The sequence below is a fragment of the Panthera onca genome, chromosome F2 (genome assembly GCF_046562875.1).
Source record: "Panthera onca isolate mPanOnc1 chromosome F2, mPanOnc1 haplotype 2, whole genome shotgun sequence".
Taxonomy (NCBI): Eukaryota; Metazoa; Chordata; class Mammalia; order Carnivora; family Felidae; genus Panthera; species Panthera onca.
The window spans coordinates 68,969,230-69,113,408 of record NC_138356.1 but is presented as its reverse complement, the minus strand read 5'-3'; the positions used below and the strand labels follow the sequence as shown (position 1 = coordinate 69,113,408).

The window sequence follows — 144,179 nt, the reverse complement described above, 5'->3', positions numbered from 1 at the left end:
TAGTTTTGTTGGTTGTTTCCTTTGCTGTGCAGAAGCTTTTTATCTTCATAAGGTCCCAGTAATTCATTTTTGCTTTTAATTCCCTTGCCTTTGGGGATGTGTCGAGTAAGAGATTGCTACGGCTGAGGTCAGAGAGGTCTTTTCCTGCTTTCTCCTCTAGGGTTTGGATGGTTTCCTGTCTCACATTCAGGTCCTTTATCCATTTTGAGTTTATTTTTGTGAATGGTGTGAGAAAGTGGTCTAGTTTCAACCTTCTGCATGTTGCTGTCCAGTTCTCCCAGCACCATTTGTTAAAGAGACTGTCTTTTTTCCATTGGGTGTTCTTTCCTGCTTTGTCAAAGATTAGTTGGCCATACGTTTGTGGGTTTAGCTCTGGGGTTTCTATTCTATTCCATTGGTCTATGTGTCTGTTTTTGTGCCGATACCAAGCTGTCTTGATGATTACAGCTTTGTAGTAGAGGCTAAAGTCTGGGATTGTGATGCCTCCTGCTTTGGTCTTCTTCTTCAAAATTACTTTGGCTATTCGGGGCCTTGTGTGGTTTCATATGAATTTTAGGATTGCTTGTTCTAGTTTCAAGAAGAATGCTGGTGCAATTTTGATTGGGATTGCATTGAATGTGTAGATAGCTTTGGGTAGTATTGACATTTTGACAATATTTATTCTTCCAATCCATGAGCAGGGAATGTCTTTTCATTTCTTTATATCTTCTTCAATGACCTTCATAAGCTTTCTATAGTTTTCAGCATACAGATCTTTTACATCTGTGGTTAGATTTATTCCTAGGTATTTTATGCTTCTTGGTGCAATTGTGAATGGGATCAGTTTCTTTATTTGTCTTTCTGTTGCTTCATTGTTAGTGTATAAGAATGCAACTGATTTCTGTACATCGATTTTGTATCCTGCAACTTTGCTGAATTCATGTATCAGTTCTAGCAGACTTTTGGTGGAGTCTATCGGATTTTCCATGTATAATATCATGTCATCTGCAAAAATCGAAAGCTTGACTTCATCTTTGCCAATTTTGATGCCTTTGATTTCCTTTTGTTGTCTGATTGCTGATGCTAGAACTTCCAGCACTATGTAAAACAACAGCGGTGAGAGTGGGCATCCCTGTCATGTTCCTGATCTCAGGGAAAAAGCTCTCAGTTTTTCCCCATTGAGGATGATGTTAGCTGTGGGCTTTTCATAAATGGCTTTTATGATGTTTAAGTATGTTCCTTCTATCCTGACTTTCTCAAGGGTTTTTATTAAGAAAGGGTGCTGAATTTTGTCAAAGGCCTTTTCTGCATCGATTGACAGGATCATATGGTTCTTATCTTTTCTTTTATTAATGTGATGTATCACGTTGATTGATTTGCGAATGTTGAACCAGCCCTGCATCCCAGGAATGAATCCCACTTGATCATGGTGAATAATTCTTTTTATATGTTGTTGAATTCGATTTGCTAGTATCTTATTGAGAATTTTTGCATCCATATTCATCAGGGATATTGGCCTGTAGTTCTCTTTTTTTACTGGGTCTCTGTCTGGTTTAGGAATCAAAGTAATACTGGCTTCATAGAGTGAGTCTGGAAGTTTTCCTTCCCTTTCTATTTCTTGGAATAGCTTGAGAAGGATAGGTATTATCTCTGCTTTAAACATCTGGTAGAACTCCCCTGGGAAGCCATCTGGTCCTGGACTCTTATTTGTTGGGAGATTTTTGATAACCCATTCAATTTCTTCACTGGTTATGGGTCTGTTCAAGCTTTCTATTTCCTCCTGGTTGAGTTTTGGAAGAGTGTGGGTGTTTAGGAATTTGTCCATTTTTTCCAGGTTGTCCAATTTGTTGGCATATAATTTTTCAGAGTATTCCCTGATAATTGTTTGTATCTCTGAGGGATTGGTTGTAATAAATCCATTTTCATTCATGATTTTATCTATTTGGGTCATCTCCCTTTTCTTTTTGAGAAGCCTGGCTAGAGGTTTGTCAATTTTGTTTATTTTTTCAAAAAACCAACTCTTGGTTTCGTTGATCTGCTCTACAGTTTTTTTAGATTCTATATTGTTTATTTCTGCTCTGATCTTTATTATTTCTCTTCTTCTGCTGGGTTTAGGCTGCCTTTGCTGTTCTACTTCTATTTCCTTTAGGTGTGCTGTTAGATTTTGTATTTGGGATTTTTCTTGTTTCTTGAGATAGGCCTAGATTGCAATGTATTTTCCTCTCAGGACTGCCTTCGCTGCATCCCAAAGCGTTTGGATTGTTGTATTTTCATTTTTGTTTGTTTCCATATATTTTTTAATTTCTTCTCGAATTGCCTGGTTGACCCACTCATTCTTTAGTAGGGTGTTCTTTAACCTCCATGCTTTTGGAGGTTTTCCAGACTTTTTCCTGTGGTTGATTTCAAGCTTCATAGCATTGTGGTCTGAAAGTATGCATGGTATGATTTCAATTCTTGTATACTTATGAAGGGCTGTTTTGTGACCTAGTATATGATCTATCTTGGAAAATGTTCCATGTGCACTCGAGAAGAAAGTATATTCTGTTGCTTTGGGATGCAGAGTTCTAAATATATCTGTCAAGTCCATCGGATCCAATGTATCATTCAGGGCCCTTGTTTCTTTATTGACCGTGTGTCTACATGATCTATCCATTTCTGTAAGTGGAGTGTTAAAGTCCCCTGCAATTACCACATTCTTATCAATAAGGTTGCTTATGTTTATGAGTAATTGTTTTATATATTTGGGGGCTCCCGTATTCGGCGCATAGACATTTATAATTATTAGCTCTTCCTGATGGATAGACCCTGTAATTATTATATAATGCCCTTCTTCATCTCTTGTTACAGCCTTTAATTTAAAGTCTAGTTTGTCTGATATAAGTATGGCTACTCCAGCTTTCTTTTGGCTTCCAGTAGCATGATAAATAGTTCTCCATCCCCTCACTCTCAATCTGAAGGTGTCCTCAGGTCTAAAATGAGTCTCTTGTAGACAGCAAATAGATGGGTTGTTTTTTTATCCATTCTGATACCCTATGTCTTTTGGTTGGCACATTTAGTCCATTTACATTCAGTGTTATTATAGAAAGATATGGGTTTAGAGTCATTGTGATGTCTGTATGTTTTATGCTTGTGGCAATGTCTCTGGTACTTTGTCTCACAGAATCCCCCTTAGGATCTCTTGTAAGGCTGGTTTAGTAGTGACGAATTCCTTCAGTTTTTGTTTGTTTGGGAAGACCTTTATCTCTCCTTCTATTCTAAATGACAGACTTGCTGGATAAAGGATTCTCTGCTGCATATTTTTTCTGTTCAACACATTGAAGATCTCCTGCCAATCCTTTCTGGCCTGCCAAGTTTCAGAAGAGAGATCAGTCACGAGTCTTATAGGTCTCCCTTTATATGTGAGGGCACGTTTATCCCTTGCTGCTTTCAGAATTTTCTCTTTATCCTTGTATTTTGCCAGTCTCACTATGATATGTCGTGCAGAAGATCGATTCAAGTTACGTCTGAAGGGAGTTCTCTGTGCCTCTTGGATTTCAATGCCTTTTTCCTTCCCCAGTTCAGGGAAGTTCTCAGCTATAATTTCTTCAAGTACCCCTTCAGCACCTTTCCCTCTCTCTTCCTCCTCTGGGATACCAATTATGCATATATTATTTCTTTTTAGTGTATCACTTAGTTCTCTAATTTTCCCCTCATACTCCTGGATTTTTTTATCTCTCTTTTTCTCAGCTTCCTCTTTTTCCATAATTTTATCTTCTAGTTCACCTATTCTCTCCTCTGCCTCTTCAATCCGAGCCATGGTCATTTCCATTTTATTTTGCATCTCATTTATAGTGTTTTTCAGCTCCTCCTGACTATTCCTCAGTCCCTTGATCTCTGTAGCAAGAGATTCTCTGCTGTCCTCTATACTGTTTTCAAGCCCAGAGATTAATTTTATGACTATTATTCTAAATACACTTTCTGTTATATCATTTAAATCCTTTTTGATCAGTTCATTAGCTGTTGTTATTTCCTGGAGATTCTTTTGAGGGGAATTCTTCCGTTTGGTCATTTTGGATAGTCCCTGGTGTGGTGCAGACCTGCAGGGCACTTCCCCTGTGCTGTGGTGTATAACTGGAGTTGGTGGGTGGGGCCGCAGTCCAACCTGATGTCTGCCCCCAGCCCACCGCTGGGGCCACAGTCAGACTGGCGTGTGCCTTCTCTTCCCCTCTCCTAGGGGTGGGATTCACTGTGGGGTGGCGTGGCCCGTCTGGGCTACTTGCACACCGCCAGGTTTGTGGTGCTGGGGATCTGGCGTATTAACTGGGGTGGGTAGGCAAGGTGCACGGGGGCAGGAGGGGCAGGCTTAGCTCGCTTCTCCTTCGGTGATCCACTTCAGGAGGGGCCCTGTGGCAGCGGGAGGGAGTCAGACCCGCCGGAGGGATGGATCCACAGAAGCACAGCGTTGGTTGTTTGCGAGGAGTGAGCAAGTTCCCTGGCAGGAACTGGTTCCCTTTGGGTTTTTGGCTGGGGGATGGGCAAGGGAGATGGCGCTGGCAAGCGCCTTTGTTCCCCGCCAAGCTGAGCTCTGTTCCGGGGCTCAACAACTCTCCCTCCCGTTGTCCTCCAGCCTTCCCACTTTCCAGGCAGAGCTGTTAACTTATGACCTCCCAGATGCTAAGTCCCGCTTGCTGTCAGAACACACTCCATCCGGCCCCTCTGCTTTTGCCAGACTTGGGGACTCTGCTTGGCCGGCGGGCTGCCCCTCCGCCCCGGCTCCCTCCCGCCAGTCCGTGGAGCGCACACCGCTTCTCCGCCCTTCCTACCCTCTTCCGTGGACCTCTTGTCTGCGCTTGGCTCTGGAGACTCCATTCTGCTAGCCTTCTGGTGGTTTTCTGGGTTATTTAGGCAGGTGTAGGTGGAATCTAAGTGATCAGCAGGACGTGCGGTGAGCCCAGCGTCCTCCTATGCCGCCATCTTCCCTAGAATCTGGTAGTTTGTTTTTTAAGGCCATAAGGAAAAATCTCTCTTACTTCTTTTTTTTAAGTTTATTTCTTTATTTTGAGAGAGAGAGAGAGAGAGAGAGAGAGAGAGAATCCCAAGCAGGCTCCATGCTGTCAGCGCAGAGCCTGATGCAGGGCTTGAACTCATGAACCATGAGATCATGATCTGAGCTGAAACCAAGAGCCAGACACAACCCACTGAGCCACCCAGGCGCCCCTCCCATACTTTTTCCATTTCTAATCTCCAGACCTTCTTTTAAAGGGCTCATGTGATTAGTGATTAGTAAAGGCCCATTCCTGATAATCTCCCTTTAGATTAATTTCAAATCAATTGATTAGGGACCTTAATTACATCTGCAAAATCCCTTCATCTTTATCATACTGCAAAACACAGTCATGGGAGTGAAATCCCATCATCTTTGCTACATTCTACTGGGTAGAAGTAAGTCACAGGTTTCACCCACACTCAAAGAGAGGGGATTACACAAAGGTGTGGATCACTGAAGACCATCTCAGAATTCTCCCTGCTGTATAGGAGATGGACAGGTTTGACTTTAATACAGGGAAGTCTTAGCTGGTAGCAAATAAATGAATTCACTACTGAAGTTGCATACAGAGCATTCCCCTTGAGTTCTGAGAATAGTTCCAGCTATGTTATTTTACTACATTTTGGCTATTCATGCCCACTGCAATTTCCATGATATCTCTAGGTAGTTAAAATTAAGATAATTAATTTTCATATCAATAGGGTAATTAGTCCTTGAAAGAACAAATATGACTAAGATTGGTCTAGCCAAATTGCTTGGTGAAAGACAGTTCTACTTCCTGAGTTGTTTTTTGAAGATTTACTCGTATTGATGCTTAGTGTTTTGTCAGATACCTGAAACAATAAAATCCATCCCATCTTGAGTTGCAAATTTCTCAGGTTTGCTTTGCAACTTTGCAGGTCAGTGTCGCTATATTTCAAGTCCAGTATCGTGTTTTGGAGGGGGAGAGGGAAAATGATGAAATGTGATGGCCAAAATAGCAGACTGGACACTGATGTGACACACAGATCATTGCCCCCCAGGAATGAAGAACTTGTTAATTCACCTATTGGGAGTGTTACTGGAAGATGACCCACATCTGTCAGCCCTGCTTGAGGATTGTCACAGGTTGAAGAAAATTCCCTTCTTCAATGTCATATCTCTTTCCAAGGACAGCCCACATCTAGTGGGCTGATAGAGTCAGGGGCCTGAAAGTATGAGAGGTCATTCCAGTTCTGGAGCTAACTGTGGGGTGATCTGATCCAGTCACTGGGATCGTGTGTAAATTCAACTTCTTTTCAATCCTGTTTCCTTTTCCTCTCTTCTACAGCTATCAATCCCAAGAGTACTCCCTAATAAGTGGCCCACATGTTAATATCTTATTCAGTCTGCTTTCTCGGGAGCCTACGTTCTAACAGCCAACTGAAAGAATTGGGGGAGGATAAGGATTTGGGTCCTCTTCTCTGCCCAGACACTCCATACTACTCACTGTTCCCTAAACATGCAGCTCTCTATTTCCTTGGCTTTGCACAGGCTGCTTTCTCTGCCCCCGCTTCACTCTGTGATTGAACTTCCATTCATTCTTAGAGACCTATGTGAAATGTGAACTTTGTGTATCCTCTTCGTATCTGCTGGATGAAATTAATTCCCCCTTTCTGATTTCCTAGGTTTTTGTACATGCCTGTGCTACATACATAGTACCCATTGGATTTTATTCCACTTGTTTGCCCATGTGTTATTCTTCCCCGCTCGATTACATATTTCTTGGAGATCTAGATTATGTAAGGAGAGTTGGTTAAGAGGTATCACAACATTTGACAGAAAACATTGGCTTTCAAAAGGACTGGGTTAGTAGAATTCAGCGAGGTGGAAGGATTCCTCATTCCACCTTGGAGGTAGGGCATGTCCAAAGTTCAACACCAAGAATGACCATGGTATATACAGCAGGGGCAGTGAGATGGTTAATCTGGCTGTAACAGACATACAAGAAATGGGGGATGACAGATGTAGAAGGACGAGCATGTTAAGGTGAACTTGGGAAAATATTTTAATGCCATGTTAAGGTGCAAGCCAAGCACTGCCAACTTCTAGGGCTCAGGAATCAAGCACGTAATAGGAATGAATAACGATGTTTCGGGGTATAAAAATCTTTGACACTGGAAATTATATCTGAGTATCATTCCTCTTTTTCTTTGTCACTAGAAAAACAGTAATGCAATTGTGATGATAAATGACGCCCACCATTCATCCTTAGTGTTGGGAAATAGAATCAGTAAGATTTATTAGAGTGACATTTTTATTCCCATTGTACACATGAAGAAACTGAGGCCCAGAGAGGTTTTTACTGGTTTTCTTTACTATTTTCTGTTTTCTATTGCATTGACTTTTGCTCTAATCTTTTTTTTTTTTTAATTTTTCAAAAAAATTTTTCTTGATGTTTATTTATCTGAGGCGGGGGGAGAGAGAATACCACACGTGTGCACGCAAGATGGGTAGGGGCAGTAAAAGAGAGGAAGACACAGAATCTGAAGCAGGCTCCAGATTCTGAGTTGTCAGCACAGAGCCTGGTGCAGGGCTCGAACTCAGGAGCAGGGAGATCATGACCTGAGCTGAAGTCAGATGCCTAACTGATGAGCCACCCAGGCACCCCTACTTTGCTTTAATCTTAATTATTCCCCTTCTTCTGCTTACTTTGGGTATAATTTCTCTTCTTTTCTAGTTTATTAAAGGTGAAATGTAGATCTTTTTTCTTTGGGATTTTTCTCCCCCTTCTCATTTGTTTTAAGAAATTTGATCATGATATGACTTGATATCGTTTTCTTCATGTTTCTTTTGATTGATTGTTTGTGTGTTTTTGATACTCTTGGATCTGTGACTTTATTGGCTTCTTTTTTCCACATCTGGAAAAATTTTTAGCCATTATCTTCAAATATTTCTATGCGCTTTTTTAGGGGGGGCTCCTTGAATTTGTCCCACAATTTATTGATGCTTCATTCTCTTCTGTTTTCAATCTTTTCCTTTCTGTATTTCATTTTGTAGAGTTTCTTTGCTATATTTTAAACTTTTCTAATCTTTTTTTCTGCATTGTCTCATCAACTAATGTTAGTCCTATTTAGTGCATTGTTCATCTCAGACATTATAATTTTTATTTCTTGAAGTTCAATGTTGTCATTTTATATCTTTCATTTATTTCCTTAACATACTTAACCTTCTACTTTTGTGTACATTATCCTGGTGTAAAAGCTGTTCTAACATCTCCGTCTTTTAATATTGTCATCTCTGCCAATTTTAGGTCTGTTTTCATTAATTGCTCTTGTTATTTATTATGTGTAGCATTTTGCTGTCCCTTTGCATGTCTGGGAATTTTTTACTGGATTCCAGACTATGTGTGTATGTATGTATGTATGTATGTATGTATTTTTAATATTTATTTATTTTTGACAGACAGAGAGACAGAGCATGAGCAAGGGAGAGGCAGAGAAAGAGGGAGACACAGAATCCAAAGCAGGGTCCAGGTTCTGAGCTGTCAGCACAGAGCCCAACACAGGGCTCCAACTCACAGACCATGAGATCATGACCTGAGCCAAAGTCGGACGCTCAACCGACTGAGCCACCCAGGCGCCCTGGATTCCAGACAGTTTAAATTTTACCTTGTTGCATGCTGGATATTTTTGTGTTTCTATAAGTATTGTCCTGGAATGTGAGTAAGTTACTTGGAAACAGTTTTACCCTTTTAAAGCATTGTTTGGTGGGATCAGGAAGGTGTTTAGTCTAGGGCTAATTTTCCCTGCAGTTCTAAGACAGTCTTTCTATACTAGTTCATTCATGATGCACATGATATGATATGATAGGTGTTCCTCTTCTCTAATTGGTGAACAGACCCTGTGTGAGCTTTGCACGTGTTCCTTCTGGTCTTTTTGGATGGCTCTTCCACTGGCTTTGAGGAATCTCCTCATTAAGCATGCACTGAGTAGCATTTAGCTGAATCTTTGAGAGGCACCTTCAAAGTTCTCTCTTACATACATATCTCTTATCTCCAATACCCTGCCAAACTTTTGGTTGCCATGGTTTCTCAGGAGTCTCAGCTCTGTCACCTCAGCTCAGGAAGTCCACTGGACTCTGCTTGGGCTTCCAGTCCACGTGCTACAGCATGGAGACCTTCCATAAGTAGTAATAGGAGGCATTGGTGGGGATCACCTAATTTGTTTCCTGTCTCTTAGGGATCACTGACCTTTGTTAATTGAAGTCCAATAATTTGAGAGTGATTATTTCATATATTTTGTCTGGGTTTTTAGCAGTTCCAGGCAGTTGGGTAAATACAGTCCCTGTTACTCCAAATTGGCTGGAAGTGGAATTTCCGCACCTGAGAATTTCTCCATATTTAAAAATTAATTTTTAAAAAGCAGGGGAGCTAACTGGCTCGGTCCATTTCACAGATTTGAATTACTTTGTTATTATTTTATTACTTTTTGTTGTTATGGCTCTTCTTCTGCAGAGCCCACATTTCCTCTGTTGTTCCAGCACCTGCAGGCCAATGGGGTCTGTAACACCGTAACATCGTCTTCCTTTGCCTCTCTAGTCCTGAGGTGGGTGGTGGCTTCCTCCTGTTGCGAATCTCCGGGTGTCCTCAGTGTGGTCGCTATGGAGAAGTGCTGCTTAGATGTTCCCTTTCACTACAAGGGGACTATGGTTGACTGACAGGCCCAGCTGCCCCACCACTCAGTGGATCCATCTGCTGTGAGACAAGATCACGTTTTTCCCTACGCTTCTCCCAGCCAATGGCTGCAGATGGCAGGGCAACTAGATGCAGGTCGTCCTTGTTCAATGCAGGATTCCTTTAATGATCAACTGTTGTGTGGAGACCCCTATTCACCTGTTTGACACTTTGTCAGAACCTTATCTGCAGCCTGAAGCTCTTGCTACCCAGTCCTTCCATCCCTTCTTGTCTCATGAATGTTAGATCCGCCTGACTCTGAAGGCTCTGACTGCTTGTCTGTGCTCCCTCTTACTTTGTACTTGACAGAGATTTTTCCCAACAAATCTTTAGTATACCCAATCCCACCTTGATGTATGCTTCTTGTAGGACCTTTTCGTGTTTGGTTTTTCAGTTACCGTAGTACTGTCATAACAAAGTCCCCCATATTAAATTCCCTCTGTTGAAGCACCTGCCATGGCATCTTCATTGGCTGACTAGACCTTGATTAATATGAAGTTCCATCTGCTCAGTGGCACCTGGGTGGCTCAGTCAGTTAAGCAGCATCTGATTTTGGCTCAGGTCATGATCTCATGGTTCATGAGTTCAAGCCCTGCATCAGGCTTGCTGCTGTCAGTGACGAGCCTGCTTCAGATCCTCTGTCTCCCTCTTTTTCTCTGTTCCTCCCTGGCTTGCTCTCTCTCTCTCTCTCTCTCTCTCTCTCTCAAAATAAATAAACTTAAAAAAAACTAAAGTCCTGTCTGCTTATAGAAAGCACTTTAGTAATAATACATGGGTATTTTATTACACAGAACTTGTGCCCCTCATCTGTACTTCAGCCAGATGAGGACCACATTTCAGTGTTGCTGCTGGTCTACGACAATGAAGTTCTGATTATAAGTGGGTAGCTTTCCCTCTCACACTTTTAGTATGCTCACTGGCCACTCACATCCCTCATTTATAGCCCGGTTCTGCCATTTGTCCAGAATGCCCTAATGAAATCTTCATCCCACCGTTAGAAGGCTTGAGGAAAATGCTCAGGGAATTTCTGGAAACCTCAAGTACAGGCTCTAGGCTTGAAGCTTGTCCTGCTTTACCTCAAATGGTGTACAAATAGCAGAGGGTTTATTTGGCATCCTGGGGTTTAGAACTATTTATAAACAGCACACACTGAGTTTGAGTCATGAATAATGTGTCCCACTGGCTGGACAGGGGTAGGGGGTTGACTTGATTGTCTTTTTATTCCCCTTTCTCTCTGGAAGTCCAATCGATTGGGACTAATTTGCAAGCTGCCTGTTTTAGACAGGTGCAGGCTCTCAGACACTACTGCTAATGTAGTTCTTTATTCTACTCTGAACTCTTGCCTCCTTGGGAAATAAAAAGATATTTGCCAAGGAAAGCAAGCTGTATCAGTGGTAGTGAGCCTGTTTCTACATATGACCACAGTTCTAGGTAGCATCACCCTCGAACTTCAAGATAGTGCCCTCCCAAAGAGGGGTGGGTGAGGGGCTTGCACATTTTATCAAAGTTTGTGGAATGAGAGAAGAATTATTAGTAAAGTTTCTGGCCTTGCCCATATAGATACTTCATTACACACAGTACCTTCTTCTTCCCCAACCAAACCTCCAAACCACAGTGATTATGACTTTCTTGTGCCACATACTTTGTATCTGAGCCTCTGTTTAAATACTAAAATAAGAATTATGATGATATCTGTCCATCCTAATTTCATAAGACTCTTATAAGCATCAGACTCAAAGCAAAGTAACATATGTAAATGGACTGTTAGTAAAATGTGTTGCCCAAGTTAAAATAGCTTTAGACCTCAAATGATACAGTAGAAAAATAGATGAAGTGTGAGATGTGGAATCAGGCAGATCGGTATGCCAGTTCCAACTGCATTCATCTATCAGTTGTGTGGCTTTGAGCAAGATCCCTAACTTCTCAGAAGCTGGTCCCATCTGAATATAAAGATAATTTAATCTACCTTAAAGGATTGGCTGACACAGCAGTCTTCATTGTGCCTTCTCGTGTGATCTTTGTTAACTTACATAAATTGTTATCTTCATCTATGCAATAGAAATAATAATATCTAATCTGCCACCTAACTGGTATTGCTGTAAGATTAAATGAGGAAAAAAAAATCTAAATCTAAGATTTTAGAAGGGTGCAACTATAAAGTAATATGATTATATTATGAACAATAAGTACTATCTTTATCAATTAAAAGCCAATGATAGCAATAAATGAATGAAGTCTGCAATAAATGATGAATGAATTTCACTGGGATGGAACAAAAGGAAATAGAGTCTTGACAAAAATAGATTTTTAAGACAAAATTTTACCTAATTGCATAGACATTAAAATGAATCTGTGTATAAGTACCACATGTGTGTCTACAATATAGAATATATGATTGGTGATTTAACTCTTCAGGAAGTTTTTACCATTCTTAAAAAGTTTCAGCTACTCATAAGACCTGACATTTCTAACACTTAAAATTCATCCTTTACAGGAAGGGAAGTGGGAAAAGTAGTATTAATGGAATGTCCCCTATGTGGTAGATACTTCTTAAGTGTTATGTAATTTAATCTGGAAAAGTGTTTTATGATACAAGTCTTATTATCACCAATTTAAAGATGGGGAAATGAAGACGAAGTGTGTTAAGTCATTTGCCCAAGGACAGTCACAGTGCATAAGTGATGGATTCTTGTACTTAAAACCAAATATATCTAAGTTGAAAAGGGGTGCTCTTTTTTTTTTTTTTTTACAGCCTTCCATTTTGAGGTTAAGACTGAAACACCAGGAGTCCTTTGTTATAATGGAAATACAAACATTTGTTGACTTACTAACATTCACTTTATAATCATAGCACACAAGAAGTCCTGGAAACCCACACATTTCTTACAGTCTCAGGGTCCTTTCTTTTAGCCTATGGATGGTGATGTCACCTTTGTGGACAGGACAAGACATTGGCAAAAGCAGTATTTCTTCTCTAGCTCATCTTTCCTCCCTCCCTCATGGCATTTTTGCTCCCCTCACCCCCGACTTGAGTTTAATTGATTATAGTACAGTTAGCTTCCAATAAGCAACCTTTCTGACAGTAAGGAATTTGAGATCCTTATAATGGGGAAGGTATTTTTGAAATAGACTTAAAATGACAAGATGAGGACCAGCGTGGCTATTAGCCTAAGGAAGCTCTTTAAGGAAAGTCAGATTTTGCATGGATTCCTCTGTCAACTTCCTAAAGTCTAAAGGCAAGAGTATGATGTTCAAGCCATGGTTATCCTCTCAGGATAATGGTATAAGGGAGTATCTTAGTCTGTTCAGGCTGCTCTAACAAAATACCATGGACTCGGTGGCTTATAAACAACAGATTTTTTCCTCATGGTTCCGGGGGCTGGAAGTTCAAGATCTCCGTGCCAGAAGGATCAAATTCTGGTGAAGGCCCTCCTTCTGGCTCAGAGTCTAGACCTTCTCACTGTGCCTCCCATGGTGGAAAGAGCTAGGGAGCTCTGTGGGATCTTTTTTTTTTTTTTTTAATTTTTTTTTTAACGTTTATTTATTTTTGAGACAGAGAGAGACAGAGCATGAACGGGGGAGGGGCAGAGAGAGAGGGAGACACAGAATCGGAAGCAGGCTCCAGGCTCTGAGCCGTCAGCCCAGAGCCCGACGCGGGGCTCGAACTCACGGACCGCGAGATCGTGACCTGAGTTGAAGTCGGACGCTTAACTGACTGAGCCACCCAGGCGCCCCTGTGGGATCTTTTATATAGGGTACTCATCTCATTCATGACTTTATGACTCCAGCATTTCCCAAAGGCAGCACTTCCTAATATCATCATCTTTGAGGGTTAAGATTTCAACATATGAATTTGAGGGAGGGAAACAAGCATTCAGACCATAGCAGATAGGACAGATAGTGTGACTGTGAACTGAAGTTGTTAGATAAATGGCTCAGCTGTCACATGGGATAAAAGCAAAGATGGGTTCTTTGCTCTAATGATCTCTATTTATGATTATGTGTCAGCAAAAGAACAAGTATTAGTTACTGATGGGAAGTTAGCCAATGACACACAAATGGCACTTAGAAGATAGAAGGGAACATGATTACTATTGTTATCATCTCTGTCTAATCAGGACCTAGGGTGATTAGATCATTAGTCTTAGAGCACAAGAACAGCATGTGGTACTTCGTGAAGATCAGGATTTTCTCATGAGACACAAGCAGATTTGCATCTGTCACGTAAAGAAGCACATGGACGAGAGGTCAGACTAGAGCTTTGAAACTCAAATTGTAGGTTATGTACCTGCAGCACCAGCATCACCTGGGACCTTTTAAAATGCAGTGTCACTGGCCTAGCCCAGACTCACTGAACCAGCATATTCATTTTAACAAGATCCTTGGATGGTTTTTATGCTCATAAATGTGGGAACTGGTTTAGTGGAAATCATATCTCTCTATCATCTCTCTCTCTCTCTCATCTCTCTGGGCAGGCCTTCTTGGGGGAATATCTACCTGCAGGAGAATGATTACCTCCAAAATGACTCACCATGCACCTTACAGAAACTGTATGTCTACTAGCAACTAAAGTCCCCTAGGAAAACTCTTTCCTACCGGGTCACAAATAGAGATGATCTTAGCTCTGGATTCCAGGAGAGGGAACTTCTTCACACCTGGATGATTCCTTTCTTAGCCTGATTCTTACACAACACCCATCATTTTAACACCAGCCTTTTTTTAAAAAAAACTTAAATTTCTCTTACATTCTTTCTTCCTCTTTTTCTTCACTCTCTCCTCACTCTCTTTCCCAGTGGTGTCCTGGAGCTGGCTAGTCAGGCTCCTATCACTTGCAAGAGCCAAAGACACTTTTCTTTGCAAGTCTATATTCAGGGCATTGTGCCGGTAGCTTGGAACCAGCGACATCAAGAATATTTACACTGCGGAAATTGCAAACCACACAAGTCATGCATCTGCCTCACCTCAGCCAGTTTGCCAGTATAATATTGCTTCCTCTCGCCTCTGCCTCAGAAGCTCTGCTTGCCTTTTTTCTTTCTTTATTATTAACCTCTCTTTCTTCTCTCCTACTTTTACTTTCTTCTCTCTCTTTCTTGTTTTTCTTCACAGAAAACACCACATACAACATGACAAGAAAATAAAGAACAGCCAACATTCTGTTAACCCAAACAGCATTTAAAGCCACAGAAAGCAAACACACACACACACACACACACACACACACACACACACACACAGTGGAAATTGTGCTAGGGATAATGCCCTAGTTAAGGAAACACAAAGCACTGAACTTTTTCTTTTTATTTGAGAGAGAGAGTGTGCGAGTGGGGGAGAAGGGCCGAGGGGGGAGGGGAGAGAGAGAGAGAGACAGAAAGAGAGAGAGAGAGAGAGAGAAAGAGAGAGAGAATCTTAAGCAGGCTCCACACTCAGCTCAGAATCTGACATGGGGCTCAATCCCATGACCCTGGGATCATGACCTGAACCAAAATCAAGAGTCAGACACTCAACTGACTGAGCCACCCAGGCTCCCCAAAGCAATGAATTTTGAAATGAAATTAGATGTAGTCAAGTATCAGGCTTCTCTAGCCAAACACATGTCAAAGTGCTCAGAAATACTCTGTTATTCATCTAATACATCATTCTGCCCTACTAAAACCTCCTTTGTCCTCAAATAGTGTATTCAAAATGATGGAGAAGTGATATGCTAGTCAATTAAATTATCTTCTTTAAATCCTAAATGTTAGAAAGAGTATACTAGGTTGTCAGGACACTATGCTGAGTCTCTCTTGAATCTGTGATCTTCTTCTACTTTATTGCATATATATGTTCTCAAATATGTCACAGGATAAAGAGATTTGAGGGGACTGAACTTGGAGACTAAACCCTTAGCATCTTATTCTTAGTCTGGGGGAATCTGCCTGAAGTTCTAATCAACCAGTTGGCAAATTCACTTTGAGACAAAAACATATTTATGAGTTTGGATATTGTGTTTATTCTTTTTCCTTGGTCATCATGTTTTTTTGGTGCCCACTGCCAATTTTTATGCCAATAATCATAGATAGATGTTTTTTCATTTATTCATGTTCAGCTTCCCACGTAGAGGGTCTATGAGAATGATCTAATTGATCAAAATATGTATACAGAGGATTAAATCTATGATTCTGCTGGTGAGATTGTAATTGCCTGTTCATTCCATCATTCAATGATTCATTCACTCCACAAACACGGGATAGAGACTGGTGATGCACCAGGTCCTAATCAAGTGATGTGTATGCAAAAATGAATAAGAAATGCCCTCTAGGAGGTTACTGTTTGTGTTTGACAAAAGAGATGGACACACAGGTAGTAAGTATGTGCAGTGTGATGAGTGCAATTCCAGCAGTGCTGGCCAGGTGCTGAGGGAGCACAGAAGAAGGAATATTTACCTTGACCTTGGGCATTTAGGGCGATGGTCACAGAAGTAACTTTTAAAAAAATGTTTTACTTATTTATTTTTGAGAGAGAGAGAGAGAGAGAGCGTTCATGCAAGTGGGGGTGGGGCAGAGAGAGTGAGAGAGACACAGAATCCCAAGCAGGCTTCAGACTCTGAGCTATCAGCACAGAGCCCAACGCGGGGCTTGAACTCACGAACCGTGAGATCATGACCTGAGCCGAAGTCAGATGCTCAAGCAACAGAGCCACCCAGATGCCCCAGAAGTAACTTTTTAAAATGAATGCTAATAAATGAGTAAAAAATTAACGGTATGAAGAAGTGAAAACAGTTTGCGTGGTATACCACACAAACGGAATAAATGGCAACACTGAGACAGAAATGTGCAGGATGTGCTCAGTGAATATATATTCATTCAGAAGGATTGGAGGTGTGTGCACCTGTGTGGAAATGGACAGTGCTATTGTCTGAATGTTTGTATTCATCCCAAATATATATGTTGGAAGTCTGATGTCCAGTGTGATGGTATTAGGAGGTGGGGGCCTCTGGGAGGTATTGGGTCTTGAGGGTGGAGCCTTCATGAATAGGATTAGTGTTCTGATAAAAAAGACACCCCACAGAGCTCCCTCACCCTTTCCACCTTGTAAAAGACGCAGCAAGAAAGTACCATCTGTGAACCAGAAAGCAGACCTTCACCAGAACTTGACAATGCTGGCATATTGATCTTGGATATCAAGCCTCCAGAACCGTGAGAAGTACACTTCTGTTTTTTGTAAACTACCCATTCTGTGGCATTTTGTTAGAGCAGACCAAAGGTGATAAGACAGAGGATATTGGGGAATGAGGAGATATTGATAGATGTTGAGGCTGGTTAGGAAGTTCGTTACCTACTTTAAAGTATCTTGAAAGTTGTTAAACAGTATTTTTTTTTAAAAAACAGTTTTAAAACCAGTTTTGGCATTCATACAAATTAACACATGTCAGAGATTTTATTGAACTCATTAACTGAGGGGATAGGGAAGATGTTTATAGTTGGTTCAGAAGGAGAATTCAAAGAACCACACCTATGAGCAGTAAATGGTGCCAAAATGAATTTACAAATATATGTAAAGCTAGATTGTGTCTGGGATGAGGCTGAAGGAACAGGAGAAAAGAGAGTGTGAGAATCAATTGTATTGCTTGCTGTCTATCACATATCTGCAAATTACAGAGTTGTAAAATGGCCGGAAGACAATACAAAGCTTAGAGATACCACAGAATGAAAGAACCCTAAAAAGTAGGCTTAGACTAAGCCTGGCTTTCCACCAAAGAACCCCAAAATCTTGTTCTTTGTTTCAAAGCATTTCACAAATGTTCTCCTGTGAGAACCGTACCTGCATTAAAGAAGAGCAGTGACACGAATGGAAGAATATTTTGTGGGAATGTGCACTTTCCATTGACTGAAGTTCCTTAAGAGAGAATCGATCTTGCATCATCAGAGCCTGGCACGTAGTAGGCTCCCCCTAAATGTTGTGTGAATGAGAGTGGAGAGGGTTGATTTGGAGGGGAGGGGTGGCCCACTTAGAGAGTAATGATACCGAAAGTGGTCATCATGCTGATAATGTGGTGTCGCGAGTGGAAAAATGTGCACATATCAAAAAGCATGCACTGTTTAATAATACTAATATCTGTAAATACCCTGTAAGAGTAACAATATAAAACAAACTCTTAGTAACTGAAATTTTATTCTAACATGCAATAAAGCATGTGTCCAATCTGACATATGCACAGGAAGGGCCCAGAAAAGTAACAGCGACTTAGTTTGGGCTAATATAAAATTCCGATTCATGTACATCAAACTGTCAGACTTGTTTGACCTTTATTTTCCCTCTGGTGTTAGCTTTTGTTCTTGCCCCTCGTAGGTCTCTTGAGTAGAACTGATTGGCAGGTGTGGCAAATCCCATTGTGGCAGCTCTTTTTAAGGAGGATTGATGACCATGTAAGAACAGACATTAACCTTAAACATGGTTTATTAACCTGGAAGCCTGAGGCTATGTGCCGAGGTGCCAAAGCTTCCTTCAGGCTCAGCGTGTTGGGCCCCTGGGCATTCACATTTTCAGTAGAGCCCTGGTTCTACCAAGAAAAAAACAAAGTTTCTTTTCCTTGAACAAGAAATTCTTGTTACTGAGTTTGAAAAGGAAGGAACAATTGCCAATAATGCTCAGTGTATGCAGCAAAAGTATTTGAGCAAGTGGCCAACATCTCTTCTTAAATAAAAGCTTTTTTAAAAAATGTGTGCAAGAACAGCAGTAGATATTTTAACATGGTTTGGGATTGAGATTAAAGATCTGGGATTTACAATCTAAACTCCTCGTCTCCTTTTTCGAAATGCCTAAATCCAGTTTGTCCCTGCCAAGTAGTTTAGTTTGCTATTCTAATAAGAGTTATCTACCCTTCTAGTATTTGGACAGAATTATCAAAAGTCCTATTTAGAAGCCACAAGACATCTTCAAATGTTTCTTAAGAAGTTTAGATGGCTCTGAACTGTAACTTCCATACACCAGGGATTCTTATAATGAGGAATATTTTATTTATTATAATATGTAACATCAGTATTATATAGTATATATAATGAGAATAAGTATGTTTTTATATATTATAATATATAATGAATACTTAGACACTATATCATATATATTATATGATGTAAATGTTATATATTTATTTGATTAGAAATATTAGATATAATTGCAAAAATATGTATTACACCTAACATAAATATTATATTATAAGCAAGCCAATAGTAAAATAGGGATGAAGACTCAAAAAAGCCAGTCGTTTGCTTCTTCTAATTGGCCCTGAGGAGGACATGGAAGGGAAGTATCTGAATTCCCTATCTGAAAGAAAGTGATAGGAGTTCTGCATTTAAATAAAGAAATGACTCTCAAATAGCCTTCGGAGAGCCAGAGAAAGCACAGCCGAGGGTGCCAGATGTATAATGCCGGCCCAGAGTGGTCCCAGGGGTCAGTTTTCTGGTGAAATTGTAGGAATACGCTTTTAAATTGGTCATACTCTTTAACATGATGGACACATAAAGTCAGGGTTGGGAGCTTATTCAAATGAAAACCATAACACTGTGACCTCTGAAAAATCTGTAGTGCAAATTCCAATGGGAAAAATAGCATAATGAAGCAAAGCCAACTCCATACTTACTATTTAGAATATTCTTCAGATTGGTGATGATGGCTTCCAGCCTGACATGACTAAGGAGGGCCAGGATAATATTTTTTCTCCAAATAAATACTGGACAATTCTGCACACCGTTAAAGACCATTGTTTCTCGGGGCTCCTGGGTGGCTTGGTCGGTTAAGCGTCCGACTTCAGCTCAGGTCATGATCTCATGGTCCGTGAGTTCGAGCCCCGCGTCGGGCTCTGTGCTGACAGCTCAGAGCCTGGAGCCTGTTCCAGATTCTGTGTCTCCCTCTCTCTCTGTTCCTCCCCTGTTCATGTGCTGTCTCTCTCTGTCTCAAAAATGAATAAACGTTAAAAAAAAAAAATTAAAAAAAAAAAAAGAAAGACCGTTGTTTCTCAGCTGTCAGAGACAGCCCTATGCTCTAGGCATGAATTCACATATAAATTTTAAATTTTGAAATGATTCTATTACATGCCTGACTTACAGAGGGTCCTGCTGATGAAGACGGCAGCTTGAGTATTATTTGACCCTGGTCAAGATGGTAAGTCGGCATGGCTTTCTCATCCAAAATCAAGTCCAGAGGAACAGTAGAAGCAATAGAGAAGCATGTGCTAGAAGAAAAAATGAATAGTTGCCAGATATAGAAGTTCCTGGGAGACTGAAGGCTTTCTGGCTTCCACAGTTGGGATGGAGGTGGCCTCACTACAAGGGGAAGTAGGGTTGGAGGGAAGCCTTTACCTTGTTTCTGCCCAAGTGGTCTCAGAGCAGTAGTTGATCCGCTCTTCTCCAGATATTGTGGGGAACATTCCAGGCCACTGAAGCCAGTAGAGGTGATGTTAGGGCACAGCATGGCCCTAAGGGGGTGAGGAATTGCTAAAAATGACAGGGATTGACAAGTTACCCTAGGATTGTTTCTTGTTCACCTTCTTTCTCTTCAAACTCTTAAGACAAGTGGACTGAAAGGTCAAGATTGCCCCATTCCAGTAATGCTTCTCTCTCTCTTTTTTAACATTTATTTATTTATTTATTTATTTATTTATTTATTTATTTATTTTTAAAGCGGTAGAGACAGTACAAGCAGGGGAGGGGCAGAGAGAGAGGGAGAGGGAGAGAATCCCAAGCAGGCTCCACACTGTCAGCACAGAGCCCAATGCGGGGCTCGATCTCAGGAACCGTGAGTTCATGACCTGAGCCGAAACCAAGAGTCCAATGCTTAACCTACTGAGCCACCCAGGCACTGCCAGTAATGCTTATTTCTAAGAACTTACATGTGTATCCTGAACAGATGAGTTCTATAGTGGTAGCAAGAGTAAGGGACCAACTCTGCAGAACCCAGAGCTCCCTTGGTCCCTCTTCCTACTTACTAAACTCAGATGGGGGGATACAGACCAGGACCTACCTTTTGGGTCTTCCCCAAGACGTTTTACAAGATGGAGTAGCTAATTGATGCCTCCAGGGGAACATGAGCTCATGGGCCAAAATAATCAGACCCTGGGTCGATATAACCATCACAGAACATACACACATATGGAAAACATTTACAACTGAAGAATTATTGGAACCGAAGCCTCAAGAATTTAAAAGAGGTTATATGTGTATATATATATATATATATATATATATATATATATATATATAAAGGGGTAACAGATGACATAAAGCCATAGTTAAAGCTATGAGAAAGACCAATGTGAAATATTAGGTATGAAAATTGCAAATTTGATAGCAAAAACACAGTACATAGAATAAGTAGCCAGAGAATGAAATAATTTGGTGGGAATCAGGTTGAAGAATTTCCTCAGAAGCCAGCAGAAAAGAGGAGCATTATAGCCTGGTGAAAGGAACAGAAGAACGAGAAGGGATAGGCATCATGACACATATATATTCAACAATATGAAAGCTCAAACTGGCACAACTGAAGGGAGGGAGAGAAGTCAATAACTGTATATGGCGATATTAAAACACTCCTCTCAGGAACTGATAGATTAACAAAATAAAAAAGCAGGCAGGGAAACAAAACCAGAAATGACATAGATCTAAATACATCTCTATATACAGACACAGATTTATCTCTATATCAATATCTGTATCACCTATATTTATCTAAATTTATATAAACTCTTTACTCAGCAAATAAAAACTATATTTTGCTAGTGAGCAAGTGTGAAATTTGTTTTCAAAATATAGGTTATAGGGGTGCTTGGGCGGCTCAGTCAGTTAAGCATCTGACTTTGGCTCAGGTCATGATCTCACGGTTTGTGGGTTTGAGCCCCTCATTGGGCTCTGTGCTGACAGCTCAGAGCCTGAAGCCTGCCTCAGATTCTGTGTCTCCCTCTCTCTCTCTGCCCCTCCCCCACTTGTGCTCTGTCTGTCTGTCTCTCAAAAATAAATTAACATTAAAAACAAACAAACAAAAATAAAGATTATATGTTAGATCAGAAATGAAGTCTCACTTTTAAACATCAAAGATCAGTTTCATATAGACTCTATTCTTAAAGATAGTCCAATAAATTTAGGGATGTACAATAAAAATAGCTAAAATTTCCACAGGTTATGAACTGAAATAAAATAAAGTAATCGTCTTACTTAAAAAAGAAATCATGATGGAAATTATGAAATACTTAGAATTGAGAGGCAATGAAATGTAAGATATTGATGTTTGCAGGAGGCTGGTACAGCTGCAGCGAGAGATAAAAGTATTTCAAATGCATCTGCCAGAATACATATCAAGTTTAAGACAAACAAGCTAAACATTCAGCTCAAGAAGAGAGAAAAAGAAAAAAAAAAAAACCAAACTCAAAGAAAATAGAAAGAAGGAAATATAAAGAAAAAAGAAAAAAATGAGACTTTTTTGGCTCACATCATGATCTCATGGTTTGTGAGTTCAAGCCCCACATCAGGCTCTGTGCTGACAGCATGGACCCTGCTTGGGATTTTCTCTCTCTCTCTCTCTCTCTCTGCCCCTCCCTGCTCACACTCATGCTCTCTCTCTCTCTCTTTCTCTGAAAATAAATAAACTTTAAAAATAAATAAAAGGAAGGATTAATAAAACTAACAGCTGATTATTTGTAAAGATTAATAAAATAGACTTTAGCCAGTACTGTCAAGGAAAGAAAAAAGTGTGAAGCCAATAAATAAAATACTAAATAGAGAAGAATGCAGAAACAAAATAGATTTTTAAGTACTATATTTTAAATAAATATATGCATATGAATTTGAAACATAAGATGAAAGGGACAAACTCCTAGAAATGTGTAAATGCCAAACTTGGTACAAGAAGGAAGAGAGAGCGTGAAGCTAAAGTCAGTACTAAATGATGCAAGGCGGTCATCAGAGACCTTCGCTCCCAGTAAGTTCCAATTCCAGATGATTCTTCTGAATGTTGGTGCAGTTCATGCTTCTCTTAGGTAAATCATTCCAGAGACAGAAAAAGTAAATGCTGCTCAGCTTGCCTTATGAAACTAGTTTCATGTGGTTTCCAAATCAGAAAAAAAAATAGGAAAAGAAAAGGAGGAAGGAAGAAAAAGGAAGGAAGGAAGGAAGGAAGGAAGGAAGGAAGGGGAGAAGGGAAGGGAAGGGAAGAAGGAAGGAAAGAAGGGAGGGAGGAAGGAAGGGAAGAAGGAGAAGGGAAGGGAAGGGAGGAAGGAGAAGGGAAGGGAAGGAAGGAAAGAAGGGAGGGAGGAAGGAAGGAAGGGGAGAAGGGAAGTGAAGGGAAGGGAGGAAGGAAGGAAGGAAGGGAGGAAGGAAGGGAAGAAGGAGAAGGGAAGGGAACGGAGGAAGGAGAAGGGAAGGGAAGGGAAGGAAGGAAGGAAGGAAGGAAGGAAGGAAGGAAGGGAGGGAGGGAGGAAGGAGAAGGGAAGGGAAAGGAAGGGAAAAGAAGGAAGGAAGAAAGGAAGGAAGGAAGAAAGGAAGAAAGAAAGAAAATAATGTCTCTTTCCTATAATATACAAATACAGGAAATAAAACTTCAGCTAATTGAAACCAAAAGTGTATTTTGAAATAATACAACATGATTAAGTATTCAATATTAGAAACTTCTATTAGTGTGATTAGCTACAAAAGTATACTGAAGAAAAGGAAAGAAAAGGAAAAATAGCACCTTTTCAAATTCCCTTTCTTCATCTCCTGCTGCTGCTTGCAAATAAATGCAAACACTCTATGATGTACCCTTTTGTTTATTAACTCTCCTCCTTTGGTGATCTGTCATATAGTTTATTCCATCAATGGGGAAAGATCTCAAAGTCAGTCACTTTAGTCTTGAATTCTCTGAATTCTCAATTTCTTAATTACTTCATTTACTCATATAGAAAGTATTGATTGAGCATTCATTATGTGCCTGGCACTGTTCTAGGCACAGAAGATACAGTAGTGAATCCAACAGACATATCCCACTGTCTTGTGGAATTTACATTCTAATACAGGGATACAGACAATAGATCATAACAAAATGTAAGAAGATGAGAACGTCTAGGGAGAGAAACAAACACATCAGAACAGAAGGGGAGTGGTTGTGTTGTCAAAGGACTGCATGAACCATCAAGGAAGGTTTCTCTGAGAAAATGGGTGAAGGTCTCAAGGAAGAGAGGGAGAAAACCATATGGTTATCTGAAAAAGGAGCTTTCTAAGTTACAGCAAGTATGAAGGCACTAAGACATGATTATAGCTAGTGCATTCCAGGAAGATCAAGGAGGTCAGTGTGGTCGGAATGGAGAGTTGAAGGGCAGAGTAGCACAGAGTAAGGTTGGGTAGAGAGTGGAGTGGGGCAAGATTATGTTCTTATGAGCCATTGCAGGTCTCTGGCTTTTCCTCTGCATCAAACTGTAGTGATTTGAGTGGGAAAAAAAATTAAGAGTAACTCTAACTGCTGTGTTGAGACTGCAGAAAACTGTAATTGCCCATTAAAAGGCTATTATAATAATCCAGGTAAAAGATGATGGCAGTCAAGGCCACAGGTTAACAAAGAGGTGGTGGAAAATGGGTTGAATTCAAAATATGCATTGAAGGGCGAGCCAAGAAGATTGGCTGGTGGATTGCAATGCAGAGTGTGAATGAAGTAGATATGTCAAGGACAGCTGCCAAGTTTTTGGCCTGAGCATTTGGACAAAAGGCCCAACTAACCGAGATAGCTAATATGTCCAAAACTTTGTTATCTCCTTCAACTTATTCCTTAACTTTCTTAGTTTTCCTTAACAGCATCAGCATTTCCTATAACTCTAAAACTTGAGAGTTATCTTTGTTTGCTCCTGACTTGCCTCATTCTGTGCCTTCCTTCATGTTCCTCTGCACTCAGTGAATGCCATTCGTGATGTCATCTTGAAGCATATCCATTCTTTAATTTCTCTGATGCTCCTGCCCTGATCTTGTCAACTAGATTTCATTTTTCTCATCATAGTATAGGAATGAAATGTGTTTTGAACATTTATTTTCTGAGATAGGGCTTTGGTAATAGATGGATAGCATAATGGAGAACTCAGCAGTCTTTGCTATGTTCAAGAACTTCACGGTCTTGGAGAAAAATACAGGACCTTCATCAAGCCAGATTTCCAGTCCAGTAGATTGTAGCCAGCACCTGTATCCAATTGGTAGGTGTGTCTGAGGGTGGTGGCAAAGAGACAATTGAGTGTAAGACTATGAAAAGAGGGAACTTGCGTTCCGGGCTCTCTCAGTGGTGGCCCTGGTATTTGAGACATCACAGACCTTGGTAGCAGACAGATATGTAAGCAAATGTACCTTTGCTATTTGTGTTTGTGCCCTTGAGAATGTTATGCTATCTCTCTATTCTCCATTTTCTTATCTGTAAGCTGTGGGTATTAACATCTATTTCTAGATTGTAGTAAAAATTAAATAAGACAATGCACGTAAGGGTATAATTCATAGTGCTGGAACCATAGTAGGTGCTCAGTACATATAAATTCTACACTCCCTTGGTGAGTCATAGGTCAACTCCTCCCAGTAAATTAAGCTCTCAGAAAGATGAATGAACTAAGTCTCTGTGGGGTACTTTAGTGCTTGGCAACAATAATACATTTTTCTGATGACCTGAATGTGTTAGTGTTGCTTCCTGCAACACTACCCAGAAATGATTTGGACCCTGGAGAGAATCTGCCTCTTTGAGTTGCAATCTCCTTCTTGTTTCCTTCAATGAGATCATTGTACCATACTTTCTGATTGAAAGTAATCATCCTTGTGGAAATTTCATGGCTAAAGAGTTTCTCCTTAAGAGAGCTGAATTTTCCGTGTAGTTGACATTGCCCTTGCTGCTACAGAATTTAGCAAGAACCATTTCCAGTTCTTTTGACATTCTAAGGGTGCAAGATCAGCAGTTACTTTCGTTAATGAAAAGCCTACACCTCATTGACCAGCTATAGGTCACCGACTTTTGAATGATGGAATGAAATATACATGCAATCTGATTGAGTCATGATGGATACTATGTGGGAGATATTCATAAATTAAACCGTCTTGACACACCAGGGAATCTGTAATGTTATACCTTCTCCCAGGGAGACAAGAGATTGAGAATGATCTTTTTTCTTTACTTCTCTTTACAAAGTGTATTCTTCCAGTAACATAGAGAATGATGGCACTAACTGATGAATACATTATATTCATCATACTTTTAATTTTCAAATAAGAGAAGAGTGTATTGAAAAATCATAAAATGATAATAACATAATGATATCTTTAAATGTTATGGTATATTTACCCATAGGAATTCAGAGATTTTCACATAAATTCTCTCCTTTATTACTTTTGTCAATTTTGAAGTCTGGTTGGTAAAAAACGCAAATTAAAAAATGTAAAGCATTTTATGGGGATTCTATCGATATATTTATGACTTCCAAGCATCTAAAATTTTTCCAACTCAAAATAGTACAATTTAGAAGTCTAATTTAAAAGATTATTTGGTGAAATAAGTGATATAAGTCAGACAAAGAAAGACAAATGCCATATGATTTCACTAACATATGGAACTTAAGAAACAAAACAAACGGGTGCCTGGGTGGCTCAGTCAGTTAAGCGTCTGATTTTGGCTCAGGTCATGATCTCATGGTTTGTGAGTTCGAGCCCCACACTGAGCTCTGTGCTGACAGCTCAGAGCCTGGAGCCTGCTTCGGATTCTGTGTCTCCCTCTCCCTCTGCCCTCCCCTTCTCATGCTTTGTCTCTCTCTCTCTCTCTCTCTCAAAAATAAACAAACATTAAAAATAATTTTTTAAAAAGAAAACAAAGTGAAACACACACACACACACACACACACACACACACACACACACAGACTCTTAAATACAGAGAACAAACAGGTGGCTACCAAAGGGGAGTTGGGGGGGGGGGGATGGGTGACATAGATAAAGGGGATTAAGAGGTACAAACTTAGTTACAAAATAAGTAAGTCATAGAGATGAAAATTGAAAAAACCTCGGTGACAGATGAGGACAATGTTTATCGTGAGCACTGAGGAGTGTAAAGAATTATTAAACCATTCTCTCGCCCATCTGGAACTAATATAATTCTGTATGTTAATTGTACTTCAATTTTAAAAAAAAGGTTATTTGGGCAAATGATTTTATTCTCTCTGCTTCTTTTCTTAGCTTTCATGATAGAGTAGCTATCACTCACATACATCTACACTTAAGTATTTGCAAAGACGTTTTACAACTATAGTATTTCAGTTGAACATTATAGTCAGGGCAGACATATTTCTCAGTTTTATAAGTGAGAACTTGTGGAATGATAATGTAAATAATTTGCTCAAGTTCATAGAAACAGGTCATCTCACCCCGAAATTCCAAGATTTTAATGAATCTATCCCCATTTTACAAAAGGCAATACCAAAGTTTGGAAATAAAGTTAAATGCTCAAGATCACAGAGTTATCAATCCTAACATTTAAAATAGGAAGACAGAGGAGGAAGAAAGAAACCAAAGTTGTTGTACCTCTATTATTTATAAACACATTCCAAGAATTGTCCTTTCATCCCAGGATACCATTATGTTGCTTCAAATCCTTTTGGAAGTATGGTAAGGTCTAATAAATACATGAACAAATGAAAAATAATGAAGAAAAATACAATTACCCCAGAAAGGTTGGTATTATTATCTTTTTTTGTCGTTACCATTTCATTTCAGATGATGAAACCATGACTGAGGGGAACCAAGCAATTTTTCTAGGGACCAGCATCCAGAAAGGACAATCATGAAATCAAAATTTATTCCACATCACACTTACTCCAGAACCCCGGGCTCTGTCTTTGGTAACTCCTAAATGTGTTAAGAACAAGTAAACCAAATTTTAATCTTCCTGTCCAAGAGGATGTTTGATGATAGAATAAAAATAAGCTCTTTTGTATCACCATCTAAAGTTTTTTTTTCCCATTTGAATTCATTTTATTTTGTCTACAGAATGCTAAAAAAAAAAAAAAATGTAGAACCCATAGTCATTCTACATTCTAAATAGCCTCTAAACTAACCAAATACAATGCCTCATCCACATATGAGTTCCCAATTCACACATTTATGGAAATAGTCTTGTGCTTAATGACATAGAAATTCATTTTAAAGCATTTCTTGAATTCATGGGTGCATTTGTCATTATGTATTTTTTTAAATCAATAGATACTAGAAACTGACAATGACAATATTAGTAACTTTTTTCACATTAAAAAGACATCTTTTACTTGAGAAGACTGGGACTCCTTGATGCAGGGTAAGTCTGACATGGAGACCAAATGGAGGTTATTATGTACAAATAGTTGATTGACGTGTACCTCCTGCATTAAATCAATCTGTCCGTGCATCTGTCTCTCTCATATCTGTCTCTAAGTATATTAGCATCTTTGATTCATATATTTTTATAGCAACGTATTTAATATGTATTGTTTTTTACACTCGTTTTTATAAGCATTGTTTTATTCTAAAAACAGTGTTTTACCTTTTTCCCTAACTTTTTTTGTACTAAAAGTTGCAAATCTGTTTTAAAAATTCATAGTTCAGTGGACATGAAACTATGAAAATGGTTTAAGAAAGATTTATGTATTTGTCAACTAGATTCACCAATTAGTTAACATTTTGATCAATTTGTTCTCTGTATGTGCATTATTATCTTTTTCTTGGAAACATTTGAAGTATGCGGGACATGGTTACATGTCAATCCTGATACTTGAGCATCTACAGCCTGATGTGGAAAATGTTGGTGTTGGCAGCCGGCGAAGGAGGAATTCTTGAGATGTGTTCGGTGCAAAAAAGTGTGTATATCAAAGCATGGGAATATGTCCCATGGGCAGAAAGACCTGCATTGGGTTGTGAGGAGTGACTGATTATATACTTGGGAGCTGGGGGAAGTAAAGCCAAGGGGAAGTCTCCCAAAAGGACTTTCAGATGCTAAGGAAGACTCACAGGGTCCTGGAGACCTAACTATAGCCAAGCTAAGGTTGTTTTTCCCTCTAGTAAAGCATTAACATTAATACAGTTGGGAGTTCCTGGAGGAATGTTTCACTCTGCCGGCCTCAAGTATTTGTCAATGGGCTGCAGGTTATAAAGAAGTTTAATTTTATCTACATTTCGTTTTTGCCTTTGTTCCTCGTACCACAACCTAAGACTGAAGAATTTTACCTATATAACCACAAAACCACTATGAGTTAAGAAAATTGACACTGATTCAATAACATCAACTAGTTTGAAGTCCATATATTATTTTTCTTGAGTATCCTCCCAAATATATTCTGTATTTTTTGTTGAATCCAGATCCAGTCAAGGTTTATCCACCATATATAGTTATTATGCTTCTTATTCCGCTATAGTCAAGAACATTCTCCCTACGGTTTTGTAGTTTTTCATGACATCAACTGTTTTAATTGGGCTGAAGCTAGATATTGTATAGAATGTGCTATATTCTAGTTTTGTCTGACCAAATTCAGATGAAATGTTTTTGGCAAAAATGTTCCATTATTAATATTGTACATTTCTTACTAAAACGTTGGGCTTCAATTGAAAACCCTGCACTGTCTAAAGGAATCCCTCTGGGCCATCTGATCCTGATTCTATGGAAGCTATCTAAACAGTGTGTAAATTACAGATAACATAACAATGTACCCTAATTCTTGACTATAGATGCGCAAATTATGGCCCCAGCCAAGAGGTTCAATTGTGTTTCCCTTCCTTCCGCTCTCAATCTCCCAGCAGGAAAACCAGCATTCCCAACATTTGCATGTCAGTTTCCATAATCATGATCTATAAATGCATCTGTTCTTGAATTCTCTTTTTTAAAAATTTTTCTTAATGTTTTATTCTATTTTTGAGAGAGAGAGAGAGAGAGAGAGAGAGAGAGAGAGAGAGAGAGGATGAGGCAGACATATAGGGAGGCACATAATCCAAAGCAGGCTCTAGGCTCCAAGCCTCCAAGCTGTCAGCACAGGGCCCGACGGGAGGCTCAAACTCTCAAGGCGAGATCACCACCTGAGCCAGAAGTCCGTCCTTAACTAACTGAGCCACCCAGGCACCTCCCTTGAATTCTTTTATGAGTCAATTATAACATCTGCCTGGTTCTCTCACTGATTAATAAGTTAACTAAATTTTTTGATGAATTTGTTTTATATCTGAGTAAGTCATAATCTGATTTTTAATATTTAATTGTTTTTAATATTATCTTTTAACCATCACATCAAGAGGCACATGATATTCATTTATTTTTGTTTGTGTTTTCAATATCAGTGATGCTGTTTGATCACGTGATTAAATTGTTCTTGTAATGAGACATTTTCCCTTGTAATTAATAAGTAACCAATAACATAGCACTTTGAATATCCTGTAAATATCCGGTTCTTCAAAATCTTTTACCCAAGAATCACCACGGATGACTGTTTCCTCAATCACTTGTTACATTGGGGTGGGTGGAAGGGAGAAGATGCAATTTTTTTTTTTAATACTACCTTTGTTTCTATTTTTACTTGACATTCTTCTTTAAAAATAACTTTCTTGTTGGGGCACCTGAGGGGCTCAGTCGGTTAAGCTTCCAACTCTTAATTTCGGCTCAGGTTATGATCTCTAAGTTGTGAGATGGAGATTGAGCCCCTCTTCAGGCTCTGTGCTGTGAGTGTGGAGTCCGTTAGGGATTATCTCTCTCTCCCTCTCTCTCTGCCCCTCCCCTGTTTGCACACTCTCCTTCTCTCTCACAAAATAAATAAACATTTATTTATTTATCTCCTTCCTTCTCCCCTCCCCCCCCCATGATTAAGGAATATCAATCACTACATGGTTCTAACACCATTGTGGACTAATGCCACAAAATCCAAAATCTAAGCCTGCCTCAAAGTTAGGAAATTGAAACCTAAAGACAACAAATCACTAACAGCCAACAAAGCTATAAACTATAGCCAATCAATAATTTCCTAACTTTGCTTCTACCTTTTCTCAATAAAATCTCCCCCCTCAAGGTCCCATCGTGGAGTACTTCTAACCACTTCCAGTCTGATTCTGCCTGACTTGAAAGGACTTTTACTCACACTCTTAAAATTTTAATATGCCTCATTTTATCTTTTAATACTAGAGACTTTTCAAGAAAAATAATCAATGTGTTATATTTTTTTTTCTTTTTTTTTTTTTTTTTGAGTGATCAAATTGTCAACCATTTAGCCTTTCAGTGTCCCTGTCTTGACATGTCACTGTTAGTCTTGGAGAACTGCTTTGCTTCAGGCACAACAGAATGTTCTAGACTCGTGTATTTTCCCACTCTCACACTAGAAATAAATCATGTCTCTCAGAATCTGGGACTCCTGTTAGGGGGGCATGATTAATGAGTGCATGTTTGCTGTGGAAACTTTGGTAGATTGTGGTAAGTATGAAGTATTGTTTGAAGTAAAAATCTACTAAGAGTAATCAATGTTGTTTGTTTTGATGGAGCACTGGTGTATATATAGTGGCTTCTGATGGCAGTTAGAAGAAAATCTAAACTCCTTACTGTGACCTGCCAGATCTGTCCCCTGCCTATTTTCTCCTCATGTGGGACTTCTGGTTGACCATGCTGTAGCCATACTGGTCTTCTCTTTGATCTAGTACACTGCCAGCTTCAACAGTCTTACTCAGTTTGCAGTTGTTGCTCCCTCCACCTTGATGTCTTGACCCCAGATTTTCCCACAGATGGCTCTTTCTCCCCATTCCTGTGTCAGCTCAAACTTAGCCTTCCCAGAGGAGCTCTCTGGAACAATGTTGCTGGAGCAGTTTCCCTTCTCTGACCTTGGTTCCTCTCCATCATTTCATGTTGTTCTTCTTTTGGGTCACTCTTGGAAATTATTCATTTTTTTTTTGTCTGATTTTGCCTTTCCCCATGTTGGGGCTCTTGGGGGGCTCAGTCAGTGGAGCGTCCAACCTTGGCTCAGGTCACGATCTCATGGTTTGTGAGTTTGAGCCCCGTGTCGGGCTCTGTGCTGACAGCTCGAGGCCTGGAGCCTGCTTCGGATTCTATGTCTCCTTCTCTCTCTGCCCCTCCCCAACTTGTGCTCTGTCTCTCTATGTCTCTCAAAAAATAAATGAATGCAAAAAAAAATTTTTTTTAATCCATAAGAGTAAGAGTTATAGATCTTATCTATCCTGTTTACTGCTGAATGCCTAGCACTTAGAACTCTGTTTGGCATATAAGCAAGCATGTTATAAATAGGTGTTGAATGAATGGGTGTCCTCCCTCAGAAAAGACTAGAGCGGGATTGGGGGGAGGAGGCAGGAATAGAGAGTACTCTTTACCTGGGCTTGAAGGCACTGAGTCAATAAAAATTAGCTTTCAAGGGACAGAGCACAGGCCAATTTTAGGGAGTTCAAGAGCAATAAGCAACATCCCTATTGATATATTTTGAGAAGTAAAATATAGTAATCTTAATGAAGAGAATAAAGAATCTGTATTTAGAGAACTTGATTGCATTTATGTTTGTAATGATTCCCTTACAACTTTTCATTATGTTGTCCCTACTACTGAGTAACATTATTTTGGTTATTTAATACTACTCACCATTGTTAAGGGGAATCAAAGGAAGGCTTTCCCTATTCCACCCCCAAATTAGGCCACAATATTGAAGGCAAAGAAATTGACCCTGAGACCAACAAGGTGGTAGAAATAATGAAATCATAAAAAAAGCAAAGGAAATATGAAACTTGGGAGGAAAAATGTCAGGCTGCTGCTTTAAAGATTCTCCTTCTATTTCAATTGTTAGGTCTTCTTGGTGGATAGACACCTTGATTATGATATAATACCCTCTTGATCCAGGCTTTATTTTAAGGTCTAGATTGTCTGATATAAGTATGGCTACTCCGGCTTTCTTTTGGTGACCATTAGCATGATAGGTGGTTCTCCATCCCCTTATTTTCAATCTGTAGGTGTCTTTAGGTCTAAAGTGGTCTCTTGTAAACAGCATATAGATGGATCTTGTTTTCTTATCCATTCTGTTACTCTATGTCTTTTGATTGGAGCATTGAGTCCATTGATGTTTAGAGTGAGTACTGAAAGATATGAATTTATGGCCATTATGATGCTTCCAGAGTTGGAGTTTCTGGTGGTGTTCTCTGGTCCTTTCTAATCTTTGTTGCTTTTGGTATGTATGTATGTATGTATGTATGTATTTATATTTTTATCTTTTCTCCCCTCAGAGAGTCCCCCTTAAAATTTCTTGCAGGGCTGGTTTAGTGGTCACAAACTCCTTTAATTTTTGTTTGTCTGGGAAATTTTAATCTTTCCTATTTTGAATGACAGCCTTGCTGGATAAAGAATTCTTGGCTGCATATTTTTCTGATTCAGCACACTGAATATATCCTGCCACTCCTTTCTGGCCTGCCAAGTTTCTGTGGGTAGGTCTGCTGCAAACCTGATCTGTCTTCCCTGGTAGGTTAGGGACTTTTTTTCCCTTGCTGCTTTCATGATTCTCTCCTTGCCTGAGTATTTTGTGAATTTGACTATGATATGCCTTGTTGATAGTAGGTTTTTGTTGAATCTAATGGGGGTCCTCTGTGCTTCCTGGATTTTGACATCTGTGTCTGTCCCCAGGTTAGGAAACTTTTTCCACTATGATTTGCTCACATAACCCTTCTACCCCCATTTCTCTCTCTTCATCTTCTGGGACTCCTTTTTAATGAGTCACTGATTTCTCTAATTCTTAAATCATGCTCTTTTGCTTTAATCTCCCTCTTTTTTTCTGCTTCATTATTCTCTATGTTTGTCCTCCATATCGCTGATTCTCTGTTCTGCCTCGTCCATCTTTGCCGCCGCTGCATCCATCCGTGATTGCAGCTCAGTTATAGCATTTTTTATTTCAATCTGACTAGTTTTTACTTTTTTTATCTCTGCAGAAGGGGATTCTAATCTATTTTCGACTCCAGCTAGTATTCTTATTATTGTGATTCTAAATTCTGGTTCAGACATCTTGCTTGTGTCTGTGTTGGTTAAATCCCTGGCTGTCGTTTCTTTGTGCTCTTTTTTTGGGGTGAATTCCTTCGTGTTGTCATTTTTAAGGGAGAAAAGGAATTAATGAGGTAGAAAAAATTAAAATTAAAAAAATTAAAATTAAAAAAATATTAAAATTACAAAATTAAACACACACACACAAAATTGAATAAATGATGCTAGATCCTAGGTGTGTTTTGGCCTGGGTTTTGAAAGTGGTTTGACAGATTAGAGAAAAAAAGGGGGGGAGGAAATCATTTGAGAATTTGAAAAGATAAATACACTGAAGTAGACTAAAATCAGATGATGAGAGTAAAATAGGATTTGAAAAAATTTACACAAAAGTAAAGATATTGTAGGAAAAAATTAAAGAAAAATATTTTTAATAAAAATTAAAAATAAAAATGAATTTTTTTCTCTTTCTGTATTCAAGAAAAAGAAAAGAAACAAAAAAGAGAAAAAAGGGAAAAAAAGGAAATCGTTTGAAAATTTGAAAAAGTGAATACACTGAAGTAGTCTAAAATAAAATGATGGAAGTAAAATAGAACTTGAAAAAATTTACACAAAAGTAAAAATTATAGTAAAAAATTAAAGAAAAATATTTTTAACAAAAATTGAAAATAAAAATGATTTTTTTTCTCTTTCTGTATTCAAGAAAAAGAAAAGTGAAAAAGAGAAAAAAGAAAGAAAGAAGATTGAATAAATGGATCTGGTAACAGATTGAAATAGGACTGAAATTACTTCATTTTCCTCCAGAAGTCAGACTATGAAGTGCTTTATAGTCCATAAACTAAGCAGGTGGTGAGACTTGTGTTCTTGAAGAGCGAGGTTGGCCCAGTTGGGCAGGGCTCAGTGTAAAGGCTCCGTTCTCCACTAGATGGCGCTACTAGCCTACTAGGGTGGAGTGCTGTGGCGCTTATAGGTGTGTATGCGCATGCGCAGGAGCGGTGAAAATGGCGTTACCCAGCTACCCAGTCTCTAGTATCGGAACTCTGTTCTCCCTGATCAGCAATCGTGCACCCGTCCTCGGTCTTCAGCTTTGGTCCATTCCCCGCTTTTCCACTGTCTGTGACCAAGCCCCAGGCAGTACCTCTCTCCAGAGTTTTGTCTCAGATGCGGCTGTTTTCCCTGGCCCCTTGTTTCGGAAGGACTGCGTCTTTGACCCATTCTGCCCCTCTGTGGGAGGGTCTCACCGACTGATGGCCGAACGAGCAATGGCTGAATGTCGGCTGCACCCAGGAACGCCCGCTGGACCCTGCTGCTGCTGGTGCCCCGAGACTGTGGCCAGGTGCCAGCCCGCCCCAGAAAAAAATTTACGAGATGGTGTAGCAGCAGCGTTTCAGGGATTATGGAAAATCACCACACACATCTGGCACCAGGCTTCACCCTTAATGACCTTGTTACAGCACCAGCGAATGTGGCCGTTTTCTGGGGTCTGCTGGGCCCAGGTGGCCTCACAATCTCTACCAAATGTCCTTCCAGCAGTGGAACCGCTTTTCCCCGTGTGGCCTGAGAACCTCCCGGACCCCACTCTGCTCCTGGGGATTCGCCCTTCCCACCAGAGCACCGCCAGGTATGGAGCTGCAGAGTTGCAGCCTTTGCGCTCCCCTTGTTTACAATCTTAATGGAATTTAAACCCTCTCCTTTCTCCTTTCTCCCTTTTTAGTTTAGTCCCTGCAGCTGTTTCCAATTTTCCACTTTCTCTCCAGCTGCTTTTGGGGAGGGGTGCTTGTCCTGTATTCTTCCCTCCTCCAGTCTCTGTCCTCTCTCTGTTCACAAAAGCACCTCCCTTCCTGTGCATTCCCGCTCCCCAAGTTCACTTCTCTGTGCCGTGTACCTGCTGAATTCTGTGGTTCAGGTTGTGCAGATTGTTGTGTTAATCCTCCAATCGGTTTTCTAGGTGTGTAGGATGGTTTAGTGTTGGTCTGGCTGTATTTCATGGGTGCAAGACACAAAAAACTTCCATGCTGTTCTGCCATCTTGACTCCTCCTCTCCTTCTATTTCAAATAGTGGGTGTTCTACTTCATTTATGGCAGTAATTTCATAGCATTGAACTAATAGGAAAATTTTGCAGTATGTTTCTATGTTTTCTTTGCTAAAACCAACTTGTTTATATGACCAAACATTCTACACTGAGTAAGATAATAGATAAAATTAGTCCTATATATATTTTTAAGTGTTTATTTACTTATTTTGAGAGAGAGAAAGAGAGAGAATGCAGGGAGGGGCAGAGAGAGAGGGAGAGAGAGAATCCTAAGCAGGCTCTGTGCTGTCAGCATGGAGCCCGACACAAGGCTTGAACTCACAAAACATGAGATCATGACCTGAGCTAAAACCAAGAGCTGGATGCTTAACCGATTGAACTGACTAGGCACCCCTTATATATACTTTTAAATTATATTCGAGGAGTGCCTGGGTGGCTCAGTCAGTGAAGTGTCCAACTCTTGGTTTCAGCTCAGGTCCTGATCTCAAGTGTCGTGAGTTCAAGCCATGCATCAGGATCAGCACTGACAGTGCAGAGCCTGCTTGGGATCCTCTCTCTCTCCCTCTCTGGCCCTCTCCCACTCATGCTGTCTCTGTATCTCTAAAAATAAATAAATAAACTTAAATAAAATTATATTTCAAATTTAAAATTGTTCACTGTATTATAGTAGATGAGGGTTCAAGAGCGATATGTAAGCTCTTACTTAAGTTAACATAAAATATTTTATTAAAACCAATGCATGGATTTCCTTGAACTTGGAAACGTAAGTAGAAACACAATGAATGTGCTCCATTTTCTCCTTTGAAATGGATATGAAACATCAGTTAATTTTATATAAACACATAAATGGTAAGTGTGCGTGAGAGCTATTAATGGTTAATTGAACCTGGGAAATAGATGTGAAGAATTGAATGGTTTATATTTTTGCAGAAAAGCTAGGTTAGTAGAACAAAAACCTTTGTTCTTTTGAAACCATACACAAAGTGACAAGACATTCACAAGTTCTAACAAACTTAGAACAGCACCCATCTCCTCAGTTCTAATAAATTTATTCCAGAATCTTTGTATTTTCCCCCAAAGAAAATTTTTCTAATTTTATTGCCAGTATTACCTTAGTGTTTTAGCATGTTAGAAAAATCTCCTGTTTTAGAAGGAAAATGACAAAAGACACAAAGCAATGCTTCTTCCTCAAAGCTATCCAAATAAAGGAACAGACTCTGTGGGGTTTGGCCTCCCTCTCTTCACTCCCCTACCCCTACTCACAAACTTGCTTTATATGAAAAGAAACAAAGGGATATTATTCTCGTTTTGCACTTCTGGCCAATTCCTAACAAGTTGGCACTTTGGTGTTTGATTCAGTCACTAAGGATTCTTTTTAGAAGGTACCCAATGGACGGATAAAAAGACAAAGAAACATCCCACTGAATGCCAGAACTTTTGATAATATTTGTTCAATAATGTTTTTAAAGTCAATGGAATCACTTTCAAAAACTCCCTAATCCCCATGTCTCCAAAGGCCTAAGGCCCATAGCCTGGTAACTCCCTTTGAATGCTAAATAGTTATTAGAATATCTCAAAAGTGATAATAAAAAATCCTAAAATGACTTTCCTAGAGAGAATACTAGTAAAAGAGGGATATTTTGTATTCTTACAGACAGTGTACTCATTACTAGTAATACAAAAGAAAGTTTGGGACAAGGGGTTGATTTTATCTTTTAATTATAAACGATTGGAAAATTGACAAGCCTTAAACATCTAATTCCATCCACGTTCCATAATGTTGGCTTTAAAGTAAATATAGATTTTAGAGAATGTGGAAGCAAATGGGATGGGAATAAGTGTTCTGAATCAGTGGACACCAATCTTCATGTGTGTGCATAGCAATTCACAGGATTTGAAATCAGAAGGGCAGTGAAAAGAGTTCCCCAGGGATATGATTCAATGGTATATAGGAATTGAAGGTTGCCACCCCAACATGGTCATGGTTTCTGGCAAAGCATACCAGGCTCTAATTCCTTGATTTTACCATCATTTAGCAGGAACTTGAAAATGTAAGATCTCAATTTATATTTCATTAACAAAGCAGAAGAAGCTGCAAAATCAGTACATGATCCCTGAATCCATTTGGATAACCAGGCATGACAACATCTTTCCCAGTTGGGTTGACCTGTTTGTATATTTCCTTCTCCATCCCCTTAACAGCATTGCCTCATTTGTGTCTTAGGATCTGTAGAGTTATCCATACTATGAAGAATATGAACATATCTGAGCTGATAAGGACAGCAGGGAATGTGAGGGGGTTTCAAAGACATTGGTTTGGCCACCATGTGATCAACTAGTTTGTTGTAGTTGTTAAAAGTTATACCTTTAATTCCAGACTATTTTTTTTCTTTAATTTTTGTTTTTGTTTGTTTTTTAGCCAATGCATATAATAATTCACTTTTGAGAACGAATCAGTATGTGTGCCTTAAACTCTTTTTCTTCACAGAATTCTTAGTCTTATTCCTCTGTGCTTCTTTTTTCTCTTACCCAATTTCCAAGTGTTCTTCTCTCTCAAGTTTTTCTTCTGTACCTACTAGAATCACTATCCCATCATGAGTCATCAAACTCCCACTTGATGTTCCCTATAATTCCTGATCTTAACTGATACCTGGCTGATCTCTGAGGATGCTGACTTCCCTACCCTCTTTTCAAAGAAAGGCTTCTCATTTCTTCTCATACCAGGTGGCAGGCAGCCCCTAATATGATCCCCAGGGACTCCTGCCTCCTGGAATACACACTCTTGTGTAATCCTCTCTCTTTGAGTATAGCCTGGCTTAGTGACTTGTTTCTAACGAATAGAAATAGCAAAAGTGATGGGATGTTATTTTCATGATTAGGTTACAAGATTATGAGTTCCATCTTGCTAACAGACTCTTCTTCCCTTTTGACTCTGATGAAACAAACTGCCATGTAGGAGGGACCCACATGGCAAGAAATTTGCATCCTCCAATTACAGTCACTTAGGAACTGAGGCCCTCAATCCAATAGACATTGAGGAACTAAAATTCTATCAATAGCCATGTGAGCTTGAAAGTACATCCTTCCCCAATTGAGCCTTCAGATGAAACCCCAGCCTTGGCTGACATCTTGATTGCAGCTTGGGAGAGATCCTAAAGCTGAGAATTCAGCTAAACCATGGCCAGATATCTGACCCTCAAAAACCACGAGTTAAGTGCTAAATGGGAAGTAATATGTGCTGCAGTCACACATTACATACCTCACAAATCTCAAGGTTATAAGTCAAAACTCACATCTTTCTTGTCCAGTCATAAGTCTTCTCAGACAATTACTCTTCCAGTCTTAGGAGAAAATCCCTAATTCATTAACTTTGTCTCATTCAGCCCTATATATTCTATATCTTCTCTTCACTGTTTTCTACCCTGACTTCTCCTTTAATAAAGATTTTGGAAATAGACTTACCATATCCCCTCCAACTCAATGGCAGCCATTATTCTGGTAACTTGAGCCTCAAAATGGATGACATAGCCAATACCCTTGCTTCCCACTTCTTCTTTCTCCTTTGCAAAAAATGTTTTTATTCAACCCACTTTAATCACAGAATTGGTCACTGTTTTTATTGATAATGGGACCATTTCTGAAATCCTAAATTTAACCTCCAATTTCTATTTAGATCTCTATTCCTGTGTGTGTGTGTGTGTGTGTGTGTGTGTGTGTGTGTGTAACTAATGTACTCCTACTAATCCTATTGTTCAACCATACTGAGACCACTTCTTCACAGACCTGTTCACTTTATCTTATTCATTCCCTCCTACCTCTATATAGTGAAGCAGTCAATGTGTGACATTAACATCAGAGAGACCACAGTTAGAATATCAGCCATTACTTACAGCTGTGAGGCTATAAGCAAGTTATTTACCCTTGCTGAAACTCAATATCCTTATCTATAAAATAGGGTTAATAGTAATTATTACATTCTTGGGGTGCCCGGGTGGCTCAGCCAGTTAAGTGGCAACTCTTGATTTTAGCTCAGGTCATGATCTCATGGTTGGTGAGTTCGAGCACCACTTAGGGCTCTGCGTTAACAGCACGGAGCCTGCTTGGGCTTCTCTGTCTCCCTCTCTCTCTCCCCTTGCCCCATTCATGTTCTCTCTCAAAAATTAATATTTTTAAAAAATAATTATTGGGGCGCCTGGGTGGCTCAGTCGGTTAGACGTCCGACTTCGGCCCAGGTCACGATCTCACCGTCTGTGAGTTCGAGCCCCGCATCGGGCTCTGGGCTGATGGCTCAGAGCCTGGAGCCTGCTTTTGCTTCTGATTCTGTGTCTCCCTCTCTCTCTGCCCCTCCCCTGTTCATGCTCCGTCTCTCTCTGTCTCAAAAATAAATAAACGTTAAAAAAAATAATTATTATATCCAAGAACAATTTTGAGTATTAGAATATGACAATGTACACAAAGCCCTTAACACAGTACTGCCCTATTATACTCCTGTCATTCTTGCCTAGTGAAACTTCAAATTACTTTAGCAATTCAGCTTTCTAAATTTTCTTTTTTTTTTTTTTTTTTTTTAATTTTTTCAACGTTTTTAATTTATTTTTGGGACAGAGAGAGACAGAGCATGAACGGGGGAGGGGCAGAGAGAGAGGGAGACACAGAATCGGAAACAGGCTCCAGGCTCCGAGCCATCAGCCCAGAGCCTGACGCGGGGCTCAAACTCACGGACCGCGAGATCGTGACCTGGCTGAAGTCGGATGCTTAACCGACTGCGCCACCCAGGCGCCCCCAGCTTTCTAAATTTTCTGCACATGGACTTGAGTTGCATATAAATATTGCAGAAAACATCACATGACCCTGAAGATTGGTGTCCCAGTAAATGTTTTGTCTCTAGGCTTCAGTTGGGCCATAAAGGATGCCTACAATTACTTCTATCTTTACCTAGTAAGATCTTGTTCTCATTTACAATAGTGGTGATTTCAAGCTGTAATGACAGGAAAAATCTTTTCAAAAACAGATTTGGAGGATTTTTTGTTTGTTTACTTTCATTTGTTTTATTTACATTTTATATAAATGTAAATGTGTTGTGTGATTTTCAGTGGAAATCTCCTTTGATTTTCTTAGTATTTTGGAGGTTGGTAATGGGAGTGGAAGCCCATGAGAAGTTGACATTATGACCAAAAAGTTCTAAAGATTTACATAGAAATTACAAATTATTTGTGTTCAGCTAATCTATTATTTTCTATTTAGTTTCTGCTTTTGAATGTTTATACTATCAAAGAGGATAGTGGTGGAGACACAGACAAAAGCTCAGAAGTCATATGAACATGAACCCTGGCACCTCAATAATCTATTTCAGAAATATAGTATTGGAGTTTTAAACAATGCCTTCAGAATCTCAAACAAGATGAGGTGAGAGTTGCTTTCCATTCAACTGCCCATACCAATAGGAAAGAACCTGGCTTAGCTTTCACCTGCTGTTAGCCACTGTTGGGAAGCATAATATAGACAAGGGCAAATTATTTAGACCTTCCTAAAGATAATGCAATTTAAAAGAACTTTGAAGGACCCACAGAAACATGTGATTTGGGTTCAAAGGAAAAGTTAAGAGGATGTTTTATCGGTGAGGCTAGATTATGTAATCATGAAATGTGGACAGAATAAAGTATGGAAAGACTCGATGGGGATGAAAATCCCATTGCTAAGAGCAGGCAGGTTCTTCTCTGAACTTCTCACTCCCACAGGAACTTGAGGACGTGTCAGATAGCGAGCTTTGCAATCTGGCTGCCAGGGTATTGGAACATTGGACAGCAGCCTAGGCCTACACTTAAATGCCAAGCAGTATTAAAATGTTTCAGATAAAGATATGAATTGCTATTGCCAGGTGGAGCCTTCCTTGGGACTTCTGATGCCTGAGAAAATGTCTAGAGACCCTTAAGGAAAGCAGTTTAAGTGAGCCTTTTCCTGCTTTCCACTACATTTGGAATGAAATAAAAATGTCTTCTTGTGTAGACTGAGTAGGGTCTTGGGCCAAGTAGGAATGTGTCAAGGAAGTACTGTACTGGGAGGAAGAGAAAGCAGAGGTGCAGAAAGAGAAGCCAGTAGAACATTTAGAGAAAAGTTCCTAAAGACGCCATTGCAAGGTAACCAAAGTCCGAAGGTGTCAGTCCCCAGATGTTTGCAATTGGGAGAGTCTGCGAGCTTCTGTAAGTGGGTTTCTATAAGTCTGTGCCTTTGTGCTTTGTAATGTAACGTAAAGTAATATATTTTGTTGAGGTGTCATCTTGGCCCTTTGGAAAATGGGCTGAAAAAGACAGGAATTACACGTGAGTCGCACATAACCTGTTAGAAAATGTTGCTACCACTCTTCAATTCTTTCTTCTCCTGGTTTTCAGATTTTGTGAACTTCTTTGAAATAGTGTGTTGGGCATTCTCACTATCCAAAAACATCCTTCATAAGAGATAGTTGTAAATGAGTAGATTTACTGTGACCCATTGGGTCCCATTTAGTTCAGTTTATAGTCTTTGTGTGAAACAGAACCAAAAATCCTTCCTTAGCAATACTAGCAGAAAGCCCTTCCTTGTAGAAAGGGGCAGAATTTAAAACACATGTATCTTCAAAACACTCTTGAACTTAAACATATGAATCAGTATGGTATGGTTGGTTATACACTTTATTTCTAATACATTTTGGAAAATAAACAAGCCTTTGTTTACAGAAAAACCAATAATCACCACTCCTTGTCTTTCTGAAAGCTCATAATTGGAACTCCTTTTAATGATAATTTTGTCTTAATAGGTTCATTTTAAAAATCGCTCTTGACAGGTAAGGTCTTAGTTGTTACACAGAGGAGGCAGGAGAGGAAAAGGAAGTTTACCGTAAGTGCACAGTTAAAAAAATTAACCAAAAAAGTGGAATAGATACGTGTTATGTTATTCAAACAAAGAAATGTGTGTTAGGGACTACTACATAATCAATTTTTGTAATTATCCCATTTGCACTTAAAAATCAAATATATTCTGTCCTTGATAAAGGGTCCTATACCCATCAGTGATAGAATTTGATAAGCATCCTGTTCAAATAGTCTATGCTTTTATTTATTAGAAACAGTTTTATTGAGATACAATTGCTATACAAAACTTGCACCTTTCTAATGTCTGCAATTTTATGAATTTGGACATATGCATACGCCTGTGAAGCCATTGCCACAATCAAAGTAATAAACATATTTTTCACTTTAACTTGACCACATCCCAAACAATTCAAGTTCACAATAATACTTGAATTCCACATAACCTCTGGCCTGGGTTGAATACTTTTTGTCCTCCAAAGTTCATATGTTGAAGCTCTAACCCACAATGTGATGATACTGGAGGTGGGAACTTCTTATTATTTATTTTATCTTTTATTTTTATTTTTTCGAGAGAGACAGTGTGTGTGCAATCAGGAGAGGGGCAGAGGGAGAGAGAGAGAATCCCAAGCAGGCTCCATGTTCAGCATGGAATCTGTCAAAGGACTCAATCCCACAATCTGGGATCACGACTTGATCCAAAATCAAGGGTCAAACACTCAAATGACTGAGCCACCCAGGTGCCCTGGGGCCTTCTGGAGGTAAGTAGGTTTAGATGAGGTCATGAGGGTGGAACCCCCATGAATGGGGTTAGTGCCATTCTGAGAAGAACCCAGAGAGCCTGTGTCCTCTCTCTCTCTCTCTTTCTCTCTCTCTGCCATTTGAGGACACATTAAGAAGGCAGCCTTCTGCAAACCAGGAAGAGTGTTCTCAGCAAGAACTCAGTTTTGCTGGCACCTTGACCTCAGGCTTCTAGGCTCCATGACTTTGAGAAATAAAGGTCTATTGTTTAAACTGCCCAGCCTAGGCTATTTTGTTATAGCAACCCAAGCTGACTAAAACAAACCTTTGTCCATCTTTTTTGCTCTTGTTTTTATGAAATTTAATTTTAAATATACACCTCACAAGCCACTGCTATAAGTGTTTAATGGAGTAAATGTTCTTTTACATTTATCCACATGTTTACTCCTTTAAGCAGATTATATTTCTTTCTGAATTTCTGTTTCTCTCTGGAATCATTTTCCTTCTGCCTAAAGATGATACTTTATGTTTCTTTGAATTTTTTTAAGTTTATTTATTTACTTTGAGAGAGACAGAGACAATGTGAGCAGGGTGGGGGGGGGCAGGCAGGCAGAGAGAGAAGGAAAGAGAGAGATTCCCAAGCAGGCTCCACGCTGCCAACGCAGAGCCCCATGTGGGGCTTGAACCCACGAAACTGTGAGATCATGATCTGAGCTGAAACCAAGTCAGCCACTTAACCCACTGAGCCACCCAGGCACCCAATTTTATGTTTCTTTTAACTCAGATTTGCATTCTTTTTTTTTATTTAAAGTTTATTTATTTTTGAGAGAGGAGGAGAGAGACAGAGAGAGAACATGAGCAGGAGAGGGGCAGAGAGAGGGGGAGAGAATCCCAAGCAGGCTTGGCCCTGTCAGCTCAGAACCCTACACTGGGCTGGAACTCACCAACTGTGAGATCATGACCTGTTCTGAAATCAAGAGTTAAACACTTAATTGACTGACAAGCGACCCCTAGATTTGTATTCTTATATATTTTATTTTATCTGAAAACATTTTTATCTTCCCTTCATTTTAATTTTCCCCCTCATTTTTAAAGGGCATTTTCACTAGGTATAGAATGCTAGGTTTACAGTCCTTTAAAGACTCGAAGGATCTGATGTCAATCTTTTATTCCTTTGAAAGTAGGATATCTTTTTTTTTCCCTCTAAATGCATTGATGATGTTTTGCCTTTCATTTTTAGGAATTTTACTGTGATGTGATCATACTTGGAGTTTCAAGACTCTGTTGAGTCTGTGTCTTGAGGGCATCTTTGAGTTTGGGAATATTCGTGGCCTGGAACCCTTTGAATATTATTGCCCCCATCCATTCTTTATGTCATCTCATTATGGGACTCCAATTATCCACACTTTAGATCTTTCAACTGTGTCCCATATGTCCCTTATTCTCTTTTCTTTGCTATCCTTTTTAGTTTCCACTCTGTGACTCAGTCTAGATCAGGGTTTCTCAACCTCAGCATTACAAAGACTTTGGGCCAGACCATTTGTGTTCTGTGGGTGACTATTCTGTACATTATAGAATATTTATCAACAATTCTGGCCTTTATGTAGATGGCAGTAGCATCCCCCTAGTCGTGGCGAAAATATCTCCAGACATTGTTCAGTATGTATGGGTCCAGTTCACTCTTGAGAACCAAGTGGTGAGAACCATTTAGGCTTTCACAGGTACATTTTAGAGCTAACACCCCACTTATAATTCCAGGCTAAATTGCCTTCTCTTGAGAGTCAGGAGGTTGCAGATGAGCTCCAGCTACCAGCTTCTCTGGTGTCTCTGTAGAGGGAATACAGTTCTGGAGAGATCAGACTTTCTGGGAGGAAAATGTTTTAAGTGTGAGACATTATATGATGAGCACTGGGAGTGGAGTCATGGAACTCGACTCCAGGCTCAGCTCTGGCATCAGACAGTGAGGGAATTTTGATGCAATAACTTAACTTTTCTGAGCCTACATCATCTGCTAGAAAACCAAGGGGCTGGTCTAAATACTTTGCACTAATCGACCACGCCGTTCTATAATTCTTTCTTCTTTTGCATTCATTCTGCATTCTTAACTATTAAGCTCTGAATTATCAACCGCTTTTTTCAATGCTACAATTTGTATTTGATTCATTTCTCAGGTGATTGTACCTATCTTGTATTCTGTTTTCCTGAACATGTCTGTCACATGATTTTAATCTCCTTGTTTGATAACTCCAATATTTGTATCACCTGAAGTTTTTATTTCACTTATTTCTTCTTTCTATATGCCTGGTGATTTTTATTGTATTCTGGAGTTGTGTGCAAAGAATTGAAAAGACCGTGAATAATATTTTCTTTCTCCAGAGGATGTTTATGTTTTGCTCTGATGGTGACAGAGAAAAGAACAGATCAACTAGATGTAAACAGGTATTGAAATGATTTAAGGCTGAGTGTCAGCCTGGGTGATGATTGGTCTATTTATAGTTTTCCCACAATCATAGGATAACACCCACAGAGTCTCAGCTAAAATTTACATGAATTGATTAAAATGTTTCCAAAAATTGGTAACCTTTAAGCTTTCTACAGGTTTTCATTCAGTGTTGTCTATGTTTGTGTTTTTCCATCCAATATCATTCTTGCTTCCAGTAAGAGCATTGGTGATGCAATTTCTAGAGGAATGCTCTACTGTTGTCCCTGAGATTTTCTTCCATACACTGAAACCTGCAACTTTTCATGCGCACACATCAGCAATGACAGTTGCATTATGACTACTGCTTGGCCAACAATAGTGAGATACAACCCAATTTAAATAATGTTAAAATGTGGAAAGATAAAAAAAAAAGTGCATATTAAAAATTAAAGAATGCCATATGAAAAGCACTTAGAACAATTCCTGGTGAAGCATAAATATGAGTTATTATTATTTTGAGGATAGCAGTAACATGACCTAACTAACATACATTTTATTATTTATTTATTTTTATTTTTTAAAGTTTATTTATTTTTGAGAAAGAGAGGGAGAGAGAGAATGAGCAGGGGAAGGGCAGAGAGAGAGGGAGAAAGAAAGAATCCCAGGCAGGCTCCACACTGTCAGCACAGAGTCAGATGTGGGGCTCAAACTCACAAACCACGAGATCATGTCCTGAGCCGGAATCCAGAGTCAGATGCTTAACCCACTGAGCCACCCAGGTGCCCCTATTTTTTAATTTAATTTTAATCTAATATACAGTTTAAAAGGCTCTAAAAATTCAATAAGAAGAAAATGAACAATCTGATTGAAAATGATCTGAACAGAAATCTCATACAATAAAATATACAGATGGTGAATAAGTGTCTGAAAAGATGCTCAACATCATATGTCACTAGAGACTTGCAATTCAAAATAATGAGATAACACTCCATATTTATCAGAGTGGTGAAAATCCATACACTGGAAGCTAAAAGCATCAAATACTGAAGGTGCTGAGAAACAGAAATTCTCATCCCCTGCTGGTGGAAATGCAAAATGGTGCATCCACTTTGGAAAATAGTCCGTCACTTTTTACCAAACAAAACATACTCTTGACAGTATGATTCAGCCATCAGACTCCTTGGTATTTACCCACGAGTTGAAAAAAAAAATAACTTACTCACAGATGTTTATAGGAACTTTATTCACAGTTGCCAAAACTTGGAGGCAACCAAGATGCTCTTCAGTAGGTGAATGGATAAACAAACTGGTATATCTAGACAATGGAATATTATTTAGTGCTAAAAAAAAAAAAAAAAAAAATTGGCTATCGACCCTTGAAAAGACATGCAGGAAACCTAAATGCATACTGCTAAGAAAAAAAGCCAATCTAAAAAGGCTGCATGGTGTATGATTTCAACTCTATTACATTCTGGAAAAGGCAAAACTATGGACAGAGTCAAATGACCAATGATTGCCAGGAATTCGAGGGAGGCAGGGGTGAATAGACAGTATACAGAGGATTTTTAGGGCAGTGAAACTATTCTTTATGATACTACCATTGTGGATACATGTTGTTTTGCATTTGTCAAAACCCGTGGAAAGTACGGCGCCAGGAATGAGCCCCAGTGTAAACTATAGACTTGGGGTGATTATGATATGTCAATGTAGGTTCATCAACTGCAGCAAACAGACCTCCCTAGTTGGGAGAGGCTGTGTATGTACGGGGCATGGAGAACATGGCACCTTTCTGTACTTCCTGCTCCATTTTCCTGTGCACCTAAAATTGCTCTACAAAATAAAGTTTATTAAGAGATGGAAAACAAACAAAAAACAAAAACAACAAACAAACCTCTAACTGTGATGTAGAGAATAGGTTTAAGGGGCAAGTTTAAGGAGATCAGTTAGGAGGCTGTACAAGAATCCAAAGGAGAAATCCTTAAGTGTTGAAACAAGTGATGGCTGCGGGGTGGTGTTTGAAGGCATATTAAGCAGGATTTCTGAAAGACTGGACATCGAGTTATGAAGGAAAGTGGGAATTTTAGATGAATCCAGCGTTTAGGTCTGAGCACCAGGAGAATGGAATTGATATTCCATGATGAAGAAAGCAAAAGGAGGTTCATGAGGGTGTTGTGCAGGTAGAGGAGGGAAGGTCAAGATTTTGAGTTAGAATATGCAAAGTGTTTATTAAACATTAAAATGTAAACATGGAATAGATGATTGCATACATGTGTCTAGAATTCAGGGGACAAGTTCCAAGGTAGAGATTAAATTTGGAAATCATCAGCGATCGGATGGTATTTCATGTCATAAGAATGGTTGAGATTACCTGGGAAGTAAGTTTAGATAGAGGAGAGGTCTGAAGACATAGCCTTGGCAAACTTTAATGCCAACGATTCAGAAAGTGAGGAGAAAGCAGAAAAGAAGACTGAGAAGGAAGAACTCCCTAATGAAGAGGAAGATCAAGAGAAAGTGGTGTCCTTTAAGTCAAAGGGGGAAAAAAAGAAAACAGAAGAAAAGAAAAAAGGAAGAGGGAAGGAGAGATCAGTAGTATTATAGGTTGCTGCTAAGTTGCATTATGAAACATCTTACACTCTTCTTAAATATTCCTTTTTAAATAATTATTGAGCTTCATCACCTAGTATGTAAGATTTTTATGATATGGTCATTTATAAGGGAAATGAAATCATCATTTCCTCTCATTGCTCAGTCATTATTTGAAGATGAATGTTAAGAGAGCCTCTTGAAGTCAGCTGGGCAAGATTACTTCAGTGAGCAGGGCATGTAGGGGACATAGGTTACCAAAGTTTTCCATGAGTTGAGAACTGGTAGAGCTGGATTATGGATATAAGGGAGTCTCATGTAGTAGTCTTTATTCTTGTCTGTGTTTAAACTATTCTATAACAAAAAGTTAAAAATAACATAGCTCCCCCTCACTCTGTTCCCTGACTCTGGTACTAGCATCTGCCTACCCCACACTGCCAGTTTCCATCCACATTAAATCATGAATCGTCTTTTGTCCCCCCGAATGTATTTTTCACAATTTGTTTGTATGTTTGTTTTGTGGTTAGAGTTGTAAGTTCCTCAGATCCATGCTTCTCATTTCATAGATCATCCAGCGTGATGTTTGGAGGAAGGACCCAGAAGCCAGTTAATTTATTTATTTTGAGAGAGAGACAGCATGCAAGCAGGGGAGGGGCAGAGAGAGAGAATCCCAAGCAGGCTCTGGGCCATCAGTGCAGAGGCCGACGTGGGGCTGGATTTCATAAACCCATGAGATCATGATCTGAGCCGAGATCAAGAGTCAGATACTGAACAAACTGAGCCACCCGGGAGCCCTGCTGGTGAAATTAAAAAAAAAAAAAATTTTTTTTTTTTTTTTTTGGAGATAATTGAAATCTTTAGCATATTAAGGAAAACTCTCCAAGGATATAGTAATCTCTCCATTTATTCAGGCCTATGTTATGATTTTTAATGGGGTGTTAAAGTTTTCTCTTGTCAAAGGTTCAAAATAGCCAGTTAAAATCAGTGAGTCACTGAAGCAGTAATTAATAAAAATTTATTGTGCACCCACCAAAAAGTTTGCAAACCAGGGCACTTAAACCAGAACATGGAAGGAGGCTCAAGGGTATATTGTTATAAAGCAGCTAATATAGCTAGAAAGCAGTGACTGTTTCTTCTTTGCAGGGATTGGTTACAATATTACAATTTTCAGTGGTTACCTTATGTCAACCTTGGGAAACAGTTCAAGTTTTGCTTATCATTTCCAGAGTCATAAGCAAGAAATGATCCAGGTTAGCCTTGCAAAATAGGCTAACTTATGCTTTGTTTGTATGATTTAACTGGTTTTGTCTGCTCGGGGAATTTTCCAGGTCAGTCTCCATTTGTTTCTGATTTTTAACAATTCCTATGTTTTGGTCATTCACTCAGCTGGCTAAGAATTTGACCAGCCACAATAGTATTATTTTCCGTTACCACCGTTGATGTAGTCGGGCTGAGGAATCACAGGTTTGCTGTTTCTATTAGTTGAGTCATCAGGCCAAGGGCTATGTAGTCACCGTCTTCATCATTCGTGGGATTATTGTTGATTTCATCCAGTTGTCTGATCCTGATGGATACCATTTCCTGTCTGTCAGTTGCCGACAGGCATTTAACACCTTGCAGGGTAAAAATGCACTTAGACAGGTCAATATGATGACTGTAAGAAGAACAATAGGCAAGGATTGAAAAATTCCCCAGGATTTGCAGGAGCCAGCATTTAGCCAATCCAATAAACCAAACTGGGTTATAAGCAGATTCGGGCTTTACATTTCTACATCAGTTTACGATTTTCAGTTATTTGCGTGGGCACCCCATGGTGTATTAGCAAATGCGTATCTTAGTGAGCAGTTAGGACTGGCTGAACTTGAGGATGTTGTATTTCAGGAGACAGTGTTGCAGGGGGGCGGGGCTTTTGCCTACATTAGGCCTCTATGTGATGTGAGCAAGCAGGGAATTTACTGAGAGGCATTTCTATGGAAACAAAAGAAAAACAAAGATTAATAGTGTGAGCAATTTATAAATCGAATTTTCTGAGTTTGGAGAGCAGCCAGGTGAGATTTCTAGATGTCGGTTTCTGAGAGTCTTCAGATAGAGCAAGGGCAAGCAAGCGGTGGCATTCAGACAGTTTTCCCAGTTTGCAGTGTGTCTCTGGTGATCTGAGTGGCTGCTGCATAGCAACAGGCACAAAGGTAGTCCACACATGAGCTGTTGTGGTGATTTCTCTGAAGTTTATATCGAATTATCCATTGTTAGGTTGCATGGCTTCAGGAAAAGGGCAGTTTCAGTTTCACAGTGATTCCTCAGTAGAGTGGGAGAAAAATGGAAGCGTTAGTTGGGAGAGTTTTAGCCAAATATTGGAGGAAGCTAGAAAACTCTGGGACTCCATTCAGCTTACAGGTAGAAAACAAAACCTCGGGGCGCCTGGGTGGCGTAGTCGGTTAAGCGTCCGACTTCAGCCAGGTCACGATCTCGCGGTCCGTGAGTTCGAGCCCCGCGTCAGGCTCTGGGCTGATGGCTCAGAGCCTGGAGCCTGTTTCCGATTCTGTGTCTCCCTCTCTCTCTGCCCCTCCCCCGTTCATGCTCTGTCTCTCTCTGTCCCAAAAATAAATAAAAAACGTTGAAAAAAAATTAAAAAAAAAAAAAACAAAACCTCAAAGACAATCAACAGCCCTAGAATCTAATATCCGCAAGTATATTATCAAAACATAATTTTCTCTCCACAATCATTTCCATTTCCATGAAAGACAAACATAGCAAGACTAATTTGTTTGCAAGTTAAGCTAGTTTATTACTTTTTTCCTATCTTTTTTATGTTAGAGAGAGAGAGAGAGAGAGAGAGAGAGGGGGGGGGGGAGGGGGAGAGAGAGAATGAGCAGGGGAGAGGCAGAGAGAGGGAGACAAAATCTGAAGCAGGTTCCAGGGGCTTGAACTCATGAGCTTTGAGATCATGACCTGAGCTGAAGTCAGATGCTTAACCGACTGAGCCATCCAGGTGACCCAAGTTAAGTCTAGTTTAAATAAACTTGGCCTGATTATTTACAGAAGTGCAACAAGAATAGTGACCGACCATATAGATTCTTTTGCATTTGTCTTGCTGGAAGTTTTCGTAAGGAATCTCAGGCTTTTAAAGTCTCTTTAAAGACTTGTCCAACCCAAGCTAAGAACTTGTCCAATTGTGTCCTGTTGCAAGGAGAGCAGATTCTTACTGAGTTTATGTAAATACAGATATTGTTAACCTTTGTTGTAAAGACACACTTTCCTAAGTTGCTGTTAAGTTAAAGACAGTTGAAAAGAGAGAAGAGGGTCCTTTAAATCTAGAAAACAAAATATTAAAGAACTAACAATGTTTTAAATGAAGTCATAAAAATCATAATCATCTATCTCCATTAATTCATTAACTTCCTGCGATTAATTCTTCCTGATCTTGTGCTTTTGTTACCAGTTTTATGAATTTGCCAATTCTCCATCAAAGTTTTAGAAATTCTTACCCAGTTTAAGGGTGATGATCTTATTAAAGTTATCAGAAACTTGCATTCTAGAGTACTTATCTGAATCTTTTCTGTGAATCTCCTCGAAGATGAAGCATTTTTGCAAAAACATCAGAGTAAAATAATAACTCTATAAATGTCAAAAGACTTAAAAATTAGCAATGGTTAAATATCAGTTGAGAGTTCATTATAATGTGATTGGCAAGGAGATTTGGTTATTTCTGGGATACACTATTTTAAAACAACTGTAGGAATTATGATTGATAACATTGTACCAGGGAACACCAGATTCCCAGGAATTTCACATACTTTCTGGGACATTTATATTAGTAACTTACATATAAATATTTCCTAAAGAAAATTTAACATTACTCCTTCTTTGACAATTCTTCCTATGGAATTTAACATACAAAATGTTGCATAGTTGTAAAAAAAACACTTAGCTTTATTAATAGAGAAGACTCAGTTTTCTTAAGTAATCAAAGACCTGCTGTAACATAGTATCTTTGTTTTCTTGGCAGATTATATTAAAGATAAAGAAAATCCTGTATTTTTTTAGTTAAGAGCAGACCAATAGGCTAAGAAAACTTTGTCCTTTTAACAGACAAAAGACCAAATCCTAATTTTGCACCAGTATACTTTTGATATTAAAATTCTTCCTTTTTTTTCCTTTTCACTTAAAATAAATCCATTCTAATCTTAGCTTGATCACACATAAAATTCCTTCTCAAGATTTCTTTTCCATAAACCTTCTATAACTTTCTATATCCATTTCGGTTTCACACTATCTTTTCCCTTTCTTATTTAGGAGCAATCATTTTTACTTTAGGACAAAATTACTTTCTTTTTTCTCCCTTACCAAAAATGCATCTTCATTTCTCATCCCTTCTTTTCCCAAAAACACACATCCTACTTTTCATATATAGTAATTCTCTGTCATCTTTATTATTTCTCATAGTTTTGTTTTTTTAAAGGCTCTCTTTTTTGTTTTATTAGTTCAAACGTTGCTTTCTCAATTTCAAAAGCTTACAAAGCTTGTCTAGAAAAGACATGATGTAAGGCAGTTGCTACAGAATAATTACAGTTTTACCCTGAGAGAATCGCATAATTGCCTATGCACTACATTGAGTATAAACTCCTTCCACATAATACAGTTAAAGTAAACCATGCACCTTTTGTCTTACATCATGAGATTCACTGGTGTCTCTAGGTTTGTCCTGAGACTGCTCTGCTAGATGGCGAATGACTGTACAGTTGGGGGCCCCAGGATCCCTACATGACTGATGAAGAGGGTTGCTCTAAGTTGGGGAAAGGATAGAGATTTGAAATACGGGACAACTTCTAAACTGATAGTAAAGCTATAAATATCTGGGAAGCCACCACCAGAATTCCCAGCCTTGCAAGCAGAAAGAAGTAAGAACTAAGGCAGTAAGAAATGGAGGAAGTTCTTTTAAACAAAGATTACTGGATGGTTGCAAGTCTGAAAAGCCAAGGCAACAAAGTAGGAGCCTGTCCAAGAGTGATCACAGCCTGGATTTTGAGGAGTTATCACTGTGTGTGTACAGGACAGAAAGAGTTCTTGGATTAGCCTTTGCAGCTGGCTGCATAGACCTTCTTGTTACTCAATTTACCGTGGTAGGAGAGCAGCGGCTTTCAAATATGCTAGGTCATTGCACAGCAAGAAATATAATGTATAGGGGCACCAGAGTGGCTCAGTCAGTTAAGCAACTGACTCTTGGTTTAGGCTCAGGTAGTGAACTTATGGTCTGTGCGATCGAGCCCTGCATGAGGCTCTGTGCTGCCAGTAGGAAGCCTGCTTGGGATTCTCTCTCTCCCTCTGTCTCTGCTCCTCCCCTGCTTGCCCCGTATCTCTTTCAAAATAAATAAACTTTTTTTTTTTTAAAGAAATAAATATAGTGTATATTATGGCCAGCACTTATATATGAACATTGAATCATATAAGTAACTGGAATCAAAGTTTAATAAACTGACACATATTTCTTATTTTCTGTATATGCCATGCATGGACTCTATTTTGTACTTTATGAAATTATTCTCTTTATTGACCTATAAATAATAAACAAATCCACCTATAAATTATAGATGAAATTGAAGATATATCATCCATTTATCTATATGCATAGATACACATAGATCCAGATACTATGCACATTTTCTATTTAAATAAACGTTAATCGTGACTCCCCAGTGGTGCATGGCCACAGTTTGAAACACAAGAAGTTATAGCAAATCCTTCCACAGTAGGAGAAAGTTCCCATGAGAGTCCCTTTGCTTCTCACCTTAAAAAAATTTTTTTTAATTAAGTTTATTTATTTATTTTGAGAGAGAGAGAGAGAGCAAGGTGAGTAGGGGCAGAGAGAGGGGGATGGAGAGAAAATCCCAAGCAGGCTCTGTGCTATCAGCACAGAGGCTGACATGGGGCTCGATCTCACAAACTGTGATATCACCACCTGAGCCAAGATCAAGAGTCAGACGCTGAAGCAACTAAGCCCCTAAACCAACCAATTTAAATTAGCCTTTATTTATCAAATGACTCCAGATCATGTGAACTTGAAAAACATTTGGGTTAGTTTATATATTTCTGAGAATGTTCTTGATTTATAAAAATGCTTACTTTTTAAAGCCAAAAAATAGAGCTCTTTACAAATTAATTTTGCCAGTGCCATCCAAAGCTGGGAAAATAGCACATTTCTATAATATACATATACAGACACACATAGCATATAGATAGACACAAACAGAGATCTTACAGCTTGTGTTTCAAAAGTGTTTGCCACGTCTGGGGCACGTGGGTGGCTCAGTCGGTCGAGCATCTGACTTTGGCTCAAGTCATGATCTTATGGTTCATGGGTTCGAGCCCTGCATTGGGCTCTGTGCTGACAGCTCAGAGCCTGGAGCCTGCTTTGGATTCTGTGTCCCCTTCATCTCTCTGCCCCTCCCCCCCTCAAAAATAAAGAAACCTTAAAAAAAAAAACAAAAATGTTAGCCATGTCTCAGACACAAAACTCAAAGGAACAGTTGGATCCGAATTGTATTTCTGGCACATGAGCTAAGATAATGTTACCCACTCAGGTGAACAAAGTTTTTGCTAAAGGCTTTTTATTTGCATTGCTATAAAGATCCTTGTAGATCTGTTTTTTGAAGTCCCTTTGTGCTTTAGAAGTTTCAGCATACCAATGAAAGAATGGATCCCACACTTTCCCACACTGTGTTAAAAAAATTTTTTTTTAAATTTAAAAAATAAAAAGGGGCATCTCAGTTTCCTATAGCGCTTTGGGTCTCTTGGATGTTAGCCTTATTGGTTTCCTAAGCCAGAAATTGTGGGGGGTCCTCGCTCCTCTGCAGATCCGGGACATGGGGTGCCTGATGCGGGCACGAACCCCTCACTCCTCCAAGAGAAGTGTAGATTGGTGAGATCTCTCTTGTGTGTCACCACACACCGGGGTGGGGCTCCTGGTGAGATTGCGTCTGTGCCTCTTCTCCCTGTCTTTGTGTGATCGTCTTATCCTTTGTTGTGAGAACAGTTCATCTACTTTTAGAACCTTTTTAAGGGGTTGTGCTCCATATGTGGCTGTAGATTTGGTGCGCCCTCGGGACGGGAGTTCAGGATCTTCCTACACCCCCATCTTGTGGTCCTCATAATTTTCTTGATATAACCCTTACATCATCATTATGCAGCTACTTAAATAATACTGGGTTTGCTTATCTAATATTTGCTTTAAGATTTTGGCAATTATATTCATAAGTGAGGTAGGAGTGGGGATGTGTGTGTGTGTGTGTGTGTGTGTGTGTGTGTTTTAACAAACTTTGTTTTCTGGAGAAGTTTTAAGTGTCAGAAGAATTGAGCAGAAGATACAGAGCGTTCTTATACACTGCCTCATCCCTCACATCACCTTGTATTAGTGTGATACGTTTATTTAATCCATGAGTCATTACTGATCTGTTATTGTTAACTGAAGTCTATAGGGGCACTGAGTGCCACAGGAGCCAGAAGAGAGGAATAAGCATCTGGAAACTAGACAGAGAAGTCCTTTCCTCCTCCACAGCATCCCACTGGCAAAGCTTGATGTTACGCCAGCCGGCAAAGAAGAGATGTTTACAGGGTGCAGCTCCAGTATCATGAGGCCCAGCAATAAAGGGACAATTTGGAGCTGAGAGACAATGCAGTTCTAGCTGATCCAGGGGCATTATTTCCCCTTGGGAAGGAGGTCAGAGGTACAGAGAGATTTTTGATTACCATTTCCTTTTGTGTTCATGTTTGTCTATTGACCATATTTAATTTCTTCTTGTTCCAGTGGTGGCATTTAATCTTTTTCCAGGAACTAGTTCAAGACAGCTGTCAAATTCATCGTTGTTTGAATAGTTTTCCAAATATTCCTTTAAAAATAATGTAAAATAATAATACATTTTTTTAAAGTCTGTTTATACTTTTTTAAATCTCTTTTACATTCTGTATTTACTTTTCTTCTTTCTTTCTTTCATCCCTTTTCTTTCTTTTCTTTCTTTCTCTCTCTTCTTTCTCTCTCTTCTTTCTTTCTTTCTTTCTTTCTTTCTTTCTTTCTTTCTTTCTTTCTTTCCTTCTTACCTTATTTACCTGGCCTCTGTACAGGAGAGGTAGGGAGGGACGAGAAAGAGGCAGACCATTCCAGATGTGTAGGTGGCAGGTTTAATAAGCCAGGGAACTCACATACAAGGTTTGTCTGGGATGCCGCAAGACAAGTAGGGCTCCATACCAGCCTGCCAGAGTGTAAGAGTTTAAGAATTTATATAGAGGCCTTAGTTAGGTTCGTCATGTATACTGTCCAAAATGGTCTCAACAACACCTTACTCTCTCAAGGCTACACCCTTGGAATAGCACCTGTGGTGGGTAGAACTTATATTCCAGGGGCACGGGAAGGGGTAAGTACCCTCCGATCACCTGGGTCCAGCTTGCTCAGGTCAACCAGCAGTGACATCCTCTTGGTGACCTCCTCCAACACTTGCAGAGGGTGTCGTGGTCACTAAAACAATGTGTGTGCTTTCCTACGCCCTCAGCCTCATCATTGGGGGTGAGACATGTGCTATTGGTTGGTCCAAACCAAAGAAAGATAAGCAGATCCAGGAAGATAGGAGCCAGTTTTCATCCTTCTCTTCCTTCTTCTGCCACATATTCCACGGGCCCCTGCTCACTGCTTGAGGAAACTGCCCCGTGGATTCCACTGACCAACAACTGTGATGTAAGAGAGAAATAAACATTATGTTATGCCAATGATTTTCAGGGTTTATTTTGTCAACTATCCCTAATTATCCCAAAAGAGCAATGCTTCTCTCCCTTCCTCCCTCTTTCTCTCTCTCTCTTTCACTCTCTCTCTGTCTCTCAATCTCTTTCTCTCCTTGATCAGTCTTTCTGGGAAGTTTATCTACTTTAAAAGTCTTTTCAAAAGGAAAATCAGCTTTTGGGTTAGTATAGCACAGTTGGTAAAAGCACAGATTATAAATCAATCTCTGCTCCTTATTAGCTTTGTCATCTTGGGAAAGTTATGTAATCTCTCTGTGCACTGCTTCACTCATCAGTAAAATGAGAATGAATAATTTTACCTTCTCTAACCATTGTTGTGAGGATTGAAAGATCCAATATATGTAAGGCACTTCGAACAGACCTTTGCTACAGCATGTGCCGTAAACGTGCTAGCTGTTATTGTTATCTCTATTTTCTTCTCTATTAGTGTCTGTTCTTTTCTGGATATGTCTTTCCTTCTTCTTTGAATTTATTCCCTGTTTTTCTAGTGTTTTGGGGAATATTCAGCTCATTTATTTATTACCTATATTGCCTTATGATAAATATTTTTTGTATATATTTGCCTTTCATAGTACTGCTTTCCCTAGTTTGTAGAAACTTTGTGTGTTTCTATGTTTCTATGTTTTATTTCCATTTTGAGAGCGAAAGACAGAGCTTGAGTGGTGGAGGGTCAGAGAGAGAGGAAGACACAGAATCCAAAGCAGGCTCCAGGATCTGAGCTGTCAGCACAGAGTCCGACGCGGGGCTCGAACTCACAAACTGTGAGATCATGACCTGATCTGAAGTCAGACGCTTAACCGATTGAGCCATCCAGGCACCTCTGGTTCCTAGAAACTTTAACAGGGAGTGCTTTTATGCTCACTCAAGTGTAAATTTCTTACTTTCATGTATGAGTTTCTCTTTAATGCAAGTGCTGTGTAGTTATATGGTTTTTTGGTTTACAGATATTTGGGGGTTCTATAAACTTTACATTTGGTTTTGATTTTTTTATTTCATTGAATAATAGTTGGGGAACCCTGTAAGATATTGCTTCTTTGCAATTTATTGGGGCTTTTATTGTGACCCAGTACTTGATTGAATTGTATGAATGTCTCGTGTGCTTGGAAAAGAAAAAGTGTGCTCACTGGGTATAAAGTTTCTTATGTATTTTTTGGTTCATAGTTATTAATTATCACATATATAAATTTTTAATTTGTTTCCTTGAGCTGTTTCTAATGCGCAGGCTTTAAAATCTCTAACTACAACTACTGATTTAGCTATTTATCCTCATAGTTCACCAGTTGCTGTCAGAGATGATGCATATATTTTTATGTGCTAATGTATTCATGATTATCATATATTTCAGATCTTTTGTTCTTTTTATCAGCCCACATATAAGGTAAACTTTTATTTATATGTTTTTTGCTTTAAATATTATTTAGTCTGAAATGAATGTTGCTATACCATATTTCTTTCAGCCACATTTGTCTGGTATGTTATTTTCACTCTTTTCTTTTTCATTTTATGTGTGTTCAGTGTTCAGTGTTGCACACAAGGCTCTGAACAGTGCACACCTGCTATAATTGTGCGGTTGATAAATTTATAAATTCTTTATTTACTGAATAAGAGCATCAGAGTGTAATGGGATGAAGCTGGTAAAGCAACCAAGAGCAGAAACATGCCTTTGCAGGACTGTTTCATTGCCTTGTTTCTATGTGGTGCCATGCTGCAAGGGACACTTTCCATAAAGCCTGTGTCCTTCCAGAATTGAGCAAAATGCTGAATTTGTATTGAACTTCTGTCTTTTTAGTCCAGGCTTACCATGCAATTCCAGAACAGCTTACCCTAGAAATCATTTTGCTTTAGTTAATGAGAAAGCATATAGACATAGCTTTCTTGATTCGCCAACCAAACTCAACACCAGTGTGGGGCTGGGGATGGTGTCCTTGAATAATATCTTCGCTTTCAGATTTCCAGTGTTCTGAAGAATCCTGCCTTATTCAGACTGTTTCTTAGAAAAAATTATGGCTAGAGCTCCTCCTTGATATTAGTGAAGATAAAAGTATACTAATATGTGTTTAGAAATAAAACCCCAAAAGAATGCAGCAACAACTCCTTATTTTCATGCCCATCGTGAGGGAAACATGGCTGTTTTGCATGGTTCTACTCCAAAAGTGATTCCGGGGCAGGATGGCTACAAGAACTGTAACACACAGGCTCTTGGGCTGATCAGCAGGGAAAGGAGAGTTAGAGCATTGTATTTCCAAGGACTGAGAGTGCCTTACAACACTTCTGGCCCATTAACAGTCCAGAACTCAGTCAAATGTCCCCAAATTAGCTGTCAGACAGACTAGGATATGCCTTCCTTCTGTGCCCAAGAAGAGAAAATGTGGGTGAATGATACCATTGTTCCTCTCAAATTATCCAGTTGAAATCTTTGTCTTTTGATTGGTATATTTACTCAGCTAAATTTGTTATAAATTTTAGTTATTTCTGAATCTCATTTCACGTTTTCTATTTATAAGACTTTCTTACTGTTTTTATCTTTCCTTTTTACTTTCATAGATAAATTAAATTTTATTCTCACAGTTTGAAGATCTTATGTTCTACTTTAATTTTGTTACTTGTCTCTAACTTGTTGAGGACTTTAGTTATTGTTTTCCACCAACCAACCTCTTCAGTTTGTCAATTTTTGTCTTACCTTGAAGTAAAGTTTTCTCATACTATCTCTGGTCTTTGTGCTTGGTTCTTCTACATCATCCCATATAGTTATCACTCAGAAATGCACTCTGGATACACTTTAGTAATTTGTGGTGAAGGGAAGTCTGCTATTGGTTAGTGTTTACTTATACAACAACACATTTTATTAAGTAATTTGTCACATGTTACTGCTTTCATTGTCTTACTGCTGGAGTACTTGCTGTAAGACTTCTTTCAAAGAGGCTCTAGCTACGGTAAAATCTCTGAGGCATTCATTATTAAGAATATTTGTATTTCAGTCTCCTACTGAAATCACTTACTGTAAGTGATAATTTAGCTGGCTATAAAACACTTTATTTGCAATTCTTTTCTTTACTACTTTGTTATTATTACTCCATTATTTTGCATCCCAGGTATACATGATTCATGCTATTTCCTTTCAGGTGGTCTTCTTTATTTCATGGTGATCTTTCCCTTTCATTTGAATATACTTTAATATGGCAACTAGTTGTAGTTTTTACTTTTCTAATCTCCATGAATGTGTTTAATCAGATTCTTACATATTTCTTTACTTGGGGGCTATTCTAAATTATTTATGTATTTCCTCCCCCCTTAATGATTGTTTTCTCTGCTTTTATAATGCTTGTTATGGGACTAGGAACACATCTTTTCCTTACCCTTATATCACTTAACTTTTTAAATTATGCTTTTTCACTTACTGCTATATTTCTGCCTTCTATGAATGTCTTAGACACAATATTTCAGCTCAGTACTTCATTTTTTTAATGGGATATAGTCTGTTATTTAGGCCATCTATTTGGTTTTTTATTTCAACAATTCTATTTTTATACCACTTTTTGTCCAATGAATTCTTTCCTATAATTGCTTATTTTTCCTTGGCATTTCCAATACCCTTACTTCTCTGTTTCAACATGTGAGTGTGAATACTTAAAACTTTTCCTTCTCTCATGTGCATTTATTCTACTTCAACTAGAAAAATTGCTCAGTATGTGGCTTTTAGGTTGTTTTTTTTTTTAATATTTATGATTGTCATCTCTGTTTCCCCCCTGTTGTTTCATATTTCACTGGTAATACCTGTTATTGTGGTTGACAATGTGAACTTGGGAGCTGTGGCTAAATCCGAGGCCCTACTCCCAGGGTACTGAGGAGGTAGGAACAGTGGGGATAGTGTTTATGAGTGGAGAGCCTTGGGAGTTAGCCTCTTGGCTCAGTTGCTCTCCATTTTATCACACTAGTCCCAGCCTTTGTTTTGAGGAAAATTTCTTGTTTCTTTTTAATGCTGTTTTATCTACGCCAAGAGACAACTCTCCAGACTGTCAAAGCATGGGTGTTTGTTTTATGGTGATAAAGGACAGAAAAAAAAAAAGAAAAGAAAAGAAAAGAAAAGAAAAAGAAAGAAGCAGATATTAAGTCAGATTTAAAACATATGACTGAAAACAATAGATATTTATTTGAATATGCATGAATATGCAGGTCAGCAATCCAGTCTGGACAGCTCTTCTGGCCTAAACTGAAATTGCTTGCTTGTCTGAGTAGCGTCTGTCAGATGGTGACTGTGGCACCTGTGAGTTGTCTGGCACCTGACTGGAGAGACTTGACTTTGCTCCACATTATGCCTGTCCCCCCAGCAGGCTAGCCTAGGCTTGCTCTCATGGAACAGGCAGAGGTGCAAGAGCTAGGGCAGTCCCCATGCCTAAACACTCTTCTAACCTCTATGTCACATTTGTTGCCATCCATTTGTTCAAAGCACTTCATACCATCAAGTGTACCATAAGAGTGCGAGGGCACTGCAGAGTTATGTAGCAAAGGATGTGTATATAAAGAAATGTGGGAGTATGTGCTATATATGTTTGCAGTAAAACTATTATACACTGAGGTGAAAGCCTTTGGTGAGAAAAGATAGATATTGATGGGCCTTGGAATATACATGCCAGGCATTTTCTAGTATAAAAGTGCTATTTAGTAACTTTACCACCCTTTCTGAAAATTCTCACCTCTAGGAACTCCTGTATTTGGAAACGTTCAGGCATTATTCAACCATACTTGAATCACAAAAGTTTTTGTGTACTTTAGAATTCTCTGGTTCTGGATTGGGACCATTCAGGACTTCTAAATTCTGTCTACATACTTGGGAATTTAAAATGCTTAGCTGTATTTGAATTAAATTTTACTAACAGATGCTATAATCTAATACATGCTATGTTCCAAATTGAGAAAGCCTTCAATGTTGCAGTTTTTATGATATAATTTTTTTTCTACTGAATAGTTCAAGTTTAAGTTTTGCATAGAAAGTTTACTTAATTTGGGTATTGCCTTTTATTTTATAAGCTTTGATCCTAACTTGTGATCACACTCAAGACTGAGAAAAACGGATAATGCATGGAAGGATTCCTTCTAGAGGAAAGAGGAATGTTTCTGAGTTATGAAAAAGGAATTATTGTGTTCTTTTAATCTGATTAAACCACTTACTTTACTATCAGGTTAGCATATCCCTGATAGGCAATAATATTGATATAAAAATGTTAGAGACATTGAGTCCTTTATCACTGGAGATATTCGAGCAATAACTTTAATTCTTGCTTAGGATCTTGGGGAAGGGATATAAGAATTAGGCTAGACTAGAAGATTTAAAATTTTTTTCCACATTGTGAGTCTACAATTAATTAAAGCTATATTCTTCTCTACTTCAAAGGTACGGACATTATTATGTCCTATTAATGTCCCAGATGCCATTTGGTTAACCTCTGTAGTGGCTCAGCTGTGTGTTCACACAACATTGTAATCCTAGAAGAATTAAGGCACATGTGCTTGTTAAGAGGAAAAACCAAATTCAAAGATTGTGTGTTCTCACTTCAGCGAACTGCATATATGTGACCTTGAAAAATAAGCACTTTTGTCTTGGTAAATAAAACTCCTCAACAGAGTAGAAAATTTGCCTTCCCGTTCCACAAAGTTTAATGTGGCAGATTGGCACTATTTCTAGAGTGCGATGAATATCACTTACGTGGAAGAGGAGAACTGGGCAAGCTTGTTAAAAAATGAGCCTCATTCAGTTGTTTAGCTCAATAATTATTTACTGAGAGCTTGTCTGGCAGATATAGTGGTGGGAACAGGAAAAACATAGATGCATAACATCTACTTCTTGTCCTTGAGGATCTTAAAAAGCTGATAGGAGAGGTAAATAAGGAATCAGAAGCTACAATATTGAACAAAGCTGTGCTTAATCATACGTGGAATGCAACGAGAGCACAGAAGGAGACACTTAGCCCAGTGGCCAGGAAGACTTCTTGGAGAAAATGAATGTCTGAGCTGACTGAGGAATTGTGAGCAGGATTGCAGGTTGTAAGCTTGCGTGTAGAGAACACCAAACCCAATTATCAGTTACCGGTTATGTAAGAACCTATTTGATGTTATGTGAGAATTGGTCACATACTGGCCCATAAAGCAAGTCTCAGCCAATTTTAAAGAATGAATATCCTATGGATCACATAATGCAATTAGGTGAGGATTAATACCAAAAGAAAACTAGAAAACATTCATGTTTCAGGAAATTAAGAAACTCACTTGCAAATGACTCATGGTTCAAAGAAGAAATCAAAAAGGGAATTTAAATTAATTAGAATTAGACAATGAAAATTCTCTGTATCAAAATTTGTGGACCCACGTAAAACAGTATTTTGAGGAAAATATTTAGCTTTCAATTCTAATATTAGAAATGGGAAAATGCTGATGATAATGAATTTAGTATCCTATTAAAGAAGCGAAAAGTACATAAGGAATCAATATTACACAAAAGGAGGCAATGATACAAATTAAAACAGAAGGTATTAAGAGACTTGAAAGGTGCTTCTTTAATGTGGTAGGTTGTTGGCTCCCCCCATACATGTTCTCATCCTAATCCTGGAATCTGTGAATGTTACCTTCAGTGGCAAAACAACACCACCACCACCAACAACCACAAACCATGAAAACTTTGCAGATGTGATTAAATTAATAATCTTGAAATCTTGAGATTGGAAGATCATTCCGAATTGCCTGTTTGTGCCCTAAATGCAATCACAGGGTCTTACAAGAAAGAAAAGAAAGTCAAAGGAAGAAGACAATGTGACAACAACAGCAGAAGTTGGAGTGATGTAGCCACAAACCAAGGGTGATGATTAATTTTATGTGTCAACTTGACTTGGCCAGAGAGTGTGCAGACATTTAGTCAAACATTATTCTGGATGTGTCTATACTGTTGCTCCTGAATGAGATTAATGTTTGCATCGTAGACTGAGTAAAGCACATTTCTCTCCCTCATGTGGGTGGGCCTCATCGAGTCAGTTGAAGACCTGAATAGAACAAAAGGGCTGAGTAAGAAGGAACTTTTCCCTGCCAACAGCTTGAGTTGAGACATTGTCTTTTCCTGGTTTGGGACTAGAACTGAAACATGGGCTCTTCTGGACTCTTAAGACTATCCACTTTCAGACTGGAATTTACACTCTTGACTCTCCTGGTGCTTAGATCTTCAAACTCAAAGCCAGACTCAGACTTGGAATGGAAGATACATACTATCTCATGTATCTTCTGGTTGGCTCTCCAGCTTGCCAACTGCAAGCCAACTGCTCACCCCACATAGGGTGAGCTCAAACCCAGCTTTGGATGAGGACGAGTCCCATTCTGGGCTCCGCAGTCCCTTTCTCTCTTTCTCTGCACCTCGTGGAATTCTCTCTCTCCTTGCACCTTGCTCACTCATGCTCTCTCTCTCTCTCAAAAATAATAAATAAATAAATAAATGAATTTTAAAAAAGAAAAGATGGGTCAAAAACAAAAGAGAGAAGGAACAAATATACAATATGAATAATAAAAAAATAGGAAATAACTGGAAATAACAGATATTAAAATATGATAAAGGGATATTTTGAAAAACTTTATAAGAATAAATTTGAAATATTCGGTGAAATAAAAATTCCCTAGAAAAATATTATTACTAAAACTGGCAAAGAAATAAAAAACTTAAATAATGATATAACCATTAAAGTAATTGAACAAATAACTAAGATTTTCAAACAAAGATCTACTGAACGTTCAAGAAAACATTTTAATCCTACACAAACTATTCCTGAGCATAGAAAAAATAAAAAAAAAAAAAAAGAAAGGAAATACCACCCAGTGCATTTAGTGATATTATCATAACTTTGATACTAAAACCTTACAAAGGCATTATGATAAAGGAAAATTATAGGCCAGCTTAACTCTTGACCATAAATGCAAAATTATAAATAAAATATTAATAACTAAATCTAAAAATCTAATAAAAAGAAAATACATCATATCAAAATGGGTTAATTCCAAGGAATAAAAACAGAAAATCAATATAAAACTTACAGGAGAAAAACAATAAATCCTAAAAGCATTTCATTAGCTGTAGAAAAAGCATTAGATATAATTCAATACTTATTTATTTTTTTTTTTTACGTTTTTTTTTTTTTTTTTTTTTTTTTTTTTTTTTATTTATTTTTGGGACAGAGAGAGACAGAGCATGAACGGGGGAGGGGCAGAGAGAGAGGGAGACACAGAATCGGAAACAGGCTCCAGGCTCCGAGCCGTCAGCCCAGAGCCTGACGCGGGGCTCGAACTCACGGACCGCGAGATCGTGACCTGGCTGAAGTCGGACGCTTAACCGACTGCGCCACCCAGGCGCCCCAATACTTATTTATTTTTAAAAAATTAGCAATAGAAAGGCCTTTCAAGAAGCTGATATAGGGTATTCAAAAGAACAAAGAAAATATCATATATAATGGTGAATGAAGAATTTACTTTAAATCAGGAATAAGAAAAGTATAGGTAAAATTATTCCTTCTACTCAACATTTTTCTAGAAACCCTGACCAATATACTAAGACTAGAATAATTTATAATGATTGAAAAGGAAGAAATAAACTTTTCATTATCTTCTGATAAAATTGGCTCTCTAGAAAATGCAAAAGAATATATTGACAAATTATTGTAATTATAAGAGAACTTAGCAAGCTTGGTAGAAAATATAAAATTAATTACAATTCTATATGAAAGTACTAGATAGAAAGTAAAATCTTTAAAAATAATATTTATTATAGAATATAGGAAAAATAGAAATATGAAAAAATATAACAAAAGATATAAAATACCTTTAAAGAGAAAATTATGAAACCTTGTCAATAACATTAAAAAAAACCTGATTAAATAAAGCAACATACTATACCTATGGATTAGAAGACTCAATGGTCATAAAGTTGATAACTCTTTCCAAATCCTTCAAATAATTAAGAACAATTCTAATCATTAATATGTGGGGTTTTTTTTTTATAAGTACTTGTAAAAGTGTCTCATTCTTTTACCCAAAAAAATGAAATTTTGACAGTGTTTTTACCCCACTTTGTTAATTATAAAACATATTGTGCTTAAGAAACAGCATAAACTTTTTATGGAACACTTGGTTTTGAACATGTTTTTGAGGAGAATTTTTTAAAAAGCAAAATACATTTACACCTAAAAATAAAGTTCTACAAACAAGGTATTGGTATTTGAGAGAAAATAGAAGAATCGACATTCCTACTTTGGCAGCTGTAGCCTAGTCCTGTGGTGAAAGTCATGGTGTTAAAGTCCAGCCTGCGGAGGATCACTAAGCATGGAATACCCATCCTCCCGTGTCTCTCTGGAAAATGCCAAACTGAGTTTTCTTTGGAGCACAACACACAGACTGAGACATGACCCCGGTCTCCTGGGAGCACCAGAAGAAACCAATCTTGCTAGAAGAAGTCTCTATGCACTCCTGCCAGGAGTCAGCAGCAGCCCAAGCAGAGACTGGCTGGTCCCCTTAAATAGTGTGTGTCTGAAACCCTGTGCCTTCCCCAGGAGTCAACTGCCCGATTAGCTTGTCGAAGCTTTGCACCGTGTGTTTACGTGTGTGCATGTGTGCATGCATGTGTGTGTGTGCTTAGTAATTTCTTTTAGTACCAGGTATCCTTTGACATTCTAAAACTTGAGTTGATACTCAGAACAAAACGCAATTAAAACCCTAAATATTATGAGTTGATTCTAAAATTTTGGAAGCTTAAAAGGCTAAGAATAATTTTTTAGAAGAGTAAGAACTTAGAATAATTAGAATAATTTTTTTAAAGAATAAGAATTTACCTTATCAGACAAAAATGATTATAAAAGTCTAATAATTGTAATAAATAATTCAGTGCAGTGAGACAGTTTGACAGATGAAACAGAATCAAGAAGCCAGAAAATGAAACGTGTAATTGTCAGCCTTATTTATAAAACAACTGGCCTTGTGACTCCACATAGAAATGATGGACAATGTAATTAATAAAGTAATAGTGCTCTAAAAATCAATTAACCATAGGGAAACAATGGAATTTAATTTTTACCTCACACCAAACATAAGGTTATATCCCACAAGAGTAAAAATTTGAATAAGAAAGTCAAAATTTTATAGCTTTTAGAAGACAATACAGGAGACTAGCTTTCTGACGTTAAGTAGGGAAGCATTTTTTTTTAAGTTTATTTATTTATTTTTGAGAGAGAGAGAGAGAGAGAGAGAGAGAGAGAGCCCACAGGGCAGGGGCAGAAAGAGAGGGACAGAGAGAGAATCCCAAGTAGGCTCCATGCTGTCTGAGCAGAACCTGACTCAGGACTTGATCCCATAAGCCATGAGATCATGATCTGAGCTGAAATCAAGAGTCGGTTGTTTAACTATCTGAGCCATCAGGTGCCCCAGGAAGAATTTCTTAAAGAAGACATAAAAAGCAGGTCATAATTTGAAAGATGGATCAAATGAATGATGTTAAAAAGAGCATCTGTTTTATCAAAATGCACCATAAAGAGCATGGCAGGCAAACCAAAAAATGTAATAATCGGGCTCAAAATACATAAAGAACTCCTCTACATTAAAGAGATTGCCATGAGAAAAATGGGCAAAAGACTTGGCTAGCACTTTCCAGAAGAAGCAACTTGAATGGTCAACAAACATGTAAAAAGATGTTCCACTCATCGGTGATTAGATCACTAACCATATCTGCTAGACTGGCAGAAGTTAAACAGCCTGGTGATATGAGGTGGTGATAAGCATATAGAGCAGTAGGAAGATTCATCCACTGCCAGAGGAAGTGTATTGGCATAAACATGTTGGAAAACTCTTTGATGGCATCTAATAAATTTGAACATCACATATCAAGTGAGCCACCAAATTCATTCTTAGGTGTATACCCCAGATAAACATTTTCACATGGACGCCATTGGACACACCCAATAATTTGTGGCAGGAGTGAGATCAGTAGCAGAAATTCTGGAAGTATCCCAGATCTACCAATAAAGTAGTAAACACATAAGCTGAGATGTATTTAAAAAAAAATTGCTGCTGTACAATAGTGGAAAGGGATGTACTTCAGCTACTGGGAACAAAATGGGTGAAACTCGGGAATAACACTAGGGCGTGATTCCATAAAACACACCTAGCTAAGCCACCTTCTTATTTAGAGGTATAGGCATATGTGTTACAACCTTAGATAACAGCAAGGGAGTTATAAACACAGCATTTAGGATTTTGATTACCTTCGTGAAGGAGTGGAAGGGACGGGACATGGGATTAATGCAAGGAAAGTTCAAAGTTCAAGGTGCTGTTGTCTGCTTAAGTTAATTGGTGGGTTATGGCTGTTTTATTGTTCTTCTTTGTACTTTACACTTTAATAAACATGCCTTATAAACATTGCATAAGCATTTCTTTGAATATGGTCAATAGTGATTACATTTTTAAAAGGAGTACGTGTGTCTTGGGGGGACGGTGGGAAGAGAGAACAGAATCCACCAAGGACAGGGGTGGCAAACAGCCCAATGCTTGGGGAGAGATGTGGGCTTCGAGGTGTTAGAGGAGCATGTGTAGTGAGTGAGGTGTGGATGGGTGCAGACAAATCCCAGGTAGAGGAAGTGACTCAGGGACTTACAAGCAAGTACAGAACATCCACCCTGTGCTGCACGTGATCAAAAATGGGTGACAGGATTTTAAATAGAGAATGACAGTCCCACTGCATTGTACGTAAATCACTCTCACAGTGACAGACTGCAGAGGCTGTGGCTCTCAATGCTGGCTGCATCGTGAAATCACAAAGGGATGCCTTTAAAAGTACAGGGCCTGAGCCCCGCTTCCAGATAAGCTGATGTAATGAGTCGGAAATGGATGTGGGGTTGAAATGTGACCAGGGGAAGGAAACGGATTTGACAGGAACAGTAATGATGGTGGTTGTGACAGGCAGGCTTCCAAGGTGGCCTCCAGTGATTTTTGCCACCGGTACTCATGCTCGTGTGCAAAACCCTCCCCTTGAATGTGGGCTGGAGCCAGTGACGTGCTTCTAATAAATAAAAGATGGCAACGGTGACGGAATGTCACTTCTGAGATTTGATGGCAAAAGACTATGACTTCTTTTAGCGTGTGCCCCATCCTGATTGCTCACTCTGAAGAATCCAGCTGCTGTGTGGTGAGGGGCCCTCTGGGGAGAGGTCCATGTGGCCAGGTACTGAGGGAAGCCTCTGGCCAATGGCCCATGAACTGGACTCTGCCAACCACCGTATGAGTGAGCTTGCATTGGGCCCTCCCCCAGGCCAGCCCTGGGCTCCTGCAGCCTCAGTGGACACCGTGGTTGCAACCTGGGGGACACCCTGAATCAGAGGGCCCGTTAAGCCACACCCAAATTCCTGACCCACAGAGACTGTGGGACAAATGTCGTTACTTTGAGAAGCTGCCATCTGGGGTGATGTGTTACGCAGCAGTACGTAACAGACTGAAGATGAGGCAGAATGATGGCCCCAAAGACGCCCATGTCTTCCCTTCTGGAACCTGCGAGTATTCTAATGGTCATGGCAGAAGGCATCTAGTTTGCTAATCATCTGACTTTGGGGTGCGGAGATTATCACACTGGGCCCAGAGTAATCCCAAGGGTCCTTAAAAGAGGGAAGAAGAAGGCAGGAGAGGCAATGCCTGAGTGATACAGTGATGCAGTGCTAGCTTTGAACATGGAAGGGGCCACAGGCCAAGGAATGTGGGTGGCTTCTAGAAGCTCGAAAAGGCAAAGAAACAGCTTCTCCCCTAGAGCTTTCAGAAGAAACCCAGTCCTGCTGACACCTTTATTTTAACACAGTGAAACCCATTTGGTCTTCTGACTTCCAGAACTTTAAGATGTACATTTGTGTTGTCTCAAGCTACCAGGTTTATGGTAATATGTTACAATAAGAAATTAATGCACTGATGCTAATTCTAATGCTGATCACAAGAAGCATAATATCACCATTTAGTCAATACTTACCCTGTGCCTGGAAATGTGTTACAGGGCTTGAACTGACTTGCCAAAGTTACATCCTTGGTGAAATTCATGCTTAAAAAAATAGCAACAACACTTTTGCCCCCAGTGTTTTGCCATACTGCCTCCCATAATACTTTCAAATGGGTTGGACCTTGAGGTGAGAAGGGATGGAATGTGGAAAACAGAAAACAAGTTTCTATCCAATTTATGTCCCATGCAGACAGATATGGTAGTAATCACACCAGAACTGCTTTCTGCAAATGAGTCTGGCTGCTTTCATCGTGTACTTGTTCTGATAATGCTGCCATTGCCCAAAGCACTATTAAAAATGCCTCAGTCAGTAATCATCATCAGACCCTGCAGCACATTGCTGGGAGACTCTTCGTGTGAGAAATCACTCATCTTTTAAGAACTACTTTAATTCTCAGAAATAGTCAAGATCCTTCCAGGGCTAAATCAAGGAAGGTGGTTATTTGTCTATAAATGCCTGGGAAAATAATGATAGGTAAGATGTGTTGATTCCTGACAGTGGTCAGCACTTAATAATCTTTAAAAAAATTTTTTAATGTTTATTTATTTTTGAGAGAGTGAGACAGAGAGACAGAACGTGAACGGAGGAGGGGCAGAGAGAGAGAGAGAGAGAGAGGAAGACAAAGAACCCAAAGCAGGCTCCGGGCTCTGAGCTGTGAGCACAGAGCCCGCCATGGGACTTGAACTCAAGAACCATCAGATCATGGCCTTAGCCAAAGTTGGACGCTTAACCGACTGAGCCACCCAGACACCCCTATAATTTTTTTATTTAAGCCTCAGAATAAGTCTATATGGGAGGTGTGTCATTATCGTCCCCACTTAAAAGTTGAGGCGACTGACCCTTAGGGAGATTAAACAGCTTGCCCAAGATCCGAGCCAAAAAGTTGGTGAGACACATGTGTGAACTGAGGCCAGCTGGCTCCAGGTGGCGCACTTACAGCCGCTGTGTGTACTGCCTTCTGGGATTACGTGTGAGCTCCCTATGTCCAAGGCTGCCATGACCTAGACTGGTAATATACTTATTTTATAGAAGGTTGGCTATCGTTAGTTTCAATCCAACGTTGATCACATAGGCTAGATCAGCTTTCTCAAAGGCTCCCGAAAAAGCTAGGGACATGAAATCCTCAAACAGGGAATCTTGTGGGCGTATGATGTTTTTCACTGATTCCGAAACACGTTTCATTTCTTTCAAATTTTAATATCTCTAAAATTAAAATGCACCTTACTGTCACTGCTTTCTAGGTGGCAGTTTTGATGTGCTTGTTCTTCCTCCACAAATATATCAACGCTTGCAGAATAGGTGTCTGTGGCTTGAATAAAAATCATGGTGGAAGTAATGACGCATGCCTAAAACAGCAACATATTCTTGGTGGCACAGATAATGATATCATGTGGAAAATATGAGTATCAGTTATTCCACGACAAAAAGTGACTCAGAAGAGTTGGGATGTGTTTTAGAGGTTTTAGAAACTCCTTGAAGGACTTGTTTCATATATAGATATATATCCAAGAAGAACATATAATAAAATATTTGTCAAAATAATTCTAAAAGAATTATTTCAATAAGCATAAAATAAAAATTCTTCGAAGCGTTAAGAAAGTATCCAGCCTCAGCTTAACTGGCAAATTTTTTCAACATAACTTCTACATAAATTAAAGATGCATCTTGAGTAGATGGTGTCTTAGATGTGATAAAATGAACTTGGAGATATACTCGCCTACAGCGTTAAATAAGTTGACTTCAGGGCTTCTCAGAGATTTGGATCTGCTAATGCTCATCATTAGCAGATCCTAGGTGAGCCTAGGTAGATTTTTCTTAAATTTATTTGGCCATGGAAGCACGTTTCATGGGGCAGCTATACAGCCAACTATGCAAGGCAATACATTTTGGGAAGAACTGAGCTAGTTAGTATAATTTGATAAAATGAAAGACAACCACACTTTTTTTTTTTATTACTTGCAAATATTCTCTGAAGATAACTCCAAGAGGAAAGTCTAAGATATTGTAAGTAACCAGAACACAATTGTGACATGTATTCTTGATTTCATAGTGATTATTTGAAGAACAACGCTCATTTGAATGGGTAAATTCTCTAATTCCAGTCTAAGTTAGTGACACTCTCCCTCCCTCCCTGCCCCCTCCCCCGGCCCAAGTTCAGCACCCATCGCTTTACATGAGCAAATGTTTGTCCTGGGAATTTTCTCACGAGGCCGCAGCTCCTTTAAGTGAGAATTCTCATCTTTCATCCAAAACACCAAGCACGTGATGAGATGCACCAAGCTGAGTGAGCATGAGGCTGTATCAACTCTTGCAGGAGGGAGGGAGGAAGAGGGAAATCCATGATATCACGGTATAGACGACATGCTCTAATTACTTTTCCCGTGACAATCCCTATGATATTAACTTGTTGGTGATACAATGATCTCTTCCCGTTTCCGAAAGATGGAACAGGGAACTGGGCATTAACTATTTTTCTTCATTTCTAACAGGTACTTAAATGCTTCACACTATGAATTTCCCTTAATTTCTCAGGGCAATGAATTACATAAGCCCTGAGGCTTATGTATCAGGTTTATTCAGTGTGCTCAGACAGACTGAAACAAATTGAATTTCATACTGGTTGACCCATGCAGTTAGCACACAGTACTTGGAGCCCCCATGATGGGGGAGAGATGATAAAGTTTCTGAAACATCTGAGTCAGTGCTGGGCTATCATAGCTCAGTTCATGTTTTGTGGGAGCATTTCAAGTTATCCATGTTATCCCCACAGAATTCTTTTAAACTCTCATAGTGGGCAAGGATTTTTTTTTTAATGTTTATTTGTTTATTTTTAAGAGAGAGAGAGCATGAGTGTGAGTGGGGGAGGAGCAGAGAGAGAGAGAGAGAGAGGGAAAGAGAGAGTCCCAAGCAGGCTCCATGCTGTCAGCACAGAGCCTGACACGGGTCTCGAACTCACAAACTGTGAGATCATGACCTGAGCTGAAACCAAGAGTCTGTCGCTTAACCTACTGAGTCAGCCAGGTGCCCCTGAATTCTTTTAAATGTCATAAAACCAGGGGCACCTGGGTGGCTCAGTCGGTTGAGCATCTGACTTTAGCTCAGGTCATGATCTCGCAGTTCGTGAGTTGGAACCCCGCGTCAGGCTCTGTGCTGACAGCTCAGAGCCTGGAGCCTGCTTCCGATTCTGTGTCTCCCTCTCTCTGCCCCTTCCCCGCTCATGCTGTCTCTCTCTGTCTCTCAAAAATGAATAAACATTAAAAAAAATTTTTTTTAATGTCATAAAACCTATTGCCCTTGCTGGAATAAAAAGAAACAAATCAGTCTTATTTAACAGGTATAGCTCTGATATACTTACTCATTCACTCATTCGTTCATTTACTGATTGGTTGAGGTCCTCTGTCATGCTTGGTCATAGTCCTTGGGGTAAACTGACCACCCATTCTCCAAGGACAACACTCACCTGTGTATGTTCTCTGCACCTCTGTTTTCATTACAGTCTTAATATTATCTTGACTCCTTTATCATCATTCTCATGGTTGCCTAGGTTAGAAACATGGGCACTTTTTTTTTTGTAAATCTTCCCTCTTTTTCACACCATAATCCAGCACATTGAGGTACATGAATATGCATCTATGCACCCACGTCCACAATCTGTCAGGAAATCCTGTTAAATCCTAAACTTCTCATGTATCTTTATCTTTAGTCCTCACGCTATGGTGTGTTTGGGGTTTGCTCATCTTTTGCCCAGATTATTGTAACTGCTTCCTAACTTTCCTTTTGACTTCCATTTTCTCCAACCCATTCTGGATCATGCAGCCAGATAATCCCCGTGCCCCTCCCCTCCCCCACCAAAATAGATGTGAACTTTTTGCTCCTCAGCTCAAAAATCTTCAATGGCTATTTTTTTTCTTATTTTTCAAAATAGAATGGAAAATTTCCAGGTTCCATTTAGAATGGGGAAAGTTAGAAAGAGCATAGATCTCACTGTTACAACTAAAGAATGTAAAATCACAACTTTTCGCAATCTACCAGAAAGATGAGGTTTCAGGACAACCAACGAGTAATTTGAAATCTCAGGAAAGATAAATCTCTCCAAGGAGAAATACAATATAAGTACTTGCCACAGATGCCATCTGCCATGCAAGCCAGAAATAATTCAGTTAAAAATGCTAACAAATTGCTAAAGGCTGAGTGTGGACCACCATAAAGTATCGTGCCCCCAGGAGCCACGAAAGTAAAGAGAATCTGCATCCACCTGCAGGCTCTTCTCCACAGATCCCCACTGGTTTATCACAAGAAGGTCTAGGGTCAGGGTGAGAGTGAAGCTAAAGCAGCCTTTGTGAAACAGCCTTGGAAGAGGAGACTAGCAGCTGTTGAGGGAAAGGCACGAGCCCTGCCTGGATTATCGTCTTCTCTTTCCTCCATGGAATAAAAACCTTTAAAGTATTGAGGCAAGGGGATCACAGCCTGTTGCCCTGAGGACACAGGTCAAGACCCATTGCAAATAAGGGAAGGGGAGAGAAAAAACAAAACAAAACAAAACAAAAACAAAACTCCTTTGGAAGAGGCAGGGCTATATTCTGAGGCTAGACCATTAAGGACCCCCTACCTCTGGGGGAGGGATAGATTCTCTACCTATTCCTCCCCGAGTGGTAGATAAGGATTCCAAACAGACCCCCAGACCCAGGATAAGAACACCTGCCTAAGAATGAGGCTGAACCACAGTGAACCACACTTACAACCCACAACCTCTCCCCACACATACTGGGCTAGTATTAGAGATAGTCACGGACACAAGAAGGGGTGTCCTGGGATATGCAGGAGGAAAGGAAAGGAAATACAGAAAGCTGAAGGTGAGAAAAATTACTGAGAAAAATCCTCTGATAAACCAGCCCTCAATTTAAACACAAAATATTACTAGGGGGATTTGAAGCTGATACTGGATATAGCCATAGAAACACCAAAATCCAAATCCATCTCAACTCCCTGTATTAAAGCCTGGCAAACAGTTTACCCATTATTTCCAGGCACAAAATTATTTATCTGACTTGCTAGTGTCTACATAAAATGTCAATTTCTAGCCACAAATGGCAACACACAAAGAAACAAAAGAAAAATAAACACACACACACACACACACACACACACACACACACACACACAAATGTTTATTTTGAGAGAGAGAGAATGTACATGCAAGTGTGCACACAGACTCGCATGCATGCACAAGCAGGAGAAAGAGAATTCCAAGCAGGCTCTACACTGTCAGCACAGAACCTGTGGGGCTTGCTCTCATAAACCATGAGATCACGACCTGAGCTGAAATCAAGAGTCAAATGCTTGACCTACTCAGCCATGCAGGTGCCCCTATAAACATATATTTTTTTAAGAAACAAGTCAATCAACAGACCTATATAGAATTAGATATATACACGGATGTTGAAAATGTTAGAGGAAAATCTGTGTCACCTTTGGCTTATTAATGAGTTTTTAGATGAAATACCAAGTGTGCAATTCATAAATGAAAAAAAAAGGATAAATTAAGCTGTAAAAATTGAAAACTTTTGCTCTGTGAAAGACAATGTTAAGAGAAAGAAAAGACAAGTCATGGATTGGGAGAAAATATTTTCAAATCGCATAGCTCATAAAAGACATGGAACCAGAATAAAGAACTCTTAAAATTCAACCATAAGAAGACGGTCAACCCAGCAAAAAATGAGCAAAGATACACTTCTCAAAGAAGATACTGAATAGCAAATGAGCAAATGAAGAGACAGTATGGTTAGTCATTAGAAAACGGAAATCAAAACCACAATGAGATACCACCACCAAAACATACCTGTTAGAATGTCTGGAAGGAAAGAATTGATGATGCCAGATCCTGGCAAGAAGGAAGAACAAAATGAAAAATGGTACAGCCACTTGAGAAAACAATCTGTCATACATTTATCATGTGCGTATCCTGTGATCCAATAATCTTACTTTTAGGTATTTACACAAGTGAATTGAAAACTTACGCGGATGCAGTATCTTGTAGGCAAATGTTCGTAGCAGCTTTATTTACTATCACCAGGAACTAGATACAATCAAAATGTTCTTCGACAGGTGGATGGATAAAATGTGGATAAAAAGTTTTATATTTAAATAAACTAAATATATTTTGGATATAATTTGGAAAACATTTCTTTCAATGTGGCACATCTGTAGATAGTGTTTCAGTGTAATTCCGGTATTTTTTTTTTTTTTTCCATTTTCAGTTGTTGGTGCTGTCCATATACAGCCAGAATGACAATGTCTAAGATCTCCTTGGGTCTCAAGTATGTCATGGCTATCAGATTAGTGGGGCATATATTCATAGTGATAAGACCCCTATTAACTATAACATAGTTATTAAGAGAACAGATTTTGAAGTCAGATAGCACTGGGGTTAACTTGTGGCTTTGTCATTTACTTGCTATGTAACTTTAGGCAAATTATTTAACATTTTGTAGTGTCTGTTTCTTTTGTAACATGTCTTTAACAAAATCAGCCTCATAGTAGTTGGTTCTCAAATTGGCTCCCTTAGGTGGGGGGCAAGGACAGACAGAATAAAGAGGCAGGCTACTTCCGATTGGTAGATGGCAGGTTTAATAAGTGGGGGAATGTTTACATATAAGGCTTGTCTTGGGTGGCTGCAAGATAAATAGATGTCTGCATCTGCCTGGATAGAATCTGAACAGATATAGGGACCTGAACTTGTTCAGCCGTGTATACTTCCAGGGTGGTCTCAAGGACACATTGCTCTCTCAAGCTTGCATCCTTGAAAATGTCTCCCACTATGGAAATGGTGGACAGAACATACATCCCAAGGACAAAGGAGGGAATGGAAGCCTCCAGTTGCCCGGGTCCAGCTTGGGGGTCAATTGGCAGTCATGTCCTCTAGATGACCTCCTTCAACAATAATATGTTGTAAGGGTTAAATGAGATAACATGCGAAAAGTGAGTAGGTCTCAGATCCACATGTGGTGAGTGAGCAGTGAATGGAAGTTATAGTAGCCATTCAGACTGGCTGGTTCTTGGGCTCCAAATCCCTAAGGAGACCCCTCACTCTGGTGAACCTGAGAACATCCCCCATGACTACAGTGATACACTTTGCCTAGGTGAGAGACAAGACTAACTTGCTTCCACTATACCTCACTCTCCCTGGGATGCACTTTCATTCTTATTTGCTTTTATAATATGTGGCATGGGAAGGTCTTGTCTAGAGGGCACAGAACAAGCAAAAATAAAAACAAAAATGGGGTAAGCACCCACTTCAAACCACAGCAGACATAATGTTCAAAATGAATAATCAAATCACAGAATCAAATGTTACCACTGTCACAACTATGGTAGAGATGATGATTTCCTTATTCAATGTAATTTCCAAGTAAAATATATAGTGTCCCAAAGCGCAGTATTTACACTCTGGGGTCACATTAGAGTTACTAGTCATAAACCATGGCAAGCAAATAATGTTTTCTGAGGATTGTTGTAGTGCAGAGGTCAACAAACATTTCTGTGAAGGGTTGGATAGTAAACAGCTTTGGCTTTACGTGCCACGTAGTTTCCAATGCAATTACTCCGCTCAGATTGTAACATGAAAACAGTCATAGGTAATGTGTAAGCAAAGGAATGTGCCTGTGTTCCAATAAATCTTTATTTATAAAAACAGGAGGAGGACTGGATTTTGGCTTGTGGGCTATAGTTTACTGCCTCCTGGTGCAGAGATCAAAGGTAAACAAGAAAATCCCTGTGGATTTAGGTTCTCTACGGCTACTGTCAATCCTCGCCAATTGTCTAGCAAATTTAAAGCTCAGTCAGGAGAATTTTCCCATTGAGACATTCATTATGACACTCCGTGTTTCATAGGTTAGGTACGGAATCCTATGTCTCTTGGCAAGTGGTATTTGAAACACTAATTCACTATCTAAAGTGGGAAAATCCATGGGTTTGCAGAGCGACACGTATCTTCTCTGGTTCTTTTCCTAAAACTCTGTTCTCCTCCACACTTTTTATTCCTAATTCAAAGTGCAATATGCTAATTTCTCTTTTCATTTTCCCTTGACCTCTCCATTTCAGGCACCTCAATGTTAAGTTGAGGACAGTTTCTGCCTTGGGACACAGCCTCACTCTCTTGTTCTGTCAGATAGTCAAGAGATCTGGATGAGAGGACGTGCGTGTATCACACTTTATGCAGTGTTGGGGGGGGGGGGTGTAGCACTGAGCTGCTGTCTACTTTTATATCAGGCAACTTAGTTCATATCATCACCTCAATGGGGACTGAAAGAAAGAATCTGAAGCCTGTGGAGAAATCAGATCATATCACTTAGGAACAACATTCTTCTATTTTAATACGGTATTCCCATGAAACACAGGGCAAAGGAGGTTGAGTGGGGAGGAACTTAGTTGAAACAAAATACCCTGATCACACAATTAAAAGCAAAACAGAGAAGAAGAAAAACAAGATGGTGAATGGCAGTGTGGGAAACAGTCTCTGAAAATGACCCCAAACAATTCCTCCTCTTACTTGTTCAAGTGTATCAAAAGGTGGAGTCTAATTGTCCTCCCCTTAAATCTGAATTGGTCTTCATGAATTGTTGAACAATAGAACTCAGCAGAAGTGATGTATTTGTCCTCTTGAGAATAGACTATAAGGACCTTTGCAGCCTTTTTCTGGATGTCTCAGAACATTGGCTCTTGGGATGCTCTCTCCTGGGTACCTGAGACCGTACATAGTGGTCCTGACCACTCTATGGGAGAGAGGCCACATGGGAGACACCGAGTGACCAGATCTGTGAGTAAGCCATCTTTCACATCCAGACCACTCAAGTGTGCACAGGTAATGTAAATGCCTGATAATTAGCTTTCTTGGATTGCAATGTAAGCACCTGACATTAAGCTTTTGCCTACTGAGGCATCCATTTCAAAGACATGCCTCTCTAGCAACCACATCACCAGTTACACAACTAGATGAAGAATGATGCTGTTCCACCCATGAAGTTCCCCCTTTAGAAAGCCCTGGGTGACCTAGACAACCGATCACTTGAATGACCCTGTTTCCCCTCCCATGCTTTAACTCCTGCTCTTAGGTTTTAAATTCACCAATAAAGAGTGAATCTGTGATACCCTAGTCACCCGACCTGCAACCCCAGTAAAGGCAGAACCCAGGTCTGTGCTCTCTCTGGGTCTACCTTCAACCACGCTGTATGGCCGGGGTGAGCTGTGTATCCTTCAGGACTCATGAGTAATAATCCTTATTTTTTCAAAATTCCCTGATGGTTGTTGCTGAGGTGTGTCCTGAAATCATAAAAAGAACCACATGAGCTGGTCCATTCACAACACTGGCTCTTGTCAGGGAAATGTCTGTGGGGCTCATCACAAGTCGTAGGGCCCAGGTGAGTCCCATGCATTCCTAGCTGAAAGCATCACTATCTAGACTGAGAGGCACACATACACACGGGGTACCACTCTCAGCCACCATCTGTCGCAGTTACGCCAGACATCCAAGTAAGAACCACCTGGCTAAACCCCAGTCAACCCACAGAACTATGAGAGATAATAGTAAATGTTGTAAGCCACTAAATTTGGAGATGGCTTATTATGCAGCATATGGCTTAGTGTGATAACTGAGGTAGCCAGAAAAAGTCATTAAATCCCCTGTTCTGAGAAACATAGGCAATTGATTGATATGTGTGCCTCACATGGAGAGGACACTAGGAGCATCTAAACTTACCAGGGGGGTTGGCTTTTTAGAAGATGAACAGTGAACATTTAACCAGAAATGTGAAACCACGCTAGTCAAATACTGCCAGCGGGGAGCAGAGATGACAGTTTGAGATGAAAGTTTTATCCGGCTTTTTTCTTGAATCAGTTCCTGCAGTGATGCCCTGGGAATCTGGGAGGCTGTGCTTGGAAACACGTTTACCCCAGGGTCACTATGTCTATGGAAGTTCCCTTCTTTTGCGTGTGCCCTAAACTAAATGTCTCAAGTTGAACAATAGACTTTCAGGCATAAGAGGAAGTCCTCTCAGAGAACAAAACCTACTATAAAACGGCTAATAATGACTCCTGTGGGTCCTATAAGTCTAGGTTGCAGATCATACAGGACGGTTATGCAGCGGGGGTATGGAAGGTGGAAACAGACTCTGAAAAGTTGTTTAGTAGATTCAATGCTCATGGAGAAAGTGTAGCCTCTAGCAAGCTGGGTGTGGGAAGTCAAGTACTTTATTCATTCTCTTTCTCCTTCCTGTGTTCAGATCCTTGGTCCTTCTTTCTATTGTTCTCTTAATGAGTTTTGTTGTTGTTTGTAGGCTTTATAAGATTTACTTAAGCCATTTATGTACTTAAGATAGGCATTATTCGCTCTCATATTTAATGGTAAATCCTTTTTATTATTTCTTTAATCGGCTCTATTGTAGGGACATATTGAAGCATATCATTTTAAGAGTTAATCTTTTTTGTTCTTATACATTTTTCTTTTGCTTTTAAAAAGTTCTCCCCGATGCTATAGGTTAGAATAGATATTCTTTTTTCTTTTTTTGAGATTACAAAATATTTAAGTGAAAATCATTTTATCATCTTAATATTGCTGCTTTTGACAAAGCTAAAGCAAAATTTTCCATAATAAATGATCAATTGGGTATATCCATTTGTCTTAAGCTTAATCGAATATGTTATTTAAAAACAACTAAAAGAATGCATTTGGCAGAAGACATGTTGATTTTATGACTTCATGTAAATCCACATGAAATGAGAAAATGTCCTAATGATCTATTTATTTCTTGTTCTTACTGGTTTGGGAGTTCTTCAGAAGTTGCTACATTTGTGCAGTATTGTCTTTTGCAAAGCTTGTAGCATCCAGATGCTAATTCTGCAGAATGTTAATTTATATTGTATGATAAAAGGGTTTTGTGGTAAAACACACTTGGGAAATACTGCTTTGAACAAAACTGAATTGTTTTTTTTACTCAAGGACTTCTCAGAGTATTTAATGTATATTGTGAATTTCTAAGAGTGTGCTGTAACATAACCAGCAGCATGACTGAGCTTACTCTTGCTGCTCAGTCTGACAGAACTCAAGTTCAATGGAACATACTTTGGGTAATGCTGATGTGTTGAAAACAAATCCTGAACTGAATGTTAGGAAATCCTGAATAAGGCTCCTAGCCAATGCAAAGCAGGTTCCTTATCTGTATAATAAGCTCTGAACTTACATAATAATTAGAAATCTATAAAGTTGTCTCCAAAAGTTCTGTCTAGGTGCAGATCCATTGTCTCAGTGAGGTCCCTTCTAAAATGGAAAATGTTGAAGGAATATTATGTGACCTCTAAGATCTTGTCTACCTTTGACATTCTTGGTCCAAAGCGCAACACTTTGGATTTTATTACAGAAATTACTTATAGTATCTGGCCTATATAATGCTATTTGACTCTGGAATTTTGTCTATGACACATCTGGGAAGTTTGAATAAACAAGGAAACATGTGTAGGGTCTTCTGTATGTAGGATCATCATACTTTGTGGTTTGTCCCAAACATTTCTCCCTTTATACTTAGTGCCCTGCAAATCATTCATGGCATCCCCTTTCATTTCAAAGGCTAAATGATTTAAATGGTAACTTATTTGCTCACTCTGTCTGTACTCCAAGTTTAACCATTCCCTGGCTCCTGACGATTTTTTAAAAATGTAACAGTTATTGTTCTTGTTGTTGTTTTAATGCCAACCAAGTGTAGGTACCATTCTAATGGGATGTTTTATGTACTGTTTTATTCAATTCTCACAAAACTCTATGAAATTGGCACTAATACTGTCTCCGTTTATAGATGGAGAAGCTGTCATGTAACTTGTTTAGTGAGTGATGGAGATGTGAACTCTAAAAAATCTGATTTTAGAGTTTCTATCTTAAATACGTACTACAGTATTCATTCCAGCCTCTAATACCAACTATTATAGCTCTAAAACGTATGGCCTACTCCATGCCTTTGCTCAAACTTTTTCTCTGTAAAACATCCCACCCCTCCTTTCCTCCTTTGTAAATCCTTGTTATTCTGTAAATGTTTGCTTATAATGGCCTTCACCACATAGCCTTCTTTTTATCCTCTAGCTCATAATGACATGTAATTCATTGGGATTTTTCTGGCAGTTTTTGACTCTGCCCTCATTTCAGCATATATTCAGATATCTCCTTTGAGGGTCATAAATGATTCAGTGATGGTGCATCTATTTCCAATCCAAATGAAAGTCTTTGCAGACCTGGGGCCACAACAGGATCCATGCTTGCCCAAGTGCCCGCTAAGGTATAATGTCACCACACTGAACGCCACCTTGACCCTCTTTTCCCACAGGGAAGGAAAATTGCAAAAGAAAGAAAGAAAGAAAGAAAGAAAGAAAGAAAGAAAGAAAGAGAGAGAGAAAGAAAGAAAGAAAGAAAGAAAGAAAGAAAGAAAGAAAGAAAGAAAGAAAGAAAGAAAGAAAAAAACCCACAGCTCCAAAATGCCTATGTGTTATTGGCTATTATTGGTTCAACATGAGTGGTATTTTAAGAGTCAGAATTATTTAGGTTTGACTTTGTTCTTCCGTGACATTGGACAATCATTTTCTTTAAGTCCTGTTTCTTCATCTGTAGATGATTATCTTTCTGATAGCATATGCCCCACCCGGCTTAAAGGATTTCATGTGAATCTAAAGAGATAACTTGTGAAGAAGAGCCTTGTAAGTTGTAATATGCTATTCAAATATACGGGGTTGATTATTTACAATGATAAAGTATCTTGAATCTACAGGCATTTCTTTCTGATTTGGGAGAAGACAAATTTGTAAGCAACAATTTTTTGAAATCTTAATCCAGTTTGAAATCTGATATTGTGTAGTTAGTTCTAATGAACCTCTAGGAAAGGCAGGATCTAGGAAAGCCATAAATAATAAGCCGTTTTCAGGGCAGCCCCAAGCAAGTTATAGGAAGTACTTAGTGCTAGGAGCAGATGCCTACCTCTCCCATTAAAATGCAAGTAAGCTTTCTAGAGAAGTTGATTTGTTTCAGGCTGTTTGTCAGCAGGCAACAAAATCTTCTGCATTGTAGAAACAGGTGAACAAGGTTTCCAGGGGTTACTAAGATCTTTGCCTGTTCAGATGTCTTTCTATTACTCACCATTTGATGTTTCCATCCACTCGGCTCACCTATTTCCCATGATGAGCTCCTAACCTGTCCCAGGCGGATTGCTGAGCTACAATCCAATAACACTTGGAGCCAGGAAATTAATCTTCTGATGTTCCTACTTCAACCTTCTTTTATTGCACCTTATGTTTGCCTTAGATTTTCCCTCACCTTCCCCGATTCCATATATACATATTTCCTTCAATATCCTCCCATCCTAGGGAAGGCTGTAGGGCAAAAGAGGTTAGTATATCAGGGCTTGAAACGTTGTGTCAGGGCTAGTTGGCAAAAGAACCCAGAAGAACTGGCTGCAGAGTGAATGGTCTTTCTTCACTCCTGCCTCCTTAGTGGCTTGTGATAAGGACAACAGATAAACTTGATGTACTAAGCAAATTATAGGTCAAATTGGCCATTACCCTCTAAGGGCACTACTGTTGCCTCTGTTTCATGTTTCCCTGCCTAGTGGAAGCTTTCCCCAAAGAGACCATTTCTGAGTCTCTTTGAACTCTGTTGGGAAGATTATTTTTCATCCTGGTAACTCATCTTAATTTTTTTTTCCCGCAAGGCAATTTGTACTGCAGAATTAGCCTGACATTTCTCTCCTTCTTGTATCTGGCTTTATATACAAAATAAAATAAGAGTTCCCATTACTCAGAGTGGGAAAGAGATAGAAACTCACATTTGTTGAACCCTCGTAATTTACTAGGCAATGTTCTCTGTGCTTGCATTTAAAAAAAAAAAAGAAAGAAAGAAAGTCATTTATTCTGACAATCACCACTACTGAAATATCCATTTCTATATCTATATGACAGTAATATTAAATTATTAAAGACACAGACACAGATACACAGTTATGCAAAATATGCACATAGCTTCATGAGCTACAGTAGGATTCTTTGTGTGTGTGCGTGTGCACTTTGAAATTAGTAGGCTTATCACAAGTGTGTTCTTGCGTAGTTCTCTCTTGCAATTCTTACATCAACTCAGTGAAACAGATATTATTATCCCTGCTTTTAGAACAAGATAACCAATTCTCAGAGGTCCAAAAGAGATGTAGGGTTTGAACCTAGGTGTGCCCTGGCACAAATACCCTCTTTTTTGTGATGTCAGCTGAAACTGACTTCTGGCTTCTTAAACTTTCTGATTCAAAGAGAACCAGAAAAGTATTTTTATTGTAAACCATTCTTGATAATGGTGTTTCTAAAAAGAAACAGTTGTTTGGTAGGTAATGAATTCTCTTTGATTTAAAAAAGATTAAATTCTACTTTGAGATAATTACAGATTCACATGCAATTGTAAGAAATAACACAGAGATATGGTGTACTCCTTACCCATTTTTCCTTAATGGTAACAGCTTTCAAAACTACAGTTGACCCTTGAAGAACGTGGGGGTTAGGGGTACTGACGCCTAGCACAGTCAAAAATCCACCTGTAAATTTTGACTTCCCCAAAACTTAACTACTAATAGCCTACTGTTAACCAGAAGCCTTATCATAACATAAACAGTCAATTAACACATAATTGGATAGTACATGTATTATATGCTGTATTCTTACAATAAAGTCAGCTGGAGAGAATTATTAAGAACATCATAAAAAAGAGAAAGTACAGTTGCATTATCATACTGTATTATACAAAGTAAATTCGCCTGTAAGTGGACCTGTGTGGTTCAAACCCGGGTGCTATTCAAGGGTCAACTGTGTGATAAAATATCAAGCCAGGAGATCGACACTGATGCAGTCAAGATAGAGAATATTTCATCATCGTAAGCATCCTTAATGTTTCCCTTTTACAGTCACATTCATTTCTCTCCAGCCACCCCCACCCCCAACTTAACAACTAGCAACCACTAATCTGTTCTCCATTTCTATAATTTTGTCATTTCAAGAGAGTTGTATAAATGGAATCAGACGGTATGTAAACTTAGTGGATTGGTTTTTTTACACGCAGCATAATTCTCTGGAGATTCATCCAGGTTTTTGCATATATCAATAGTTTGTTGCTTTTTATTGCTCAATGGTATTCCACGGTATGGATATCCTACAGATGGTCCAACCATGCATATATTGATGGACATCTGGGTTGTTTCTAATTTTTAGCTGTTTTGAATAAAACTGCTGTGAACATTTACATACAGGTTCTTTTCTTTCTTTCTTTCTTTCTTTCTTTCTTCTTCTTCTTTTTTTTTTTTTTTTTTTTTTTTGTATGTGTGTGCTTTTCTCTTTGGGATAAATATAATTGCTGGATCACATAGTAGTTGCATATTTAGTTTTTAAGAAACTGTCAAATTGTTTTCCAGAGTGGCTATGCCATGCCACATTCCCATAGCAATGTATGAGTGATTCAGTTTTTCTGCATCCTCGCCAGGATTTAGGGCTGTCACTACTTTTTTTTTTTTTAATTTAGTCATTTTGATTGATATGTAGTCATACTCATTGTGATTTTAATGTTAATTTTCCTAATGACTAATGATATTGAACATGTTTTCATGTACTTATTTTCCATCTGTACTGTCTATCTTATCCATTAAAATGTCTCTTTATGTCTTTTGCCCATATTTTAATTGGATGATTTTTTTTTTCTGTTGAGTTTCGATATATTCTTGACATTATTCCTTTGTCTGATATGTGGTTTGCAAATATTTTCTCCTGTTCCAGAGCTTACCTTTTTATCCTCTTAATAATATCTTTTGCAGAGTAAAAGTTTTTAATTTTCATGAAGTTTTTATTTAGTAATTTTTCATTTAGTAATTTTTCGTTATGTTTTTGTTGCCAAGTCTAAGAACTCTTTGCCTACCCTTAGGCAAAGATTCTGTAGCTTTGCCTGCATTGAATTTCTTTTGCCCCTTTGTCAAAAGTCAGTTAGATTTGTCTGTGTGGGTCTGTGTCCATTTCTGTCTGGGTTTATTCTGCTCCACTGATTTAGATGTCCGTCCCTCCACCAATACCATAGTCTTGATGGTAGACAGGTAGACAGTCTCTCCTGGCTTTTTTTTCCAAAAATGTTTTAGTTATTCTGGCTTCTTTGCTTTTTCATATATGTTTTTCTCTCATAATATTTCTGTTATCATACTTTTCTGATTTTCTTCTTTTCTCCTCCAAAAAAGTTACTTTTTTTCTTTTCTATGAATATTCACTAATAACCTATTAATCAAGACATATTTTCTTTTCCTTATTCTTCTTGGCCAATTTTATTTTCTTAACTCTGTATTATAGATGCTTCCATCAATCTTTGTTTTTGGCAATAAAGTGTCTAAAACTGAACTCATTGTTCTCCATTCAGGACATTATATATTTGGGATCTGGGGAGGATATTGTATTTCACTAACTTGAACTATGTCATTAAATACATTTTAATCACCATGCTATGAACTGTGGGCTATAAAAGATGTTTACTATACTATATAACATATAGTCTATATAGTATAGATATATTTATATATGATTCTTCTTGACGATACTTCATTTACAAAGCTATTATTTTTTTAAGTTTATTTTTGGAGAGATAGAGAGCAATTGGGGGAGGGGCAGAGAGAGAAGGAGATAGAATCCCAAGCAGGCTGTCAGTGCAGAGCCCGAGGCAGACTCAAACCCACGAACTGCGAGATCATGACCTGAGCCGAAGTCAAGAGTTGGATGCTTAACCAACTGAGCCACCCAGGCATCCCTACAAAGGTATTATTTTCAGTTCAAATGTGATCAGTATGATTTCATCCTGTTTTTGTCTTTGAATTGGTTGTTGAGTCATTTATATGGACAGAGACTACGCAGAAGAACATAAAACTTAGGAAACAGACATCAACAAACTGTAAGGCAAGAAAGTTTAACTGAACATTTATGAGAAGGAACTAAAAGACACTCTGGAACCATCATTTATAGGCTTTATGATAAAAATAATTCTCTTCAACTTCTAGATTCTACCTTTGGTAGTCCTAAGTTAGAAGAGTATAAACTGAAGTTAGTGAATAGGTAAATATGACCGAAAGTGTAGTGAACAAAAAGTACATGGAGTGTGACAATCAGTGATTTCAGCTCACTGGGATAGTCTTTCCTTCTGACGGTTTAGGTAGATGCTGTCTATGTCATTAGTTTGCTCCAATGAACTTGGCTTTGGCTATTGGACTTCATGGACCAATTGTTTCTGGTGGATCTCCAGAGAAGTTTAGTTTAAAGTCTCTGCTTGTTGCAAATATTAAAATTCTGAAATCCTATCCATGTTTTCAGAGGTTTGTGGCTGATAATGAGAGTGATGTTTCAGAGTAAGGGGCAAAGCCATGTACAATTCACAAGCACCTGTCACTGAAGCTTTGCTCCATCCCTGTCTGGATAGGTTCTTAAGCCACATGTAAGAACACGAAGTTTAGCAGCTTGTTGTGGTGGTTTGTTTTTTATCCACAGTGAGTGATATGACTTTTGATAATAGAATGCTTTATCCCATTCAGCAAATAAACATTGGTATGAAACATATATTCATAATGGCATGAAGCTGCAACAGGAGGCAGTGTATAAAATCTTTTAAAGAATTTTTTTAATGTTTATTTTTGAGAGAGGGTGAGAGACAGATCATGAGGGGGGAGGGGCAGAGAGAGGGAGACACAGAATCCAAAGCAAGCTCCAGGCTCTGAGCTGTCAGCAAGAGGCCGGATGTGGGGCTAGAACTCACAAACCATGAGATCATGATCTGAGCCAAAGTTGGTCACTTAACTGACTGGGCCACCCAGGCGCCCCAGTGTATAAAATCTTTTAGATCATGGTTCCATTCCATATCTACCTTTACAGTTCTTATATATACAGGTATATCATGGATGGCGCACATCTTCTAGAACATTCTCCCTGTCAGTGTTTTATATTGTGGACCCTTTTCCTCTACTGTGATGCATCTCCTGGGAGATTTTGGCAAGTGTCCATTTGAGCTTTCAATTAGTGTTAGAAAGCAGCCATCTTGGCTCTGCTAGAATAATTCTTATGAATCTTAAAACCCATTTGCTTCTAGTATTTATTTTAGAACTTGGTTCAAACTTTGTGTCTCTACTGGAATCCTTTAACTTTTCCATGGAATTGCCTTTGTATTAAAGAGATTTACATGTAAGGACTGTGTTTAGGGAATCATATTAGCATGCTGATATGCTAAAACATTTTATGTAACTTTGATGGTTCTCTTTTACTGTAATCCTCCACCTTTAGGATAGCAATTTTTCATTTTATGTAACTTTAATGTTTTCTATTTTACTATGAGTCTCCACCTTGAGAATAGCAATTCTGGGGGAGGAAGGAAACTTCTTAGTTTGAACATTATCCTAACCCAGAAAAAAACTATTTCAAAATTATATTGGCTATCAGAGAATATATTTACCCTTTTACTTTTAACAATTTGATGTGTTTTACAAAGGACCATTGTTCAGTTTTTGAATCAATTTGATTTCCAGTAAGGGATTAGATTTTACAAGAGACCAAAGTAATTACTGCATATCCAACTTGCTATTATCCTTTTTCATTTTTTAAGTTTATTTATCCATTTTGAGAGAGAGAGCATGTGCACATGACTGGGGGAGGGGCAGAGAGAGAGAGAGAGAGAGAGAGAGAGAGAGAGAATCCCAAGAAAGCTGTGAACTGTCAGCACGGAGCCCTATGTGGGGCTCAAACTCATGAGCTGTGAGATCGTGACCTGAGCTGAAACCAAGACTCACATGCTCAACCAACTGAGCCACCCAGGTGCCCTTATTCTTCCTCATTTTTAAGACAAGACTTGATAACAAAAATATATTAAGTTAAGACTTAAGGGAATGTCCAAAACACCTGTTCTGGACATAGATACTTCTTGAATCATGGAAACACAATCAAGAAATTTTTTTTGTTAAGTAAATGTAGAAGTATTTTTAGATTGAGAGATAATTAACAATATTTCATAATTAAGTAGTTGTCTAGCAAAAAAATGTTGGTTGTTATTAGTTAGGAATAGAGATTATGTTGCATGTGGTATCATCAGATTTAAAGATGATACTGCTGTGAAATCTGAAGATACTTTGAATAGTTTAGCTTAGTCTGAAATTGTTGAGGCAAAGAAGTACCTTGACTCCTGGGTCAAGGCATAACAGTGGATCTTTGAAGTATAACATGTGATTGAGTTAAAAGCTCTAGAATATGGCCTACCATATGAATAAATACAAAAAAGAATTTTATGGTGATCTGACAAAAGTCGATCTGAATTCTTATGTACTCTGGACTAATTATTCTATCTCAGTACACGAGGTTTTTACCCATAAGAATTCTGGAATTATAGCTAATTATTTATTTCTTTAATCAAACATAATATAGAGATATTAATCATACCCAAGATATTTTCCTGAGACTTCTAATGATAATTATTCTATAATACATTTCATCTGGAAGTGCTATCTGTAAGGTAAATTCTACCTATTAAACTGAGGTGGTTTTGATTCCTAGCTTTTTTACTTTCTCACAAGTTTTTGGAAATGTTTGGTTATATGGTGAAGACACTCTAAATTGAGACTTGCCCCCCAACTTTTTTTTTCTGATAAAGTCCCCTAATTCAGGTCTGAGCTTATATATGAAAAAAGAAGATGAGCTTCTCTTTTCTTAAATTGTTGTGTCTACCCAAAATTCTATTTGGGAATTTTAAAGGCTATTTTTTTAAAGACTCCTATTGATTTGCCTTTATTTGGCTTACAATTTTTATTCCTTATGCAATCTAATTCTAAGAGAAAGCCCTCTGGAATTGCTTTCGTGTAGCATTTATTTATTTATTTATTTATTTATTTATTTATTCGTTCGTTCGTTCGTTCGTTCATTCATTCATTCATTCATTTAATGCCTTGTCAGGGCCTTTTTATTTTTATTTATTTATTTTTTTCATTTTAACTTGTTTTATTTTTAATTTTTTTTAAATTTACATCCAAATTAGTTAGCATATAATGCAACAATGATTTCAGGAGTAGATTCCTTAGGGCCCCTTACCCATTTAGCCCATCCCCCCTTCCACAGCCCCTCCAGTAACCCTCAGTTTGTTCTCCATATTTATGAGTCTCTTCTGTTTTGTCCCCCTCCCTGTTTTTATATTATTTTTGTTTCCCTTCCCTTATGTTCATCTGTTTTGTCTCTTAAAGTCCTCATATGAGTGAAGTCATATGATTTTTGTCTTTCTCTGACTGACTAATTTCACTTAGCATAATACCCTCCAGTTCCAGTTCCATCCATGTAGTTGCAAATGGCAAGATTTCATTCTTTTTAATTGCCGAGTAATACTTCATTATATATATATAATATATATATATTATATATTATATATTATACATTATACATTATGTATTATATATTATACATTATACATTATGTCTTATATATTATATATTATATATTATATATTATATATTATATATATATATATATATATACCACATCTTTTTTATCTACTCATTGGTCGATGGACATTTGGGCTCTTTTCATACTTTGGCTATTGTTGATAGTGCTGCTAGAAACATGGGGGTGCATGTGTCCCTTCGAAACAGCACACCTGTATCCCTTGGATAAATGCCTAGTAGTGCAATTTCTGGGTCATAGGGTAGCTCTATTTTCAGTTTTTTGAGGAACCTGCATACTGTTTTCCAGAGTGGCTGCACCAGCTTGCATTCCCAAGGGCCTTTTTAAAAATAAGCATAACAGGGCTATTTAAATTCTCTCCTGGTTTTTCCGTCTTTGGTACTTTACCAATTTTTCCTGTCTAAAGAGCTAACAATTTAGTGAACAAACCAGGATAGCTATGAGCATCCAGGAAAAAAGCTATCTAGTAAAATCCTGAATTCTATTGCAAATTCTGGTCAAACTTCTAGGTGTAGGAGAAATTTTAATTGTAGCCCTCAACTTTTCCCTAGACCGGGACTTACATTCAGCTTTTATATATTGCTTTCTGATGTAGGAATAAAAAGACATTGTGGGCAATGTGATTGTTTCTTTCCTGAGAACATGTCTGCTCCCAAAGGGGAGCAAAGATAGAAGGTCAGAAGAAAGAGCAGGAGGCAATGGAAGGTAAGATATGATAGATAAGGAGAGATGCAAAAAGTGTACATTTCAAAAGATTAACAGGAGTGAGCAAGGGGGCCTTTGTCAGAGATTTTCTTGAAGTCAGCATTTTGTTTATTTGAAGTCAGCATGCAAGCTGAAAAAGCTGACTATTGAATGATTGATTTTCTTGCTTCCTATTTTTTTCCTGAAGCTCTTCTAAATTTTGACATGTAAAAAGTTCCACATAATAGCTATTGTTATTCAAAATAAAAATAATTTTGCCATTCACCAAGATAAGCACAAAAATTAATGTGGCGAGAGCAGCTGTTCTCCCAAGAGCGGGTTATAGTTTTGTGACTTGACTGATAGACTCACGACAAACAAGGAAAGGCCACCACGATTGGCCAAGAATGTGTATTTATGAATAATTTTGGGTTCCCTAACCATACAGAGGCTAGGAATGGGCTGTGTGATCAAAATACAAGTGTGTAACTTGGAATATGAAATAAACAAAATGATCTATTTTCATGAACTGGCAAGATGGATTGGAGACTGATCAAGCCTATGTCTTTGTTACTTAGGGAACACACTCTTATATGTGCAACGGAAAGATGAGTCAGGACAAAAGAAGCCCAGCCATCTGCTCACAAAACACACTCACACTATGCATATATAACAACATTATATTAAGGGACAAACCAAATAAAATGCAAAGTAACCAGTGAAGAATAAGCACATTAATAGAAAAAAAATTTACCAAATAGTGTAGTTTCAAATCAAAAGGTCTCCAAATTAAACTTAAAATGTATTATGTGAGGGATGCCTGGGTGGCTCTGTTGGTTAAGCGTCTGGCTTCAGGTCAGGACATGATCTCATAGTTCATGAGTTTGAGCCCCACATCGGGGTCTGAGCTGCTTTGTATCCTCTATCTCCCTCTCTTTCTGCCCCTCTCCAGCTTGCGCTTGCTCTCTCTCTCTCTCTCTCTCTCTCTCAAAAATAAATAAACATTAAAAAAAAATTATAGGAGCAAAGATATCCAGCCACCAACCAGTTAAAATTCACATTGTCTGTCACTCCATCCAAGGTTTTGAGGTATGCAGAGAGGCAGGGAAATGACTCCTAATGAGGAGACAGATCAATTGTTTGAAAATGACCGAGAACTGAGCCAGATGTTAGAATTACCAGAGGACATTAAAGCATGTATTATAACTATATTCCATCAGATGAAAACATTAAGTAGATAAATTAAAAATATTTTTAAAATGTATTATTTAAAACATACCTTGGATAGGGGCGCTTGTGTGGCTCAGTCGTTTAAGTGTTTGACTTTGGCTCAGGTCATGATCTTGCGGATCATGAGTTCCAGCCCCACGTCAGGCTCTGTCTGTGCTGACATCTGAGTCTGGAGCCTGCTTCGATTCTGTGTCTCCCTCTCTCTCTGCCCCTCCCGCGCTCACACTCTGCCTCTGTCTCTGTCTCTCTCTCTCTCAAAAATAATTAAACATTTAAAAAAATTTTTTTTAAATAAAACATATCTTGGGTAAATTCCTAGTAGCGCTATTGCTGGATCATATTTTTAATTTTTTGAGGAACCAGTTTGCATTCCCACCAACAGTGCAAGAGGGTTCCCGGTTCTCCACATCCTTGCCAGCATCTGTAGTTTCCTGAGTTGTTAATTTTAGCCACTCTGACAGGTGTGAGGTGGTATCTCAGTGTGGTTTTGATTTGTATTTCCATGATGATGAACAATGTTGAGCATCTTTTCGTGTCTGTTGGCCTTCTGTATGTCTTCTTTGGAAAAGTGTCTATCCATATCTTCTGCCCATTTCTTCACTGGATTATTTGTTTTTCAGGTGTTGAGTTGGTAAATTCTTTATAGATTTTGGATACTAACCCTTTATACAATATGTCATTTGCAAATATCTTCTCCCATTCTGTCGGTTGCCTTTTAGTTTTGTTGATTGCTTCCTTTGCTGTGCAGAAGTTTTTTATCTTGATGAGGTCCCAATAGTTCATTTTTGCTTTTATTTTCCTTGCCTTTGGAGACGTGTCAAGTAAGAAGTTGCCATAGCTGAGGTCAAAGAGTTTGTTGTCTGTTTTCTCCTCTAGGGTTTTAATAGTTTCCTGTCTCACATTTAGGTCTTTCATCCATTTTGAGTTTATTTTTGTGTATGGTGTAAGAAAGTGGTCCAGGTTCATTCTTCTTCATGTCGCTGTCCAGTTCTCCCAGCACCATTTGCTAAAGACACTGTCTTTTTTCCATTGGATATTCTTTCCTGCTTTGTCAAAGGTTAGTTGGCCATATGTTTGTAGGTCCAATTCTGGGTTCTCTATTCTATTCCATTGGTCTATGTGTCTGTTCTTGTGCCAATACCATACTGTCTTGATTACAGCTTTGTAGTAGAGGCTAATGTCCGAGATTGTGATGCCTCCCATTTTGGTTTTCTTTTTCAACATTACTTTGGCTATTCAGGGTCTTTTGTGGTTTCATACAAATTTTAGGATTGTTTGTTCTAGCTCTGAGAAGAATGCCGGTGCAATTTTGATTGGGACTGCACTGGATGTGTACATTGTTTTGGATACCAGAGTGCTGATTCATAGGGGCACATGTACCTCAATGTTTATAACAATGCTATCAAAGATAGCCAAATTATGGAAAGAGCCCAAATGTGTATTAACTGATGAATGGATAAAGAAGATGTGGTTTATATATACAGTGGAATACTACTTGACAATGAGAAAGAATGAAATCTTGCCATTTGCAACAACGTGGATAGAACTGGAGGGTATTATGCTGAGTGAAATAAGTCAGTCAGAGAAAGACAGATACCTTATGTTTTCACTTATATGTGGAATTTGAGAAACTTAACAGAAGACCGTGGGAGAAGGGAAGGGGAAAAAATAGTTTCAGAGAGGGATGCAAACCATAAGAGACTCTTAAATACAGAGAAAAAAACTGAGGGTTGATGGGGGTGTGGGGGGGGAGGGGAAATTGGGTGATGGGCATTGAGGAGGGCACTTGTTGGTAGGAACACTGGGTATTGTATGTAAGTGATGAATCATGGGAATCTACTCCCGAAACCAAGAGCACACTGTATACACTGCATGTTAGCTAACTTGACAATAAATTATATTTAGAAAAAAAATTAATAAATAAAACCTACCTTGTTTTCTGCAAACCCTAGGATAACCAAATGAGGTCATTTATGAGAGCCCAATGTAACAATTTACAGTTCAATTACTGTTGAGGTGCCAATGGAATTTTGGCACAAGAAAACCAAAGAATGTTTCTGTTGATCCACTGGTCTGTGGAATGCTTACAGTAATCTTGATGGTACCTCCAGAATTGCCTACAGACAATCTCACCACTCAATATCTGAAACAAAAATTCAAAGCTCAATTTATTGCTTATTTAAGTAAGGAGAGCTACGCTCATCAAGTATGATCTCTTCAAGGAAAGCAGACTTATGACCTTAATGATGTTTTGGGAAGAATATGGGCATTCAGCAGAATTGAGTAAATTAGAATCAGTTGTAAAACCATGACTATTTAGATGAGATTGGTGTTGAATGCATGTACGTAGGAAGTTTGTGTGCCCACTTGATTGACTTTTTGAAGTAAAGAGCTATTCCTGACTAGTTGGTTTTAGGAAGCTTGTTCATTGAAGTGAATCACTGACTGATTAAGTGGGTATAAAACGAGTTGTAGTGATTGCTTTTACCATGACTGTACAACTGTAATTGATTAATTAAGCAAGTATAAAATCTGTTTGATGACTACTTTTTACCATGGCTACTGAATATTCAGGCTTTTCCCAAAATTATTCAAATTACTATTTTTAAAATTTTTTAAGGTTAGAGAATAGTTATAAATAACAGGCAGTTAGGATAAGAAGCAGTCAGTCAAGGAGCACTCACGATGACCAAAACCTGGAGTCTAAGACCACACTACTGAGTGGTCCATTCCCACTACTGAGGCCTCACCTGTACAGGTTATGATTCAGTCAGACCAGTGTGGAGCCTGGATATTTCTGTTATTTTAAGGTTTCCCATGTGATTATGGTGGAAATCCTTATTCTCTGGGTGTAAAAGAGATACTGTTAAGGTAATCTAGTCCTATACTGCTGTTTCATAGGTGAGATCAGAGGGATCACGAAAATTGTCTAATCTAGCTAGTTATTGACTCAAACGAGACTAAAAACCTAACTCCTTACTTCATGTCTTGTGACCTTAATTTTGGTTTCTGAATGCAACTGCGGGTGGTCAAACCTAGAGTTTGGTCAGAAGAGCTCTAAGACTTCTAGGGTTTGATTCCTGATTATGCTTCTGGATTGTTTTACTCAAAGTGTTCCTTGAGGATAAGAACTTTTGTTTATTTATTTATTTTTGTATAGCTCATTTATTAATGCCTGGAATAGTGATTAGCACATAGTGAATATATATTCTGAATGAATAAAAGAATAAATGAATTAATGAATTACTAGTCTTCCAATCGTATGACTAAGGCTTCCAGGCCCCGGTCCTCTCCTTTTTGCCCCTTCCTGTCCTCGTCTCTCACATGAAAATGTAATAGTGCTTGACCTTGAGGATCTTTCCAAATCTGATATTCTAATTAAGATGGAATCTGTGAAGTGTTTAGTGTGGTGTGTTTTGGGAACAATCAGAATGGGAAGCTTCTGTAACAGAGGAAAAAGTTGTATCAAACTTAGGAAGTCAAAATAAAATGCATTAAAGTAGATAGTTAAAGTTATAAAATTATAATCCACCGTTGGGCAAGGTAAGCAGTCTGAGGAATAATAAATATGAGGGCTTGTAAAACTTTAACTTTATATTGAGATATTGAAAATAAAAAGATACACTGCTGAAAGTTATGGTGAATGTGGCCTGACTGGTAATACAGCCCTTGTCCATCAGATAGAGAGGAAGGACACTTTGCTGTTGCCAAGTCGTGTACCCTTAGGAGTGCAGTGAATCAAGAGCACGTCAAGAGTCTCCTCCAAGCATAGGTCCCAACAAAGATGAGCCAGGACAGACATTATGCCTGGTTACCTAGGTAACAGAGTCCCTTGCTGTTATATTATAACAAGAAAAGCCATGGCCAAATGAAGAAAACAATAATCAAGGGGACAAGAGATGTGATTTAGATAAAATCTCCCTGTGAAGAAGGTTCAAGGAATTATTCGGAAGAGGTTTGTGCTGCAAAAGATGAGATCACAACTGGAGCAAAACTGAGTTCGGATTACAGGATAACACTGAATTGCACGTTCAAGAACATCTAACATGAACTATCCCAAGCCTTTTTCCTGCTGGTGTGGTCATTGACATTGCCAGTAAATTGAGTTCATTAAGCCGGGTTGTCTCACCTGGTCTATCTGCCAACAGCATTCCATATAATTCTCGAAATCTCTCTCAACTCTGTTCTCCAAGGGATTGCAGTGAATGTGTGCAATGATACTCATTTGCCATTCTTGTCCCCCCCGCCCAAAGGTTGGGGACTGCTTGTTATGGACAGTCTCTTAATTTGTGGCGAAATAGATTGAAGGGAAGAAGGGAAAGAATCTGAGCCATTCTCAAAGTGATAGCCTTGTGAACAAGGCTTCAGGCTCTAGAAATAATCTCCCTTTCATCTCTGCATTTTGGCCTTTCTTGGATCAGGAATAGATGGTCGGTTTAAGGAGATGGGCTGTAAGTTCGAGCCCCGCGTCAGGCTCTGGGCTGATGGCTTGGAGCCTGGAGCCTGTTTCCGATTCTGTGTCTCCCTCTCTCTCTGCCCCTCCCCCGTTCATGCTCTGTCTCTCTCTGTCCCAAAAAAATAAATAAAAAACGTTGAAAAAAAAAAATTAAAAAAAAAAAAAAAAAAAAAAAAAGGAGATGGGCTGTATACGTGACCTCTGAAGAAATGAGAGTCAAAGCGGATGCTGTCCAAACAGTGGTTATCTGGCTTGCCAAGAAACAAAGCAGGTCTCACACCAACATCCTAGATTTTTGATAGAGTGGCTGGGAGCCTACAATAAAGGTAGAGCTGGGTTCCAGTCTCACCATTGCTGCTTGCTAACTAGGTCACATTAAGCAAATTTCTTAAACATTTCAAACCGTGATGTCTTCATCGGTAAAGCAAGAGTACTAGTATCCACGCTAAAGATTCTTACGAACAATTAAAATCGTTATAAACAAATAAGTGAATTGATATACAAAAAAAAAGAAAGGTTAGCACAGCGTTTAACACATTTTAAGTAGTTATTAAATGTCAGTTGTTGCTGATATTCTCGGTTGGTCCGTTTCCATAATAACTTAGATTTTTGCGACAATTTCCTTTTCTGTTATCCTGCAGTTTACTGAATACCATACTGAAAAAAAATCCATTAACAAAAGGAATATTTCTTTAATTGTTTTTATTCTCCACTCTTCATCAACCTCTGGCCATCCTCTACACACCTGAGCTTCAGAAACTACCACTTTGCCACCTCACAATCCGTGTCCCTGTGGGTGTCATCCCCTAATACGTATTACTCTCTAGGCATTCGGGTGATTGTATTTTACTCATGTACTCTCTGTTCATGTTCAGCCAAATACCTGATTAAATGTTGCCTTAACAAAGAGAGGCCTGCCAGACTGACCCATACGTCTGAAATATGTTCCTCTCCAACCAAGGTGCCTTCTAGGTCCTGACTCTTTTTGATTTGCTTCATAGCACTTGTCCTTACTAAAATTATATGTTCGTTTCCTGGTTTATTGCTTGTTTCCACCAAAATATAAATGAGGACAAGGTCTTTATTTAAGTCTTGCTCACTGCTGTGTATCCAGAACCTAGAATCTCGTCTAGCACATAGTAGACATGTATATATACACACACACATATATGTGCACACACACAATGGATGGATAAAGTGACAAGTGAATTGTCATAGGTTTATTCCAATGTGTCTCTATTTTTATTTTTTAAGTGACTTTTATTTTAAAGAGAGAGAGAGAGAGAGAGAGAGAGAGAGAGAAAGTGCACACACGACTGGGGGAGAAGGGCAGAGGAAGAGAGAGAGAATCTTAAGCACGCTCCACACTCAGCCCAGAGCCTGATGCAGGGCTCGATCCCATGACCCTGGGATCATGACCTGAGTCAGACACTCAACTGACTGAGCCTCCCAGGCACCCTCATCCCAATTTTAAAATTCAATTTCAACTACTCTAAACAGTGCTATAATGAACAGTCCCATAAAAGCTGCCTCATGTACTATGCAGACATTTTTTTCAGAGAAAACACTTAGGAATGAAACTGCTAGGTCGTAGGTTATGTACATCTTCAACTCTGTTAGATATTGTCAGATTGTTCTCCAACATAGTTGTATCTGTTTATACCCCCACTTGTGTGTAACAGTTTTTATTTATTCTTATTTTGTCAACATCTTGTATTATGGAATTAAAAATTTGCCAGCCTAATGGTGTTTGTGTGTGTGTGTGTGTGTGTGTGTGTATGAAATGATGTATCATTATTACTTTAAATGTGTGCTTTCACAATTATTACTGAAGCTAAGAAATCACCCTAAATTCTCAAGTGTGCTGTGCAATGATTTATAGCGTTACCACAGTGGTATCCAAGGGGCTGAAATTTTTTTTTTCTTTCTCTACCCAGAGCCAGGATTTTTAATGAAATGCTTAATCCTCACTTTCAGTTGAATTTTTATTTGCAATCTCTGTTCTCTGCCTAAGTTATACTGGGAAAAACTGAACAAGCACTGGGCCCTTTTGAATTCTCCGTCTAGCAGTCCTTGGCTTGGGCAAGGCACTTAGCTTCTCTGGAAGTGAGATGAACCCACACTTCAGTCCTCCCTCCCCTGCAGGATTGGTCTGAGAATTAACGGAGATAACTGATGTAATGTCTAACGAGCTATGTGAATCTTCGTTATTATTACACTTCTTCTGCTAGCCATGATGAGGCTCCTCTGGGAGAGCCCTCCTCCCTGAGGAGAAGCACATGCAGCCTCTTTTAAGGGCTCAGTGTGGGATTCAAGCTGATCTTGCCCTATGACTTTTTTTTTTCTTAGCCGGTGAATGGTTCAACTATACACAGCCTATAAATCCAGTGGGAGTTCTATTCAATAAGGAATTTCCTCCTCCAATAATGAACACTCCGCTGGTACCTTTGGGTCTGCCCTTCCCATATTAAAAGAAAGCTTACAATTTTTGGTTCCCGTGTGATAGTGCCTGCCTCCCAGGATTTCCCAAGGTGCTGGGACAAAGAACCCTCAGTTAGGTCCCCTGGCTCAGTGAAGGGCCAGTTTTAAGTGAGATTTGCACATGATGGAAGTTTGTCTTTATGTTTTAGAGCCTCTTTTCCCTTTTCCAAACGCAAGGGTACTACGCTGTCTACTGCATTCATACACACACCCACGCACACAGACATTTGCACGCATACATACATGTCCCAATTGTGTTAAATTAAACTTCTCTGGACTCCGTCATTCTGCTGGAGCTCCTGGGGATTTTCATTTCTGCAGGGATCAAAGCTTTAATCTTTATAGATTAAGTCCTAGGAATTACAAGTCCCAGTTTTTAAAAAAATATTTATTTATTTTGAGGGAGAGCATGAGCAGGGGAAGGGCAGAGAGAGAGAGAGAGAGAGAGAGGGAGAGAGAGAATCCCAAGCAGGCTCCACAGTGTCAGTGCAAAGCCCGATGCAGGGCTCGATCTCATGAGCCATGAGATCACAACGTAAGCCAAAATCAAGAGTGGGCCGCTTAGCCGACTGAGCCACCCAGGCACCCCACGAGTCTCAGTTTGTACATGGAGGACGTCACTGAGCCACAAGAGGGCCTAGACCAGGAGGGACCTTGCTCAGATATAGCAGGTGAGGGTCTGACTGAGTGGAAGGCATAGTCAAAGTACAGTCTCGGGGGGAGGCAGTTAGAATGAAATGCTAATTTCTGGGGCGCCTGGGTGGCTTATCCGGTTAAGCGTCCGACCTTGGCTCAGGTTATGAGCTCGCAGACCGTGAGTTCCAGCCCTCGTCGGGCTCCGTGCAGACAGCTCAGCGCCTGGAGCCTGCTTGGGATTCTGTCTCTCTCTCTCTCTCTCTCTCTCTCTCTCTCCCCCTCCGCCACTCAACTCTGTCTCTCTCTGTCTCAAAAATAAACACTAAAAAAAAATTAACAAAAATAAAGTTTTAGTTTCATTAGCATGAAACAGGGTGTTTGGGGAGGTTGGAGTCGAATTTGCAGTCATGCATACTCTGAAGTGGAAAGCAATTTGAATGAATGAAGTATTTTTTTCTTCTTCTTCTTTAAAGAGATGTTTGGAGAAAAAAAAAAAAACTGTGCTACTGAGCCAACTTTATGAAAAGGGACCATTGCAACCTATGTAGTTAGTGGGCGGGGAGGGGGTTCCTGATGTGTTCCCACTGCCTTTCTCTGACAGAAGGGCCCTGTGATACAAAGCAAGAAAATGCCTCACAGTGGTATTTCCTTCCTCGAAAAATTTCTTAAAAGCCTCTAGTGCACGAGCCCTGTGTTCCCACGTCCTGCAATGGCCACCACCATGTAAACTAACCAGTGTTGTACGAGAGCCTCATATATTCTGTTCCATTTAGTCATCTGCATTACTCTGTGAGGAAGATATGAATATGCCTGCCATGTTAAGGACCGAACTGACGTTCGGAAAAATCAAGTGACTGGATCCAGGCTTACAGCTAGAGAATGACTGGTGTAATGATTGATTTTATGTGTCAACCTGGCCGAGCCATGGTACCTAGATATTTGGTCACACAGTACTCTGGCTGTTTTGTGAGGGTGTTTTTGGATGAGATTGGCATTTTAATTGGTGGACTTTAGGTAAAATAGATTATTCTCTGTCACTTGGGTGGGCCTCATCTAATCAGTTGAAGATTTGAATGGAAAAAAGAGTGGTCTCTACTGAGCAAGAGAGAATTCTGCCAGCAGAAGGCTTTTGGCCTTGAACTTTAACATCAACTCTTTCCTGGGTCTTTCGCCTGCAGGCCTGCTGTACACATTTTAGACTCAGCAGACTTCATAATTGGATGAGCCAATTTCTTAAAATTAAACCCTCTCTTCATATATATACGTATTTTATTAGTTTGATTTCTCTGGAGAATCCTAATATGAGTAGTCTAGGATTACAGTGTAGCTCTCTCGGTATCTCTCTCTTTCCACTACACCTCGTTGCCTTCCAAGTCCACTGTTAGGCAACAACTGTACGTAGTCCTCGACTGGTCCACAATGGAGAAGGATAGCTTTAAAATGAGGTTTATTGTGCAATCAGTTGTGCAAACTTGTGCAAGGTTTTAGGTTTCCCTGCAATCATGCTCACTAGTGAATGAAGAAATGTGGAGTGCACAGGGCTAGAGTATGGACACTGGGATTTTAGCCTAAATCCAATACTTACTTGCTCTGTGAGCTTGAGGAAGCTGCCTCACCATTTCTGAGCCCTCAGTTTCTTCATTTGAAAAAATGGAGATGCTGCTTCTATCTTGAAAGTTGATGAGTCTTTTCATTCTCTATCACTGGACAACAAATCACTCCAAAACTTAGTGTCTTAAAGTGACCAAAATAATTTTCATTCCCAATTCTGCAATTTGGGGAGGGATTGGTTGGATATGGCTTTTTTTCTGCTCCACATGGAACATCTTAGGCTGAAAACCCCAGGATGGCTTCTTCACTCCCATGCCTGCTGGTTGCTGGGATAGTTGGTGAGGCATCTCTATTTTTCTTCGCTTAATCTTTCCACAGAACTAGCTGCGTTTCCTTCACAGTATGGCAGTATGTTGTATTTTGCCTGACTTAAAGTGAAATAAGCTTCCGGGCTCTTAAAACCTAGGACAGGACTTGGCACAACATCCCTTCTATCTCATTCTATTGGTCAAGGTCTGTCACACAGTTTAGCACAGAGCCAATGGGAGGAGAGGACACAGGGGCTTAAGTAGCTTGATGTGTGTCCCATCGGGAACTGCAAAAGTAACAGTCTGTCACAATGAAAACCAAATAAAAGTACAGACTTACAGGGTGCAACTCAGGACCAGGTATAAAGAAGGCAGAATTGATTCACATAAAAATAATGCTTATTTTCCTGGTTCTTTGCTCTTTACAAAAAATAAGCACAGACATTTGTTTGAGCCTCAGGTTGCCTCTGTGGACCAGGAAGAAAAAAGAGGGAATTATCTTTATTCTATTAAAGCAAGGTTCAGGGAGAATAAGTAACTTACACAATGTTACACAGTTGTGGTAATGCAGGTAGGGGGTCAATGTCAGACAGCTATGTGCTCCCAAACCAACTCACCAAAAAAAAAAAAAAAAAAAAAAAAAAAAAAAAAAAAAAAGGAAGGGGAGGAGGAGGAAGGGGAGAGGAAGGAGAAGGAGAAGGTGAAGAGAAAAGGAAGAAGAAGAAGGAAGAGGAGGAGGAGAGGAAGAAGGGGAAGGAGAAGGAGGAGGAGGAGAGGAAGAAGGGGAAGGAGAAGGAGGAGGAGGAGGAGGAGGAGGAGGAGGCGAAGAAGAAGAAGAACAAGAACAAGAAGAACAAGAACAAGAAGAACAAGAACAAGAAGAACAAGAAGAGGAGGAGGAGGAGGAGGAGAAAGAGGAGCCAAGTTGTAGCATTTCATGATTTCTGTTGTGTAAATACTCCCAACATAGCTGATTCTAACCCAACTTGGGAAGAGAGGCACATAATCAGGCCTGTGAGCCAGTGATTCCAGCTCTAACACATCACTGAGATGGGGGAAACAAACTGGTTGCTCAGAAAGTCAAGGTTCTGAAGTCAAAACTTATGAGAAAAGATGTATTTATGAAATTTCAGTGACCCTAAAGCAACTAGCCCTGAGACTCCAAATGGTAAACATTGAGACTCATCTTGTATTCTATATGAAGCATGATATGTCCCCATATAAAATAAGAAAAAAAACACAAACAAATAGATAAAATGAAATATGCAATTTGTCTTTGATACCCTCCCACTTTCTTTTGACGTCCCCACCAAAAAGTACACTCCTGAAATGTCTCCGTGTGCTGATGTGACAGCATGCCTAAACCTGTAGAGGTCAGGTCTTACCACCCCTCCTCCAGATGAAATGCTCATAAGGGAATTTAATCATTGGTAATGGCTTAATCTATTAAGATTCCAGAGTATCAGGCAGACCCAAGTTTATTGATGACTCTCTCTAAAACGCATTTGTAAGTCATTTGTAAGTCAGTTGTTTGGAACTTAGTGCGCATTATCCCATATAAATTACAATATAAACAGTCCTTCCACAAAAGTGTATTTTACTAAGATCAATGAACCCTTACAGATTTCCCCTAAAAGGTAGAAAATGATAACTGCCGTAAAAATCAATACATTGAATAGACGACCAAATTGAATGAGATATTTTGAAATGATTTCTTTTTTGTTGTTGTTTCTACAGCTATATTAGGTTTAATGAGAGGAGACTAGGGGTGTCACTGGATGTTGTTGTGAAGATGGAAGATTTCTTGACACGCGTAGTTTTACGGACGGATGGTCTTAGTATTGCTTTTCACCAGTTTCAATTCAGTGTGTTTTTAATGCTATGGTTCATGCGTCCTAATCATACCTAGTGTTGTGTTTGGGGAAATCACAAGTGAAACAAAGAATTTTGAGATGGAAACAGAAGGAGATATCATCCCGATGAACTGGTTCTTGAGTGTGGTCTGTACGTCACTAGTCCCACAGGTTGCTCCATGATCAGTTAAGTTTGGGAAATTGAACACTAGGTCCCTTTGGGTAGTCGCATTGCATATTAACCTAGCAGTCATTTAAGAATAAAGGGGGACGTCTCAATAAATTTCAGCCTGTAATTTCTTAAACTTTTTAGACAACAGATTCCTTTGCTTAAAAAAATATTCACTGACAGCCAACAAAACTGGTAAATTCTAGGGCAATGTTTTTCCAGCTGTAGGTCATGATCCAATAGCGGGTCATGAAATCATCCGAGTGGGCTGTGTCAGCATCAAAGAAGAGACTAGAATAAAAATTTTTGGAATGCATTGCCAAGTATGTATTGTTCCATATGAAAATGTGAAGTACACTCTGTTGTAGGAAGTTGTGCATATCTGCGTGTGTATTAGGTCACAGTGAAAAATGTATTTCTTCTTGCGAGTTGAAAACTGTTTTTTAGCACACAATTTGGGGAAACCTTTCTTACAAAATCGAAAAATTAGAACAAAGGATGTCATTTTATTCATTGTTATTTTTACTGGGATATTAGATCGATAGAACACAACATATTTAATATATATGTGAGTCATAAAGCATAACGATAAAATGAACACCCACTATTTTAAGATACAATTTAAAACGTTACTGACACTATTTTATCTATCTAAGACCACCCACCTCCTCTTTTATTGCATTTGCGGCCTCTCTATGAGAGGTAACCATCAACCTGAAGTTTGCATTGAATCCTCTAGCCTTTTTCCCCCATAAAATTTTTATCAAATATTTTATTCCTATATTTAGTTTTGTTTATTTTGTGCATTAAAAAAGTATTGTACTAAATATAGCCTCCTGAGGGGGTTTCTGGGGTTTTGTTGTTGTTGTTTGTTTTTTGGGTTTTTTTACTTAATATTCTGTTTCTCAGGGTGCCTGGGTAGCTCAGTTGGTTAAGCCTCTGACTCTCGATTTCAGCTTGGGTCATAATCTCACAGTTCATGATACGGAGCCCTGTATGAGGCTCTGTGCTGACAGCGGAGTCTGCTTGGGATTCTCTCTCTCCCTCTCTGTCTTCCTCTCTCCAGGGCTCTCTCTCTCTCTCTCTCAAAGTAAATGAACTTAAAAAATATTCTGTTTCTCAAATTCATCTATGTTGGTTCATGTAGCTGTGATATGTTTACCCACTGTGGTATTTTCTTTATTGCAAACATTTCAGAAAATGTCTCCTGGTGAACATATAAGCATTTCTCTGAGCTATATAACAGGAATTTCTCTGTGCTTTATCTCTAGAATTGGAATTTTTGGATCATAAAATATTATAATTTTCAACTTTACAATAAATATGAACTTGTTTTTATGAAAGATTTTTTATTAATATACATTCTCATTAGTATCTCAATTGTTCCACATCATCGACATTTCCTGTTATCAGACTTGTTAATTTTTGCCAATCTATTGGACAAAGAATATTATTGTTAATTATCATTAACAATTAATACTAATGAATTTCCATTTCTATTATTACTATAAAACAATAGAATATAAGTATTGTTTCATGTATTTATTTTCTGTGAACTTGTATTTTCTGAATTGCATTGTTATGCCTGCCTTTTTCTACTTGGTTGTTTCTCAGTGTTTTGAGACTTTTTTTATACATAATGGTTACCAACCATTTGTTGAACATATGAGATTTAATACTTCATCCCGTCTCTTCCCTTTCTTTGTAGTTCATTTGTTGAACGGAAAGTCTTAATTTTAATATGGACACACTTACCAATTCTTTTTGGATTGTCCCTCTCATGTCTTTTGTAAAAAAAACTTATTCCTATCCTGAAGACATAAAGTATCCTCTTACATTTTTTCCTCAAATTTTGAAAGTTTTGTTTCCAAATGTAGTCAATCTGGGGTTAAGTTTTGTTTATAGTGTGAGGTAGTGCTCCAATTTGGTTTTATTTGCCTAAGAAAAATCTTTTTCTTGGCACTATTATTAAATTGTCCCTCCTGTGCCCCAGGATTTACAGTTACACTTCTATCATATATAAGCTTGCATATATATATATATACGGACCTGTGTATCAGTCAGGATTAGGGTGACCGTAGAAGTCATGCTATATTTTGGACACAATCATACTGAAAAGTAATTGTTGTTTACTTTCAATTAAAATTCAACTGGATGTTCTCTATTTCTCTTTAATATGCTATTTTTATTAAATATGGCAACCCTCATCAGAATTTACTCAGAAAAAAAAAAGGGAGAAATCACTTGAAACTGAAACCATATTAGTATTTCCCAACAGTGTTAAAGTGGTAGCTTTTTTAAAAAAAATTTTTTTTAACGTTTATTTATTTTTGAGATAGAGAGAGACAGAGCATGAACAGGGGAGGGCAGAGAGAGAGGGAGACACAGAATTGGAAACAGGCTCCAGGCTCTGAGCTGTCAGCACAGAGCCCGACGCGGGGCTCGAACTCACGGACGGTGAGATCATGACCTGAGCCGAAGTCGGTCGCTCAACCGACCGAGCCACCCAGGCGCCCCTGGTAGCTTTTTATCAAAGGGTGGACGTATTTACTTTGTGAGGAGAATTTTTTAAGATACAGACTCCAGAGGAGCCCTACCTCAGATCTATTGAAAGAAAATCTCTGAAGAGAGGCCATAGGCACCTTAGGTCTTTAAAGGCAGTTCTTTAACCGGAATCTCATGTGTCGTGCTTGTTAAGAACCACTATCTCAGGGGCATATCAAGAAATCCTTCAAAATGAGTTTTACTTTAGTTAACTCAAGCTAGCAAGTTTTGTGTGTGAAATAAATTGATCCCTGAGTGACATGTTTGAGATAGGATTTAAGTGCATGGAACAATCAGTGAAAAATGATGACTTGGTCCATATTCTGGTGTTAGATTCTATAGTGCCTGGTCTAAAAAGAGAAGACCATCATGCACTTAAATTCGTCAAGAATTATATATTTCTGGAAAATGTATGGTTTGAGCTGACCCTTGAAGGACATCAAAGATTAAAGCTTTCATTTTCTAATTAAATCAGATAGGAGAAGGATTGAACCTAAGCCAAGGAGAGCCCCAATCACAGTAATTTTCAACTTTTAGCTTAACAAAGGGTCACAGAAGTACTGGGAAATCTAGAAAGTTTAGGATTGGCCTCCCAATCCTAGAGTTTTCACAATCTAGAACTAGAGATTCAAATTTAGGAATATGTATGGGAACGAGGACAGCCATGGCAGGTGGGGATTAAATAGTATGAAGAATAAAGAGATAATAAAATCAATAATTTCTGTGATCATCATTTTCTCATCTACCAATAATGAATGTGCAATTATTACTGTTCTACCAGGTAGAAAGCAAGCAGGACAGGGGTGCCTGGGTGGCTCAGTCAGTTGAGTGTCCGACTTCGGCTCAGGTCATGATCTCGTGGTTTGTGAGCTCTATGCTGACAGCTCAGAGCCTGGAGCCTGCTTCAGATTCTGTGTCTCCCTCTCTCTCTGCCCCTCCCCCGCTCATGCTCTGTCTCCCAAAAATAAACATTAAAAACAATTAATAAAAAAAGAAAGCAAACAGGACTCAAGCAGATATCCTATTCCCAAAGTACTATGAGAAAAGAAGTCCTTAGTCTGGAGCACATGTGACTTCTCATATCTTACATTTCCAGCCTGAACATGGGCAGAAGAACAAATATCTTGTTCATTAGAGTCCTTCCTTTCTGAAGCCCATGAGGTTCACTTTATGTTTGTTCCGCCCATTTTGATGGCTCTGTTCCCAATGCCATGCGTAATAAAAATCGCTAGGACCTGAATGAACAAATAATCCTAAGCTCTTAGGTATAATTACATGATGCTATAAGCAGAATCCCTTATCCTAAACCAACAAAAGTTTAGATTCTCTGCCTTTCCTAGACTTTAGCCATTGTTGCTTCTACCCATCTTTTCTCTACCTCATGTGTGATATATGGTTGTTAGAAGAAAGTTTAAAGCATGACTGGTAAGTGCTGGTTAATTTGCATTTTTGAAAAGAAAAGCAAATGTAATTATATTTAAAAACATACAAGTAGAGGTTTGTTTGTTTTTTAATGTGTATTTATTTCTGTAAAAGAGAGAGCCAGAGCGTGATGCAGGGGACGGGGCAGAGAGAAAGGGAGATATAGAATCTGAAGCAGGCTCCAGGCTCTGACTTGTCTGCACAGAGCATGATTCTGGGCTCAAACTCGGGAACCAAGAGCTGAAGTTGAAAGCTTAATCAACTGAGCCACCCAGGTGCCCCCCACAAATAGAGTTTTTAAGAGAAGGACTTGGTGAAGGCAGAAGAGAAGAGGGAGCTTAAAAATGAAGGTCCATCTGATTCCATCTTCGCTATAATTATGACCGATAGAAAGCTTCATGAATGGAAACTAGGAGAGAAAAATAATGCATAGATGTTTTAAGATTGTTTTAAGGATAAAGCATTAAATTGCAGTGTAGTTATCAAAAAGACCAGAGCCTATCTCTGCATATGGGGTCATAAAACTCAAAACAAAAATAAATTGCACAAAAAATATCTATTTGCACATAAAATTGAAATAAATATTCCTCAGGGTTTGTTCCAAATTGCACTTGTTTAAACTGTAATTAGAGAGAAGACTAGCCAATGTGCAGATAATACTAACAATACTGGTGAGATGATTAGCCATTGGGGTATCCAGCCAAAGATTGCTCTTCTGATAATTAGCTTCAGGATAAAAAGTCTAATATTTGCCAAGACAAATATATGTTGATGAAGATCCCCATATGGGCTGGCAGATATGTGCTTGGGATATAAACGAAATTAGGAACTAAAGAACTAGGCTGTGAATTGGGAGATTTGGATGACATTTTCAAGCATATTACTCATTCTGATGGTCAGTTCTTGACACTTTCAACATACTTGGGGCAGCCACAAAGGTGCACGCTTGGATCTTCATCCCAGAAGACTTTGCCATTTTATTACAAGACGTGCAGTTATTTGACATCCTCTAGCTGTTAGTGCCTTTAAGATCTGCCTCAGCTTTCAAGTAAAGGACTGGATATTCTCGGGCAGTTTCCATCAAGGACTGAGCATGGCAGGGGTATTTGGTCCAGGCCATTTCTGCCCAACATACGGTGCCTCCAATAGGCAGATTCTGCTCCAAAGCTCTCCACTGAGATGGCAAAGTCTGCTTCTGGTATGTACTTCAGGCTGAAGTTCTCACTCACTAACTATGGTCTTTAACATATTAAAAACTCATCATTAAACACAAGGCAGTCCAGATTTTTTCCCTGTGCTCTATATTGTATACATTTTATATATTTTTTGAAGTGTTGTATTTTTGAATTTTACATGTTGGCCTATGATTCATTTTGAGTTAGTTTTTTTGTGAAAAATGTAAGAAAAAAATGTCCAGATTTTTTATATATGGATTTACAGTTGTTCAGCACTATTTGCTGAAAGGACTATTGTTTCTCCATTGAAATGCCTTTGCTCCTTTGTCAGAGACCGGTTGACTATGATTGTGTGGGTGTATTTATGGGTTCTCTATTCTCTTCCATTGAGCTATTTGTCTGTTCTTTCATCAATACCACTGTTCTGATTCCTGTAGCTCTGTGGTAAGTCCTGAGGTTGAGTAGTGTCAGTCCTCCCACCTTATTCTTCTCCAATAGTGTGTTGGTTATTGAGATTTATACTTTCCATATAAGCTTTAGAATTATTTTATCAATATCCAGAAAGTAACTTGATGCAATTTTTATTGGAATTTCATTGAATCAAGCTGGGAAGAATTAAATCTTAATCATAATGAGTCTTCCTATCCACAACCATGGAATATTTCTCAATTTATTTAGGTCTTTTTGATGTTTTTCATTAGTGTTCTTTACATACGTCTTGTACATGTTTTGTCAATTTCATACCAACACATTTAATTTTTAGGGGGGGGTGCTGGTATAAATGATGTTGTGTTTTTAATTTCAAATTCCAGTTGTTCATTGCTAGGATGTAGAAAGCCAATTGGTTTTGTGAATTAGTCTTGTATTCTGCAGCTTTGCTGTCATCACTTAATAGTTCCATCAGATTTTTTGGCCAGTTCATTCAGATTTTCAATACAGATGATTATAATATACCATCTACAAACAAAGACAGTTTTATTTCTTCCTTTCCAATCCATTTACCTTTTGTTTCCTTTTCTTTCCTAACTGCATTAGTAGGACTTCCAATGCAATGTTGAATAGGAGTGGTAAGAGGGGACATTCTTGCTTTGTTCCTGATCTTACTTGGAAAGTATCTAGTTTCTCATCATTAATTATTATGTTAGCTGTAGGCTTTTAGTACATTAAGTGTTCTTTGTCAAGTTGAGGAAGTTCCCCTCTATCCCTAATTGCTGAAAGGTTTTTTTTTTAATGATTATAGGTGTTATATTTGGTCATATACTTTTTCTCCATCTGTTCATATGATCATATGACTTTTCTTCTATAGCCTGTTGATGTGATAAGTTTCAGTAATTGATTTTCAAATACTGAACCAGCCTTGCATACCTGGAATAAATCTCATTTGGTTAGGGTGTATGATTATTTTTACACACTGTAGGATTTGACTTGCTAATATTTCGGGGGGCATTTTTGCATTGATATTCATGAAATATATTATCTGTAGTTTTTCTTGTTTTTAATATCTTTATCTGAGTTTGGTATTAGAATAATGGTGGCCTCATAGATGAGTCAGAAAATGTTCCCTTTGATTCTATTATCTGGAAAAGTCATATTGAATTAGCATAATTTCTGCCTTAAATATTTGGTAGAACTCACCAGTGAAACTGCAAACATGATTCTGTTTGGGAAAGTTATTAATTATTATTAATTCAATTTTTAAAAAGTTATTAAGGTTTGGTTTGTGGTCCAAAATGTGATCTGTCTTGATGAATGTTACATTTGAACTTGAGAAGAATGTATATTCTGCTCTTGAACTATCCCTAAAGTAAAAGCTAGTCGAGACCCAGCCTAGCAAAACAGGTGTTAAGAGGATCAAATTTATCTCTAAGTTACTTAATAGCCAGTCAGAAGAATGCCCAAAAATCTTTAGAGCAAGACAACAAAATCAAAACTTCAAAAATGTAAATTCACTCGTTTGTAATGTTTCCTATCATGGATCTTCATAATGTATTGTTTGTCCTATTTTAATGGAAATTTTTTTGTTTTCTGTTTTTTGTAATTATTTAATTTTTTTTTTCCTGAACATGGCTAATGTGAACATCCTTGTACCTGTCTGGAGTACACATGTAAAATGATCTCTAGCATAAATGCCTAAACGTGAAATTACTGGTTCTAGGGGTATGTTTTTTTTTTTTTTTTTTTTTTTTTTTACTTTTTGAGATAAGGTCAAATTATTTTCCAAAGTGGTTTTGCCAATGTACATTTCCACCAATAGTGTGTATAGTGTATTTGTTCTTCCCCATCCTTATCAAAACTTGTTAGAATCAGAATTTTTACTTTCCAATTTAACAGGTCTCTCTTCTTTTGAAATTTCTTCTTTCACTAATGTCTTCTACCTTCTACTGTTATTATCTTCTTTTGCAATAATTTCTCTATCTTTATATTTCCTCTAGATTATTACATTTTAAGAATAGGTCCCATGTGAGGCCTAGAAAAAAATTTGGATATATTTTTGTCTCCATTTTATTGAAATTTTACTCTGTACCAAACATTGTTCTAAGCATAATGCATGCATTTATTATTTTATTTAATTATTAATATAACACAGCCTTTTGAAATAGATGCTATTATATTTACTATCATTGTCCCTACTTCATAGATTTAAAAAACAGTAACTTAAAGACATAAGATATTTTCCTAAGGCCACACAAGGTCATTGGCACATAACATATAGTTTGTAACTACAGTGCCAGTGACAAAACTGGATGGGAAGCCAGTTTTGATTCATTTCAAAACCTTTGCGCTTTAGTGTAGACTTCACTGCTTGTCGAAAAATGCTTTAAAAAAAACTAGATGCCATTTTTAAATTCTTTACTAATACAATCCTTCTAATGTATGGATTTCATGGTTCTGAAAGTTGGTTTTATTAAGAATTCTGACCACTAAACACCCACATTCACTGAGATCCAAATGCTCACATCACTTTTTTTTTTTTTTAAACGGAACATTCATAGTTTTCTACATTTGGGCAAGGCTATTTGGCCGTTTACAAAAGAGCCATACTCTAGAGATGGTCCTGTAACTATAGATGCATATATTTTTATTGCCCTGATTTTAAATTCAGACTTCTTTATATCCTCCCAAGCCCTAGTAGGAGTTGCTGTGAAGTTATACCTCCACACAGAAGTTCCTAAAAAGAGGCACTGGCAGAGAAGACGATTAAAATTCTAGGTTCCAATAACCTATCACACAAGATCAGGGTGGATATGGTACACATTCATCATTTTTAATTTATAAAAAGTACAAGCTCCCCCAATATGTTTTTGTGAAGTGTGCTGGTTAGGAATTCCCAATGGGTGAAGTATGCTGTCTAAATGAAAGCCATTGCTAGAATCCTCTTTGCTGTTTTGGGAAAGCTTATTTATGTGCCAAAATTCAATATTCTATCTTCTCTTATCAGCTGTTGGCATGGGATTTTAAGTGTAAATTATCTTGTAATATAAATGTTTATATTTGTCAAGCTGAGAAGAATAAGTTGTTAAGACAGTATGCTAAGGTGTTTGTTCATAAATGACACCAGCTTTGTATTCACATGCAGCTATCAGCTTGGATTAATGTAGTTACATTTAGGCTCAGTGAAGGCAGATGGATTTTTCAACACACTTACGGTTTTGATAGAGAACAAAACAATCTTAACAGAAGACTAAAATAAAAGTTCAGAATTTCACCTGGGGTTTTTAATAGGCATAGTAAACAACACAATGTAGAAACACAACAGTATTCCCTTTGAATTTGTTTTAAAACTAGAGCAGCAAGTGTTTGCTATAATGATCTTTTTCTCTGGTATACAAATAAGTAAAAGGTGCTACATTTTGTTTCCAAGCATGACAATTTTCCCTGATAACGACAATCTGCTCTATTGGATATCTTCGTAAGGTCAGTACGTAGTACAGTAACAGATTCATTTGCGAAAACTGTGGGAATTGAATGCAACCTCAAACTTTCATCATTACAATAATTTGGCAAGTATATTTTCTAGCATTCAGCTTCACAGAGATTATCTCTCTGTGTCTTCTAGCAATTTCCCAGAGATTGGATTTGAGATTACCAACAGGGGAAAGGATAGTTTTAGGTCACAACTCCTGCATTGGTTGTATTATTCCCAAGTTTATATATAGAAATGGAAAGAAAGGCTGATTTTTTGCTTCGATGGTTGTCAGTTTATTTAGAAATAGATTATTGTGAGGTCATTGCTGGGCAACATGTACTAAAATGTATCATTGCCAAAAAACAAAACAAAACAAAACAAAATAATAAAATAAAATAAAATTTATCATTGTCCACGAACCTCCTTTGATGAGTTTACAGTTCTTGGGGGAAAAAAATGCTACAGTGTCTTCTACATTATCTGCGGCAATGATTTTCGGATGTTACTATGCATTCTAATTGTGTGAGGAGCTTAAAACAGCCTATTTCGCATCCCAACTTCAGAAATCCTAATTCAACTGCTCTGAGATAGAGTCCAGGTACCTGCATTTTAAAGAGCACATCACCTTTTGGACCATACCGTGGGACCCAGTCTGTGCTCTTTGTTAACAAGGCTATAACAGGCTCTTCCTGTTTCCCAGTCTCTATTAAAGTCTTTTCCCTAGCTGGAGAAAGTAACTATCACTCTCTTTCTCTTACAACCTAAAGGCATTTCTCTAAAGGTGGTTAAGGGACCACCTGCACTAATCTCTTATGTATAGAAGGTTTCTTATATGTAAGGTCCTTACTAAATTATATATTCTGGAGCCCCATTACAGACCTACTAAATGAGATACATTTGGATGGTGAGCCTCAGAATCTTCCTTTGAACTCACCTGTTTTTCCCCCCCACTCAGCTTTACTTCCAGGAATTTTTTTTTTTTTTCCTTTTTAAAAGGAGCATTTTGAAGATGGCTCTGTTTTGATTTTGTGTTTTAGGCATTGTTGCTACAAACCACACTGATCCATTTAATACTTTAAGGCAGCCATCCCAGTAAAATTAATCTTGAGAACTTGGATAAATTTGCTAAAATAATACCAAATCCTCAATTTTCTTCCCTTACCTTTGCTTTTTATTTCTTGATTATTTTCTGGATATATTTGATGTTTAGCCTCCTTTCTCTTTCCTCTCAGACTCTGTGAACAACACTCCATGTTTAGAATCTGGAGTAAATAAGAATTTCCAAGGCAGGAAAAACAAAACAAATGTAGGGGGAAAAAATCTCATTTTAGACATGTTGACTAGAGTATAATCCTATTAGATTGGGATCCTGATAGCTGTAGAGACCTAGCAAGAAAGGAAAAAACATCAGCCCAAAATCAAAGTCATGTAGAGTGGCCACTATACAGGAAAAGTTAAAAGGAACATCACTGCAGAAGATGTTTTTATTTTTTATTTTTATTTAATTTTTAAAAATTACTAATTTGAGAGAAGGAGAGAATCTTAAGCAAGTTCCACGCTTAATGTGAAGCCCAATGTGGGACTCGATCCCACAACGCTGGGATCATGACCTGAACCAAAATCAAGAGTTGAATGCTCAGCTGAGCCAATTAGGCACCCCAGAAAGTGTTTTAAGATTGATAAATCAAAAATCTCATACCTGAAACAGATCCTCAGCTCTCAGAACAATCTCAGAATTGAACAGATCTCTAAGGCATGATAAGCTGCTTTAGGAAACGAAATCATTTCCCCTTTGCCTCACTACCTGCTGTCTCTTTGGCCCTGAGTTTTGAGAAAAGTCCTTATGGTGGGTTTGGTAGTGTGATGCTCCCCACCCATTCCTCAGTCTTTCTGGGGTGTCCAGAAATGGATACTGAAAAACCCAAACCTGTATTTTCTAGATTCTTTTGTAACAAAGGTATGGATGTGATCTAGGCTCAGTCAACCTGGTGGATTTGTGAAAGATTCAGAAAGCAGAAGTGAGGTGGAATGCTATGGCTTCCTTCTGAAGTATCCACCAGCAGTGTGAACATGGAGATTTTGGGGTCACCAGTAGATTATCAGTGAGTATCCCACATCCAAACACTAGCTTTGTGAGGGTGTTCACAAAGTGCAGATCCTTTAGACAAGGTGTGGCTTTGGAGTCACCAGTTCTGATGGCATTGGCAGCTCTTGGGAAAGTAAAGTGTGGGATCTGGAGGAGCATCTGAAGTGACTGCGTCTCGATGGTAGGTCATGGAGGGGCCAGTGATTAACACAGATATGCCCCAAACCCCTGTCGGTTTCCTTACCAAGTCTGTTCTCTGGTATTTTCCCCAAAGTCGTTACAGTTCTACCCTAGAACCTACTCCACCAGACTTTCCAATGATTCTGTACAAACTTGCCCCTGTTGAAATGTTTAAGATAACTGAATTATGCTTGTTATTGGCCTCCAGTGAATAATTCTGGACTTTTTCTTATAGACAATAAGGGACAAATAAAGACATGACATAAGTGAATGTATATATTATAAATACCCATGAAACAATTTCTTAAATCAGGGACTACTGGCTGAGCACTTACCTCACTGTGGTCAACAGTGAGATCTATTGAGGAGCTAGAAAAATAATCTGATTAGTCAAAAGCCTGAACACAATTTTGAGATGATGTCTAGGCTGTAAAAATTTTCCAGGCAGAAAATCATAAAATTCTATTACATTTTTCCCCAAAATGTGTGCCACAAGTTGTTATTGTTGCTCTTAATACACACAACATGAATATGTGTTTAAACAAAGTCGAGTTTACATTGCAAGATTTCTTAAATCTTTGAATAGCTACTATGTGTGTGGCTCTCCAAGAAGGAAAGTTAATAGGCAGCTTTTCCAAAGGAGTCTTGTCTTTGGTTTTCCTTTTTTTCCTCTGTAGTCCTGTTGGTATCTGGAGGCACTGGGGACACAAGGTCTAGTAAGTGATTGGAACATTTCTTCTCTGAACATTGTATGTTTTAGATTCATTACTATTGTTGTATGTTCCTATAGTTCCTTCATTTTCACTGGCATTTAATGTTTTATTTGATGAGTATCCTCAGTTTATTCACATGTTCTCCTGCAGGTAGACATTTAGATTGGCTTTTTTTTTTTCCTGCTAAGAATGTTTTCAGGCATGTGTTCTGGTACCATGGGCACACTCCCTAGATTATACAATTGACAGTGGGTTCCTGGGTTGTAGAGAGAGCACATCATGACCAGCTATACTAGGGAATATGAAGCTATTTTCCAAGTAGTTCTACCAAATTATATTTTCAAAAGCAATGGGTGAGAGTGTCCATTTTTCCATATCCTCAATACTTGTTATTACTAGATATTTTTAGTTTTCCTTTCAGGTAGGAGTAGCTTTAATGTTTTAATGTAGCTTTAATGTTCATTTCCCAATTATGAATGCTACAGTGAGAAAAATAGCACTTTCTTTTTTTCATTTAAAATTTTAAGTGTGTATTTATTTATTTTGAGAGAGATAGAGAGCAGGGGAGGGGCAGAGGGAGAGGGAGAGAGAAAATCCCAAGCAGGCTCCACGCTGTCAACATTAAGCCCAATGTGGGGCTTGAACCCACACACTGTGAGATCATGACCTGAGCTGAAATCAAGAGTCAGACGCTTAACCGACTGAGCCATCCAGGCACCCCCAAAATGGCACATTCTTGTATGCACCCAGTAAATATTTCCTGAGCTAAAAACTGGGAGGACAGCCTTGAACAAGAAAGAAAAGACCCCTGTTTTGATGGAATAAACAATAAACAAACAAAACAAGCAAACAAAGAAGTGATGATGTGTGCTGTGATACCTGTAAGGTGGGGGTGGGGTGGGGGTGCTGGGATAGAGAGAAAAGGGGAGTCTACTTTTGGTTAGGTGGACAGGAAGTTCTCTCTCACAAAATGACTTTTAGTAGAATAGGTAGGAAACTGGGGTTGATGGTATTCAGGGTAACTATAGATTATCATCCAAACCAGGGCACGTTTGAGAGGACAAAATGCCAGGACAATGGGTGTAGACTGGGACTTCCCAGGACAAATAATTCTGCATGGTCACCTAACAATCCTAATTTTACTTGTATCCACTTTTCCTCTCCTGGGCTCAGGGAACCCCATGAATACTGAGCCTTGGGCTTTTTTCATTCCCCACTTCAGCCAGAAAAGTGGCAAACCATTCCAGATGGGGTGGCGACAAGCTACAAGATGATGGAGACCCCATAATTCTTGGACCTCGAGTAAGTAGATGAGCAGAACCCCCTTAAAGTCCTGCTGGAAACAGAATAAGTGAGAGATAAACTTTCGGTTGCTGTGTTTTAAGACGTTAGTAACTGGGATTTATGGGGCACTGGGTGACTTAGTCAGTTGAGCATCCAACTCTTGATTCTTGGCTCAGGTCATGATCCCAGGGTCCTGGGATCAAGCCCCGTGTTGGGCTCCGCGCTAAGTGTGGAGCCTGCTTAAGATTCTGTCTCTCTTCTCTTTCTTTCTCTGTCCCTCTTCCCCACTTGTATGCTCTCTCTCTCCCTAGAAAAAATATAATAATAATAATAATTCATTTATTAATGACTATCAAGTATCATGTGGAGCATAATAATGGCAATAATAGTGAAAGTTCACATACTTAAACTCACGCTAGTCATATGGTATTTAACACACATTACCTCATTTTATCTTCATGACAACTCTATGAGGTAGGTAAAATCATTACTCTATAGATTAAGATTTGCCATAAGATACAAGTTGAAATTGCAGAGGCACAAAGAGGTAAAGAAATGTTGCTTTCCCTATTTTTTTTGTACAGAGGAAAGAGAACAAAAGAGTGCTCACGAACATGGGCATACACATGAAGATACACATAGCTGGGGACAAACATTGTCCACTGACATTTACAAGTCATTTGCTACTGTTTAGATCACATGACCTCTCCGAATCTCAATTTCCACTTCAGCAAAAATGGAAAGAGTAAGCGTATGCAGCCTGTAAAATTAGCGTGAATATCAAATGAGATAACTGAGTTCTTTCCATGTCTGGCACATAGAAAGCTAATAACAAGTAGTAGTGTTTATGATTTTTGTCATCATCAACATTGTAATCACAAGTGGTCATGCCACATCTGGAGCTTTGTGTTCAGTGACCACATTTTACATTGGACGTTTGCAAATGAGAGTGCCATGGGGACTATATCATTGTGTGACATGAGTGAGAAAAGTTAGTGTGGAGAATTTAAGTTTCAGATAATTATCTTCTAGTATTTGAGAGGCAATCACAAGAGGAAATATTGGGTGTGTTATGTAATTCCAGAACAATGGCCATGGAGAGGAGTTTCAGGGAGAACTTACTAATAGGCCAAGTTATTAAAAATTCAGTGGGTTGCCTTGTGAGTCTGTGAGATTGCCCAGTGCTTGATGACTCAAAAGCAGGTCATGTCCTTGTAAAAGTGAATCTTACCTGGAGTTAGAGGTTAGACTAAATGGACTGTACAAGTAATATGAGTCTTCAAGGAAGAGCCTCTTCGGTGCACAAATGGTGCAGACTCCAAACAATTTATATAGACAAGCAGTCATCTGTTCAAAAAGAATTCCAGAGTACTGGCGTCTATGTTCTTTTTTGTGCAAATAGAAATTGAGGGCCATTTGGGGGAATTTTTCTGAGAACAAAAATGCAGGAGAAACTGAGTCAGTTCTAGTCCATGCACTATGAGGTATGGATTGCAGATTCCTTTTTTTAATATGTATTTATTTTTGAGAGAGAGAGAGAGGGAGAGAGCATGAGTGGGGGGAGGGCAGAGAGAGAGGGAGATAGAGGATCTGAAGTGGGCTCTGCATGGAGAACCGAAAGCTCGATGTGGGGCTTGAACTCACGAACCATGAGATCGTGACCTGAGCTGAAGTTGGATGCTCAACCAACTGAGCCACCCAGATGTCCCTGCAAATTACTTTTATTGATGTGTTTTTTATTTCATTTTAACTGTATCTCTCAGTAATGTATTCTAAGCTTCACTGAGGCAATGCCTGTGTCTGTCTTATTTACTTCTCCACTCACAGCATCCAGCAGAATACATGATGCACACAATAAATATTTGCTGAATGAATAAACAAGTGAATGGCAGTAGAATGGACAGGATTTGGTGAGCTTTTAGATGGGAGATGAATCCAAAGGGGGAAAAGCCAAAGATGGTCCCCAGGTCCTGAGCTTAGGTAACTGGTTACATGATAGAACCACCTAAATTGGAAATGTAGGAAGAATAGATATTTTGGGGTTGTTTGAGGATGACAATGAGTTAAACTGTTGATATGTTGTATGTGAGGTACTTGTGGGACATCCAGATGGAGACCTCTAAGTAGGCAGTTTTACATGTGCGTGAGGAACTGTGCCTAGGGACATGTCCAGCAGTCACCAGTGTCTGTGGTGCAGGTGGAACCTTGGTGATAGATGCCATCTCACAAAGACCATACCATGGACAGCTATAGGGTAAAGGCTGAACAATGCAATTGGAAAAGGAAGACAACCTCTTGAAAGAAATCCAGAAAAAATGCAGCAGAAAGGTAGTAATAAACAAACAAACAAACAAACCAGAAGTGAAATCAGAAACATCACAGTATGAGAGATTTTTATATCTGGACAAAGTCTGAGAAATTGAGGCAAGGCTCCATATATTCTATTACCACAACAGCAAACCCATTTAATTGCCAAGAACTTAGAGTCAAAATTCATATCTTCAGAATACATACCTGAAACTTGACCTCACACCTTTGCTTAACTAATTCCAGAGGTAAGGAACTCAGTATCTCAGAAGGCAAATCATGGGTAACCCTGATAACATGTGTATACAGAAAGTTTAATAAAAGTTGAGTAATTAATTCCAGTTTTTATTTAGACTTCTATATATAAAGTCTAAACAGTAATTTATTACATGATGCCGCATCCAAGCAGAAGAAATATAGGGAACACATCCCCTACTCAAAGCAAATGTTCCACCAGGGAAAACTTCCAAATTGTAGGATTCTGACTTAATAAAGGGCTGAGATCAGACCATCCATAGTGAGTTAAACCTATCCCAAGAGAGTTAAAGGAATATAAATGCATTTATAAGAAAAAGAAAGAAGCAGCAGTAGGGGCTGAGGAGATAGGCTACTAAATGAAATTAATGATGACTTTAAACTGGATTCTCTCCTGAATTTATTTTAGCATCTGTCTTGAACAAAGGAAAATAAAAGAGCGATCTGGATAATTGGAAAATAATAAAGATACATTTTAAAAACTCAGTGGCAATAATAACCTTATGTATACTTAAACATACACAACTTTGGAGTTTTGTAGTCCTATAGTACGAATGAACTGAGGAGTAGACAGAGTATACAGCTTCTAATAGTTGAGGGGTGCTGGAAAGTTGGCTGTTCACATAATAATTTCCCCCATACCCTCTCTTACTGTCTGAAATTTTATAATTTCAGACTGTGCTATTTAGTACTGTAGCCCAATCCGTATGTGGCTATTTAGATTTGAATTTAAAATAATTAATATTAAAATAAAAGTAAAACTTCAGTTGCTCAGTTGTACCAGCCACATGCTGTAGGTGCTCAATAGTGGCATGTAGCCAGTGACTACTGTACAGGATGTGCAGATAGAAAGCATTTCCGTCATCTTGGAAAGGTCTGTTGGATACTTCTGGCTAAAATGGAGTCCTTTGTGTTGGAGATTTCTAGAGATTTTCAACTAAAAGGCAAATTGTGTTAAGTCATGGAAATAAATTAACACCTGGTAGAGATCAGCATGTGAGATTGCTTTGAAGTCACAGGGATGGAGTGGTACTGAACCAGGCATCGATGACATGATGAACATGAACATCGACTTAGGTTTATTCCTCAAAAGTAAGCACTCAGGAATGTTGGAAATCAAACTGCGGGCTACCAAAATCCACACTCCAAAATCCAACTGTGTGCTGCCTTCCCACTCCTGTGTAAGAAGAATGTAGAACTTTTGAGTGGAAGAGTCAAGTCTCTCGGCAGGTGGCATAGTTTGGGACAGAATAAAAGAGGCTATGCTCTGCAAAGGGCTGGAAGTGTTAACATAAATGTCAAGAGGGTAAGGTAGAAAATAATAAGATGCTAAGTTTCTCAAGATCCACATATAAGTGAAAACATATGGTATCTGTCTTTTTCTGCCTGACTTATTTCTCTTAGCATAATACCCTCCAGTTCTATCCACGTTGCTGCAAATGGCCAGATTTCATTGTTTCTCATTGCCAAGTAGTATTCCACTATATATATAAACCACATCTTCTTTATCCATTCGTCAGTTGATGGACATTTAGGCTTTTTCCATAATTTGGCTATTGTTGAGAGAAGACCATGGGGGTGGGGAAGGGGGAAAAAAGTTACAGAGAGGGAGGCAGGCAACCATAAGAGACTCTTAAGGACTTAGAACAAACTGAGGGTGGATGGGGGGTGGGGGAAAGGAAAACTGGGTGATGGGCATGGAGGAGGGCACTTGTTGGGATGAGCACTGGGTGTTGTATGGAAATCAATTTGACAATAAATTATATTTTAAAAAGAAAATAATAAGTTGCATAAGTACATGATGAAAAGGAAAGAAAAAACAAAAACAAAACACCAAAGATCAAATTGACTCTGGCCGCAATTCTGTTTTGTCTAAGAACTCATGAAATAACCTCCCAGGCTATTGTGACAAGTGCTTGGGGCCATGTATAAGCTGCAGTTTTGCATTCTAGTAGCTTTGAATCTTGGACATACAGCCCTGCCCATTCTTGGTCATGGACTGGAGCATCCATGATGAGCTGATATTACTTCCCCAGTAGCAGCAAAGATAAAGACCAGTTAGGGCTTGGGTCCATTAAGAGGGATCATTTGTGTACAAAATGGGGGACAACATATAGAAGCAGAGCTTGGGTCTTGAGCAAGTTCAAGGTCAAAAGCAAGTAAAAGAAAAGGACACGGTGAGTAGAGGTAATTCCCCTTTTACAGAGCTGTGAGAAGGTAACAAAATTGTCATTAACATTGTAGGAAAACAGTGTCAAATTTATACACCTTTTCCGAGCATGAGTTTCTGCGCTCTACATGGGGACGATTTTCTGTAAACACTTAGCATTCACCAAGAAAATACTCACTTTTCTGCAGGTCATAATTCATGAGAAACAGAACAGAATTATTATGAAAATGCCCCAGCTTATCCCTGTCTGTGTCCATTAAAGGAGAATTCTGGATGAGCTCGTAAAATAGTTATCCCTTCTTGCTTTCCAAGTTGCCAAGTGCTTGACAACTTCACAATCTCATACTCTGGACACTGAATGCAGAACCCCGACAAAATGGGAAGGGAAAGAAGGACCATGGCAAAGGCACCTGGCTGGGTAGATGTACAATTAGAGGGGGCTCTGACATATGAGGTGTGGGAGTAGCTGTGACGTGTGATAGAACTGAATGGAAGAAAAAAGAGAAATAAGCAGTTTCTATCCCGTTCACAAAATTTGGGGGAAATATTGACTGACTTAATTTGTTGCTGTTGAATATGTTCTTGTGACCCTGGCACCTCCCTGGGATGAAGAGGCAGGTAACCCAGCTTTTTGCAGCATTACGTCAGGCACTGTCACTACAGTCAGTCATTCGCCCCCAGCCAAAATCTCTTTCTTAGATGTTTCTATTTTGTCTTCAGCAGCATTGTGCTTCAGCTTTCTTTTTTATGAAGAAAAACAAAGCCATGATATCATGAGTATGTTAAGTGGTTAACTAGGCTTACTAACTTGTTAAACGGCTATAACACAAGTTTTAAGATCTTGTCTCAGCAAAATTATGAATGATTTTAAGTTTTGTGTCGTCGAAGTCACTGGTGCGTTGATAAAACACTTGGTTAAGCCAATGACAGTCAGGGCTATGTTGTGTTAACAACCACATCACAGGGCCTTTACCAGGTTTCAGTGAGCTAGAGTAAGTACAGTGCAAGCTGTAAATTGCCTATACAAGTGTAGGTTTTATGCTTAAGTACAACATAATTGCAACTTCCCCTTGATGAACAAATCAGCAAATATGTGTTGAGTATATAAATTAGCATATTTGTCATAAAAATAAATGATGTATTAACTGGCTAACTGTGCATAACTCTGTTCTTGCTGCTTAGCAAAGGTTCCTTCTGGCTTACCTTTCTGTATGAATCATACGTTTGTATAAATTACTTGCATGTGAGAATAGTGGGTATTATGAAAATAACGTGGCCTTTACATCCAGACTTTTACTCATTTGTATATGCATTCATCTAGCAACTATTTCTTGAGACTACAGAGTCTTTCTCATTGAACAAATGCTTTTGAGATCCCAAGAGTGCAAGGAAGGGGTGATATGAAGAAATGATCGAGCTGAGATATGAAAAGCGGCAATAATTAGGGGCACAAGAGGGAATTTTTTTCCACGCAGAGAGAACACCATGTGCAATGGACCCGCAACAAACCCAAGGATAAAAGGCAGTGAATATACTATAGTTCACTGGGCTGTGCCAAGGTGGAGAGAGAGATACAACCCATCTATTCAGTGTCCTGCAGACCACACTAATAACTGGGAACTCACCGAAATAAGGAAACTACCTGGTCAGATTGACTGTTGCTGCAGAAAAGAGAGCGGATGAAAGCCCATCACTTCAATGGCAGATAAGGTAATCCCAGGAAGATAAGAGTGTAACTTGTTAGAGGAAGGTAACCTATAACCTAGGGTAGTAGGGTAGTAAGTTACCTACTAGTAAACTAGTAGACATTCTAATAGACGTTCCTGGATATGAAGTACATTTTGATCTTCCATATCTTAGCAGAGACATCAAGACCGTTACATCTTTAAGGCTTCGTTTCTTCATCTTAAAACTGGAATAATAGGAACTTGAAGATTTGTGGAATTAAATGAATGAATATATGTAAAAACACATTGTCAATTCCAAAGTGGTATGTAACCTCAATCACATTGCTCACTGGCCCTGTTCACTCTAGAACTGCATTTTTCAGGCTAGTATTGAAAGACAGAAAATTGAAAGAAAACTAACATAAGCTCTGAACACAGGTCAGTGGCCTCACAGTATCTGGTTCCTGTTTCCCATCTCTCCTTGTCCTCTACGTCTCGTCTTTGAGCTCTCTCCACTCCAGCCACATTGGCCTCCTTGAACACACAGGCACCTCTCCTCATACCTTCTTTTCTCTGTAAAGTCTAAGGTGCTCCATAGCACCAGTAATCCCAGCCAATTCCTCGTACGTGGCTCAACCTTGTCTTTTTTTTTTCGTTCACAGCACTCATCATTTTTTATGCATACAATATAATTTATATATGTCCTATGTTTATTTTCTGTCTCTTCCTATAAGAATATAAGCTCCATGAGAGGAGGGAAACCTGAGTGTTTTTTTTCACTGATGCATCAGGCAAAACGATGGTTGGCCCATAGAAGACATTCAACAAATATTTCTTAAGTAGATTTGATGGGAATGCACGTCAAATGCTATGTGTCCTGGAATCAATAAGGAAATATCTCTGCTCTTTTGCCTTTCAATGATATCCGTCAAACTTGTCATTGCCAATAAATGTTGAAATGAGACTTTATAAGGAAGGGATAATGGATATGATTAAGCAAAGAAATTCTAATTTTCAACGCGTCTGTGGACAAAATAACCTGGAAGTTAACATAAACCAAACATCATTTCAGAAATTAGTGAGTAATTGAATAAGTAATAAAAGAAAATGTTCAGAACCTAATGAAATAATCGGTAATGGATGCTGAGGGACTATGAAGAAAAAATTATGCTCCATGAATCTGATTTCCCTTTGAAGGACTTGTTAAATGAGCCTATGGGAAGTTTCAATAATTGGTTGAGAAAGTCTTGGCACATTCTGACTGCACTATCTCTGTGTGACTTCATTCCTCACAATATATGCATCTCAGGTCATAGGGCACATGCACCGAGATGCCTTTCCCGGCCATCTGGCGACAATTAACTTCTCATATTGCTACCCTATCACTCTAAGACCCTTACCCAACTTTATCTGTCTTCACAGCACCTACCACCGCTTGAAATATGTTATTTTGTATTTGTTTATTCATTGTTTGTCTCCTTTAGTGAAGGATAAGCTCTATCAAGTTGAGAACTTTGTCTGTCTCGTTCTCTGTTATATCTCCACCCCCTCAGTAGGAACTGGCACGTAGCAAGTGCTTGATAAAATATAAGGTAAATGAATAAATAAGCATTTTTCTCTTTTTTGTGTGTGGAGAGGGGGAGAAAGAGGGGGCAGATGGTGGTGCCCCTCTGTCGTCCCTTCCAACAAAGTCAAACTTAGTTCTTTCATCATTCTACTTAACAACAATTCACTGATGTGTGTGCACAGGTTGAGGATAATGAGATACAGTTTCCGCTTTCAGGAAGCTTGTAAGTTAGTGAGGAAGAAACGCACAGTTAATAACAGCAGGTCTAGATGGGCCAAAGAAACGCTAAAGATTGTGGGAGCAACAGAACAGGACCATTTCCTATTGAAGTGGGAAGGCTGCATGGGGAAACCAAAGCATCGAGGATTAGTTGTTGTCGCGTTCTTTAACTTCCACTGCCTCTCCCTAAATTGTATCCTGCTTATTTGTTCATCCACGAAAGCACTGTTGCTCCATCTCATTCTCAAAGCAGTGGCCTCGGCATTTCCTTTATCAAAGCACCCATATTCCTCACTTTACCAAGTTAACATTCATTTCACGTGAACCTTCCTTTGAAAGCCCACTGTAATGAATTCCTCCTTACTCCTTACTCTAACTTTAATTGTTTAATTAAGTGGTATTTACTATAGGTAGTACATACAGGCTCTGCACTTTGAATCTAAGCTGAATTGCCCAGGGAGGTAGAGATACAAGGAATCGTAATGCAAGGCAGAATTAAGACTTATAATAAAGCACTGTGGGAACGGAAGAAAAAGAATGACCTATTTTCCAAGGAAGCAACACTAAAGCCAAGATTTGAAGGATGAATACGTTTTCACCTGGACAAGAAGGGAGATATGGGCAGAGGGAACAATAAGGAACAGAGATATGAAAGTGTATCGCAAAGTGTGAGTAGTTTAGTGGAGCTGATCTGTAGTGCAGAGTGCTAGAAGATTGGATTAGAGCTGTGTTTTGGAGTTTGATTAGGAAAACCTTTAGATGTCTTGCTAAGAAGTTTAAACTTTGTGCTACAGGCACATGGGAAATATAGTTAAGAGGCGAAAGTGATAGAATCAATTCTGGTTGGGGACAAATAACTCTGCAGGAGAGGAGCAGAGTAGGGAGAGATTAGAAGCACATTCATCACCCCGGGGATGGCAACTTTTACAACATTTTTAAACGATTGTCCAAAATGCTCTGATGTAAAAATCAAAAAGCTATTTTAAGGAGTGGAATTTTAGATGACTGTAATCTTTAGGTTGGTTTCCTTAATCTCTTTTAAGGCTAGCATTATTTCTCTTCTGCTATCATTTTAAAAGATTGTTTTTAACACTTTTAAGTTTGTTAAAATATTTGCCAGTTATGTCCAACATTGAATTTTATGCTTGCTGGGCTCTAAATTCCTGGAATTATTACAGTAAAAAGGATCCAATGGTATAAGAAATAGAAGGAAAGAACATAATACTGTTTGAAAGTTTCCTATGTACCAAGTGTTTTTTTTAATACTCTTTCTTTTACTTTCTATGAAGTCCCTGTGAAGAAAACATTATTATTTTTATCTTATAGTTATGGAAATTGGAACAGAGATTAAGGAAATTGCCTAATATCCCACAGCCTCTGAAGAGACAGACTTGGAGGTCTGGTCCATATTGAGCTAACTCCAAAGCCCACTTATTTCCATTTGCCATTTCTGTTAAATAAGCATGAATTGAAGACCTACTATGTGTCCTTCGTAGACGCTAGACCTTGAGAATATACCACAAGTAAGCTGGTTATTCTTAATTTTCAAAATCCCCACCCAAAATAATCAATTTGCCACCCTTTAACTATACCCTGTGCCTCAGGAAGCTGACTTCACAAGGTTAGAGGTTTTGTGGATCTCTGGTTACTGAGAGTCCATGGTAGGACTTTAGAGAGAGCAAGACAGTCTATCTCCCGCAACTACTCCCTCTCTGCTTTGCTGTGGTTTTCCTGTCTCTGGCTATGTTTCTCTGCAGTCAGAGGTCCTGTTAGGAAGCCTTCTTCTGAGGTTTTATTTTCTTGCCAAGTTCTGATCACACCATTCTTTCTTCTTGCCTCTTCAGTCCTAGAGGTGGTATTAGCTCCTCACTGCTGTAAGTCCTAAGGTGCTTCCCTGTTCCTTCCATTTCCTCTCACTTTGCTCAGAACTCAGTAGACCCTTCATTAAATGCTCCCCAGTAAACCCTTGCACCATGCTGTTGCTTTCATTCTGGGGCCCTAATGGATTTAGGCCCTAATGGATTTAGGGCTGACAGTGCAGAGCCTGCTTGAGATTCTTTCTCTTAGTCTCTCTGCCCCTCCCCTGCTCGTGCTATCTCTCTCAAAATAAATAAATAAACTTAAAAAAATATGTCTTATTGTGGAAATTTTCATGTTCAGATATATACTATTTGCCTACCTTGCACCCATCTCTAGGGTTTTTCCAATGTGTTTTGTCCAGCTGTATTTACCCCCGGATTTATGCTTGCAACATCTATTCACAGGCCATTTGACATTCCAATGTAGAGTAAAATTCTACTTATTTGGGGTGGTTGGGAAAGGGATATTCTGATTAAATAAATGTCAAGAACCCCGTTGTGACAGAATACTTGCAAACTAGTTCACTGTTTGCCAGTTTATCCCAGTTTCAACTGGGACGTGTCCTTCAAACTTTCTGAGACTCTCTTTTTGTATTTGTATAGACAGAATAGTATAATACTAATATATAATCATTTCCATTTATTCTTGTGAAAATGGGAAGGTTCTTCTTTCCCTTCAGGGAACTCAGGTAATTTCCCCCTGCGAGCCCCAGGCTTACAAATATACCAAGTTTCTTTGAGCCAGCATGCCTCCCACACCAAATGCATGTTCTTAAGTATTTGTCAGCTTCCACTCTCCAAGATGAGAAGCCCCAGCCATATGTTCTGAGCTGTTAGGCCTTGACTGAGCAGTATAAACAGATGGGCCCCCAGGAAAGATGCCGAGACACTGGCAGAACCAGCTCCTGGAGCTTGGGTGCTCTCTTTGAGAAATGAGAATTTTCTGGATGATAGTAACAGTGGTGGCAGTAAGGAGGGTGCTGAGAAGAACCAGCCTTGTTAAAAATTGGCTCTCGCCCATGTACAAGCTGTGCAGCAGCCTGCATCCTACAAGGCAGCCTTGAAACCTAAATCTTCATGGAAAGGAGTTGTGAACATTTGGGATGATAAGCATTCGTGGCAGTAGAAGGAAGCTTTGTCAAGTCTAGTCTATTAGTTTTAACACATATATGTATTTTAAAGTAGGACTTATTTATAAAAATACATATTATAGGGAAGTCCAATATAAAGAAAGTCATGTCTTTATCATGTCTTTGACTTTGGAAAATTACTAGAGGACATTATTGTAGAAGATTTTATTACTGGCTAATTGTCAAACAGAATCTGGAAAGACGTGGCAATCAATCGATAATAATAACAATAACAGTTGATATTTATGAATACTTTACCATATGTCCAGTAATGTTCTAACCTATGGGTGCATAAACTACAACTGCAGGCCAAATCTGGCCCACCATCTGGTTTTGGACACAACGTTTTATTGGAGCACAGCCACACGCATTTATTGACATATTGTCTAGGGCTGCTTCCCTTGCCGCAAGAGCAGGGTTGAGTAGCTGGGACAGAGACCGTATGGCCTGCAAATCTGAGAATATTTACTATCTGGCCCTTTGCAGAGAGTTTGCTGACTCCAAGGACCTAAGCTCCTCACATAATTTTTTTTTAATTTTTTTATTCTTTCTTTTTTTTTTTTTTTTTGAGAGACAGAGAGAGAGAGAGAGAAGGGGAGGGGCAGACACACACACACACACACACACGCACACACACACAGAATCCGAAGCAGGCTCCAGGCTCTGAGCTGTCAGCACAGAGCCCGACGTGGGGCTTGAACTCACCAACTGTGAGATCGTGACATGAGCTGCTTAACCAACTGAGCCACCCGGGTGCCTCGCCCCTCACACATTTTACCTTCTTTCTTTCTTTCTTCCATGGACTTAAGAAGCATGTAGTATTTTCATCTTCATCTTGTAGATGAGAAAGCTGAGACACAAAAGAGCTCATTAGCCTAAAATCTTACAGCTGGTAAGGGATTCTGTCTCCTGAGAGTGTGCAGGCAGCACCTATGTAGTCCACTCTTTCTTCAGGTTTATTTTGCCTATTATAATAATCCACACTGAGTCAAGGAATTTGTGGAGAATTGGACATGTTCTTCTATTCTATTCTATTCTATTCTATTCTATTCTATTCTATTCTATTCTATTCTATTCCATTCCATTCCATTCCATTCCATCCCATCCCATCCCATCCCATCCCATCCCATCCTATCCTATCCAGATTGGCAGCTCCTAGGGGAGCATGGAGAGACTTTAGCTTTAACTGGCATGGCCCAGCTGTTCCCCTCACTGAGTCCCTCCTCCTTACAACTCCTCCTTTGCCATGCCTCTGACTCCTAAACCCCTCTTCTCCTATCCTACCCTTCTCCCGGATGTTCCGCCATACCTGTCCTCTTAGACCCATGAGTCTTTTCTTGAGAGGGTTTGGGTTGCAAATAGGTGGAGAAGAAAGGTGAAGAGAATATTCCTTTGCGAGAGTCAAACCAACTATAAGGCAATCTGGACCCTAACAGGCTCCCTTCCCCCATGCTCTTTGGTATTATTAAGCTAAAAGGGTTTCCATTTCTTTTCTGTGCTTTGAATTGTAGTATAAAAGGCTTCCTTCCTTTTTCCTAATTTACTATATGCCTGGCCGACAAAGGAAGTGGGAAAGTTTTAGGACCCAGGTAGGAGGTCAGGGTAGAGAAACTCCTTATCCTGTAACTATGTAAAATCAATAAATGTACAACCGTTCCTTTAAAATTTTGGGTGAAGGCAGAGCAGGAACTGAGCTTGACATGCTCAGCCACCTGGTCATGACTGAAGTAACGATCCAAAGTGCTGGCACCCAAGAATAAAGTTTTAACAGAAGCTGCTTGAAATTCTTGTGATATGACATGCATGAAGCTCCTAGTTCTGGTTACGGGAATGTGCAAGTTGTTCAAGATACTACAGTTACTGATAGGAAGATGATAATAATGATGTTGGTGGTGATTATCCTTGGGATTCCCATGTCAAGGAAGTTTCCATTAGAGCACACCAGTAGTTCCTTAGGAAGAGAGGCTTCCAGAGGAGGTAGAACCCGTTGTTGCAAAGGACTCTGAACTGATGGCCTGCCTTTGTGCAGAGGTAATGTGATCAAGACACCACCTTGCTTCAGCACCCATCCCAGGATTCTCCATTAGCACTTGGGCAGAACAGAGTGGCTCTTCTGTTGCATGAACTGTAAAGCTCTTTAGAGTCTTGTTCTCTCTCCAGAATTATCTGCTTCTATTAAATAGCTATCTCGCCAACTTTATGATCTGTTAAGCCCTCATTTATTTGTAATTTCAAGTATGCACTCTGTTTTCACTCCTCTGTGCTTTCTGCATGCTTTTTTCTGAATCTTGAACAGTCATTTCTATCACTGCTACCTGCCATTGTTCCCACAGAAAATTACAATTAAAATATTTTTTTAATGTTTATTTTTGAGAGAGGGAGAGAGACAGAGTGCGAGTGGAGGAAGGGCAGAGAGAGAGGGAGACACAGAATCTGAAGCAGGTTCCAGGCTCTGAGCTGTCAGCGCAGAGCCTGACGTGGGGCTTGAACTCACAGACTGTGAGATCATGACCTGAGCCTACCTAAGTCGGATACTTAACCAACTGAGCCAAACAGGCGCCCCACAACTAGACTTTAAAACTTATTCTGGAATCACCTTTTCTGAGAAGTTTTTCTTGAACTCCTTTCCCCACCCTCCATGGCCAAAAGAACTACTTCTGCCCTATATTATTTAATACTTTGTGTATGATCATGTTAGTAAATATAGTGTAGTGTATATCTATTTGTTTTAATTCTTGTCCTCCATGGAAGTCAATGAACTTATTGGGGTAGATAGAGTTTTATGAAGCACAAAACTAGAGACAATTGCCTGGACGGAGTTTGTGAGCCTGTTTCTCAGGTGTACATTTAGATTCTTGGGACTAGTGAGCATGTCTATTACAATAGCCCCTAATTCCTGCTTCCATAAAGACTTGTCTGAGTGACTGTAGACTAAAGACTAGATGTAGATATGACATTGATGGAAGATGGGCTGGCTATCTCTGTCTGCTAAAGTGATAAGATATTTTATTTTCTATGATTTTCTGAGCTTTTCTAGTTCTCCGCAACAAACATGTGTTTCTTTTATATCAGGGAAACAATGAAATTCTAAGGTATCCCTTCTAGGGATTTTTCCTATAGGGAGAAAATTCTTATTTTATATTATAGATTATGTCAGACATTGTTGGTTGACCAACCCAATACGTATTGCCAACTCCTTTCTCTCTTGACCTCATTTTATTGGTCCTTTGCAGCTAGAGTAGATACATGGATATCACACTGTTGGAGTGTGGCCAGGTCATTTGCTACCACTACTTCCTTCCTTGGGTACATATGTGATGTCTGGAGCTAAGAGCTCCAAAAGCATAAAAATAAAAAGCAAATACTCAGCTTAGGGGTGAGAAAAGATAGAAAGAGCTTGAGTCTTTCTTTGGTGTCAGTCATGTAGCCACTGCCCCAGCCGTGTTTTTCTACCTCCAGATGTCTTGTTATGTTGGGAAAATATCTGTATCATTTAAGATACTAGTAGTTAATTTTTTTGCATTTTCAGCCAAAGATAATCCTCACAGATACAGCTGTGTATAAAACTTTGTATACAATGATATCTTTGAGTGTTATTTGAAAAGTTACGAAGTGAATAAGAAAAATCTAATGGGAAATTAGTTTTTGTTTTTTTATTTTTTTAATGTATATTTATTTTTGACACACACAGAGAGAGACAGAGCATCAGCGGGGGAGGGGCAGAGAGAGAGGGAGACACAAAATCGGAAGCAGGCTCCAGGGGCTCGAACCCACAGACCATGAGATCATGACCTAAGCTGAAATCAGACGCTTAACCAACTGAGCCACCCAGGCATCCCTGGGAAATTAGGTTTTAAAATTATGAAGCCAAATAATCAGCTTTTAAAAATAAATTCTTAGAAGATACAAATGACTTAAATAAGTCTTTATGATATATTACTAAGTTTGAAAAAGCAGGTTATACATTTATATAGAAAATATCTCTGATTCGTTTAAAATATGTGCCTATGCATAGTAAAAAACTTCATACACTGTTAATTGTCTTTGTTTCTGGGTATTTGGACCACAGTGATCTTTATGTTATTAATTTATAAATTTCCATATTTTCCAAATGTACTTCAGTTTACATACATTATTTTTCAATTAAGTAAATTATGTTAAATGTTATTGCTAAGATAAAAAATACCACAGAACTTACACCTGGAATGTGGACAAGTTTGCCATGTGGCCAGTATCAGGTGAATTGAATGGTAATTGGGAAAAAAATGGAAATTGGGTTAAAATATTCTGCATTTTACTAGAGTTACATCCATGCCAACATTGATAAAAACAACCAATGATACTTCAGAGATATAATGGGATGTTAGATCTGCAAAAACAATAGATGCTTCCATTCACTGTTGAACTTAAAGTGAGTTAAAATCCATTAACAGTGAAATGGAGTCTTTTTCTGCCTTTATTCTTCTTCGTGACCCCCTCTGAATGATTCAGACAATGGGCAAGAGGCCCATATAAATGCATTGTTTTTGTTTTCTCTTTGAGTTTTGTCCACCTTAGGTGTTTGGTTTCCTAAAAGGCTTTCTCAGTGGCTGCCAAGAGGCATTGGGATCCACAACCTGGAAACCCAATCTCGGGACCCAAGGCATCTTTTAGAAAGAGGCAAATGGCAACCTCAGTCTCAAAACGATGAAACGGGAACCGCAGAGAGTAAAGAGAAGATCTTAATGTCAAAATGTAGGAGTTTGTTCTACTGTGCCACTTGGAGGCTGTGTGAACTGAGGCAAATCTTTTCCTCTCTCTGGGCTCCAGTTTCTTCATCTGCAAAATGGGTTGCTACTTCCTCACAGTATTTCTGAGAGTACTGACAGGAAGAGTGTCCACGTGTAATGCACATTGTTATGTCAGTAGTTTTCGGAAATGAATATTTTAGTAACTCCTACAAAACCGAAGCATTTTGAGATTTTATTAAAGCCCCAATTAAACAAGGGTCGCTAACGGGGGGGGGGGGGGGGGGGTGGGGGGGGGACACAGGACCGACACCCCCGTAGGACAGCGTTCTGTGAATCAAATCATTGGGAACGCCTTCGGTTTTACTAGGTGAAGGGTTGTTGTGGCTCACTTCAACCACAAAGGTTCCAAGAGGTTGAGTTCCTGCTAAATTGTTTTGGAGCCTGAAAGGGGATTTATATCCTAAGTGGTTTTCCACTTAATGGGGTATCCAGAGCCAGCCCACTCAAAATTATGACTTGTACCCACTTCATTTTCAAAAGCATTTCGGTTCTATATCACTCAAATCTATTCTATCCAGATTGTCTACATAGAAAGTGCTAGTGGAAATGCCAAACAGCAATGGCTAATGTGGTTAGCTAGCACAATCTACTAATGTTTTCTCTGTTTAGATAGATTATGGAGAGTATTTTTATAATAATATGAAGAAAATGTCTTTTAAAAAGCTATGCCCTCGATGGAAAGAGAAAATAAAGGCATTTGTCGTTACTATTTGTTTTTCATTTGTTTTGTTCTGTTTTCCTTTAAGTGTGATTATCCTTGAAAGTCTAAGAGTTTCTGTTCCACCCAGCGTAGTAGAGCCATTTCCAAGGTGTTTTGAGCATAAAGAATGACAGGCTTTGAGCTCTCTCCCTCCATTTCTCTCAATAAGTATTTTGCTTATATCTTAGGTACTTTTCTTCTCTTCCTGAAGAGAAATATCTAGAAGAAGTGATTGACCATCTTTGCAAATGTGCCTTGGACCAGCCATGGGTGTCTGAGATGTATCCTACTCAATAAGGTAACAGCAGTGACATTATTGGTAGTTTTAATATTACTAGTGATAAAAATGCCATCTACCCTGAGGGCTATATAGGCGCCAGTCTAATGACATGTGTTATCTAATTTAACCCATACATATAAGAAGCCTATGAGGTAGGTACAATGAAATAAACTGAAACATGTATATAGGTTCAGTAATTTGCATAAGGTGACTCTCAGTATGTGGCTGAGACAAGATTCAGTCAAGCTGTCTGGCTACAGAGCCCATACTCAAGAGACAACACAGATAATCCTGTTTCCCAAGCCCATGGCTTCCTTCTATCCAGAGTGACTACATGCATGTTGGGAAGAGAAGATGCACATATCCACTTGTGCATTCAGACTTCCTTGACCTCATCAGAAAGGGTTGCAAGGCAATGGTCTGTCTGTGGACGAAATGCTCGTGGAGTCAGGAGGTCATGAACCCTGTCCACTGAGAGTTCATGATGTCATATTACCAGGGCTCCACAGAATCATAGAGCTGGAAGAGGCTTAGAGGATGCGATGGGCCTTCGTTGTTTTTTGCTTACCCAGTATCCATTACACTTTCTTTTGGAAATTATACTTTCCTTTCCTCTTGAGGAATAACCTCTTGAGTAGTTACAGTCTGGTTTTCCAATTAATGCATAATCTAATCAAAAGGCTGCGTACATGGCCCAAGAGATGAGGTCCATCAGATGTTCCCTTTCTGGAATTTGAGTATGAGTTAGCATGATGAAAATACTGAACGAACATAGCTGGAGCTTGCATTCATTCCAGAAATGGTAACTGGAGCCTGAATCCCATACCAGCTCATTGACCGCTCTTTACTCCTGTGCATCCACTTCTGTGAAGTAGCCTTTCAATAAAATTTTCTTGAGGTCCCCAAATTCTGGAGCCTGTTTGTGACTTTCATCTAAAATACCCCAACCATCATATAAGCCATGAGTTAAAACTTTTAGAAAACACACGAGTCATCTACCCAGTATTTCAGGTATTCCGGCTTTCATTTCATTGAAGAAATGTTTATACAATAGTCTTATGTGTCAAAGCTCTACTCTGGGTACTTTGTACATATAAACGCACTGAATATCTCCAGAGTTGGAGGAAATAACTATTTTATGAAGCTACTCTTTCATTCTCGTGTGGAGGCTCATGTTGCAGGACAAGCATTTCTTATCTGGCTAAAATCTGTTTCCTTGTTCTTTCTACCTTGTGACCCATGTCCTGCCATTTTCCATGCAGAATAATGCCAGATATGCTCTCCTTTTGACCCCTTGTTTTCATGTAGCCAGTTGTAGATTTAGACATGTGGATAAACTACTCACAAAGACTCTAACTCTAGTGTAAGTCCTGAACCTCTAACTTGTATGTCTTCTGAGTTAAAGGATTGTCCCACTTCTGCTATACCTTTGTCTAGCATACAACCATCAAGAATATTGCATTAGGGAATTCATAAAATCCTAATAAAAAAAACAGAAGTTCCATTTGATTTAAATTCTATCACTGTCAATAAAAAAGAGAGTCTCAAGGCTTTATATCTTCAAGTCCTTTTCATGTAATATCATCAGTTACCCACATCCATGCGTTATATTCATTCATGAATTTATTCATTCAATAAATATTTATTGGGTATATATGCCAGGTGCAAGACAGAGTGCTAGGGTGTAAAATGATAAATCAGACGTGGGCATCTAACATCCAGATTAAAAAATAAAAAATAAAACATCTATTTACTTAGTGTATATGGAACCAGTACCCAGACAATTGTTTTTTGTTGTTGTTGTTTATTTTACTTGTTGTTTGTTCATTTTGTCCCCTCCATCTAACTCTTTGATGCTGTGGAGACACAGCTAGTGAAGGTGTAATTCTTGGAAAAAGGAGAATGGATGAACATACTATTTCAAAGCACAAGAAGGGGTACCTGGGTGGCTCAGTTGGTTAAGTGTTCAACTCTTGGTTTCGACTGAGGTCATGATCTCATTGTTTGTGAGTTCAAGCCCCACATCAGGCTCTGTACTGACAGCCCAGAGCCTGCTTTGGATTCTCTCTCTCTCTCTCTCTCTCTCTCTCCTTCTCTCTGCTCCTCCCCTGCTCACTTGCACACACTCTCTCACTCCTTCAAAAGAAATAAATCAACTTTTTTTTTAAAAAATTAAAAAATAAAAGCACAAGAAGAAGCTTTTTCTTATTCCTGAAGGATCTCCCATGATTACTCCATAAGAATTAGAGATTCTTCTCCAGAACTGGTTTTAATCTTTATTTGTTCCTGCTCTAAAATTAGCTTTGAGAATACAGGTGTAGCACTTTTATAGAAACCTCCAAGCACAGCAAAAACAATCAAAGCACAGCAAGATGAAGAGGAGAGGAAAGAAGAAGGCAGGAGGAGTAGGAGAAAGAATTTTAACTGTTTATGTTAGTATTGCCAGCGATATCCCATGGTCTGTGCCTATTTACTGCTCACATACCACCAAGAGATGATGATAGCAGTTACTTTAAAACACACTGGTGGTAAGATTGGTATAAGAATACTGTTTATAAGAGATGCCCATATGAATATCTCATCTCTCTTTTGATTTAAGTTTTTCATGTTTATTTATTTTTGAGAGACAGAGAGAGACAGAGGACGAGCGGGGGAGGGGCAGAGAGAGAGGGAGACACAGAATCCGAAGCAGGCTCCAGGCTCGGAGCTGTCAGCACAGAGCCTGACATAAGGCTTGAACCCACAAACCGCGAGATCATGACCTGAGCCGAAGTCGGATGTTTAGCTGACTCAGCCACCCAGGTGCCCCACCTCTCTTTAGATTTTAGAGGACAGCCTATATAATATCTTGTGTCAGACAATTTGACAGGTCAATGTACATGAAAGCATGTGCCCGCTTCCCTACCCTCCAGTCTATTCTAAAGAGAGAAGGTAGATGAGCTCTGGTTCAGATTTGATGTGTTGGGGAAGGCTCTCACCATTGCACTTTAAACATCATTTATTTTTCTTTCCTCTGCAGAGTTGTAGGTCAGTTATTTGCTCTTTTTCTTAATTAAGGATTGTATTCCCCAGAAGTTTCTATATCCATCCTTCGTCCATGCCCAAGTATCAGTTAAATAATACCAGTCCCCAAAGGTTAGCGGTATGGCAGAATGGAAGTGGCAGTGCCGAAAACATTGTACCCACTGCCAGACAGCCCACAATATTCACAAAGTTCAGGTGAACTTGTTTTTATGCATGAAGAACAGTCATTCTTGTCAAGTATTTGATGACATTAGCACACGCTCGGTCCAAAGATCAGGGCTGGACAACAGAGTAGAGGAGAAGGGTCAAGTGCAGTGGAGGGTTTGAACTGGTTTGGTTTCCGGCTTCTCTTTCCCTCATGGACCTACCTATGTCAGGCCTCGAGGGAAGAAGAGACTATAACAAGGAGGAATGGGCATCTCCATTAGACGTCAAGGACCCCAAAGCAAGGCTTCTTTGTATCGTACATGTGTCGTCACCAGAAATAGATCTGACGGAAACCCATACTACTCGAACTTATAGGTAGGTGATGCATGTAACAGTAGAAAACTGCCCTCTAAATTCAGCCAGACCTGGGTCTGAATTAAAGCTCTTGGTTCTCACTCTGTGGCTGTGTCCCCTGCAGCCTGTTATTCTTTGTTGTCCTCATCTAAGAAATGGGATCAGAGTCACAAGTCATAGGTGGTTGTGAGGACGTGTGTGAGGTGTGTGAGGATTACACGTGCAGAGGGAAGGGGTTTTCTTCCTTCTTTAGCCTATTCTCTTCTTTCAATCTGTAAGAACAGTAATGATTTCAACTCATCTTGTCTTTAAAAAAAAACAATTAGTTATCCTGTGACTTTTGGTTTAGAACCAACATGCAGACCGATCGATATGAGGGAAATTGGGTGATTTATAGTATACTCGATACCCACATTATGAATGGTAATATCCCAAAGGTTCATTTGTATGGAAGTCATTTCCCATGTTCCAAGCACTGAGCAGATGCTAATTGCTGGGTGCCTTCCAGATTAGAATGGCATCTGGCATTTGAGCAGTTCCTAATGCAGCTTTGTCCATTCTCCTGCTGCCCATCACAACAGCGAACAAGGCTAAAGTTCGCCCTTTCTAAAATTAAGACTTAAATTTTGAAAGGATTCATAATAATTTTAAATTCAATGGCATATATTGTCATACAATTAAAAAAAAAAAACCTCTACCTGGTCTCCAGCAAATAGTTTTAATTCATGTTCAAAGTGTGCTTCAGAGAAGATTGGAAGAAAATTCTCTCATCTTAGACTATTCTCCTGATAAAGACACTCAGGTTTCTAGAAAATTAAAACTAGACAAGTACACTTCTAATGCATGAGCACTGACTCCACTCCCCCACCCAGGTAATCAGTTATCATTCTCTTCTCTTCCATCTATGCCTTCTGTCCCCAAAGAATACAGTCAAGCAGAAAGTGTCAGGACTTTGGGAATTGGAAGTATGATAGTCAATAGTAAGCAGTGAAAACGAATACAAAAAATATGTAGAAGCAGTGAATTTTGGAGATTAGACAGAACATGTTATGTATGCAGTAGAGATGGAAAGGTTCCCGGTTTGATAAAATAGAGGCATGTTCCCTAAACACGTTACCTAAATATCTTACAGAAACCAGAAAATGGGTTGGGGGCCTTGCCTATCACTCCAGTTGTGGATTGGGAGATGGAAATCTGGTTGTGGACAATCAGGTAGCAGAATTAGGGAAATTTACCCATTACTGGCAAACACCTGGTCTGCAGATACCTTGCTTCATCCAAGTCTGAGTGAAGAGTATTAAGAAAATATTAGGCATATAAAATTGTAAAAAAGAGGGAAAAATATAAGAACAGGTTTCCAAAAATGAAATCCTGTAACACAAAAGAAAATTTTAAAAATGAATACGGAATCAAATACACCAAGAAAAAGAACAGTGTCTCATTAAATAGGAGAAAATTTCACAGAAGAAAAGTAGCCTGAAATAAAAGAAAAGCAGACTGGAATGAAAACAAAGTTGGGTGAGCTAAAAACAAAGAAATAAAAAAAGGTAAAGGTACCAAAACTCTGGTAGTGGAATTCCAGACCCTAATGAAGGCAGATGGAGGCAGAAAAACCTGAGGAAACAGAGATGGGAGAGTAAAGAGAAAGGACAAGAGAGAAGGTGATCACACAAGAACAGGAAAGAGAATGATTTGCCCATATTTGCAGAATTGCCGTGTCTGCAAAGGAATTTTGTTGATAAACGCAACAACTTTTGTTGATAAATGGAACAAATGGACTGCTGGAGTATTTAAGAGATCTCTGAGCCGACGACAAAGGATGCAGACGGAAAGAGGTCGTGTATGGTCCTCAAAATCAATCGAGTCATACTTGCAGACACGTCCAGGCAGACACATGAATTTCAAGTTTGAAAAAAGCATCCTACAAAAGCGTCTAGAGAGAAAATTAGTTTTCCTCACATAGGAACAAAAAGTAGACTAGCTCTGTTTCTAATGCAACCCTTTTCTTATAACAGGACACTGATCTATAAAATAGAAGCCAAACGCTGCTAAGGCAACTCAACCATGATTAAAAGCTCAGGTTCTGAGGACTTGGTGGAATTAAATGCTACCCAAAATGGAGCTCATGAGTCAAATACTTTTCTCGCCCTAAAGGAAAAAATATCTATTTCTCCCCTTTCAATATTATGACATGCAAATTATTTTAAAACAGCCCCTATGGTCTCTCCTGCTGCTAAGCTGTACCATATGTGGTTTTAATTAAAATTTCCTTTTTCTTCCTCCCTTATCTGTATTTCAAAGATGTCTTAGTTATTTTTTTTTTTATTGAGCTCATATAATCTTGACCATCTCCATGCACAAACAGAAAGCAAATGCCTTCTGTAAGAGTTCCCTAGTAAAGGGTTTCAATCAGTTCAGAGGCCACGAATGTCTCCAATAGGTCTATTAAATCTTCCCTTATGTTCATAGTCTTTATGGCGAACATATTGAATCCTGTCTACTCCTTGTCCTCCACGGCTCCCAATCTTCCCCAGATTGGATGAATCTACACTATGTCATCTCAATTTATTCTTTGTTTTCTCCATCTTCCAGTTTATCAGTGGGGCAACCTTAACTCCATCAAATACCTTCCCTCCATGTGCTCAACAAATAGACTGCACTCTCCCGGGGCTGATGAGAGAGGCCATAGTCTCTTCGGAGTCCTGGCTTCCAACGTCTTTTCACTCAACTACAGAGACTCTGTTTTCTTTGGGAGAGAATGCGGCGTGCAGATTAGTTCCTGCACTAAGTCTTGAGCGGAAGATGGCCTTCCCTTGGATTAAGGCAGCGCGGTAGCAGAGAAAAAATAATTAGCTGCACAGCATATGTCCTTAATGGTTTGATAAAGGACCGCAAGGGGCATTGTGAAGAAGATGAGAATGGAAAGGATTTCCTTTTATTAAGCTTAGCAGGGGAGGGGGTTTAAGATATTCATTTCCATAGATAAACAAGCCAAGGAAAGGAACATCTGCCGGGAAGGCTCCTCCAACGTGTAGCAGATGTGTTTCAACAACAAAGCATATCCAAGAAGCATTTTAGCATTTAATTATTTAGCTATCTCACTGAGCTGAGGAGCAAGGAGGTGGGATGGATTGAGGAAGCATATTGTAAATTTACTGAGCCTGGAAATTCAATTCCGAATGCCGTTTAAGCCTCCACATGCTGAGGTTTCTCTCAGAACATATGCTAACTGCTTTTTGATACACAGACCCCAAACGCACCCACCCCTTCCCACACGTGTGGCGGCTATCACTGTGAAGCATCCTCCCCTCCATCCTCCCCACGACTCCCTCTTCTCTCCCTTGCATTTCTGTAACTCCTTTTCGCCTCTCGTTGCTTTCAGTTTTCCCCTGCTTGAAACCCTTGCCCGGGTAACAGTCTTTCTAAAATGCAAATCTGATCACTGGATCTGTAAGAGAGAAAGAGAGGGACGTGGCATGAGGGCTTAAGGAAGGATTAGTCCAAAGCAAAAGAAAATTGATCAGGGGCAGGAGGAAGGAGTAAAATAAAGCAGAAGCTGTCAATTAGCCACAGGGTTCAGGGAGGAGAGAAGAGTTTGGAATCATGTGCAATACGCCTCGTCCTGGGAGGGGTGCAGGTTCCACAGGGGTGCATCAGTAAAGAAAGCTATGCAAGTCTGTGTGCACTTTCCGGCCCGGCTGGTCAGGTAGAGGACCAAGCAGTCTGGTTCCGGCGGCCTAAGAGAAGCCAGACGACCCGGTCCAGATTCCGTCACGCTCTTCTGTTGCTCACAGTATAGAAGTCCAAGGACTTTAGTGTGGTGTGCTGGAACTGCCAGTTCCCTCTCTCTGGACTCTTCCTCCAAACTTGCGGCAAATATTTGCATTTCCTCAAATATCTATCATCTGTATGATTGCACTTGCTTCTCTTATCACCGGATTTCCTGTAATTTCTTAACTCCGTGGTAGATTCCTGCCAGTCCTCTCAGGAATAATTCCATCTCTTCCCTTCTGAGGCCTTCTCTGCTCACCTCCGTACCTAGTCTGTCAGTTACAGTGCCTGCAGGGGCCTTTCGTAAGGCCTGCTACTTCAGTGTACCTTTAGCGGTTGCCATTTCGTTGTTCAATCCTTCCCGTAAGTAGAATATAAACTTTTGGGGGTCAAAAAGTGTTCAGTGTATGTGTATTGATGAATGAACGGCTTAGTCAGTGTTGCAAAGTCCGGTGTAACTGAGTCACACAGTGTGAGGGTGGGATGGGGAGGCTGGGGTATGCAGGGACATCTCTCTCCTGCTAACTTATCAGAGGAACAACTCTGGCCCAGAAGCACTTGGGGACGGAGCAAGTGCCCCATCCCTTTTATTACATTTATGTTTTTCAGTCAGTACTTTAGTTAGGATGCTTTGAATTGCAGCTACTGGAAAACTCATCTCGTCGAATTTGAGCCAAAACATCCAGAGTTTGTGTAGCTTCAGAGATGGCTTGATCAAGGACCTGTGATATCAACAAGTAGGATTCAGTTTCTCCCATCTCCTGGTTGTGTTTTGTCTCATGGTGGCTTCATGTTCAGGCCCCCTGGCAAAGTGTGTACCAGCTCTGGATGCCCAGCCCCTTCATTGTTGGTGCATCTGGGAGAAGAGAGAGGCTCTTCTCATTTGGCATAAGGCTTACTGCTCTGATCACAGCATGAACCCATCCCCAACGTGGTCCCTGTTCCCAAGTGAATGTGATGTTCTCGTTGACTATGCCCAATATACATGCCTGTCTCTGTAGGCTACTTCATTCCAAATGCTTATACAGCAAGTGGAGAGCAAAGGGGTCTCTTGTAGGTGCAGAAACTATATAATCTATATAACTCATTGAACAAACCCAGGCACTTTTGAGAGTGAAGGGGGTACTGTTAATAATTAAACCACGGCATAAGCATAAACAGTACTGTCCCAGGTGACTCAGATGTATCATCACCCTAGCCGTATATGTATATGTATATGTATATGTATATGTATATGTATATGTATGTGTATGTGTATATGTATATACACATATACATATACATGTATATATACATGTATACACATATATACATATATATGCACATATGTGTATGAGTAGTTATAAAGTGTTTTAAAATTTTTATTTTACATAAGATCACAGAAAGGACTCTGGCTTGCTTAACTGAAACGCGTTCTTAGTTTTACCTCTTTTCTAACTAGTGGACAACTTTGAGGAAATCTCTTCACTTCTCAGATCCCTGTTTCCTCATCTTTTAAACATGGGTGCCGTACTAGGAATCTCTAGCATCCTCTCTGGTCTTGTGGTTCTCTGGGAGGACACTATGATTCAAAGGCAGGACTAAACCCAGATGGGTTGGGAGATCACTGACTCTTGAGACAGATTTTATCACATGTGTATTATATTGTTGGCTCCATGTGATAGATTTGATATTTCCGAAGCCATAAAAACAAAATGAATAACAACAACAACCCTGTGTCCATGCTAATTATCTGCCAGGAACAGTATTGAGCTCTTTATATGATATTTCATTTGTCCTCACCCAGCTCAACTTAGGAAGCATCATCACCCCCATTTGTGAATGAGGAGTCTATCACTTCCATCAGTCACTCAGCTAATATAGAATGCCTCCTGAGTGCCAGGCCTGTTCCAGGTACTGAGGAAACAGCAATGAGCAGATAGTCTAGGTCTCAGACTTCATGGGATTTACGTTCTTCGGAAGTAAAGACATTAGGAGTTTGCCGAGTTCCAATTCTTTCATAGTTGAAAGGCGAGACCAGCTCCCAGAGGGATGCAGAGGTCTGTGGAAGGCCATGTGCAACTCAGGACTCCACCTCTGTGAGATCTCAGAGCTTAGAGCAATGTCTGGGGCTGGGCCTGCGGTCATGGTTGGTTAGCAGGGCTGGATGTCAGGGAGCAGACTCGAATGTGGAGTGAGGAAAAGTGAGGACAAATTAGACCCTGCTGCCCTCTGCTTCTGTCCCTCACCACCTCTAACCAATACGGTGACCTTCAGAGAACTGTGACTCCTCACTCCCACCTCTCAGATCTCCAGCAAAATGCTCTGAGGGCCAGCCCTAACCTGGTTCTTTAAGGGAAGGGAAGTCTGAGAGGTCCAGCTCCAGTTTTGCTAAATGGACACGGCACAAGACCACCGTAGAGACGACGTGGAGGTTTGGGTTTGTGGTGAGTTAAGAAAGACAGAAAACAAACAAAACGATTTTAAAAACTAAAAATATCAGATACCAGCATGCAGACGATCACAGTGTGGGGTTGTGCCAGAGTCACTGGTGGCTACTTCAGACGGGCGTAGCAAAACTTCAGTCGATATGGGAAGAAGCGAGAGTCAGACCCAGGCAGTGTGGCTCTGGGGCCAATTAT

General features: G+C 39.0%; 1 protein-coding gene across 1 annotated transcript; it reads left to right on the top strand.

Moving 5' to 3' along the window:
* The first annotated feature begins 34,377 nt into the window (after nucleotides 1–34,377).
* LOC132664511 (uncharacterized) lies at nucleotides 34,378–134,319 on the top strand. Its single transcript, XM_060611317.3, has 2 exons — nucleotides 34,378–35,289; nucleotides 134,171–134,319. Exons 1-2 carry the CDS (start codon nucleotides 34,670–34,672, stop codon nucleotides 134,277–134,279), a joined length of 729 nt encoding a protein of 242 aa, XP_060467300.3. The 5' UTR covers nucleotides 34,378–34,669; the 3' UTR covers nucleotides 134,280–134,319.
* The last annotated feature ends 9,860 nt before the right edge of the window (nucleotides 134,320–144,179 follow it).

Coding starts and splice junctions, on each gene's coding strand:
- LOC132664511 (XM_060611317.3), top strand. CDS start 34,670: ATGGCGTTACCCAGCTACCCAGTCTCTAGTATCGGAACTCTGTTCTCC. Junction 35,290..134,170: donor TCCCACCAGAGCACCGCCAG/GTATGGAGCTGC, acceptor CTTATATCTTAG/GTACTTTTCTTCTCTTCCTG.